A 144,179-nucleotide genomic window follows, 5' to 3' on the forward strand; every position below is an offset into this window, starting at 1 on the left:
AATTTTCACTCCTGTTACTGGCATAACTACGATGCCGGGTCTGTCTTTCAGTAACTCAAATATTTTCCCAGATACAGCACTCAATTCTGCACCGGTGTCAATCAACACGTTTAGTTGTAGGTCGTGCATATTAACAGACACTACTATCTGTCTACACTTGTCCTCGACTGTTTCTTTATTTTCCCACAGTAAATCCTCGTCTATATCCAGGTCATTCCAGAAAAAACCATCCGGCTTTGATCCTAAATCCGGCTTATCTGGCGGCTTTTTCAGCCTCTGTTCAAATACAGTTTTAATTTCAACACGTTTGTCCTGAGGCGTAGTCTGTAGCTTCGCCTCCAATACCGAAACCTTTTCCTGTAACTCGTCAACTAGTGAGTGTTGCTTTGCTATCAATTCATTAATCGTCACCTTCGTTGATTCCACTTTGGTCAGATTAATCTCATCCGCCAATCTACCTGGAGGAATGTGTCCAGTAGTTTCTGCAATTACTTCCGCTAGATCTGCGCAACCCACACTGCTATCGTCTGACCGTATAATGTCAGCTCTAACCACATACACGTTGTAATCTATGTGCTTTTCTACCAATCGTGTCCGGCTATCACTAAAATTTTCGCAATCTTTCTCCTTAATACTCTCGCAATGTTTAAACTGGAGGTTTGCGTCGGATGGGTCGGTTACTTCTACCACTGAAACTTTCGGTAAGGTCTGCCGGTTAGGGCCAGAACTTTCCGTTACTACTTCAACATCTAACTCCTGCGGGACGAAACACGACGAATCTTGCTCGTGCTCCCCCTTAACATCAACTATTTCTAGTAAAGTCTGCCGATTAGGGCCAGAACTTTCTATCATTTCACAAACACTATCTTCCTGCGGGACGAGACGCGGAAAATCCTGCACGCGCTCCCCATAAACACTTCTCCCATACAGACCCCTATAATCTCTTAGTTCGTCGTATAAGCGACCGAACTGCCTTAACCAGACCTCATCCCTCTCTGCATCCCCTCGCTCGATGACGGACGTGTTATCCGACATCTGATCTTCTCTCAACAATTGCGAATCATTCTTAAACTCAATCTCCAGTTCCGCTGTGGGTATTACAGCTGCCACTTTATGATCGATTTCCGGAACACTACTTAAATTGTTCTCACTGACAGCGAATGTATTTTCTACTGCCGTGTATACAGCTGATCTACTACTTGTGGGCGCACTCTTTTCTCTTAACACTGGCACACTCTCCTGCCGTTGATTATTCCATACGGAATTTTCATAACGGCGACACCTGGGTTTTCTCTTGTTATTGGGCCGCCAAAATTTCTCCACGCCCGCTCGGCTCCTCACCGGCGCGGCTAATGGTTTCCCTGTCTCGTCCCAGCAGATACGCTCCCCGGATGCTGCTGAGGCGGCTGATCACACCCTCTGGCGTTATTACTATTCTGTGAAGCCCGTATCACGTTAGTATGATACTGGTTTCTGTCATTCCTGTTATTATTTGCATTGTACCGATTGTTATTACGGTCCGAACCATCATTGTTATTGCTGCGGTATGCATTATTCCCATGGTTATCATTGTTGTGGTTGCTGTGGTACTCGTTGTTGTTACCACGGCCTCTACCACTGTCGCGATTATTGCGCCAATTGTCCTCGTCCTCAACTCTTTCCAGGAAATCATTCACTGTCCTATAATTGCTTCCTACGTAGCGTTTTGTATCATCTGGAAGCTTCTTGTAGAGTTCCCAGACTATTTCGGATTCCGTGCGGCGATCACGCAAATATTCCAACTTGCGGATCCAGCCCTCACAAAACTCCTTCATCGAGCCGCGCGAATTCGCATCGAAAGGCCTCGATACGACAAATTCGCGCCAAACACTTTTTGCTGTTTTTGCTCTGACCAGTATTCAGCCAGAAACAAATTTTTAAACTCGTCAAAAGTCAGGTTCGTAATGTTGAGGTTTAAGCCCCAACGCTTGGCATCACCAGCCAGCACATCAATAACCGCATTAATTTTTCTCTCATTAGTCCATGATCTGGGTAAAACTCTTTCACAATTTTTAATGAAATCCGTCGCGTGTATACCGCCTTTTTTCAAGGGGTCGAACCGCTCCTCTTTCGTCAACAATTCCGAACTATGTGCACAGATTGGCACATAGCTCTGTTTTTCGTCAAGTTTCTTTTCTAATTCCGACACTCTCGTAATTACTTGGCAAGTGGTTGTCGCAAGCGTTTCCACTTCCCTCTTCTTCTCTTCGCAGGTATTAGCCTGCTCCCTCACTTTAGTGTCTACTTCGGACACTAAAGCCTTTAAAGTTTCCACCTTCTGTTGATCCTCTTTTTTTCACTAATTGAATTTGTTCCGTCACCTTATTCTCGATGATCGGAGCAACTGCTTCTCCTACACTTTTCTCGATTCTGCTAATTTCGGAATCAAAACGAGTATTTATGCTCGCAATTTCCGCCTGAACGCCTATCATTTCCTGTTTAAGATTACCGATTTCGGTATTAATTACAACAATATCTTCTTTGATTTTATCAACTTTTGTATTAACAACTCCAACATTGTTGTTAACAACGTTAATAGCTTTGTTCTGATTGTCTAGCTTGGCCGATTGACTCTTGATTTCGTTAATCAAAACATTCAATAAATCAGTTAAATTCCCGGAAACTACCGGTTCCACTTCCGTAGCGGCTTCCTCTTTAATTGTCCCCCCGTATTCGTCATAAAGGGATTCAGGTTTGATTTTCACTTCCGATTCCGAAACATTTTCTAAAGTTTGGAATTCCATTTCTGCTCTTTGTTGCGTTTCGGCGGTCGCGTCTTTCATGCTAGCCGCCTGCCCCTGAACAATGGGTACCGCGGTGCGCGTTTCCCACTGTTCGACCGATTGTTCCGTATCCAAGTCTACCAAATTTTGGCAATTGTTGCCTTCACTCATTTTAATAATTTTCAATATAAATGCCAAATCTCAAATATAATTAGGATTACTCCCACTACTTATTCTCGCTGACGTAACGGCCTGTACGTAACCAATACTTTGTTACGAGATTTGCACAATGCAAAATTCGTGTCCAGAACAACCTCAAATCTGAAGATTGTCCTGTCACCAGGTCGCCACGTGTAACCTCCCCCTCACTTACCGACCTTAATGACAGTGAAAAATGAAACCGCGTGTACCTAATGGGAGTTTTGGAAAAGCAATCGTCACCGAAGTTAAGCTGTCGGTAAAGAGGGAGGAAAGGGTTACATCTAAATGAAAGGAAATGTGCTAATGAAACTGGTGGAAATTAATTTTGAAAAGGGGTAAAGTTAATAAAGAAAGTAAATGTGCAGCCGTTACGTTAACAATTAACTAGCGGTAATTAGGTATTTGAGATTTGGGGGAAATCACGGTCGCCAGTCCTAAGGACAATTACTATAGTAACTGAAAAAGAAAGGTTATTACACATATAATTAGCACTAGAAGCGTGGCAACTGAAGGTTCACACGTGTAGTGTGAAAACTGAAAGTTTGTCAGAAGTAATAAATTTCGCTACACCCTGACTTAATTTAGCAAAGAATTAATGAAACCGGAAAATCGAAAGTTAATTTAGTGACTGAAGTTAATAGTGAGCTTTCTTTCTGAAGCACATCGAAATTCAGTAAAATACAGTTAGTCTTGGACTACCTCAACAATCATTTCAAAAAACTACTTGAATCTACGCAATTTAGAAATAAGAGATTTAACTTTGAACTTGAATTAAATGATTCTGAACAATTAACAATAGTAAAATTTAGTACGTACCAAGCTGAGCTGGGCGGAAAAGGTTTTTTTTTTTTTTTTTTTTTTTTTGTTTTTTTTTTTTTTTGTTTTTTTGCGCTTTCCAAGACCTTTAGTTCCGTTTTCTGCACTAGAAATGTTACTTCGTTCTTTGACACCATCGTGACGTCTCTTTGAGGCGGCATAACATTCAAATCACTCTCCGACCTGTAACTTCGTCGAAAACATGAAACTATCCTCAATGTCATATTAATTTATCAAACCAACTTCTTCTTTTCCCGATTAAAACACAAAATTTATGTTACGCGTTTGGTGAAAACTTTGGTATCTTGTAAATGATGTCTCTTCTCTAAGGATGGACCCATATACTTTTGTTTCTGAACCCATATACTTTTGTTTCTGAACCAACAGCATCATATAAAAGTGACATATTTGTACGATATCGTTCCCTCAAATTCTCTTTCGCTGCTGGGCTGAAATATCACGTCTGAAAGGTTGCAAGGGGAATGCGAAAGGACTCCTTCCTAGTAACAATTCACAAAACATTTTTCACCGGACATATACGCTGTGAGGTGTCTGGAACAAGTAGTGAGCGTCGCGGTGCGACAGGAAGTGGTTGACCACTCCAAATGGACATCCACTGACTAAGAGCTGGGCATAGCCTCGCAGTAAGTGTCACCACATAACGTGCCTTTAGGTTACTTACAAGGATGAAAGTAGTCCTCTTCGTCAGTTGCGTTTTTTAAGATAGATGTACGGCAGAATGCTGAAGATAAACCATCAACAGTAGACTTTAGGAAGTTAACAACGTATTACATAAAGCAGTAGGTTAAGTGCATTAAAGCAAACAACTGCAGTTAAAATTACAATTTTAATAGAACAAAAGGATTAAAACATTGCCTGGTACGACTCAGAACGCTTTACCTAAATAGTAGATCAAATTAATTGTTCCTAGTGAATGCTTATAGTGCTGTACACATTACAAAGTTCCTTAGAGGAATGAGGAGACTTACCAGCTATAGTGAAAGGAGAGTTCTCTCTTTCGGTGCTGGCAGATAGCATTGCAGCATTGTCCACAGCGCTCTTGGGCATCACTGGGCTGCAGATATAGGGCGGCACACTCAGTCGTAAATGTGTCGTAAGGTGGCGAGATGCCAACAGTCTGCAAGAAAACTGTAATATCGGGTTGGCTTTAAGATCGGACAAAGCCGGTCGCGCGGTTTGGGGGGTTGGAGGTAGGGGAAGGATTTCATGAACCAACGCTGGCATGTCATTCCAGAAACGATAATTTTTTTCCTTCAAGAAGCCGTTAGAGAATGTATGTCATTCTTAATCCCTCTCCCCCTACACGATCAAGAAGGGAGATTTTGAACGAAGAGAGTCTGGTTCGTAGTAACGAACCTTAAATTACAACTTATCAACGCAAAAATAATTAAAGACTAAGACTCCTATTAAAGGAGAGGTACATTTTACAAATATTACGTACTAAGTCAGTACTGTCAAAATTCAAAAGCCTTAGAACACGGTGGAATCCGCACTGGTTATGGAACAACAGGCCATTTACGCACATGAAGTAATGCGCATATGAAGTAATTAGTCCAGCCAGTGTATATGAAATGGCACTATGCATATGTTTTATAACTTTTGGAAAGGCTTGTCGAAGTGCTAGGCACACTGCAGCTGTACAGGCACTGATCGAACAAGGTGTGGAAACAAGATACATAAACTCATCATTTTCATCATCATCATCATCATGATCAGCCAGTTCTATTACTTAATGATGTGGCCTCTTTGAGTCGGCGTGTAAGAAAGCATCCCAGTAAGATCTTCCATTTCTTCCGATCCTGAGCTTCCCCATGCAAATTGAATCCCACTGTCTTCCTTATATCTGTGTCCCACCTCGTAACGCCGGAAATGCATATCCTCCTATTTCCATCTATTGTACTATTTTTTTTCCTTGCTTTGTTACCTCAAGATATGACATTTCTGTCTCTTTGTATATTGTAATTGTTTTACTATTTGTATATTTATGCATTTATGTCGATGTATAATTGGTTTGTTTCGTAAATATTATTTGTATTTTTACGCTGGGTCTTGCCTAGGGAAAACTGCTATCGAACGATTACGTCGATAGGTCGTGTGAAGAATCAAAGTGTGTAGGATCTTTGGTAGTGAACTCTGCCGCGTGGAGCGCGGGCTGAGGGAAGGAGTCTGGCGGGAGTAGCGAGTGGAGCAGGTGTGTTGTGTGACGCTCCCGCGAGTTGCCGCGCTTTCGGGGTTTGGCAGCATGTAATTGCGCTCGACTTGCGATGATAGTTTCTGACAGGGTGTCGCGGACGGGAAACATTAACTAGCGCACATCAAGAGCCCGTTTCGTCTGGTGACCGTGTCGAGAAGAAGGCGCGCCAACATCCAGCTTCTGCAACAGCGACGGCCGACAATGAGTGACTGTCGCCATCTCCTCGATCGACGGCTTCAAACCTTCAATCAACCATCAAGGAAGACTGGAAGCAAGTAAAGTTTTAGAACTGTATGGCAGACCTCAGCTTTTCAAACTGTACCATTTTCGTAACTATAATAACAGCAACTTAGCATGAACCTTTGTTGCTCATTGTCCCAATTGCATTACCAAGCAGGGTCCCTTCCTTTTCCGAAATGAACCCGAGTGTCGTTGAAATTTAAACGCCAGCACTAAAGTAATATAGCTAATTCTATTTCACTGCTTTAATTTCAAAGTTCAGTTAGCTGGCTACAATATTCAGATTACACAAGCACAAATCAAGAGTGCGAGTTTTGTTATCGTATTTTAGCTTACCTTACCCAAAAGATGGGTAAAACAGGTACTAGTGTGAGTGGCGTTACTAGTGTGAGTGGCGTTAAAATTACGGGCATACGTAAAGGCTGTTAGCGGCACCGAAGTTAGTGTCCAGATGCTCGCGGATGAGAGAAAAACTGAAATAGAAAGTAGCAAAGCGAAAGCAGAAATGCTTCATCCCTTCCCTAATGTTTCTTTACCAAGGAAAATCAAGGAGAAAAACCCCAGGATAGTCCTCATACCACCCAAAAGATGGGTAAAACAGGTACTACTGTGAGTGGCGTTAAAATTACGGGCATACGTAAAGGCTGTTAATGGCACCGAAGTTAGTGTCCAGATGCTCCCGGATGAGAGGAAAACTGAAATAGAAAGTAGCAAAGCGAAAACAGAAATGCTTAATCCCTTTCCTAATGTTCCTTTACCAAGGAAAATCAAGGAGAAAAACCCCAGCATAGTCCTCATACCACCTAAAAGATGGGTAAAACAGGTACTAGTGTGAGTGGCGTTACTAGTGTGAGTGGCGTTAAAATTACGGGCATACGTAAAGGCTGTTAATAGCACCGAAGTTAGTGTCCAGATGCTCGCGGATGAGAGGAAAACTGAAATAGAAAGTAGCAAAGCGAAAACAGAAATGCTTAATCCCTTTCCTAATGTTCCTTTACCAAGGAAAATCAAGGAGAAAAACCCCAGGATAGTCCTCATACCACCTAAAAGATGGGTAAAACAGGTACTAGTGTGAGTGGCGTTGAGAAACAGCTGAAGTCGAAACTGAACAGAGCTACAGGGCCCCATGGGATCCCTATCAAATCCTGAACTGAATTTGCGGATGAGCTAGCCCCTCTTTGAACTCTAATCCATCGTAGATCCGTCTAGCAAAAAGGAAAAGAAAAGGTTACACCCGTCTACACAATGTCTCTATCCGTCCGAACAGGCTTCGTCAAGCGCAACAGTACCGATCGACCGCCGTGTCATCCTCAGACGATAGACGTCACTGGATGCGAATACAGAGATATCGTCACCACACCACTCTCCCGGGCGTTGTCAGCTACTTCTCGATTAAGTAGCTTCACAATTAGCCTCACAAGGGCGGAGTGCACCCCGCCTACACTCCGTGCTCAGCCGCCCGGACGGTCCCCCAACGAAGAGCTCGCCAAGACGGAAAGTGCTTAATTTTGGTGATCTGGCCGATGTTAACTTCTGCGGCAAGGCCACTGGCCGTTTACAGTAAGGGTATCATAAATGAGCGATGGAACCGCCGTCCGTTATCCTAGACATGGATTTGCTGTAAAATTTTAGGACGTATTCTGAGCTCAAACGTAATGAGGTATCTCGAACAGAATGACCTCCTCCGTGCCAACTACTATGGATTCCGAAAACATCGATCACATGAAATCCAATTCGCAATTTTCGCACATGAGATATTGAAAGCCTTGGATCATGACTATCAGGTAGATGAATTATTCCTCTATTTCCGAAAAGAATTTGACGCATTACCACATTCAAGCATATTATCAAAAGTACAATGGTATGAAATACCAAGGAAGGTTGGTGACTGTATCGAAGATTTGTTTGGTAGAGAGGACGCAGCAAGTTATCTTGTATGGAGACTCGTCAACAGATGCAGAAATAACTTCGGATGTGCCTCAAGGATGTGTGTTCGGACAATGCTTGAAACGTCCCCTTAGAAAAATTACTGAATTACTGTGCTGATAAACATCTTATGTTATTTGATTTTCAAACAGCTGAGCAGAACTGAACGTACTCAGACATTTCGCATTTCGCTCGTTACCTATTCTGATCAACACTAAATTGACACACAATATTTTTAGCGCAATGCAATCTGACTTCTAATAATCCCTACAAAAGAATGGCCCTGACTAACAATAATCTATACCTTTCATCATTCACTTACCTCACAAAAATCTTCGTTACTCGAACTACCGCAATACAGCGAGTGCCAATACTGCTAGCTAAATAAAAGATTCTAACTACTGAAGGCACTAACTACTGATAGGCATAGTTAGCAAATGAAAGATTTTGATAGAGAACAAACAATGTATTTACCTTAATAGTGTTCAAAAGTATATATCAGTCCATGAAATCCATTATTACAAATTTACTCTTTCTGATGGACACACGTCCAGATCGTCCGCTCTCAAAATTCCGCCACCTCTCTCCCCACATCCACCAATGCTGGCGGCTCACCTCCAACTGCGCAACGCTACGTGATGTTAACAGCCAACTGCCCAACACTACAATAGCAACAACAATGCAAACCAGCCACAGACTGCACACAGCACAGCCAGTGATTTTCATACAGAGCGATACGTGGCGTTACCAATATAAAAACCTAAACAGCCTACCTACATGCTGATGGTGTTGTGTGTTAACAACCTTACGAAGGTCAGGTGACACAGTTATCTACGAGAGGCTTTCACTAAGTAATGCAACACAATTTTTTCTCTGCCAGTTTCGGCTAAAAAGAAAGCGGAAGTTATTATGTGAGATCTTGGAATATTCCTGCTCCAGCCTCTATAGTTTCAAGAAGTTCCGAGAGGTGGCAGCGCTATATATAGCACTTTCTTTTGGTGGAAAACCAAAGCATCAAAGGTATTCATAAACACTTGCAGAATATCTCCGGAAACCTGCCAGTGAACAAAAGCACATTGAGTCGTTGGGCGACGCATCGCTCATCATCGCAAAACGGTCGCGCAAACCTCTCCGATCTCCCACGTGCCGGCCGGCCGCCATTCGCCCACCAGTTGGGGTACTCAAAGGTGTGTGCTTCCTGGGTTTCTCACAGCCTAACAGAAGAAAAATGGTTCAAATGGCTCTGAGCACTATGGGACTCAACTGCTGTGGTCATAAGTCCCCTAGAACTTAGAACTACTTAAACCTAACTAACCTAAGGACAGCACACAACACCCAGCCATCACGAGGCAGAGAAAATACCTGACCCCGCCGGGAATCGAACCCGGGCGTGGGAAGCGAGAACGCTACCGCACGACCACGAGATGCGGTCCCTAACAGAAGACCGTAACGAACAACGAAGGACCATATGTGCAGAACTGCTTGCTCGTTGCGAGGTTGATCGTGACAGTTTTTTGTCCAACCTCATCATAGACGACCAAAACATGTGTTCATCATTTCGAACAGGAGACAAAATGGCCATCCATGAATTGGCGCCACACCACCTCTCCTTCGAAGAAAAAGTACGAAGCCACACAGTCAGCCGGTAAAGAGATAGTGACGGTCTTCTCGGACTCCGAAGTGTTATTCTCTTTGCATGTCATCGTTCAAGGTGCAACGATCGGCTCTGAAATGTGATTATGCTACACTCAGGAAATTGAAGAAAGGACTTCAGCGTGTTCATCGCCACAAAAACACAAACGAATGCCTCCTTCTCTATGAAAACGGAAGACCTCACGCAGCTCTGCGCACCCAGAGGTACTCAGAAAATTTTATTGAGCTGTTCTTCCTCATCCACCCTGCAGCCCCAGTCTTCCACCTCCTTACCCCAATGACGAATGCAGTAAGTGGGCGATGGTGGGGTTATTGGGAGACGTTGGCGCCGGCGTCTACCAATAGAGTGGTACCATGCGGGTCTACGGGCACTCCCAATAACGTGGCGTAACGCCATCGCATGTTGAAAAGTAGAGATCTATAGCCAAAAGAGTTGTGAATAATATGGTATATTGGTATCCCGAATAAAAGCAGTATGCTTTTGGGAAAAATGTGTTGTATACTTTTTTTTAATGCCATCTGAAAGAAGCTGAACAAATATTCAGTCAGATATGGATAAGTTTTCAAGGTGGTGCAGTCACTGACAAATTGCTTTAAATGCTCAGAAATGTAAAATTGTGTACTTTGCAAAACGGAAAATCTTGGTATCCTATGACAATAATATCGATGAGTGTCAGTTAGACTCTGTCAAGACACGATACCTGGGTGTAAGAGTTCCAGCGCCCCATACGTGAATTGAACGGGAAGAAACCCTAATAACTGGTACCATGAGATATTACCCTCTGTCATGCACTCCACAGTGGCCTGCAAAGTACAGATGTAGATGGAGGAAGAAATTTTGCCATTTTTCTGTCGTGGACATCAGGCATGAAGAGAGTGGAACGGTACAACAATTTTTTTTCTTGTCGAGACTTTTTATTTTTTATTTGTTTGTGCGATTTAACTTCTAGTAAGAGATCAAGGACTCTCTGTCCTCACACCAGGGCAGCCCTCTGACAACCCTCAAAGCGTTGTCACGAAGTTAATTATATTGTGAAACAGACACTGGAATCGGATTTGGAACGGCACAGTTTTAATTAACTCAGATGCTCTCTCCGCCCGTCACTGCGAAATCCAATATACTCCTTGCCGCGGCGTTACGTAAAATTAAAGGACTACGGAAAGGACGGAAGGGGGGAAAAATTGGATTCTCGCTCTTTTTCCTCGCAACTCTGCTCTCTGACGGCGCCCTTCACTTTCAGTTCAAAGAAATTTTCACGCGCACAGACTTTTTTCTGCAATGCGCGCGACGCGCGGATTTTTCAATTTTCCACTCGGCCGGCTGTTCGAGCCCAAGTCGGCGCTTTGCTAATTCTATTACTTTCCATTAGGCGGCGCGCGCGTCGGCGTCGGCGCGCCGGCGTCCTTTGTTTCCGCCGTGGATGGCCCGCCGGAGACCCATGTTCATAATTACAGAATAAATTGTACGGCCCCCCGGCGGATAAACACTCATTACGCTTGGCGGGCCAACTTTTCACGGCTCCCTAACGAGATAACTTGGCACGCCGTTCGCCGCCGTGATTGCAACTCGCAAGCGGCGCCACCGCCGGAATCGCCAAGCTGCCACACCCCTGCCATCACCCACCCTCCCTCCTGCCTTCACCCCACCCTTATCCCCAGAATCATTTTCTTCGTCCTCTGTTCGCCGTTGATGGTGCTGCGTGTGTAGAAACGGCTCCTCGGCCACTCCGCAGTCAGCCAAACAAAGGGTGCAGGACCACTGCCCACACATATTACTTCATTTTCTGTCTAAGCTTAGGTGTATTGATTGACAGCGCAGCGTATACATGACCATTTCTAACACAGTCTGTCGGTTGTGCAACTACTAATCGACATAGGGTCTTGAAACTTTTTTTTTATTGATCTGGCTTGCTTTCCAGCTTGAGGGTGGTGGACTAAATCACAATCGATTTCTGTGTCTTCGGCCTGTCTGTCCATTGCTCTACATACTTTTGTACATCAGTGCAAAGTAACATACGCACACAAACACACACACACACACACACACACACACACACACACACATATATATATATATATATATATATATATATATATATATATATATATATATATATATAAGTGTCATGACTATAAGTGACTGACGACAATGTACCGAACAAGATTATGTAAGTATTTACATCGTTTGTAGGTTTAGTATTATAGCTATTACAAGTTGAATGTTTTTAGGTTGGCTAGTACCAGCGATTATTTTGCACAGCAGCAGGTCAGTTGCTGAAGTGTGGACACGAGGACGCAGAACTTTTAGTCTATACTGAAATGCGTAGTCAGTCCATTTAGTGGAGCAGTTACGACCATATAGAAAACATCAGGTCGTAAAGTCTGTGAAATAGTTATAGGAAGATTGGTTGCTGAACTTATACTTGTTACACCATATATATATATATATATATATATATATATATATATATATAACTCTCGATTACCCACAGCAACTGGGGAATTGAAAATGGCGGATAATCGAATTCTGTGAATAATCCCTCTTAAAGTAAACAGCAGTGAACAAGTGTTGTTCGAAAACAATAATTAAAATATCACAAAGAAATCATTAAATAAAGTTTATTATGTAGTCTGCTTTAATCATCATGGTATATATGAGAACTCGGTACTTACAACGAATATAGTTACCTCCAATTTCACATTACCTTAAACTGTTGTTGTTGTTGTTGTTGTTGTGCTCTTCAGTCCTGAGACTGGTTTGATGCAGCTCTCCATGCTACTCTATCCTGTACAAACTTCTTCATCTCCCAGTACCTACTGCAGCCTACATCCTTCCGAATCTGCTTAGTATATTCATCTCTTGGTCTCCCTCTACGATTTTTACCCTTCACGCTGCCCTCCAGTACTAAATTGCTGATCCCTTGCTGCCTCAGAACATGTCCTACCAACCGATCCCTTCTTCTAGTCAAGTTGTGCCACAAACTCCTCTTCTCCCCAATTCTATTCAATTCCTCCTCATTAGTAATGCGATCTACCCATTTAATCTTCAGCATTCTTCTGTAGCACCACATTTCGAAAGATTCTATTCTCCTCTTGTCTAAACTATTTATCGTCCATGTTTCACTTCCATACATGGCTACACTCCATACAAATACTTTCACAAACGACTTCCTGACACTTAAATCAATACTCGATGTTAACAAATTTCCCTTCCTCAGAAACGCTTTCCTTGCCATTGCCAGTCTACATTTTATATCCTCTCTACTTCGACCATCATCAGTTATTTTGCTCCCCAAATAACAAAACTCCTTTACTACTTTAAGTGTCTCATTTCCTAATCTAATTCCCTCAGCATCACCCGACTTAATTCGACTACATTCCATTATCCTCGTTTTGCTTTTGTTGATGTTCATCTTATATCCTCCTTTCAAGACACTGTCCATTCCGTTCAACTGCTCTTCCAAGACCTTTGCTGTCTCTGACAGAATTACAATGTCACCGACGAACCTCAAATTTTTTATTTCTTCTCCATGGATTTTAATACCTACTCCGAACTTTTCTTTTGTTTCCTTTACTGCTTGCTCAATATACAGATTGAATAGCATCGGGGAGAAGCTACAACCCTGTCTCACTCCCATACCAACCACTGCTTCCCTTTCATGTTCCTCGACTCTTATAACTGCCATCTGCTTTCTGTACAAATTGTAAATAGCCTTTCGCTCCCTGTATTTGACCCCTGCCACCTTCAGAATTTGAAAGAGAGTATTCCAGTCAACATTGTCAAGAGCTTTATCTAAGTCTACAAATGCTAGAAACGTAGGTTTGTCTTTCCTTAAATTGTCTTCTAAGATAAGTCGTAGGGTCAGTATTGCCTCACGTCTTCCAACATTTCTACGGAATTCAAACTGATCTTCCCCGAGGTCAGCTTCTACCAGTTTTTCCATTCGTCTGTAAAGGTTTCGCGTTACTATTTTGCAGCTGTGACTTATTAAACTGACAGTTCGGTAATTTCCACATCTGTCAACACCGGGTTTCTTTGGAATTGGAATTATTATATTCTTCTTGAAGTCTGAGGGTATTTCGCCTGTCTCATACATCTTGCTCACCAGATGGTAGAGTTTTTTCAGGACTGGCTCTCCCAAGGCTATCAGCAGTTCTAATGGAATGTTGTCTACTCCCGGGGCCTTTCAGTGCTCTGTCGAACTCTTCACGCAGTATCGTATCTCCCATTTCATCTGCATCTACATCCTCTTCCATTTACATAATATTGTCCTCAAGAACGTCGCCCCTGTATAGACCCTCTATATACTCCCTCCACCTTTCTGCTTTCCCTTCTTTGCTTAGAACTGGGTTTCCATCTGAGCTCTTGATATTCATACAAGTGGCTCTCTTTTCTCCAAAGGTCTCTTTAATTTTCATGTAGGCAGTACCTATCTTACCCCTAGTGAGATAAGCCTCTACATCCTTACATTTGTCCTCTAGCCATCCCTGCTTAGCCATTTTGCACTTCCTGTCGATCTCATTTTTGAGACGTTTGTATTCCTTTTTGCCTGCTTCATTTACTGCATTTTTATATTTTCTCCTTTCATCAATTAATTTCAGTATCTCTTCTGTTACCCATGGATTTCTACTAGCCCTTGTCTTTTTACCTACTTGATCCTCTGCTGCCTTCACAATTTCATCCCTCAAAGCTACCCATTTTTCTTCTATTGTACTTCTTTCCCCCATTCCTGTCAATTGTTCCCTTATGCTCTCCCTGAAACTCTGCACAACCTCTGGTTTAGTCAGTTTATCCAGGTCCGATCTCCTTAAATTCCCACCTTTTTGCAGTTTCTTCAGTTTTAATCTACAGTTCATAACCAATAGATTGTGGTCAGGGTCCACATCTGCCTCTGGAAATGTCTTACAATTTAAAACCTGGTTCCTAAGTCTCTGTCTTACCATTATATAATCTATCTGAAACCTTCTAGTATCTCCAGGGTTTTTCCATGTATACAACCTTCTTTCATGATTCTTGAACCACGTGTTAGCAATGACAAAGTTATGCTCTGTGCTAAATTCTACCAGGCGGCTTCCTCTTTCATTTTTTAGCCCCAATCCATATTCACCTACTACGTTTCCTTCTCTTCCTTTTCCTACTGTCAAATTCCAGTCACCCATGACTATTAAATTTTCGTCTCCCTTCACTACCTGAATTATTTCTTTTATCTCATCATTCATTTCATCAATTTCTTCGTCATCTGCAGAGCTAGTTGGCATATAAACTTGTACTACTGTAGTAGGCGTGGGCTTCGTGTCTATCTTGGCCACAATAATGCGTTCACTATGCTGTTTGTAGTAGCTTACCCGCACTCCTATTTTCCTATTCATTATTAAAGCTACTCCTGCATTACCCCTATTTGATTTTGTGTTTATAACCCTGTATTCACCTGACCAAAAGTCTTGTTCCTCCTGCCACCGAACTTCACTAATTCCCACTATATCTAACTTTAACCTATCCATTTCCCTTTTTAAATTTTATAACCTACCTGTCCTATTAAGGGATCTGACAGTCCACGCCCCGATCCGTAGAACGCCAGTTTTCTTTCTCGTGATAACGACGTCCCCCCCCCCCCCCCATCCCTCGGAGATCCGAATGGGGGGCTATTTTACCTCCGGAATATTTTACCCAAGAGGACGCCATCATCATTTAATCATACAGTAAAGCTGCATTCCCTCGGAAAAAATTACGGCTGTAGTTTCCCCTTGCTTTCAGCCGTCCCCAGTACCGCAACAGCAAGGCCGTTTTGGTTAATGTTACAAGGCCAGATCAGTAAATCATCCAGACTGTTGCCCCTGCAACTACTGCAAACTATTTTGAAAAAACATACAGCCCAACTCTTGCAGTGTTCAAGCAGCACATTGTTTTCTACACTCGTCTTGTAACGTCATATTATCGCTCTGCCGCGACCATTCCCGGATTAATGGAAAATTTTCAACAGCAAAAAAAAAAAAAAAAAAAAAAGATTGGGAGAAATAGACCACGGATAATATAGAGTTTAATGTTATCTTCTTTGTTTGTCTTGAGTGCATTCCTATACCATTCATGCAGCTGCGATGGAACTGTGGTGAGTTATTGCGCTCGCACTCACAATCTGAATTAGTATATCTATTTATTTCTACAAATGTATGGGTCTGAGATAGTTTGGCAACAGTTCGTATGTTATCGGTGTATGCGTGCACACGTATAGCTCAAGGCAGTAGCACGCTGATGGATAATACATAACTCCGATTGAATATGATACACGTAAGGTCTGGAAAGGTCATCAATTGGTTTTCTCGGGACTGCTATGGTCGCAGGTTCGAATCCTGCCTCGGGCATGGGTGTGTGTGATGTCCTTAGGTTAGTTAGGTTTAAGTAGTTCTAAGTTCTAGGGGACTGATGACCTTAGCAGTTAAGTCCCATAGTGCTCAGAGCCATTTGAATTGGTTTTCTGCAAATGGACTTGCTCTAAACTTTGAAACAACACAGTACATCCAGTTTTTTGCTGCAAAACGTAGAGTTCCTTCAACACATACAACACATCAACAGAAGTCAGTAGACAGGGTAGAGCATACTAAGTTTTTGGGTGTACATATGGATGAGAATCTTAATTGGGAAATTCATATTTTGGATCTTCTAAAGCGACTACGTTCAGAAACTTTTGCAATCAGAATAATTGCCGATTTTGAGGATATAGAAATAAATGAGCTAACATACTTTGCATACTTTCACTCTTTGATGTCATACGGAATAATATTTTGGGGTAACTCAACACTTACACAAAAAGAATTCACTGCTCAAAACAAAGTGGTAAGACTAATCCGTGGGGTTCATAGTCACACATCTTGTAGGCATCTTTTTAAAAGTTTGGAAATTCTTACAACTGCCTCACAGTACATTTACTCCCTAATTAAATTTGTTCTCAACAACATGGACCAGTTTAAAAACAACAGTTACATTCATTATTATAATACCAGAAAAAAGAAAGACTTACACTACCCTTTACTCAACCTATCTTTGGCGCAGAAAGAGGTAAAATTTGCTGCTATAAAATTTTTCACGAATTACCAGATGAAATAAAATGTCTGACAGACAGCAGTAATAGCTTCAAAAATAAATTGAAATCATATCTCCTTGACAACTCCTTCTATACCATAGATGAATTCTTGAGTAGGAATAAATACAGTATATGCATGTTGTGCCATTTAAGGGAATGGGGTAAATAACAGAAATATTAATGTTAAACACTGTGCTGTAATATATATATATATATATATATATATATATATATATATATATATATATATATATATATATATATATATATATATATTGTTTCATATGTGCATCTCATGTGCACTTGACACGTTCCGCATCACAACAGGCACCATACCGTGCGATTGATGAATGGAACACGCAACCAACTAAGTAACTACCATACATGACATGACTGAACTGCATCAAATACGCGAACAGCTTTATTTCAGTTCAAGTGTGCTTATCATTCTCCTCCAAAACATAAATCCATCCGACTTTGGAACGATATAAGACTTCCAGTGAAAAAAATGATGAACAGTGTCAACGAAGCTACGATTATAAGTCGAATATTTACAGGAGAGGACGTTCCGTTGCCACGCATGTCAGTGATTCCGACAGATATACCATTCGAATTCAAACGTTTGTAGTTGCCAGTGCAGCTCGAATTTGCAACGACCATCAACAAAACAGAGGAAAAGTCAGTTCATGTATGTGGACTAAATTTCGGAAGTCGGTGCTTCTCGCATGTGTGCATATGTGACGTGCCCACATATCGGAAAACCACATTTATACGCGTACGAAACACTGTGTATCCAAAAGCACCTGAGCACTTCAATAAACAGACTTTAAACACAAAAACTTTCTTTGAGTGACGTCGCAACCCATGGCAGTCACTTACTAGTAGTTTATAAAGTTGACTACCGAATATGAAATGCAGAGTACAGAATAACTGCCACCAAGAATTACTTCTCTCACTATTTGAGCTTGCGATTATCCTTACACCAGAGGCAGTTTGTACAAATTTTATCAATATGCTACAATAAGGTGGCCTATAGCCTTTTGACTTACAAGGATAGTAATCGTAACTAAATTGAATATATGATTTCACGTATATGAATCAGACTTTTGAAATATATTTAAATTTTATAATTAATTGCTTAAAATTGCCAGGAATAAAGTAAAATGATGAAAAACATGTATGTTGGTAGCATTGAGTCTCGAATCTGTCCCATCAAATTACCAGAAAGTATAGTTAACCACTGGAGCACAGAACCCCTGCTGTAACGACACCTCAAAAAGACCTCTACTGGATGTTTGTACATGTTACGCGCAATTTCAAAGAAAAAATATTGATCTGGTGCTGTCAGCAACGTAGTACTCGTGGCGCTGAAAGGGATGACGTCCCAGTAGTTCATAAAGACTAATGAAGAATGTGAATTGCAGAAAATTATAAAATAATCTACATCTGCATAGATACTCATCAAGCCACCGTATAGTGAGTGGTGGAGGGTACTCTGTACCACAACTTGTCATTTCCCCTCATGTTCCACTTGCAAAAAGAGCGAGAGGAAACCGTCTGTACACCTTTGTATGAACCCTGATTTCTCGTATCTTAGCTTCGTGGTCCGTACGCGCTATGTATGATGGTGGCAGTAGAATCGTTCGGCAGTCAGCTTCAAATTCCGGTTCTCTAATTTTTTTCAATAGTGTTTCTCGAAAAGAACGTCGCCTTCTCTCCAGGGATTCCCATTTGAACTGCCGAAGCATCTCCGTAACACGTGTTGTTCGAACCTACCGGTAACAAATCTAGCAGCCCGCGTCTGAATTGCTTCGATGTCTTCCTTCAGTCCGACCTGCTACGGATCCCAAACACCCGATCTCTGCTCAAGAACAAGTCTGAGACGGTCTCCTTTACAGGTGAACCACTCTTTCCTAAAATTCTCCCAAAAAACCGAAGTCGACCATTCGATACGTTACGTCGAGATATTTAAACTATTTGACTGTGTGACTGCTGGAAACTACAGGGTTGTTACAAATGATTGAAGCGATTTCACAGCTCTACAATAACTTTATTTGTTTGAGATATTTTCACAATGCTTTGCACACACATACAAAAACTCAAAAAGTTTTTTTAGGCATTCACAAATGTTCGATATGTGCCCCTTTAGTGATTCGGCAGACATCAAGCCCATGATCAAGTTCCTCCCACACTCGGCGCAACATGTCCCCATCAATGAGTTCGAAATCATCGTTGATGCGAGCTCGCAGTTCTGGCACGTTTCTTGGTAGAGGAGGTTTAAACACTGAATCTTTCACATAACCCCACAGAAAGAAATCGCATGGGGTTAAGTCGGGAGAGCGTGGAGGCCATGACATGAATTGCTGATCATGATCTCCACCACGACCGATCCATCGGTTTTCCAATCTCCTGTTTAAGAAATGCTGAAGATCATGATGGAAGTGCGGTGGAGCACCATCCTGTTGAAAGATGAAGTCGGCGCTGTCGGTCTCCAGTTCTGGCATGAGCCAATTTTCCGCGGGCTACGCGTGAAACTTGCCCGCACGCGTTCAACCGTTTCTTCGCTCACTGCAGGCTGACCCGTTGATTTCCCCTTACAGAGGCATCCAGAAGCTTTAAACTGCGCATACCATCGCCGAATGGAGTTAGCAGTTGGTGGATCTTTGTTGAACTTCGTCCTAAAGTGTCGTTGCACTGTTATGACTGACTGATGTGAGTGCATTTCAAGCACGACATACGCTTTCTCGGCTCCTGTCACCATTTTGTCTCACTGCGCTCTCGAGCGCTCTGCCGGCAGAAACCTGAAGTGCGGCTTCAGCCGAACAAAACTTTATGAGTTTTTCTACGTATCTGTAGTGTGCCGTGACCATATGTCAATGAATGGAGCTACGGTGAATTTATGAAATCGCTTCAATCATTTGTAATAGCCCTGTAGTAATACTGTATCAGAACATTGATCTTCCTACTCACCCGCGTTAACTTACGTTTAACCACATTTAGGGGTATCTGCCATTCATCACGCCACCTGGAAATTTTGTAAAGTCTTTTTCGTGTCTTCCTACAATCACTCAACTTCGACACTTTTCCGTACACCACGTCATCATCAGCAGACAACCGCAGATTGCTACCTACCCTATCCGCCAAATCATTTACGTACATAGGAAACAAAGGCGGTCCTACCACACTTCCTTGGGGCAAATAATAATTGACGTGATTTTCGATTATTATTTCCGACGACTGGGGTTAAATTTGAATCTGAATGGTTTATTAATCACTAAACACTCATATATTTTGCGGAAAATAAATAACTGGGTCCGCAGTCGGTAGTTGCAACCAGCAGGCATGGTTCAAATACTGCGGACGACGTGTGTACACCACCAGATGCCTACAAACAGCACTTGCAGGAATACGTCTCTCCTAGACAGTATTAGTGTCACATCTTGTCCGCAAGTCGTTTTTAAAGCGCACTGAATTGTTCATTCAAAAATATTAGGCACTAGCCTGAACATCTCGCTTAAAAGAACATGTCGCCTGTACCTGATAATAGACAGTTATGTACAGTATGTTGCATCCACCCCTAAAACTTGAACGTTTCCAACACCTAACTATATTTGATATATACATGATTTATGTTGATCTGTACACAGATGGTTTAAATAAGTGGTAGTCAATTTGGTTTCTACCGCCCACTAGTGGAGGTTCCAGGTTTCATGGTGGCCGGTAAGTGGTACGGGTTTTAAAAATACTCTCATTATGTTTTAATAGAATTTTGACATGAAGTATTTGGTAAGTAATTGTAATTGTATACTTTAACTTGCTGTAACTCTGCTTTATAAAGTTCATAAAGTAAAGATGATTGCCTTATTTACAAACCACCATCAGCGTAGAATATGTTGGCAGTTAGAAATTCCATTATGAACAGAGGTACAGAAGTGTGCTTTATGTAAAAATGGTTGACTATCCTTGGTCTAAAAATATCTGCTACATGACAGAAAATACTGGGTTTTATTTTAAAAATTGTAAGTCTTTACAATTGCTCTCTCGAACATAACTGAAAAAAACTGTGCTCACAATGTAGAGTATGCATCAAAGAACAGTTAGTCAGCAATGACAGTCAATATTCCATTTTATGTATTGCAATTTTAAGTGGTTTGCATATAGCGCGACAGGGTGACACATCTAAAAGTGTCCACTTACAATACATTAGAGCATATGTCTAATGCAATTGATGAAATTTTATTTCTGAGGTCTGTTTGTTGACTGAGTATATATTGTGGCTGTTCTTTGAAAGCGCTATAAATTTCAGTTATTTCTAGATCTTCCCTTAATCTGACTTTCCTTACCCTATGCAGCATCTTTAAAGTTTAAAGATTTCTCGATGCGGATGGTGTTGTGATTGTAGTTTCGTAGACGTTCGCTAAATTATGATTTACGGTTACCACTTCTGTTTGTGTGCACTCTGAATGTGGTGGAGAAACATCTACCTGTTTTCCCCACACAGAAATTTTCGCATTCACCACATTTGTTCTGATGATTTCCTGACTGTGAAAATGGGTTTCTTTTGTGGGTGGTGCGTCTGACTGTTGCTCATACTTCGTTGTTCATGTGGAACCCGATTCTTACATAGTTTTACGAAAGTTATCGGCTATTCTGTCCCATATGGAACATAATAAGGTAAATCAATGTATTCCGTTCCTTTACGGTCCTGTTTCTCTTGTTAGTGTCATTTATTTATCTATATTGTTGCTTTTGTTATGTAATTTTGTAGTATCAGCATTGCAGCCGTTGCTATATGTTTTCGTGCACACAACTCTTGGATAAATTCGTTCTGTTCTAATGACAGATTAATGGTTCTGTTGGTCATGAAGTGAAAATAGGTTTACTTATGTATCTCAGCGTGGCACGAACTGTTGTGGATTATGCTGTCAGTGCAGATTGATTTCGAAATATTTCGAATTTGAGGGCGCCATTGTCGTCTTTTATCATCAGATCTAAAAAATAATAGACTATTATTTTTCTAGCTCTGCAGCAAAAGCAGTTTTTGGATATACACTGTTAAATTGTGGAAACACTTTCGACTTCAGAAAATTTGCCACTGAAGAGAAAAAAAGTATCGTCTACATGCCTCATGCAATACAAAATCTGTCTAGTCGTATCAGTAAATTTTTTCAAAGGACTGTTTACCTATTATGATTTACGAAACTATTAGCCAGTGTGCTACCAATACAACAGCCCATTCCAACACCACCTAGTTGTGAATATATCTCATCTTGGAATTTTAAATAATTGAAACATAAGATCAACTGAAGCAACCCAATAATTGCGTCAGCTCGTGGTGAGACATGCCTGCCACGAGCTATTTCACGTGGAATGGCAATTTCTGTGAACAGCTGGAAGGCGTCGCCATGGGTAATCCTTAGTCCAGTGGTGGCCAACTTCTTCATGGAACATTTCGAAGCACAGACACTGGACTTGGCGACTTGCAAACCTAAGGTGTGGTACAGATACGTCGATGATACTTTTGTTGTATGGAGCCATGGTAAAAACAGCTCGGTGACTTCCTAGGAGAGTTGAACAGCCTCCGCACCAACATAAAATTTATCATGGAAGTAGAAAAGGACCAAAAACTGCCATTTCTAGATGTGCTGGTCACAAGGGATGGCGAAAACCTGATACACAGCGTGTATCGAGAACCGACACACACGGACCGATACCTGAACAAACTATCAAACCACCACCCGACCCAGAAAAGAGGCATGATTAATACGCTCGTAATACGAACAGGACGAATATGTGAGCCGTAGCACTTCAGACGCGAAATGCAACACCTAGAAAGTGTTCTGAGGAGCAATGGGTACTCCACAAACTATATTAGAAGTGTAACAGAGCCAAACACTCGACGAAGTAAGGCATCAGAAAAAGAAATGTTGGGTACGGCTTTTCTGCCAAACATTCCCAGAGGGACGGACAGAATTGGCCGTATATTGCGCAAACACGGTTTAAAGACGATTTTCAAACCGTTAAGGAAGATCAAAGTGTGTCTTAGATCGGCAAAGGAGAATAGGGACATACTTGCAATGTCTGGAATATACAGTATACGATGCACATGAGGAAGAGTTTACGTCGCAATGAGTGGACGGTCAATAATGGACTCAAAGAACATAAGCGACATTGCAGGTTGGGGCTGGTGGAGAAATCGGCCGTGGCAGAGCACGCACTGAGTGAGACCGACCACGTAATAAAATTCGCCGACACGGAAGTTCTGGCTGTAGAGAATCACTATCATAATCGCTTGCTCAGAGAAGCTTTAGAAATACAACAAGAAAGAGGAAAGCCTTAAGGTAAACGGATCCTGGCTTCCCGTACTGCAACCGAGTGAGGTGGCGCAGTGGTTAGCACACTGGACTCGCATTCGGGAGGACGACGGTTCAATCCCGTCTCCGGCCATCCTGATTTAGGTTTTCCGTGATTTCCCTCAATCGTTTCAGGCAAATGGCGGGATGGTTCCTTTGAAAGGGCACGGCCGATTTCCTTCCCAATCCTTCCCTAACCCGAGCTTGCGCTCCGTCCCTAATGACCTCGTTGTCGACGGGACGTTAAACACTAACCACCACCACCACCACACCCGTACTGCAGCGAACGACCGTCGCAGGTAGCAAGAGGAGAACCGCACCGAAAACGACCGCGGAGAAGCCCTCGGACGTTGGCGCGCCAGGTACATATAGTCTGCGGCCGCGAGCTCGGCTCCAGTTCACCACCGGCAATGGAGGGTGAAGCTTTGACAATGCCAACCACTCGTGCTGACGGAACGTCAGAAAAATCATCAGATGAACGTCAGCCGAAGAATCCGAGACAGAAGCCAATAGGCAGTTTCTCAACAAGTGAGCACGAAAGCCTTAACAATTTTGTATATTGGAGTATATTGCTTTGAAGTTCGCTAAGGTTTTGAATACTAAGTTAAGGAATACATGAGTAGGCCAGTTGAAAAACAGTGGACATCTGTAAAAAGGACTTAGGGACTAGGAAGATAACAGCGAGATAACTTGGGTATCAGCAAAATACTTCAGTTGACCGACGAAAGAAGGAAGTACAAAAATGCTGATGGAAAGACAGGAATTCAGCAATGTAAATCGCTTATGAATTAAATAAATAGGAAGTGCAAGGAAGCCAAGAATCTAAAAAGAAATGATCGTCGGAAGTACTTATTCAGAGGATAGAAAAGTCAAAACAACCTTCGGCGAAATTAAAAGCAAGGTTGGTAACGTTAATAATGCAATGGGAATTTCACTGTTAAACGCAGAGGAAAGAGCGGGAAGGTGGAAAGGATGAACTGAAGGCCTCTGTGAAGGTGAAGAATTGTCTGACGACGTGATAGAAGAAGTAACTGGAGACGATACGGAGGCACAATTTAAAACAGCTCTGGAAGACTCGAGATAAAATAAGGCAGAAGGGATAGATAACATTTCATCGGAATTCCAAAATTGGTAATGGTAATGGTAATGCAAGAAAGACTGAAGAAAAACCGAAAAACGTGCATAGTGCTTGTCGACGTAGAAAAATTGTTTCAAAATCTAAAATGGTGCAACGTGCGAAATTCCAAGATAAGTAGGTTGGTTGGTTGGTTTGGGGAAGGAGACCAGACAGCGTGGTCATCGGTCTCATCGGATTAGGGAAGGATTGGGAAGGAAGTCGGCCGTGCCCTTTCAGCGGAACCATCCCGGCATTTGCCTGGAGTGATTTAGGGAAATCACGGAAAACCTAAATCAGGATGGCCGGACCCGGGATTGAACCGTCGTCCTCCCGAATGCGAGTCCAGTGTCTAACCACTGCGCCACCCCGCTCGGTAAGATAAGTAGGAATAAGCCGTAGGGAATGATGGGTAATATACAATATGAGCAAGAACAAAGAGGGAACAATAAGACTGGAAGAACAAGGACGAAGTTCTCTGGTTAAAAAGGGTGTAAGACAAGGATTAAATGACATTTTCCAATCTATAACCGAAGAAGCAATGACGGAAAAGAAGAATGCTTTGAGAGCGGCATTAATATTCAAGGAGAAAGAGTATCTGTGATAAGATACGCTGATGAGATTGCTATCCTCAGTGAAAGTGAAGAAGAATTACAGGATCTGTTAAATGAAATGGTCTAATCAGTACAAAATATAAATCCAAGAAGGACGTAACTAACGAGCAGCAGCAGAAATCAAAACAGCGAGAAACTTAACATCAAAGTGGGTATCATTTAGTAGATGAAGGTAAGGAATATTGTTACCTAGTGAGCAAAATAACGCAAGACAGACGGAGCAACGACATAAAAAGCGAACTAGCACTGGCAAGAAGGGCATTCCTGGCCAAGTGAGGTCTACTGGTATCAAACATTGTCTTAATTTGAGGAAGAAATTTCTCAGAATATACGTTTGGAGCACAACATTTTAGGGTAGTGAATCATGGACAGTTGGTAAAGCCGGAACAGAAGAGAATCCAAGTATTTAAGATGTGGTGCTACGGACGAATGTTGAAAATTAGCTGGTCTCGTAAAGAATGAGATGATTCCCTGCAGAACCGGCAAAATATGGAACATATGGTAAACAAAGTCAGAAAGAACACATATAATTATAGCGATAACAACCAATGATCCCTTCAGTGCAGACGCACATCACCCTCGAACTCGTATGGGAATTAGCGAGATGTCGCTGTTAATGAGAGTAATGAGCAGGGGGACAACATCAGTAGTGTGTGGTGTAAATTGGAAATTTGGGTCTGACGGGAGGAGTGCTAGGGTAGTCCCTTATGGTGACCCCGTGTCAGGTTGGTGTAGTGGTCAGCTCATCTGCCTGGAAAGCAGAAGACCTGGGTTCGAATACCTATCTGGCACAAACTTTCAACTTACACTGTTGATATAATCAAGAACAGACAGCATACATATACGATTCACTGAGTTGACATTCACTCGCAAGAAGTAATAGAATCATTCACTTGGAAGTGAATAAATCACTTGTCCTCATAAAATATCTTGAAGAATAACAACGCCTTCTCGAGCGTACATTTTATCCGCACCCAATTATAAAGACCACTGGAGCGAAGCAGCGGTTACCAGGTGAATAGTCGCCGTCGGAGTTTGAAGGCATTCGGTGTCAATTGGAATCTGGGAGCAGTGTCTCGGCGAAATCTACTTCCCGAACATCTGAACCTGTGGCAGGCCAAACACAGAGCGTCGAGTAGCTTCGCTTTTCCACTCTTTCTAGCTTCCTCCTGGATAAACACGCGCCCAGACCTGAATCATACAATGTGTAAACAGTGGTCACCAAATGGGATGAGTGGAAACTGACTCTTAGAAATCCCCTCCTAAGAGAATTTTGGGAATAAGTACCTGGCCGGCCATTCTCACACATTAAGAGAAAGCTTGAATAAAACCGACCAATGCGGAGCCAGCCTATCTGGCACATTCCATTGATCAGAAAACTTGAAGCACTACAGACAATTCTCATCTTGAAAACTAATGAGCATGAGCTTGATACTCACCAACGTGACGTCAGTCTGTTGCCTCTACCATGTGAAGAGGGGTGATCGACCATAGAACTCTGAGCCGTGTATCGATTCGTGCTACACCTTGTGTTTAGTTTGCATTGCTTTTCCTTTTCTTCCCCTGACATGTTTGTTTAATTTGTTGTCTGTCATTAAGTGGCTGCTTGGTTGTCTTTTCTCTCTGCTATCGATATCTGCGCTTTTGCTTCCGGGAAACTGCTATAGAGGAAGTGAGATCTTTGACCGGTTGTAACCTCGTGTGGTGGTGCGGAAGTAGGGGGATTGCCCGCAGAGAGTGTGGTGGACACGGGAGGGAGTGTGGCTCCCCAGAGCGAAGCAGGCGTGGTCGGTTGTACCGAGTTACGACGTTATGTATGTCGGTTGTGTATAACGAGCAGGTCGAGTTGACGCAAGAGCTCCCCGCCTGTTGGTTGTATACTGAATCGCCCCACGAGTAGTTGCTATTCATTTCGCCTTGGTGGGACGTTAACAAGACTCTTTAAATCCTCCGTTTCAACACTGGAGTCTAAAAGGAGACACCTAACATGAAGGAGCGGTCACTACCCGTCAACTTTGCAGAGAAGTCGTGAACTCCGGTGACAGAGCGTGCTGTCGCGTGACCGTGGCGTGTTGGGTACGCTGGCGACGCGTGCGCGGTCGGATGTGTGCATCCTTGCCATCGGAGGTCGTGCACTGCCTGTTCCAGCATAATTGCAAGTTAAGTTTGTGGAAGGTTTAATCATTAAGTAATAAATCTGTGTAACCAGCGTCTCTTATGCCTTGACCGCGGGACTGCTACGGTCGCAGGTTGTGTGATGTCCTTAGGTTAGTTAGGTTTAAGTAGTTCTAAGTTCTAGGGGACTGATGACCTAAGATGTTAAGTCCCATAGTGCTCAGAGCCATTTGAACCATTTTTATCTTATGCCTTGTGGCCTCCGGCGACCGGGTTTCCTGTCCCTGGCACCGGTCTAACCTCTCGTTACTGTCCGATGGGAGGTGTAATTTTGGCAGTTTAATTGTTTCGCTATTCTGTCGTGGGTTGTGAGTAAATTCATGCTTCTTGTTGGCTGATCATGTGGTCGCTCATTCAGGACTGTGTGGTGTAATGTTTCCTTGCTGGCTAAAGTCGGTGCAGTGACCAGCCTGAGAGTGGCAATTGTGTTTATGGGCGTATTTAAATTGGTCAGTATTCTGTCTAGCCTGAGCATCCCTGAGTGGGTGATTTGTGGCCGCCTTACACGGGTCCGTCATATCTGTTATGTTCTAATGATATTCCAGGACACTTTTGTTTAAAAATTGTTTTTAATTCCTCCATGTTTGTAAATTGCTTTTATTGCCATTAATCGTGTGTTTGCTGAGACCTGTTTAATTTTTTTTTAATGGCGGTGTTGGTAGCTTCACTACCTTACCATACTTTATTAACAAAGTTCTGTATTTACTTTAGTAGCCTGTTTACTAATGTTCTTTAATTTTTTTTAAATTGTTGTATTGCTATAAATTACTGATTGCCGTTAGCGGGGTGTTTAAAAGGCTGTTTACTGCAGTACTGCTAGTTTCTGTAAGATACGAATAAAACATTTGTGAAACTCTCTAGTCGACAGTAAACTACTAGAAATTTGGCCCCGTTTCGCAACTTGTGGTGTGGCTTGTAGTATACGTAACCACTGTGTGTGTCAAACTCCTTCCCCTAAAGAGCCCATACACAGCCCAACTAATCCAGCGATACTCTTGCAAGTGAGTCTACCCCAACCCTTTCACCTCAGAGTGGGCGATTTTATAGTAGTCACACCTGCGGTCATGTCTGTGGTCTGGGTGCATCTGTTCCATAGTAAACCGCTACTTGCTAACCGCGACTGCCACTAGCCAGCCCACACTCTGTCAGTGCGAGCAAGTGGGTCTGCCAAGCAGTCGCAAGGGCCCACACACAGATACACTCCTGGAAATTGAAATAAGAACACCGTGAATTCATTGTCCCAGGAAGGGGAAACTTTAATTGACACATTCCTGGGGTCAGATACATCACATGATCACACTGACAGAACCACAGGCACATAGACACAGGCAACAGAGCATGCACAATGTCGGCACTAGTACAGTGTATATCCACCTTTCGCAGCAATGCAGGCTGCTATTCTCCCATGGAGACGATCGTAGAGATACTGGATGTAGTACTGTGGAACGGCTTGCCATGCCATTTCCACCTGGCGCCTCAGTAGGACCAGCGTTCGTGCTGGACGTGCAGACCGCGTGAGACGACGCTTCATCCAGTCCCAAACATGCTCAATGGGGGACAGATCCGGAGATCTTGCTGGCCAGGGTAGTTGACTTACACCTTCTAGAGCACGTTGGGTGGCACGGGATACATGCGGACGTGCATTGTCCTGTTGGAACAGCAAGTTCCCTTGCCGGTCTAGGAATGGTAGAACAATGGGTTCGATGACGGTTTGGATGTACCGTGCACTATTCAGTGTCCCCTCGACGATCACCAGTGGTGTACGGCCAGTGTAGGAGATCGCTCCCCACACCATGATGCCGGGTGTTGGCCCTGTGTGCCTCGGTCGTATGCAGTCCTGATTGTGGCGCTCACCTGCACGGCGCCAAACACGCATACGACCATCATTGGCACCAAGGCAGAAGCGACTCTCATCGCTGAAGACGACACGTCTCCATTCGTCCCTCCATTCACGCCTGTCGCGACACCACTGGAGGCGGGCTGCACGATGTTGGGGCGTGAGCGGAAGACGGCCTAACGGTGTGCGGGACCGTAGCCCAGCTTCATGGAGACGGTTGCGAATGGTCCTCGCCGATACCCCAGGAGCAACAGTGTCCCTAATTTGCTGGGAAGTGGCGGTGCGGTCCCCTACGGCACTGCGTAGGATCCTACGGTCTTGGCGTGCATCCGTGCGTCGCTGCGGTCCGGTCCCAGGTCGACGGGCACGTGCACCTTCCTCCGACCACTGGCGACAACATCGATGTACTGTGGAGACCTCACGCCCCACGTGTTGAACAATTCGGCGGTACGTCCACCCGGCCTCCCGCATGCCCACTATACGCCCTCGCTCAAAGTCCGTCAACTGCACATACGGTTCACGTCCACGCTGTCGCGGCATGCTACCAGTGTTAAAGACTGCGATGGAGCTCCGTATGCCACGGCAAACTGGCTGACACTGACGGCGGCGGTGCACAAATGCTGCGCAGCTAGCGCCATTCGACGGCCAACACCGCGGTTCCTGGTGTGTCCGCTGTGCCGTGCGTGTGATCATTGCTTGTACAGCCCTCTCGCAGTGTCCGGAGCAAGTATGGTGGGTCTGACACACCGGTGTCAATGTGTTCTTTTTTCCATTTCCAGGAGTGTAGAATGATCGACAAGTGGGTCATAGAGCGACATGGGACACCAGTCGGGCTGTGAGTGGACAGCTTTAGAGTTAGAAGCATAGTGAAATGGGTACTTCTGCAGGGCAACAAATGGGTTACCTGCCGGTGCCACCCAATCTGTGTCGCCTGTATGACGGCATCCAGATTGACAGGCCAGCTGTTCTCCTGATTTTTTCCCCCTAGAGAAGTTTAACTACAAAGTAGAAACTTGCTGACTTTAGAAATGATGAAAAATTGCTCTTCTATTGCCTCTAAAGCGGCAGATGGATTGTGAAAGGTGCTACCTACTGGTTTTCTGCAATTACGTCTGGTATTTTTCGATTCCAGGTTCATCCTTTTTTTTATCAGTGTGGTACAAAGTAGTGGTTCATGAAATAAGTTAGCAAGACAACTGATCAGGGAAAAATACTGTACAGGTGATGTGTCACTTACGAAAAAGGTAGTGGGACACCCACAACAATTTTTTTAGTATATGCTGTTATTAATCTTGAAACGTCCCCTTTGAACAATTATACATGACTGTGCTTAAACTGACACACAATATTTTTAGCGCAACGCAATCTGACATTCAAAAATCCCTACAAAAGAATGGTCCTGACTATCATTAAACTATACGTTTCACAAATCACTTACCTCACAAAAATCTTTGTTACTCGAACTACTGCAATACAGCGAGCGCCACTACTGCCAGCTAAATAAAAGGTTCAAACTACTGAAGGCACTAACTACTGATAGGCACAGTTAGCAAAAGACAGATTTTGATAGAGAACAAACAATGTATTTACCTTAATATTGTTCAAAAGTCATATTATATATAGCAGTTCATGACATCCATTCTTACAAATGTACTGTTTCTGGTGGACACACGTCCAGATCATCCGCTCTCACAGATCCGCCATCTCACTTCCCCACATCCACCACTGCTGGCGGCTCACCTCCAACTGTGCAACGCTACGCACTGTTAACAGCCAACTGCCCAACACTACAATGGCAGACAACAATGCAAACTAGCCACAGACTGCACACAGCACAGCCAGTGATTTTCATACAAACCGCTACAATAGGCAGTTTGTCAACAAGTGGCCACGAAAGCCTTAACAATTTTGCATTATTCGATTATTCTTATGCTGTTACTTGTGATTTATTTCTGATTCTCATGGAATGCGAGCAGTGACCTTACTTCTTGAGTCTCAGCCACAGGTGTTGAACAAGTATTATCAGAGCCCTCCTGTGCATTTCTAACTTCTTGTACTATTATTTCTCCTTTATTAACGTCCGTCACCGTTATAGAATGGTCAGCGTGGATGACAGTAATGCAAGGGGCCTGTGTTCGATTACTGCCTAAGCTCCAGATTTCATCTGCTCAGGGACTGGATGTTGTCCTCATCATCAACAACACACAAGCAGCCGAAATGGCGTCAAATAAAGACTTGCACCAAGCGACCGAACTACCCAAAATGGTGTCTCCCAGCCAATAGTGCCATAAGATCAGTTCATTTCATCTTTCATGTTATTAATGGGAGTCTTCTCTACCACTTCGATCGCTCTGTCGCTGTCTCTTCAGACGCTTTGTTAATCTGCTCTGGCACTGTATTTAATCTGTACTGTACCTGCTCAGTTCGTCTCTCCTAGTGGCATTGTTCCTCGTGGCTCACTTCTTACTGCATCATTGGGATATTTTCTATTTGTGTCCCAACTTCCACACAAATATTGTCTCCAAGGCTGCTAACTTTTCAGCTTCAGCATGTATTGAATATCGCGCTGCTCCTTTCCCCATTCCTGCCTCCTGGCGACCCACGATTTCCTTCGATTCCTATTTCATCTACGTCATCCCCTCTTTTATTTCTCATATGACGTCCATCAGCACGTAAATCTTGTGTTCCTTACGAAAGGACTCTGCTGACGATTCAGGAGGTGGCTAGCTTAATTGAGTATTACTGTTTGGATTGGCATCAAATATTTCGTTCTGATTTCTTCTGCTTTTTTATTACCCGCTGCTGGCCTGCTTGTTGTAACATTACTGCGTCTTCGGACTCATTCTCATCAGTCACTAAAGGTGCGTCTGCTTCACAGTCTTCTACGTCCATAATGCTCCCCTGATTTAATAGGTCCCCATGAACATCCAGCAAGTGCACTTCTTTCAGTTGCATACGTTTGTCTTTAATCATTACCATAGCTATATTATTAGTCAGTGCCCCAGTTTTATGCTTGCTGTACTTCCTAATGAGCCTACGATTTAGGCGAAAGATCTGACACTCTCTCAGGCAGTTCGCCAGCACATAAAATCACAACACATCCATACAGCTACTCCTCCAGAAGTTGCAACGCTGGTTTAGCAAAGCTGTGAAACAACAGACTCAACGGAGAACACCAGAACACGGAAAAGGCATAGAACAAATAATACCTATGTATAGATATACAGGACGTTCCATCAGAAATGGCTAATATTTAGGAATGTGTGACGAGTGCTCGTCTGAAGGAAAAAACATCATACGGCCATATGCGTTATTGTGAGTGATTTCCGGGATAGAACACATTTAATGCAAATTTCTTTTTGGGCTAGTGGCTTGCAGGTATCTGTCTCCGTATCCAACCTCTTTTGACATTGTATTCTATCCCAAACTACCTCACTGCTGTCAGACTCTTTCCTTGGCACGTCTTTCTGCCGTAGAAACAGGAGTGGCACCAAAACTGAAGCTTTTAGTACTCTCTTCGTTATTTCTCCTCAGTCACTAAAATTTTCTATCTTTCCAACATAGGTTGTATTACACAGAAATTTTTGTGTGTGTTCCATTTGTTAAGAGTGATACAATTCAGTTGTCTGCAAAGCTATCAGTTCCAAAACCAACAAAGTACATTAATTGTGTTCTACTTCCGACTTCATTTGGAACAGTGTGTATACCCATACGAAGTTTTTGCTTCAAATGAGCGTTTCTCTCATATTCCTTAATGCTCCCCCCCTGGAACATGCCACATATTAAAAAAATCAAAAATCAAAAATCAACATAAGAAAAAACGCAGGATTAGTTGATGCGAACAAGCCAAAAATAAATGATAATTTTATGTTATCTATGCGAATGATGTGCTACCTATTTTCACTACCAAATTAGTTTCGTTCGATAACGACAATCACGAAAAATCCTGTGGTGGTGTCGCTGTATTGTGTAAGCTGGGATCTGTCATCAGAACACTTCAGGTTGGCAAATCCTGGTCAGGGTCGCCATATTATGCAAGTGGTAGGTGATGGGCCTTGACTTAACGTGTGGGTTTAAATGCCTGATGTGGCCGGGACTTCCAGGAATTAGAATACTCCCCTTATGTTCAGATGCATGACATAAATATTTCATGCACTGGATAATACAGAAACGCCCTCTTAAACAAACCATGGGAGACGGTCTTAGGCAAATAATTAAATGATGAGGGAGGGGATTCTCTAAGTACAGAATAGATCCAATATGCACATATTTGAACAGTTCAGTGACTCTCAAGAGCACAAAAAATAATATAAAGGATATTTACATATGAGAAAGACGCAAAACCTCTTGTCTTGTGTAGTGTTTCAGGATATTTGTAAACATTTGTAAACATCCCAACACACCACTGGAAAGCCATCGACAAGAGATGCTCGTGAATAAATTGAATAAAGGTAAATGTAGTGGAAAAGGGAAACTGAGTGTTTTATGCAGTGAATCTGGAGCAGTGGTGGAGCTGGCGAGAAGAGGGCCAGTAAAAATGGTATTACAGCCACTGGTCGTCCGGGAGTCATTTGTGCCATGGTACAGCAAGTGCCTGAATCCGAGAGCCAGGGAGTAAACGACGCACCAACAAGGGTGTAATGAACAACTGAAGAGCGGTTGTTGTTTTATCAGTTTATTTTTTTCTCTCAGATCCTGCAGTACTCATGTACAGACGTTTAAAATTAAATCAGGAAAGTGGTTTACCATAGCAATTGTTAGTTGTGCTGTTAAAAGTAATAGCGAAGATATGGGGCAAAATATACCCCTGTTTGTGAGAAGCAGCGCAGTAGAGGGAACTTGCGGAAGCATTCCAAGGAACTTCACGGCAGTTAGATCGACGGGGAGATTGCACGGAAGGTACCCGCACCACCAAAAAACTACTCTCAGAAGGGAGGATAAAGGTAATACTACTCTCATCTGGCGGTGTATTTGGGTCGGCAAAATATTGCCCTCTTATATAGGCCAGGGACGCAACTTCCTGCTAGTGCTGGTATAAGATCCACCACAAATCTTACAAAATAAACAACAGATATAAACGACGGAAAAATACACCCCATTTGGCAGTTATCAGCAGAAATATAGTGTAGGAAATGCATAACACAGATACAGGCTTTAATGCAATATATTAACCGACCAGTTTCAGTCCAGAATCATGTTCATTGTAGAGAAACAAACAAAAATTGCAGTAAAGTGCGATGACCAATATCACCTGCTAGATCAAAAAATTCATAAGAAGATACTTATGACAAATATGCAATTATAAAACTGATGTTACATATAGTACATTCTTCGAAATCCAAGGTACATAATTTAAGTCAAGCAGAACATTTCTGAACACTATAATTATGTGATACATAGAAACATTACGACAAAAGAAGACATTAAATCAGCTCAGTATAGTCAACGATGGAACACATATTATCAAAATATCATGGTCAAGCATCAGTGAGTATGACAACCATACAAATATGGAAAATACTTGAAGATATCTAACATTAAAAGCTCAAAATGTAAAAATATGTACCTAAAATGCTTTACAAAGTGCTATGACATCATATGTAAAATATTCAAAAGGTTAAATATACTACTGGCCATTAAAATTTCTACACCACGAAGATGACGTTCTACAGACGCGAAATATAACCGACAAGAAGAAGATGCTGTGATATGCAAATGATTAGCTTTTCAGAGCATTAACACAAGGTTGCCGCCGGTGGCGACACCTACAACGTGCTGACATGAGGAAAGTTTCCAACCGATTTCTCATACACAAACAGCAGTTGGCCGGCGTTGCCTGGTGAAACGTTTATGTCATGCCTCGTGTAAGGAGGAGAAATGTGTACCATCACGTTTCCGACTTTGATAAACGTCGGATTGTAGCCTATCGCGATTGCAGTTTATCGTATCGCGACATTGCTGCTCACGTTGCTCAAGATCCAATGACTGTTAGCAGAATATGGAATCGGTGGATTCAGGAGGGTAATACGGAACGCCTTGCTGGATCCGAACGGACTCGTATCACTAGCAGTCGAGATGACAGGCATCTTAGCCGCATGGCTGTAACGGATCTTGCAGCCACGTCTCGATCCCTGAGTCAACAGATGTGGACGTTTGCAAGACAAAACAATCTGCACGAATAGTTCGACGACGTTTGCAGCCGCATGGACTATCAGCTCGGAGACCATAGCTGCGGTTACCCTTGACGCTGCATCAGAGACAGGAGCGCCGGCGATGGCGTACTCAACATCGAACCTGGGTGCACGAATGGCAAAACGTCATTTTTTTCTGATGAATCCAGGTTCTGTTTACAGCATCATGATGGTCGCATCCGTGTTTGGCGACATCGCGGTGAACGCACATTGGAAGCGTGTATTCGTCATCGCCATACTGGCGTATCACCCGGCGTGATGGTATGGGGTTCCATTGGTTACACGTCTCGGTCACCTCTTGTTCGCATTGACGGACGTTGCATTTCAGGTGTATTACGATCCGTGGCTCTACCCTTCATTCGATCCCTGTGAAAACCTACATTTCAGCAGGATAATGCACGACCGCATGTTGCAGGTCCTGTACGGGCCTTTCTGGATAAAGAAAATGTTCGACTGCTGCCCTGGCCAGCACATTCTCCAGATCTCTCACCAATTGAAAACGTCTGGTCAATGGTGTCCGAGCAATTGGCTCGTCACAATACGCCAGTCACTACTCTTGATGAACCGTGGTATCGTGTTCAAGCTGCATGGGCAGCTGTACCTGTAAACGCCATCCAAGCTCTGTTTGACTCTATGCCCAGGACCATCAAAGCCGTTATTACTGCCAGAGGTGGTTGTTCTGGGTACTGATTTCTCCGGATCTATGCACCCAGATTGCGTGAAAATGTAATGACGTTTCAGTTCTAGTATAATATATTTATCCAACGAATACCAGTTTATCACCTGCATTTCTTCTTGGTGTAGCAATTTTAATGGCCAGTAGTGTAGACATCCTCGGTGTAGCGAAGCAAGGCTTGCAGTGTAGATTGTATACCAGTCACGTTACTTGCAGCTTATGCTGATACAATATCTCCATACTTAACAATCATGCACAACCACTCGCTGGTAGAAAGATCCGTACCCAAAGACTGGAAAGTTGCACAAGTCACACCAATACCCAAGAAAGCAAACAGCAGTATTCCGACTGTGCTCCAACATTACGAATCACTTCGAAGAAAACGATTTATTGACAAACAGCCAACACAGACAGAAAACATGGTTCTTGTGAAACACAAGTAGCTCTTTATTCTCACGAAGTAATGAGTGCTATCGATGGGGCACATCAAATTGATTCCATATTTTTAGACTATCACAAGTCTTTTGACACCGTTTTCCACAAGCGACTCCCAATTAAATTGCTTATCTGAATTGTGTGGCTGGATTCGGGATTTCCTATCGGGATTTCCTAATAACTGACGGGAAGTACGAATGCCTCTGCTGTTTTCGTTTCCAGTCCAGCGCACAATGCAGTGCCGGTTACAGGTGGCATGAATTCCGCGATTCGATTTTGTTCCATGACTTCCTTACCACCACACTTCACTCCTTTTTATTTCTTTGCGATTATATCTGTACATTACGTTCTATCGATCCCCTACATACATTTAGCTCCGAGTTTGATGCAGAAGACATAACTTTATATTTTATGCTTGGAAAATACTTTATTGAAAGGCGAGGAAACCTGGCCGAAAAGACACACCGAAAAAAAAAAATATAAAAGGCAGAGAAGAGAAAGGAACAAAGTGGGTCCAATTGAAAGACTGGCGCCAGGCCATGGTGACACATGAAATTTTTTTCTTCTTTCTCATCTTTTTCTTTCCATTGCCACGCCGCTGAGAGCTTCACTTCTTTTAGTCGTTCTTTCGTATTCAGAGGACTGTGCACTATTTGGAAGTAAAGCTTTCAGGGACAGGACGGATGTGCAGCTAAACACTGTTTTCAGGAGGATGAGTGAAATTCTGTCTTTTACCTTAATTTTTGATTGTCTGTTCCTTGACAACTTCCGCTAACCTGAGGAGACAGAGCTCTTACATAGCAGAGAAAGATGACCGCACTTTATTGCCGTGGCCTTTGGCAAAAAAGGATTAGTAGAAACAACCCCACATAAAAAAGTGTTGTGCGGTGCTTAGCTGGTTCGCATATCACCTCCTCCAAAGTTTTTTGGTTCCCTTCGCACATTGTATTGAGTTCTGTGACTTTCTTATGAAGTTGATAGAAGTATATTTTATAACAAAAAGCGAAAAAAAAAATGTGGCGCAGTGATTAATGACAAGTGCCCAGTAAGCAGAACAACCAGGGGTCGACTCCCGATTCGGCATACATTTTCACTCCTCACAGCAGAATCCGATAAAGTTCCGATGCAGCTGATATCATTAGTTTCTGTCCTCTCCTTTCTCCCCATCCACCTACAGTTTGCATAATACGTATCACAGGTACGGATTCCGCATGGTGTCTGTTCATTCGAACGTGTCCGAAATAACAGACACCACACATTCATATAATTTATTTGCCTAGACGGGCAATGAATGCACAACCTTCAGTGCGGATTTAAAATCAGAGAGCATGGAGAACAAGGGCGAGGACTGCGGATAGGTGGCCCTAGGTGGGAATGATGGTCGGCCGGGCAACGCGCCGACGTAGTACGTGCAGTTGCGGTAAACTTTGTGTCTGGATGGTGCAGCGGTTAATGCAATTGCCTAGTAAGCAGCAGATCCTTGGTTCGGATCCCTGCCCAGCACACTTTTCGCATGTCGCCGCCGATTCGACATGAAGTTCCGGCGCAGCTGATATCATCAGCTCCTTCCGTTCCTTTCCTCTCCCCCCCCCTCCCCACCATTAGGTTACATTAACTGCTGAAATTCATGTTTCACGTTAGCATGGACTTGTATTACAGGCACCCTGAAAAAAGTGTTAAAACGTGACTTTGATTTTGGCACAAAAATTACCCTTCCTTTCCTCTGTAATGCATAATATTCATTATAATAATCTCCGCTTCAATGAGACGTAAGATATTATTCTTGATTCCTTCGCTCGTAAGAAGGTAACACAACAATCCACACTCTATCTGCACCCTCAAATTTCACTTAACCCACTACTTGGAATATAAGTTTCGTCACTTTATGCAACAAGCTTCACCTTTCTTCCAATATTGCCGCGCGGAGTGGCCGCGCGGTTTGAGGCGCCATGTCACGGACTGCGCGGTCCCTCCCACTGGAAGTTCGAGTCCTCTCTCAGCCATGGATGTGTGTGTTGTTCTTAGCATAAGTTAGTTTAATGTAGTGTGTAAGTCTAGGAAACGACGATGTCAGCAGTTTGGTCTCAGGAATTCACACACATTTGAATATTTCTTCCACTATTTCTAGAGCATACATGTTACAAAATGGTTCAAATGGCTCTAAGCACTATGGGACTTAACATCTGAGGTCATTAGTCTCCTAGACTTAAAATTAATTAAACCTAACTAACCTAAGGACATCACACACATCCATGCCTGAGGCAGTATTCGATCCTGCGACTGTAGCAGGAGCGCGCTTCCGGACTGAAACGCCTTGAACCGCTCGTCCACAGCGGCCGGCCATACATGTTACACTTTCAGACGCTCTGTACTGACCTGATACGATCCAGCAGCGAATATCCGCACTAACTGTAAGTACATTTCATAGCAGCTACTGTGAAACGTCCCCTTTGAAAAATTATATACGACTGTGCTTAAACTGACACACAATATTTTTTAGCGCAACGCAATCTGACTTTCAGAAATCCCTACAAAGGAATGGCCCTGACTAACATTAACCTGTACCTTTCACAAATCACTTACCTCACCAAAATCTTCGTTACTCGAACTACTGCAATACAGCGAGCGCCACTACTGCCAGCTAAATAAAAGATTCAAACTACTGAAGGCACTAACTACTGATAGGCATAGTTAGCAAATGAAAGATTTTAATAGAGAACAAACAATGTATTTACCTTAATAATCATAATATATATGCCATCCAGTCTTACAAATTTCAAGTCTCCGCCATTTCTCTCCCCACATCCACCACTGCTGGCGGCTCACCTCCAACTGCGCAACGCTACGCGCTGTTCACATCCAGCTGCCGCTGCCCAACACTACAATGGCAGACAACAATGCAAACTAGCACACAGAGCGCTACGTAACGTTGCCAATAAGAAAACATAAACAGCCTACTTACAACTGTTGTGTACTACTTTGTACATACTGGAATGGAGAGATGGACTACCGAGTGGTGCAGCAGCTGTCGTCGTGGGGAAGCTAGACAGGAGCAGAAATGATAAGTGCACACATAAATACAGTAAACAGAACTTTTACTTAATTTGTAGCTTTCTCCCAGCATTGCGAAGGCATTTTACGAAGGAATAACCAGCAATAAAATCCATCTATTACAAGAAGTAATGAGCATAGGGTGTCGTAAGGCTCTTGCTAGTAATGCATGAAAATGGAAATGGAAATGAAGTCTCATGCTTCTTTACAGAGCGTAGGGGAACGATGCGGGAGACCCGCACCGCCTTACTAGGCAAGGTCCTAATGGTGGTGGTTTGCCGTTGCCTTCCTCCGACGGTAATGGGGATGAATGATGATGATGAAGACGACACAACAACACCCAGTCATCTCGAGGCAGGAAAAATCCCTGACCCCGCCGGGAATCGAACCCGGGACCCCGTGCTCGGGAAGCGAGAACGCTACCGCGAGACCACGAGGAGCGGACAGGCTGTATATTAAAGGATAACTCAGACTGAGGACTGTAGAAGACTGCGACTGATACTGGGCTCTGTAGCAGCCACGGCGGCAGAGGGCGCTCGTAATCTGAGCTGCTGAAGGCGTGGCGCAGTGGGCGTGCATCATTGGTTCCGCCGGTCCTCTCGCCACCGCTGTCCACATCTGTCGGAAACGTGCGTTTCCGTTGCTGGTGAGGGTGGTATCGGTTTATGACACCACAGCTCCTCAGTCCCTAACATATTAGACTTTTTATTTTGCCTTGCCGTAACTGGTTTCGAACATTTTGTACACCATGAAACACTTCCTCCTGCTGTCTGGCTGACTTGCTTCATGTGGTAATAAATTGAGCCACCCTGATAAATAGCAATGAAGATGGGACTAAAAAATAGCTGAATTAATTGCAGAGGATCAATAGCTCTCACCGCCGGCTGTTGTGGCCGAGCCGTTCTAGGCGTTTCAGTCTGGAACCGCGCTGCTGCTCCGGTCGCAGGTTCGAATCCTGCCTCGAGCAAGGATGTGTGTGCTGTCCCTAGGTTAGTTAGGTTTGAGAAGTTCTAAGTCTAGGGGACTGATGATATTAAGTCCCATAGTGCTTAGAGCCATTTGAACCATTTGAATAGCTATCACCTTCCACCTCCCACCTTCCACTTGTAACTTAGATCCATTTCTATGCAGAGACAATCTGTACTAGAATCGGTAAGTGCCCGCTTTATAGTTAAACTTTTCTGGTGAGAGCAAAACATGAGAACAGATGACCTACACCACTGGCTGGTGCTGTGCGGGCAGCCTACACTGGGCAGCGCCAGCGGGCGGTCTTGAAACGTCCTCAGAAAGCAACCCATTCATTGGACATCTAACGTAAGTCTTAGGGAAGGGACTTCTACAGCTAATCACCGCTCCCCACATGGTCAAGGCGACAGTCTTGTCGCAGGCTGGCGACGGTCACATCCAGGCACGTTCCTCTTGCTTGGAAGAAGATAATTAACTGTCTACTGACTTTCAAGTTTTATGAATAAAGGAATCCGCCAGACGGGCTGGCGCCACATCTGTTAGTTACATCAGGCTTTTTCTCCTTGCGTGGTAGTTATTCCCAACATTTTCTTAGGCGGGGATTTCGAATATTCAATGTCCTCTCATTTGATTGAGTGACCACTGTTTACGCAATTTGATTGGCTGACAGAAGCCTACGTGCGGGATCTTCCATGGGGACGCTAGGGAGAGTGGATAAGCATAGTGTTTTGGCACTCTGAATTCTGACTGAGAAGGACGCTAATCCTCAGCTAACGTATTTCGACCGGCACGCTCCCTTGGGACACGGGCAAAACGTTGCCTTCAAATCCTTCATCTGGTTCCTGCTGCTTCCTGCTGTTGGTCGGTTAAGAAGTGTATAAGATGTAGGTTCATCAAGGCACTATTCATTGTACAGGGACTTTATGGGGGCATATGATTCAATGATCCCATTATTTCTTTTTTATGATACGGGAGTGGACGTCATCTTATTCAATCATATCCACACAGTTTTGCAAGACTACGCATACGGTTCCAAGAGTGTGCTGTTAACTTGCTATGTATCTGATTAACACCCTCTTCATACAGCATGGCTCATGCAGTTGTTTCTGCACCATGTAAATATGACCTAGATCCTTACAAGTGACATCTTACATTTGGTTCTGCTAATTTCCTATAGCCCAATCACAATTATTTAATGTTTCATTATATCAATTCTTGTACTGTATGTAACTGGGAACCTAGAAACGACGGAAAGGCTTCGTCCCCGTCGTAGCCTTCAGTGGTTCACAACCCCACAACAGGCTACAGCAGTCCACTCACCCCACACCGAACCAAGGCTTACTGTGCGGTTCGGCCCCCAGTGGATCCCCCCCACCCCCACCCCCACCCAGGGAAAGTTTCGCACCAGATGAGTGTAACCCCAATGTTTGCATGGTAGAGTAATTATGGTGTACGCGCACACGGAGAAAGTGTTTGCGCAGCAATCGCCGACATAGTGTAACTAAGGTAGAATAAGGCGAATCAGCCCGCATTCGCCGAGGCACATGGACAGATGGAAAACCGCCTTAAAAACCATCCACAGATTGGCCAGAACACCAGACTTCGACACTAACTCGCCGGGCGGATTCGTGCCTGGAACCGACATGCCTTCCCAAACGGAAAGCAGTGCGTTAGACCGCACGGCCATCCGGGCGGGCATATAGCAGTTCTAACTCATGCATATTAATGGTTTTGTTTCCATAGGAAACGCATAACACAAATGCAGACTTAAATGCAATTTACTTGCCGATCAGTTTCAGTCCAAGTCCATGATCATGGTACAGCAGAAAAACAAAACAAAAATTACAGTAAAATGCAGTTTCCAATATGACGTGTAAAGTCAAAAAATAGAGATGACAACATTCATAAGAAGATACTAACATCAGATATGCAATTACGAAACCAACATTACATAACTGATGTATATACTGATGTTACTGTCATAAGAATTATCTCACTTTGAAAATGACATAAGAATTATCTCACTTTGAAATATAGTATGAGAAATTTAATGTTGTTTTATGTCATTGCAACAATTTTTAATCTGCCATCACTAAAGTTTTCTTGTCTTTTGTCTTACCTTGACACATAAATGATCCTATATCTTATTTATTGTTGTACTTGATTTCGAGGTTGATTGCTGATGTCGGCTATACCAGCATACCACGTTCTTTTACTTCTAGAAGGTTAAAAGTTATAATTTCGAGTTACCGTATGGTGTGATAACATATTGTGCCTAATATGAGCCATAACAACAAATGTTTCACACCGTCTGTGTACTGTTATAACAATTTTGGCCAATGGCACAGCTTTAAAAAAATAAAATAAACAGTATACACTACTGGCCATTAAAATTGCTACACCAAAAAGAAATGCAGATGATAAACGGGTATTCATTGGACAAATATATTATTCTAGAACTGACAAGTGATTACATTCTCACGCAATCTGGGTGCATAGATCTTGAGAAATCAGTACCCAGAACAACCACCTCTGGCCGTAATAACGGCCTTGATAAACCTGGGCATTGAGTCAAACAGAGCTTGGATGGTGTGTACAGGTACAGCTGCCCATGCAGCTTCAACACGATACCACAGTTCATCAAGAGTGGTGACGGGCGTATTGTGGCGAGCCAGTTGCTCGGCCACCATTGACCAGACGTTTTCAGTTGGTGAGAGACCTGGAGAATGTGCTGGCCAGGGCAGCAGTCGAACGTTTTCTGTACCCAGAAAGGCCCGTACGGGACCTGCAACATGCGGTCGTGCATTATCCTGCTGAAAAGTAGGGTTTCGAATGGATCGAATGAAGGGTACAGCCACGGTTCGTAACACATCTGAAATGTAACGTCCACTGTTCAAAGTGCCGTCAATGCGAACAAGAGTTGACCGAGACGTGTAACCAATGGAACCCCATACCATCACGCCGGGTGATACGCCAGTATGGCGATGACGAATACACGCTTCCAATGTGCGTTCACCGCGATGTCGCCAAACAAGGATGCGACCATCATGATGCTGTAAACAGAACCTGCATTCTTCCGAAAAAAATGACGTTTTGCCATTCGTGCACCCAGGTTCGTCGTTGAGTACACCATCGCCGGCGCTCCTGTCTGTGATGCAGTGTCAAGGGTAACCGCAGCCATGGTCTCCGAGCTGACAGTCCGTGCTACTGCAAACCTCGTCGAACTGTTCGTGCAGATGGTTGTTGACTCAGGGATCGAGACGTGGCTGCACGATCCGTTACAGCCACGAGGATAATATGACTGCTAGTGATACGAGGCCGTTGGGATCCAGCACGGCGTTCCGTATTACCCTCCTGAACCCACCTGTTCCATATTCTGCTAACAGTCATTGGATATCGACCAACGCGAGCAGCAATCGCGATAGGCTACAATCCGACCTTTATCAAAGTCGGAAAAGTGATGGTACGTATTTCTCCTCCTTACACGAGGCATCACAACAACGTTTCACCAGGCAACTTCGGTCAACTGCCGTTTGTGTACGAGAAATCGGTTGGAAACTTCCCTCATGTCAGCACGTTGTAGGTGTCGCCACCGGCGGCAACCTTGTGTTAATGCTCTGAAAAGCTAATCATTTGCATATCACAGCATCTTCTTCTTGTCGGTTATATTTCGCGTCTGTAGAACGTCATCTTCGTGGTGTAGAAATTTTAATGGCCAGTAGTAAATTTAACCTTTTGAATATTTTACATATGATGTCATAGCACTTTGTAAAGCATTTTAGGTACATATTTTTACATTTTGAGCTTTTAATGTTAGATATCTTCAAGTATTTTCCATATTTGTATGGTTGTCATACTCACTGATGCTTGACCATGATATTTTGATAATATGTGTTCCATCGTTGACTATACTGAGCTGATTTAATGTCTTCTTTTGTCGTAATGTTTCTATGTATCACATAATTATAGTGTTCAGAAATGTTCTGCTTGACTTAAATTATGTACCTTGGATTTCGAAGAATGTACTATATGTAACATCAGTTTTATAATTGCATATTTGTCATAAGTATCTTCTTATGAATTTTTTGATCTAGCAGGTGATATTGGTCATCGTACTTTACTGCAATTTTTGTTTGTTTCTCTACAATGAACATGATTCTGGACTGAAACTGGTCGGTTAATATATTGCATTAAAGCCTGTATCTTTGTTATGCATTTCCTACACTATATTTCTGCTAATAACTGCCAAATGTGGTGTATTTTTCCGTCTTTTATATCTGTTGTTTATTTTGTAAGATTTGTGGTGGATCTTATACCAGCACTAGCAGGAAGTTGCGTTCCTGGCCGATATAAGAGGGCAATATTTTGCCGACCCAAATACACCGCCAGATGAGAGTAGTATTACCTTTATCCTCCCTTCTGAGAGTAGGTTTTTGGTGGTGCGGGTACCTTCCGTGCCATCTCCCCGTCGATCTATCTGCTGTGAAGTTCCTTGGAATGCTTCCGCAAGTTCCCTCTACTGCGCTGCTTCTCACAAACAGGGGTATATTTTGCCCCATATCTTCACTATTACTTTTAACAACACTACTAACAATTGCTATGGTAAACCACATTCCTGATTAAATTTTAAACGTCTGTACATGAGTACTGCAGGATCCGAGAGAAAAAAATAAACTGATAAAACATCTACCGCTCTTCAGTTGTTCATTACACCCTTGTTGGTGCGTCGTTTACTCCCTGGCTCTCGGATTCAGGCACTTGCTGTACCATGGCACAAATGACTCCCGGACGACCAGTGGCTGTAATACCATTTTTACTGGCCCTCTTCTCGCCAGCTCCACCACTGCTCCACATCCACTGCATAAAACACTCAGTTTCCCTTTTCCACTACATTTATCTTTATTCAATTTATTCACGAGCATCTCTTGTCGATGGCTTTCCAATGGTGTGTTGGGATGTTTACAAATGTTTACAAATATCCTGAAACACTACACAAGACAAGAGGTTTTGCTTCTTTCTCATATGTAAATATCCTTTATATTATTTTTTGTGCTCTTGAGAGTAACTGAACTGTTCAAATATGTGCTTATTGGATCTATTCTGTACTTAGAGAATCCCCTCCCTCATCATTTAATTATTTGCCTAAGACCGTCTCCCATGGTTCGTTTAAGAGGGCGTTTCTGTATTATCCAGTGCATGAAATATTTATGTCATGCATCTGAACATAAGGGGAGTATTCTAATTCCTGGAAGTCCCGGCTACATCATGCATTTAAACCTACACGTTAAGTCAACGCCCATCACCTACCACTTGCATAATATGGCGACCCTGTCCAGGATTTGCCAACCTGAAGTGTTCTGATGACAGATCCCAGCTTACACAATAAAGCGACACCGCCACAGGATTTTTCGTGACCGTGGTTATCGAACGAAACTAATTTGGTAGTGAAAATAGGTAGCACATCCTTCGCATAGATAACATAAAATTATCATTTATTTTTGGCTTATTCGCATCAACTAATCCTGCGTTTTTTCTTATGTTAATTTTTGATTTTTGATTTTTTTAATATGTGGCATGTTCCGGGGGGGAGCATTAACGCTCATTTGAAGCAAAAACTTCATATGGGTATACACACTGTTCCAAATGAAGTCTGAAGTAGAACACAATTAATGCACTTTGTTGGTTTTGGAACTGATGGCTTTGCAGACAACTGAATTGTATCACTCTTAACAAATAGAACACACACAAAAATTTCTGAGTAATACAATCTATGTTGGAAAGGTAGAAAATTTTAGTGACTGAGGAGAAATAACGAAGAGAATACTAAAAGCTTCAGTTTTGGTGCCACTCCTGTTTCTACGGCAGAAAGACGTGCCAAGGAAAGAGTCTGAAAGCAGTGAGGTAGTTTGGGATAGAATACAATGTCAAAAGAGGTTGGATACGGAGACAGCTGCCTGCAAGCCACTAGCCCAAAAAGAAATTTGCATTAAATGTGTTCTATCCCGGAAATCACTCACAATAACACATATGGCCGTATGAAGTTTTTTCCTTCAGACGAGCACTCGTCACACATTCCTAAATATTAGCCATTTCTGATGGAACGTCCTGTATACCTATACATAGGTATTATTTGTTCTATGCCTTTTCCGTGTTCTGGTGTTCTCCGTTGAGTCTGTTGTTTCACAGCGTTGCTAAACCAGCGTTGCAACTTCTGGAGGAGTAGCTGTATGGATGTGTTGTGATTTTATGTGCTGGCGAACTGCCTGAGAGAGTGTCAGACCTTTCGGCTAAATCGTATGCTCATTAGGAAGTACAGCAAGCATAAAACTTGGGGACTGACTAATAATATAGCCATGGTAATGATTAAAGACAAACGTATGCAACTGAAAGAAGTGCACTTGCTGGATGTTCATGGGGACCTATTAAATCAGGGGAGCATTATGGACGTAGAAGACTGTGAAGCAGGCGCACCTTTAGTGACTGGTGAGAATGAGTCCGAAGACGCAGTAATGTTACAACAAGCAGGCCAGCAGCGGGTAATAAAAAAGCAGAAGAAATCAGAACAAAATATTTCATGCCAATCCAAACAGTAATACTCAATTAAGCTAGCCACCTCCTGAATCGTCAGCAGAGTCCTTTCGTAAGGAACGCAAGATTTACGTGCTGATGGACGTCATATGAGAACCTTGTGTGAATGTTCTGAAAAGCTAATCATCTGCATATCATTGCATCTTCTTCCTGTCGGTTACATTTCGTGTCTGTATCACGTCATTTTCGTGTTGTAGCAATTTTAATGGCTAGTAGTGTACTTCTAAGTTATATTATAAGTTCTTCTTGATTCAATTTCTGGGGTATTTACTTTCTTCTTCTTTTGTGAAGGAATTTTGGAAAATCGCGGTTCAAATGGCTCTGAGCACTATGGGACTTAATATCTATGGTCATCAGTGCCCTAGAACTTAGAACTACTTAAACCTAACTAACCTAAGGACATCACACAACACCCAGTCATCACGAGGCAGAGAAAATCCCTGACCCCGCCGGGAATCGAACCCAGGAACCCGGGCGCGGGAAGCGAGAACGCTTCCGCACGACCACGAGCTGCGGACAGGAAAATCGTGTTTAGTAACTCTCTTTTGTGGTACAGACATCAACAGTATCCCAGTTGTTATGGCGCAGTGAAGCTATTGATTGCGCCTTGCCACTGGTGTACTTTACAGGCGATCAGAATCTCTTTGGGTTTCCTGCCACATTTCGAGACAGGTTTTCGGTGTGGAAACTATTAAAACCATCTCACGTTGTAGTTAGCGCTAAGTTTCGATCTCATGTACGACTTCACCAGTCTTGAGGATGCGTTCTGTTAAATTTGGTATGCTTTTTTTCGTTGCCTTTGCAACAGAATTTTGATCAGTTTTGTGTACAATTGGGATCAGTACCATTTCTTATTAATTTATTTGTTGTATATATCTCTATTGCCGTCGATACTATTTCCTTGAATTTATATCGCATCTGGTCTACGATTACAGAGTCAGACTGCAAGGAAGGTGCCAAGCGAATTTTTATTTGCTTTTTTGAATAGATGTATTTTGAGATTATTTTTGGTGGGTTTGGATGTTACAGTATTCAGTCTAGCCACAACAACCTTGTGGTCAGTAATCCCTGTATCAGTCATCAGGCATGTTTACGCAACCACTTACACTTCGAGTGTGCATCTGAACTAGCTGCTCAAAATAATTTTCTGAGCAGGCATTCAATACGATTTCGGACCATGTTTTACATCTACCACCAATTTTGAACATGTATTTTCGCCAACATATCAAGGGTAGACTGAAGTCACCACCAACTATAATTGTATAAGTGTGGGGACATATTGAAATGACATTCAAGTTTTCGTTGAGCTGTTCACCAACTGTATCATCTGAGTCGGGTAGTCGGTAAAAGGATCCAATTATTAATTTATTCCAGTTCTCAAGTGTAGACATTACCCATACTAACTCTCAGGAACTATCTACTTCAATTTCACTGAAAGTTTAAGAAATTCTGTCAGCAATATACACTTCACCACCAACGGTATGTAATCCTTCCTCTCTGTACGTGATTAAGACCCTTGAAAAAATTTGGGTTAGACGTATTTCTGGCTTTAGCTAGGTTTCCATACCTATAACTATTTGAGATTCAGTGCTTTCTATTAGCGCTTGGAGCTCTGCTTTCTCCAACACAATTGTGTCTGCCCTTTTTCTGTATTCGTCCTGCACCCTTTGAAACTGGAGCTCTCTCTACTTTCCCGAGACCTTCTACCCTAAAAAACAATCCAGTTCCCACACATACCCCCCGCTACCCGTGTAGCCGCCTCCTGTGTGTAGTAGACCCCTAACCTATCAAGCAGAACTCGGAAACCCACCACCCTATGGCGCAAGTCGATGAATCTGCAAATGGTTCAAATGGTTCAAATGGCTCTGAGCACTATGGGACTTAACAGCTGTGGTCATCAGTCCCCTAGAACTTAGAACTACTTAAACCTAACTAACCTAAGGACATCACACACATCCATGCCCGAGGCAGGATTCGAACCTGCGACCGTAGCAGTCGCGCGGTTCCGGACTGTGTGCCTAGAACCGCGAGACCACCGCGGCCGGCGATGAATCTGCAATCTGGGCCTCTAATTCAGACCCTCGACTCTATGCCAAAGGACCACAATCGGTTCTGTCGACGATGCAACAGACGATTAGCTCCGCGTTCATCTCGCAAGCAACGCCGGCAGTCTTTACTATTTAAACTACCTGCTCGAAACCAGAGACAACCTCTTGCAATCCAAAGCGACACACAGCGCTGTACGATAAGGTGTGGTGAAGGGGAGCTTACCCTTTACCTGGAACACAACTGTGACATCGATTTCTATTTAATAAATCTCAAAGACAGTCATGGTCGTCCTTTGGGATCTTTTGCAGTTGTCGAGATAGACTGATAGAGGAAATGGAAGCAATGAGAAGACTGGTAACAGTACGGAAGAAAAGAATATGTTGAACTTATTACCTTTTAATTCTCCAAGTCGACGTGCTTTCTTCAAAAACTCGTTTTAAACTCCACACCAGCAAGACGACTGCTTACCAGCAGATGAGGTTCAAATGGCTCTGAGCACTATGGGACTTAACAGCTATGGTCATCAGTCCCCCAGAAGTTAGAACTACTTAAACCTAACTAACCTAAGGACATCACACAACACCCAGGCATCACGAGGCAGAGAAAATCCCTGACCCCGCCGGGAATCGAACCCGGGAATCCGGGCGTGGAAAGCGAGAACGCTACCGCACGACCACGAGCTGCGGCCAGCAGATGAGAATTAGATAATGACGATGATGAACCTCTGTATAACAAACATTAAATTTCTTGAGTAATGTATTCTCATTTCTAGTTTAAGTGGGATGTCAAACTTAGAAGGATTGTAATGTTCAGGACAGAACAATAGTAAGTTCAAAAAATGGTTCAAATGGCTCTGAGCACTCTGCGACTTAACTTCTGAGGTCATTAGTAGCCTAGAACTTAGAACTAATTAAACCTAACTAATCTAAGGACATCACAAACATCCATGCCCGAAGCAGGATTCGAACCTGCGACCGGAGCGGTCGCTCGGCTCCACACAGTAGCGCCTAGAACCGCACGGCCACTCCGGCCTGCAATAGTAAGTTCATTCAATTGTAATTTGTTATAATAATTGGCTCGGCCGGGGGGGGGGGGGAAGAGGTCATATTAAGAAAGGTTTCAACGACAGACCGTAGCTGGCATCCAGGCAAATTGTGGAAATATATCCATTCACTTTTTAAAAAATTTTAATTGGGCTGAAATTAATGCTCAGCTACTGGCACCATTTGCATATGCACCGTTCGGATTTTACCTGCATAACCAGTTACTCTCAAATAATTCCGGACTGGAGGGAGGTTTATGGTTCAAATTTGGTCCAGATATGCACCGGACCTTGGTCTAGGATAAGCTTTAACTATTTGAAAAAATCTTGCTCTGTTCGGATTTTAGAGCAAAAATGTCTAATGTCGAAATTATGGCAGAGTAAAAGCTGGGAACCGGAATGAAAAATGTTCCTACCATAGCACAAAAAAGGTGAATGTGTTCTGGGAAGACTTACGGATATAAAAGGAGGTAACTAGCTTTTCGACTTCTCTGGCAGCTTCAAAGACATTTAAATAAAAAATACACACACATTCGTACGTTTTTACAAGTTAAACTTACTTCCCCAGCGCAATGATATCTCTTAGCTGCATACCTACATCTCCCGATTTGTAGGCTAAAGTTACAGACCCTGTGTCCAAAGTCCAGAAGATATACCAGCCATAATAAACAATATATAGTACCATATGGCTGAAGAGCATACATGTAATACCTAAAAAAAAGTCTTTCTAGAGGTGAATTAAAGGAGCGAATATGTTAAGATGTTTTGATTTAATTGTTTTTGAAACTGCCAATAATAATTATATCCCTAATTCTGTCCAGGACATATTCACCTTTTTTGTGCTGTGACAGGAGCATTTTTCACTGTCATTAAAATATTTGTTCGTTACTTTTATAACCAACAGTCTCACAAATGGTTCACTGTAATTCGTAAATTCTTTCAAATTAGTGTTTTTCTCCAAATCATGTGTTTGGACTTATACCGCTTCTGCTCTGCGCGTCTTACATTTGGGCTCGGAAGTGGGTCGAATAATACGGAAACAAGAACATTAATCGTAGGATGAAAATGCTGTTTTCGACAAGTTGTTTGTCTGCGAGGACCGCCAGACGTCGGGGCAAATTCTATCCCCCGGTACATCAGTGTTTTTGTCCGGAGAATTTTGTTATCCTTTGTGATCGCGTTGCATAACAGTTGTCGCCTAGATTGATGGCGGCCGCTTCCCAGAAGTCCTTAATGCGCCCCCTCTGAGTCACCGCGAGCGCGTCGCCCGCGCCGCGCCGCCTTCGGAAAAGTCATTTCCGGAGGGTCGCGTCCTCCTTTGCTCTCACCTCACCTCCCGGTTTGAGGTCGCCTTTTGACCGTCCGCCGTGTTTGTAAGTGCTGAGTGGTCGCCGCCGCGCAGATAAGACGGCCGTCTCCAAGTAACTGATGGCGGAAGTGACGCAGCTCATTAGGGAGGGGGGGGGCCGCCTCTGCCGACCGCCATCTGTCGGCCGGCGGGGCAACTAACGCGCCCTCGGGGAATTCCCTTCCTCTCTGCCTGCCCCTGTGCTCTCGCGCGCGCGCGCCAGGAGCAGCGGTAGCCAGCGCCGCTGCAGGCCCGGGGGCGGCGGTGGCGGTGGTGGCGGCAAATTGCCAGCGGCCGCGGGGGCAGCGGGGGTGCGATTCGCGCGCCTGGGGTGGGGACTTGCCGGGTGGAGGGGGGGGGGCGCTGATTTATCGGGGTGCGGGCCGCACTCTGCTGACACAGGCCCGGGCGCGGCCTTCCTGCCGCTCCGGGGAACGCCGAACACCCCCCGGCCGACACGAACATGGAATTAGGGGCTGCACACACCACACCACTCGCCGAGGGAGGCCAGAATTAAACTGGCTTGGCGAGTGAAAAGGTCGTCGATCACTACGGAAGGGCCGGCCACGGGCAACGTCTTATCACCTAACCGTTTACCAGATCGAAAATAACACTCTACTCATATTGCTAAATGATGAAAATAGCCTGTCGGTCATACGATCCTAGTTGCATTTTGCCTATCTAGCGGCTTCCAGGAGCAACAAACATTCGATTTACCGTTCATATAGTTATTGATCGAATTAAACTCGTTAACACGTTCGGTGCCCCCGCCCCGCTTGGGGAACGGCAGGTGGTCGACATCACGCCTAGCGTTTTCTCACTATCGACTTAACGAGGATCGACGAAAATATTGCTCAAGTTCAGCATTTTCTTTCCATGTGCTGGAATGCAGTAGACAAATGGGGTTTGCTGCAATGAATAAAGCACAGTTTGAAGTTTTTTGGCATTTTTTATTGAAAAACATAAACATCTTCACTGCGTAATTTGGATTCTCCCGAGGCAGCTCTGAAAGGAGTTCGATCGACGGCTGTGATTATCTGAAACACGAAATTAACGTGTCACCCTGATCCTTGCAGATATAATTTTAGTTCATCGTAGGGATTAGCAAAAAACTGAAAAATAAAAAAGTCGAAATTACAGATATTTGAAAAATGACCATTTCTTGACCACTCTTTTTTGCCCGGAGAAAAAGTACTAAATAGCAACATAAAAAAATCGTCTACGACAAACCAAAGTCCGGAACCGCGCTGTTGCTACGGTCGCAGGTTCGAATCCTGCCTCGGCACTGGATGTGTGTGATGTCCTTAGGTTAGTTAGGTTTAAGTAGTTCTCAGTTCTAGAGGACTGATGACCTCAGATGTTAAGTCCCATAGTGCTCAGAACCATTTGAACCATTTGACAATCCAAAGGCAATTCAATTTGCTTCATGGGAGAACAAAAGTCATTAAAATCGGATGACAATTGTTGCGTGGTCGCCGACAACTATACCAAAGAATATTGGTTTTTGGGAAAAAAGCGTTTAAAGTTTGACAAGTATTCAAAATTTACAAAGAAGGGACAAAGCTTGAAACTTACGGTATGCCATTGATTCCTGGTCCACAACAACTATCGCCCCAGCTAGTGGATGGCCTCCTTTTGCTACTTTGATCTCATAGGCCCACATTTCCACATTTTTGTCCTCAAAAGCCCTTTACATCGCTCAGCGCATCGCTGCTGGCGTCTCTGTCTTCACAGACTCAGTGCATTTCATCGCCAATTTTGATTTGAAGGGCACTTGTCCTGTGCACTAATGCGGTATGGCCGGCATTGAAAAGACAAACGGCCAAACTTGAAGCAATGTTGATAATTTTTTATCGGCTGGACATTATTTTCGGAGTGGTTCTCCAAAACAGACTATTGAAACTTTCGCTCACGTTTTGATTAAATCCGCCCAAACAACGCTGCAGCAAATTAGGTTTGCTCAAACCGGTAAAAATAGGGATGATGGCATCGATAACGACTTGGGGCAATCGGTTCTCTAATGCCGTGTCCTCTCGGCTTGAAACGCTTACAGAATCGTTACTTTTTGGAGTTCACGCATAATATTTTGGGGAATAACTCTTCAACATACATGCAGTCTAATTCAGTAACAAAAAAATTTCAAGTTTTTTTCGACCGTCATCCTGTCGTTCCCTCTTAAGGGGCTCCGGAAAGGCTCAAAATCATGAAAAGTTCAATTTTTACTTTTTTGCGTTTTCTGAATCTGCAGACTATTACCTTTTAATAGATATATAATTTATTCAATTCCGAAGACTACAACTATTTTTAAATTTTTTTTTAAATGTGTTCTACATGGGCGTGACCCACTGTGGCGCTGTTAAACTGCTGTCAAATGGTGTTATTATTAACGTCTGTGTTCATCAGGTACATTTTAGTGGTGTGAGATAAAGTATGTGTTGTGGCTAACCTGTGATGGTTCAATATATATCGCTGGTGTGATTGTCGATTGTTTCATGTTTATTTACTCTGTCGTTATCTCGAAAATATTCGTAATTAATTCTGTTTCTTGAGTCTCTGTTTTGTTGAAGTTTAATAATGAGTAAAAGTAAAGTTGCTGTTGCGACTTTCAATGATGGCAACATTGTAAGGTGCAAGGTATTTAGAAATATGGGAATGAAGATAGGTTCTAACATGGTACGAGCGATGCTTGCTTTAGACAAGGAACGCCTTCGGGCTGCAGACAGGGCTGTAAAGAGTCTAGAAATACAAGCAAGAGTAAACAGGAGGAGGAACAAGAGGAAGCTGGAGGAGGAGTTTGCAGAGGATGAAGATAATCCATCCTATGGACCTGGAATGCACTAAAAAGTTAATCCAATCTTTGTCGCTCGATTCCCAAAACTTTTATTTTCTCATACTAATTACAAGTTTTCTAAGGATCTTCCAAACATATTTGTTTCAAATTTCAGTAAATGTTACACAGTACCTTCTGCATAATTTAACACAGCCTTTTTCCAAAAAACTGTATATTTTTGAATATATAAATAAAAAATTGCAAAAAAATGTTGTGAATTTTCATTACAATTGAAAAAAAATCATCTTTAATAACTGAACTAAAATTTTGTAAAATCCCTGTGTTAAGTTGTAGCCCATATTCCAATAAATAATCTGTAAAAAGTTCAACTTCCTACCTCAAACACTTTGTGAGGAAAGATGTAATTTATAAGCGTTATTTTAACATTGCAAGTATAGGGCGTTCCGGAGCCCCTTAATACACTATGCTTCGTTTACTGTGCGGGTCGGATTTGCCTCGTCGTGCCCGGGCACTCTGCAGTGAACGTCGATTGCGATTTAGCTGTTGGTTTATCTTTCTACCATTCTGTGGTGAAATTTGTGTAGGTAAACGCATTTGTTTTCAGTTTATCCGGGTCGCACAGTAAACAAAACATAAGCTAGACGGCGCCGATAGTCAGAACACGCTACGCGTGGCTTGGGTCACTTACCGTTCCCCGTGCTACCACGCCGGGTGGGACGGAGGCAACGAACGTGTTAAGAAGTTAAACTTACGTTAAACGTTTAACACAATAAGTAACGTATAATGAGCAATCAAATGAAACGAGAAAGATGGGGAAAAAGTAAATAAACTGTTTATTATTTCAAAAATAACCAGGACATTCAACGAGTAGGACAGAATTACAATATAGTCCATTGAAACGTAAATTTTAAAGAAAGGTAAATGATATACTCTGAGGGAAGAAGTACGAAACAATCTCATGCTTGAAACCTGTTTGAAACTCATCCACGAAGAATGTATATGGGAAGGCTGCAGTGGACATCACCAATATGCGGCGTTGGGCGAAGAAATCACCTAACGGTGCATTGCAGATAAAGCACGCAGAGGCCGGCCAACAGCATCTGTCAAAGACGCTAATCAAGGACGTGCTGATGATTCGAGGAGGCAGCTTACCATCAACAGCTGCAAAATCATTTTGAGAAAGATAGGTGAAGAAGCAAAACCGAGAAGTTTTCCACACTGGTTTTGACGCCTAGGTTCAGCGACGTCAGAAATGTGTACAAATGCAGCAATAGTGTTGCATAGAGGACATTTCAGACTCTGATCTGCACTGATTCCGCTTTTATATGTTGATTATCAGAATTTTTGTTACACAGGGAGCATTACTTTTTATCCACACTCGCAATAAATGTTCATTTATCTAGATCTCTTCAATGTCTCCGACAAATGGTAGGACCACACATAACCTTCCACATGCGGGGAGGGATACATACTGCCCAGTGACATTAACGTGATGACCCGTCAGAAGCCTGTATAAACCACCTTCTGTAGTGATTGGGCCACTGCACGACATGTAGTAAGGGAGTCAGTGTTCTGGAAGGTACCGACGGGGATTGTGGAGCCATGCCGTCTCCACCGCCGTGACCAGCAGAGAGTTTAATGACCAGGTTTGTTAAATTTATGCTGCTGCTCTTCGAACAACGCACGTGCACTACAAGCTGTGTGGCATGTTGCATTGTCCTACTGGTAGATGCCATTGTGCCGAGGGAAAACACGCTGTGCGTGGCCTAGTCCCCAAGGTACATAGATGCATACTTCTTTAGACGCATTGTGCCTTCTAGAATGCGGAGGTCGCCCTTGGAATGCCACGAAAACGTTCCCCAGAGCATAACACTTCCCCCTCCAACCTGGATCATTCTGACGATTGTTTCAGGGTGTTTACATCTGTCCCGTGGAACAAAAAAATGATTCATCTGATAATCCGATGTGTCACCACTCTGTGGACATCTAGTTGCTGTTCTGGGATGGAAATTTCATCCTTAGTTGCCGATAGACAGCAGTCAGCATGGCTCCATAAACGAAGCACTTGCTGCGGAGGCACATACACAGCAACATTCGGTGAACAGCCGTTGAGGACACACTGTTGGTAGCTCCTTGGTTCATTGGGGCAGTCAGTTGTTCAAGAGCTGCATGTCTGTTCGCCCGTATACCACTGTCATCTATGGCCCTTCGTGTACCGCCTCGGCACCGGCTTTGGATAGGGCCATTTTGCCATGCACAGTAAACTTCGACCACTGCAGCACATACCCCTTTCGGAAATGCTTCCATCATTCTCTCGAAAGCCAAGGATCATACCCTTTTGAACTTCAGATAAATTACAACAACAACTGCACTATTTTCTGTGTACCCCCGACGCGCTTCAAATACCCTCCGCTGCTAATGTGGCCACGTGTCGTCTGTGAGTATTTATTGTACGTTGATGTCGAACGCAGGCGGTAGTCACATTAATGGTTCAAATGGCTCTGAGCACTATGTGACTTAACATCTGTGGTCATCAGCCCCCTAGAACTTAGAACTAATTAAACCTAACCAACCTAAGGACATCACACACAACCATGCCCGAGGCAGGATTCGAACCTTGTGAGGTGCCGGGGCTAGCAGTGTGTTTAACACTAAATTCTTCTAGAATCTACATATGTAAATGATGCTCTAAGCCCCCCTATTCTAACTCCGCCTTTTGCTGTTGCACAAGGATTAAAAAAATATGCGAACTGGCTCTAATCAACCCTGCCAGTGGAGTAGAAGAGAGTTTGGCACCTGCAATAATTTAATTTGATAAATAAGTTAAATAAACGAAGGTTTCATTAACATAGTGAGGAATGATAGGGTTGCTCTACCGATTAACAGAATGAAAGTTCGGTCCAAAATAACAATATGATTTATTAAGACTAAACCCAAAATAATAAACAAAAACACATGAAACATTTACAATACATCAAATTGGCTCAAATTGGATACTCAAACAAACGCTATGAAGGTGAAGTTGTCCCTAAACTAGATTGTGAGGTTTAAGATGAAGTGGTATGTGGAGCCAATTCCTTGCCACTCAAATCTTAAGAGAGACACACAGCTAACCCAACATTAATTGCTGCTACTCAAGACAGAACAAAGTTAGAAAAAGACGAACAGGCACGCTCTGCTGAGCTCTGATTATCACCTAGGAAAATCCCTATCTGCCGGTGCTGCGGACATACATTACCAAACTGTCTTCTTAACTGCCAGAACACGATCTGGCGTACCGGAGGCGATGGCTGGTTGCTTCGACGTCCTCGACCGAAAGGCGAGAGCCGACTACCTAGAGCACCCGTACAGGCTGAACACACGACATTCCCGCCCCCACGACAGTGGCCGTGGTTAAACGTTCCAATCAGCAACTCGAAAACCGGCGGAAAATTCCCCTGTATTGCTGGAGCACTACCATTCCACCAATGGAGATTCTTGGCGCCAATTTCTGCGCTGATTTTGCTACGTCACGGAGCTATGCCCTGAGCAAGCCAATCACAGTTACTATTTTGCAGAAAGCGCGGGAATTTTCCAGCCACAACTGCCTGGGTACACAAGTCATTCCCTCGCCTCGCTGGTAGCCCACCAGAAAGTGTTTTCGCTAAGTTTCTGTGAAGTAACGGAACCTCTAGCCCAGCCGATACTTCAGACTCCTCCGGGCATGTCTTTTGACAATGTCGGCGTCTGCAAAGCATTCACTCGACTTCCTCACACCCGTCGGCTTAACGCTTGCCAGATCAGCAGAGCCCGCCTGTCACCGGACCACCCGGGTGACGAGAGACGCTGCATGGGAAGTCCGCATGTGAAGGAATAGCGACTTTTCACTGCTTGCAATTAGAGAGGAAAATCGTAAGATAGAAATATGAGAGGGGGCTCATGCCACCTCTCAACCTGCGACCGTAGCAATAGCGCGGGTCCAGACTGAAGCGCCTAGAATCGCTCGACCACAACGGCAGGCAATAACCATCACCCCCACTGTGTAAAACTATAAGTTATATTCATCATCAACTGCTCACATTTCGTTAGTGTATGGAATGTAGGAAAGATAAGAACGCAAGACCGACAACGAAGTGCTCGGATTACAAATGTTAGAGGTCTATCGCTCCTGCTATTCGATCAACACATGTGAGAAGCAGTGACGGAAATGAAAGGAAAATGTACTTCAACATGTATACCCACTCTCCACAAGTCGTCTTACGGTATGTGGTGGAGGTACTTTACGTAAATTTCTCCCCCTCTCCCTTTCCGGTCGCGAATGGTTCGCTAGAAGAAATATTTGTTTGTGTGCCTCCGTTTGAGCTTCAATCACCCTACTTTTACGCACATGATGTTTTCTCCAGTCGTACGTAGAACGAAGTAATGTATTGACCTACTCTTCCACGGACGTACGCTCTTGTAATTTTAACAGTAAACCATACCGTGATGCGGAAAACTGCTGTTGAACCATTTGCCACTTAAGTCGGCTGAGTACCACCGTGAGTCTTTCACGCTTACAAAATGAACCTGTAGCAAAAGGGAATGGGATTAAAACTTAGTGCGAAAGGATACCAGTGTTGACATTCGCTGATGGCATTGTTCTCTTCAGTGATAGTGAGAAAGAATTGTAGGGTCGGTTAATGAACACACACAATTGTTTGAGAGTAAGCCCGAAGAAAGATGAAAGTAATGAGGAACAGAAGAAATGAGATCATCGGTAAAGTTAGCAAAAAAACTGGGAGACAGCGAAGTGGGAGAAGAAAAGGGATTCTGCTTCCTTGGAAGCAAAATGACACGTGAACTACGAAGTGTGGAAGACAAGAAAAGCGGACTAGCGCGGGTCCTTAGCCAAAAGAAGTCTGCTAGTATCAAATGTTGCACTACATTTGTGGAAGAAATTTCTGAGAATGTACGTTTGGAGCACAGCATTGTACGGGAGTGAATGATAGAGTGTGGAAAAACCGGAAAAGGAGAGAATCGAAGAGTTTTGGAGATGTGGTGCTGTAGAGGGGTGATGGAAATGAGGAAGTTCTGCTCTGAAATGGCGAGGAGAGGAACATGCGGAAAGTACTGACGAGAACAAGGAACTGTGATGTGTTAAGATGTCAATGAATAACTTCTATGGTACTCGAGGCAGCGGCAGAGGGTAAAAACTGATGGAGATGATCGAGATAGGAATATACCCAACAATTAACTGACACAAGTCATTTCACTCCATTCTCAAACTCTGTGGCGCTGGTACAGCAATCGTGGTTATGTCGCAGAGAGAAATCAAATGGTTCAAATGGTTCTGAGCACTAAGGGACAACTTCTGAGGTCATCAGTCCCCTAGAACTTAGAACTACTTAAACCTAACTAACCTAAGGACATCACACACATCCATGCCCGAGGCAGGATTCGAACCTGCGACCGTAGTGGTCTCGCTGTTCCAGACTGTAGCGCCTAGAACCGATCGGCCACTCCGGCCGGCAGAGAGAAATCAGTCGTGGTTGCAATAAAGGTGAATTTAAAAGTTCTTCGTTTGCGACGCGTTTCGTCTGTGTTGAAAGGCATATTCAGACAATCTGGGAAAATTACAAAGCCCTTATAAATATAATGGCCATACACAAAAATTCTAAAACAAAAAACCCCGTAAATATCCCTTAACTCTAAAACACAAAAGTAACAGGGTTTGCGATGAGGGGGGGAGGGGGAGAGGTAGCTGAATAGCTGAAGAGTGTACCAGCTACCGTAGTGTGAAATATAAAAAATTATCCCTTACCGAACTATGAGTGAAAAGCAATCTTCTGCAGATGGTTTTTAATGCTAGTGACAGAACCCGTATTTTTAAAAAGTCGCCTTTGATCTTACCATATGTGAGTTCTCCTTTATTATCGGTATTGGCCTGCGGTGTGTTACCACAGTACTGTAAACTTTCACACGATAGTCTTTTGCTCTTATGGCTATTGCTAATAATCTTGTATACGACCTAATGTCGTTCTTGATTGAGGTACAAACTGCTCCTTGTTTTAGCGTTATACGTGCACTGGACTCATTCTCCCCTGGGTGAAATTTTATACATTTGACTCCTCATTTCATGAGATCATTATTTACCCATAGTTCGGTAAGTGTTAAATTTTATATTTTGTACTGTGGGATGTAGAACACTCTTTACCTACCATCCTCTCGCACCTCAAAACGCAATTTAGGGCGTGTAACTTTTAAGTTTTAGAGGTAAAGAATATTTACGTGCTTTGTTGTTTTAGAATTTTTGTATATAGCCATTATATTTGTTCTGGGTTCAGTAATTTTCCTAGATTGATAGATGCATTTCAAAACAGGCGAAAGACGTCACAAATGAAGAACTAATGAACCCATCTTTATTGCAACCACAACTGAGTTCTCTCTGTTTACAGTTGTCTGAAGGCGCTGGGTGCAAATATTACTCTGATGGGAATGCAACTCATAGCCGGCTGCAGCAATCCGGTCAGAAGACTGATGAACTGATGATTCAAAACTAACCAAAAAGAAAAAAAGGAGGAAAAATATACATAAACTGCACTGGCTGCGTCAGTTTTGCTACTCCTCTTTACTTTCGTCTTTCTTCGGTTCACTCTCAGTACATTTTCTCAGCTCATTAGACTGTTCGTTCCATTCAACAGGCCATGTAATTATTAACCACTTTCACAAAGGATAGCAGGATGTCCTTTCACCATGAATTTTACCCGCACGCCAGAATGAATCTTTTATTTTCCTCGTTCGATGATTGAGCAGTATGGACGAAAGTGTGCATACCTATTTTGTACCCTAATCGAAAAGTTTCGTTCTTGGCCATCCAGTCTTATTTTTCCCCTTTTTCCTTTTGTACATATTGTGTATCATGTCTTTCACTACAGCTTAAACGTATTTTCCTAAGAATTTTGAACATCTTGCACCAGATCATCCTTAAGAACAGCATTTGTGCGGACGGGATTGGAAAAATGGCGACGTAACCATGAGTTTGGAACACCTGGAGGAATGTCAAATGGTTCAAATGGCTCTGAGCGCTATGGGACTTAACTCCCGAGGTCATTAGTCCCGTAGGACTTAGAACTACTTAAACCTAACTAACCTAAGGACATCACACACATCCATGCCCGAGGCAGGATTCGAACCTGCGACCGTAGCGGTCGCGCGGTTCCAGACTGTAGCGCCTAGAACCCCTCGGCCATCCCGGCCGGCGGAGAAATGCTAACAGTACGTGTTGGATATGTGGGGAGTTTCCGTAAGAGCGTGCAAAAATTTAACAGGGCACATAAGACGCTCCACTGAACAAATTGAGGTAGGAAACCTGAGGTCGGAGAAGCCAGCTTAAGGAGATAACAGGAATAAAATCGCATTACTGTGTACGGTTTTACTTACATTAGTTAACTACAAATACCATCATTGACGCAATGAAAGTATCTTTTGCACTGTATCTTACAAAATGAGCTTAAACTGACAGCCATCATCCTCAGTGCAAGCATGACATCGGCAACAATATTCTAACGCACCCTGATAAATAACCCTGGTGTGTTCCGAATCACGTCACAGGCACGTACAATTCTGACAACAAATTCCATCTGCGTATCCATTTGGGTCTCATACACAGGTGACTTCAGCTAAATCCATACGAAATAATCAAGGGGATTCGGGTCAGGTGACCTCCCAAGCCACAGAACAGCACCTCCCCTTCCACTCCAGCGACCAGGAACTACTGTACCGGTACTGCTCCATGTTACTGTACTGTACGTCTCTGAATAGCACCCAGTAATGAGTGTGTCTGTCGTTGATTCATAGCACGTTCTGCCATGGGGTACTGTAAATACGATACAACGAAGCCATCATATGGCGAATTAAAGTAAACGAAACCTGCATCATGACTTCCTGGTAAAATGAAAATGCCATGTGGCCAGAGCCTCCCGTCGGGTAGACCGCTCGCCTGGCGCAAGTCTTTCGAGTTGACACCACTTCGGCGACTTGCGTGGGGTTGTGGATGAAATGATGATGATAAGAACAACACCCAGTCCCTGAGCGGAGATAATCTTCGACCTCTCTGGGAATCGAACCCGTGCCGTTAGGTATGACACTCCGTCGTGCTGACCACTTTTTTTAAAAACTTTGTTCGATATGGTTCTTTGTGTTTGGTCGTTGCGGACGTCACATGACATCCGTTCAAGTTCGTTGATGATCTTTTCACTCAGTTTTTTTATTACAGAGGACAGGAAGCTCTCTGGCCCAACACGGTGAGCTACTGTGCCGGCACCACTCAGCTACCAGGGGTGGACATGACTTCCTGCTAATCAGGCTCGTCCTCCTTGTTTCCTTGCACGAAATAAAGAATGTACATGCAAATGAACAGCACGGTACGTGTAAAGTTGTACGCATGTAAATAAGGTGGAAAACAGTAATGCTAGACAAAGCGGTAGACAAGTTTACTTCCATACCTCCTTAAGCTGGTTTCTCCGGCCCCCGGTTCCTTACCTCAAATTATTCAGTGGAGCATTCTCTGTGTCCTGTTATATTTTTGCACATTCTTCCGGAAACACCCTGTCTAGCTTAATGTCTAGAAAACATTACTGTCTCGGTAAGAAACTCATAACATCTCAGGGGATGGGCGTTAAAAATAATCGCAAAAGACCGATTCCAGTGTCATATCCGTAATACCTTAGGCGAGGGCAAACGTTGGGGTGTTTTCTTGTTGTGGGTTTTAAGTGTTCAATATGTTGCGAGATACCTGTAATAACGAATTTCCCGGTCGTTGTCTTGTTTTCTCTTGATGTTGTTGTCCTTCTATGCAAAATGGTTCAAACGGCTCTGAGGACTATGGGACTTAACTTCTGAAGTCATCAGTCCCCTAGAACGTAGAACTAATTAAACCTAACTAACCTAAGGACATCACACACATCCATGTCCGAGGCAGGATTCGAACCTGCGACCGTAGCGGTCGCGCGGTTCCAGTGTAACCTCCCCACAGAATTTTTTTTTAATTAGTAACCAACAACCACGTGTAACCTCCGCACAAAAATAATAATTAAATTATTTTTTATAATTATGGTAACCTCTGAACAAAATTAATTTTAATGTAACCTTTGAACAAAATTGATTTTAATGTAGCCTCTGAACAAAATTGATTTTAATGTAACCTCTGAACAAAATTGGTTCCCATTTAATGTAACCACAAAATTCAATTCCTAAACAGCAAAATAATAAAAAAAATTCAGTATCCTGGTAAATTTTATGACGACAGCAGCACTGCGCCTCGGCCCTGTATTCCGAATAAAAAAAGGAAAAATTCTCACCTCAATAAAAACTGCGAATATATCTGCTCTTACGTAAAACCTTTTCGGCACAGCTTCGTGCAATGCTCGCCTATATTTTTTCTGATTCTTGGAAGGAATGATCATGCATTGGAAGTATTCTTTAAATCGAAATGAATGCTTTTTTTTAAGAAAAATTACTTTATATTATAAAAATTATTATTGAGTCATTTTTTAAAAGAAATTAATGACAGTTAATATACATTACTAGATATGCGCAAGGTTGCTGCTTTACCTTCTACAATAATACTCATCGTCCGAAGTCCCGACCAGAGCAGACTGCCGACACGCGCAGGCACGCGCCGACTACTGTCGACTACTGCCGACTCACGCAGACTACTCAAGACTACTGCACACAACTGAAGACTAATGCCGACTAGCGACAAGCAACAACTAACTACATACTACTCTCTGGTCAGAGACTCTGCCATGCCTCGCCCATCGCCGGCAAAGCATACGTCTTACATAACCCTCAACTGGGGGGGGGGGGGGGGGCAAAAATTTGGCAGCGATGGTGAGTCAATTGGACTTGCCATGAGCAACAAATTTTTCTTAATTAACTAAGTTTACAATCACAGAATATATACATATATATAAGTGCAGAACATGAAATAAAATATAGTGCACATGCACTGAGTGCAGAACATATCAAGCAAAGACAAAATGTATACACGATGACTACAAATCATATTAACAAATGACATAAAGTGCACATGCACTGTAGTTCAGAATATATCAGCAAATCACAAAATGTATACAGAATGAGTACAAATCATATTAACAAATGACATAAAGTGCACACGCAATGTAGTAATGAACATATCAGGAAATCACAAATGTATAGGCAATGAGTACAAATCATATTAACAAATGACAAAAGTGCACACGCACTGTAATTCAGAACATATCAGCAAATCACAAAATGTATAAGCAATGAATACAAATCATGTTAAAAGAATGACAAAAGTGCACACGCACTGTATATACTTTTTTTACTATTTTACAAGAACTAGGATAGGAAAGGGAAGTATTGCATCATGGTTGTAGCACTTTAGGTTGCACACAGCTGCACTGAAAGTCCGTATCTTTCTACAGAAGCACAACACCAAGTGTGACAATCTGAAGTTCTTTTACTTGAAGTATTAATCAGTGTAGCCAAGACACTGAAATGTCGTAGTAATATTCCATGTTATCATTTTGGTAGTACATTAGGTACACCAAACAGTGGGACCATAACAACATCTCCATCGCTCAAGGTGGTGGACAGTATGTCGTGTCAACACCACGTTCTTGTAAGGTACACCAACGTCGAATTAGTGCAAAAACCAAATGTAGTGCTCTATGATCATGAGGATAGACAGGACAAACGGATATTGCAGTAATTTCTGGTAATTAGGTCAGAAGGTGAAGGACATTAAGTCACATACTAGTCTTCATTGAGAATTACACTAGTCTAACAACTGATTTGAGTAACTGGTGGCACTCGTCGCCCAGTTACTGAACATTTCTGTACCATGTATGAAGTATTACAGAATAATGTTCATAAATCATCTGATTACAGTGAACATTGGCACTCATTGGCCAGTTACAAACCATCAGAAGTCATCATTCAGAACAGGAGCTAATGAATGGCATAGTATTAACATAATTCACTTAGTTAAGTAATCATTGGCACTCATTGGCCAGTTACAAAACATATAGCAAGTATTGAATAGCACCAAACATTTTTCATCATTCAAGTGACATATGACATATTTAAAATAATTATTGGCACTCATTGGCCAGTTGTAAAGTATTCTTATGTTTTTATAAAACCTTATTCAGTATTATTCAGAAGTTATCATTCAAAATGAGAGTCAATTATTGGCATAGCATTTATAGAGTATAACAAAATATTATTTACATAAATTATTGGTATAGCATGTATGCATTATTACAAAATATCATTCACTATTACTCAGAACTCATCATTCAAGTGACATAGGACATATTTAAACTGTAACATACGGTAACTATTGTTCAACGTCTGTGACTAGAAAACATCATTCAGTATTGTAGAATGAAGGCTTTCACGACCGGTTGACATGGCTGTTTATATACTTTCCGGGATGTGAGGTCGTGGTCTAAGAACTTTTCTGCTCCTTACGTTTTGTCCAGGACTGCGCTGGACTTCCTCAGAGGCGCTGCTCCGCTAAGTCTTGCCGACTGACTGGTCGGGTGTCTGAGAGCGACTTATATATTGTGAGAAAGAGGGGCGTGGTTCAGGTGACACGTGATGAGCAGTGATAATCCATAGCAAAGATAAGGTTGACTATCGATTACCACCTTGTCAAAGATAAAAATTGTTAGCAGTTTTGTAGAGCCACTGTCCATATATCGCTAAGTTTCATAGCCTCCTCTTTCCTATTAAAATTATCGTTATGTTTATAAATTTCGATAGCTTCTCTATAAAGCCGTGGGTAGTAATTTAACGTTGTGGATAAAAATTCGGTATCCGAAAACTTCACTTGGTGGTTGCCTGGTTGAAGAGCATGTTCCGCTACAGCTGACTTTTCTATTTTTCCAAGTCGACAAAGACTTTTATGCTCTTTCAGTCGCGTGTTTACGCTTCTTTTGGTAGTACCAATGTAAACTTTACCACAGGTACATGGAATTTTATACACACCACATGTCGACAGAGGAGGGCGCTTATCTTTCACAGATAGTAGTACTTGACTTATTTTCTTAGTTGGTTTAAAGATCGGTTTTATGTCATGTTTTCGTAAAATCTTACCGATCCGATCTGTTACTTTTTTAATAAAAGGGAGAACTACTGTATTTTTCTGTTGTTGTAGTTCATTCTTATCTTTTGGGTTTCTGTTCCTTGGACGCAAAATTCTATCTATCTCTTTTCTTGAGTAGCCGTTTTTTTTAAAAGCCTGCTTCAGATGTTTCACTTCAGCATCCAAATGTTCAGGTGTACATATCTGTTCCGCTCGATCGACGAGACTTTTTTGTTGAGGATGATGATTAGAATTTTTATGTAAATATCTGTCCGTATGTGTTGCCTTCCGAAAAACTTTATATTCCAAGCTTCTATCGGGCCGTCTCATAACTAAGACATCCAAGAAAGATATTCTGTTTTCCTTTTCTATTTCCATGGTAAACTGTATTTTTGGGTGAATTTTATTTAGATAATCAAAGAAATCGTCCAAGGCCTTTCTGCCATGGGACAAAACCACAAATGTGTCATCTACGTATCGATACCAACGAGATGGTTTGTTATTAGCTTTGTCTAGGGCTGATTGTTCAAATTTCTCCATATAAAGATTGGCAATCGCAGGGCCTAATGGATTACCCATTGCTACTCCATCGTTATGGACGAAACGTAAGGAGCAGAAAAGTTCTTGGACCACGACCTCACATCCCGGAAAGTATATAAACAGCCATCATTCAGTATTACTTAGAACTCTCTTAAACTGGTAGCATTATATGGGACAGGTAATATATTTTTTTTTTTTTTGTGGTAGCAATGCATTGGGTTGAGATCGATAATTAATTACTGGGGCATAACAATATTTGCATTTGACTTATTGCTGCAAATGATGTGTAACGTCATTCGTCATGAGTCAGCTGTAGCAAGGTTATGAAACAAATAGAGTATATGTGATCACATTCATGAATGACACAGGTTTAATGACCAACTGCTTATAGCACATTAATTTCATGAATAATTTCTCCCGCAAAAAATACAAAATGGATTATTAAGCTGAAAGAAGAAACGCATATTATGCTGAAAAGTAGTGAACTTCGAATTAACAGGTAGTGAAATGTGTATAAAATATATACGTTCTCTAGCTGTCCTTTCCAAAACCTTCAGTCATCATACCATGTGACATAAGACATACTGTCAAAACGAACTGCAACAAATACCTAAATAACTACATAGCATTTCTTAACTAACAGTAAATATATAAACTTCATCATTATTTTCATCTGCAAAGAAAAACTTCACTATCATTGCTATCATCACCTGCAAAGGAAAACTTCATTATCCATATCATCATAACTCCATTATTATCATCACCTGTAAAGAAAAACTTCACTATCCATATTAACATATTCTTCATCATTATTCATCACCATTCATAATCATCTGCAAAAAAGTCACTTCATTATTCATTATACAACTATTCCTTATTTCTAGCATATTTCATCACTAAAACTAAGATGTGTAGTTCTGTCTGACAGCCTGCATCAATCGCCTCGTATTCTGAAAAAAAAATTAATTAGGATTGCTATCATACGATGTGTATAGTATATTCACGTTAATGCTTGTTAATTCTGATCCATTTACTCTTCGTGACGAGGCATTGCATCTTCTTTCGTTCATTCCGAAGGTGAAATTCCCACTTCTGTTTAATTTATTTCTTTTACACGTTATTTCTTTCTGAAAATGAACAAAGATTAATGTCTTGCATTTAAATCATATACCCATTAAATAGAAACTGGTTTCTAGTGATATAATTGAGCATACAGCATAGCATGACGGAAAACGTAATATGTCAAAAACATAGACAGTGTTCAGATGCAAAAATGTACACAGAGTATCACAATTTAACAGCAAAAAAAAAATGTAAAATAGTCACGATGTTGAGATATCATAAGGCAAAATGTCAAAGTCAACTGGTGTTTGTTATATCTTAAATATTTCATAATGCATACAAACAAAACAGGAAAACAATCATACACACATAAAAAATGGAAAATGTACACGGTCTGATATATAACGACAAAAAATGACTTTCTTTGTGTTCAGCTTGTATGTTGTGTAGTTAATAGAGGCGAGAATTGAAGACTTTAATGGAGAGAGAATTTGATAAAGTTAATATGTCGCTAGATAGAATTGCATAATTGTTCATAAAATATGTAAGTTTATCTGGAAAAATGTGCACGGTCTGATGTGTAACGACAAGAACAGCGACCGGCTAACCTTACCTTGCCGGACACTTGCCAAGAAAAAAATATGATAATCATCAGTAAGTAATTACATAAATATAATTGCATAAGTGGTCATAAAATGTGTAAGTTCATCTGGAAAAATGTGCACGGTCTGATGTGTAACGACAAGAAGAGCGACCTGCTAACCTTACCTTGCCGGCACTTGCCAATAAAAAATACGATAGTCATCAGTAAGTAATTACATAAATATAATTGCATAAGTGGTCATAAAAAATTAGGAAATGGCATTACAGTGTGATGAATCATAAAGTATGTTCATTCAATAAAGGGTTTGATGTTGGAGACATGGTGATTGCCCTTGCTTTTTCTGGTTCTCAAAGTTTCGACGTGTACTACATTGGGGTGAGGAATGCTGCGAATTCGATATGGACCTGCGTATAGAAGCTCAAATTTAATGCATCTAGTCTTTCCTCTGTTGGATAAATAGTGTGTACGTACTAATATCTTCTGTCCAATGTGAAAGTCACGGCGTGTACAAACCTGTTTTTGCTGTCTTCTCCGGCGCTCTGCGGCACGTTTGATGTTGTTCAGTGCAATGTCAATTATTTCATGGTGTCGTAGTCGACGAGATGTAGGAAAGGTTACTAATTCTTTAATTTTGTTAGGTGTTTCAACATTTTTCAATATAACAGACGGAGATAGCATAGTAGATTCATTTGGTATGGAATTAATTACATCCTGGAATGAGAGTATGTGTGTGTCCCAATCAATATGTCTTTTATGGCAGTATATTCTACACAGTTTACCAATTTCTTTCATTAATCGTTCACAAGGGTTCAAAGAAGCATGGTACCTGGATATATAGATCGGAGAAATGTTTCTAGCTCGTAACATACGTGTCCATATAGCAGATCGAAACTGTGATCCATTGTCGGAAATTACTTTCAACACATGACCTACATGAAATAGAAAATGTTTTACAAATGCTTTCGAAACAGTTTTAGCAGTAGCTTTGCATAACGGAGTGAAGGTAACAAATTTTGAAGTGAGTTCAACAGCGACAAAGATGTAGCAAAAACCTCTATTAGTTCTGGGAATCGGACCAAAAATGTCTACAGCGGCCATGTGTCTCAATTTAACAGGTACAATGGGATGTAATGGAGGAATATGTGAAGTCGTATCCGACTTAGCTTTCTGGCAGATTTTGCATGACGCTAAAACTCGTCGAATACGTTTCTCCATGTTGGTAAAATAACAGTTCTGTCTCAGTATAAGAAAACATTTTCTGGCTCCGTAATGTACGTAACTTAAATGAGTATACCAATTAATTTGTTAACAAGTTCGTCAGGAATGCATAATAACCAATTGTTGCTGTCAGGGTGAGAGCGGCGAAACAGAATATTATTGCGTACAGTGTAATGGTTTCTAATGGTAACATTATTCCTATCTTGCCAAAGGTGTTTAATCTCTTTCCGTACGTTGTCTTTACTCTGCTCTTGTGCTATGTCTTGTAATAACGACGAAATGAAATTTTCAAACGCAACTTGTTGAATGTACATGACGCTGAAATTTGCTTTGCAGAAGTTGGTTGCGATGTCTTGCTGATTGTTGCTGAGAGAAAGGGATAGTGCGTCTGCTACAATATTTTGTGTGCCGGGAATGTGAACAATTGTAAAATTAAATTCCTGTAAATAAAGTTTCCATCTGCTTAATCTGTCGTGTGTAAATTTAGCGGAAAGTAAAAACTGTATCGCTCTATGGTCTGTATAAACGGTCGTATGTCTTCCATAAAGGAAATGCCGAAATCTCGTGAATGCCCATACAACACATAATGTTTCGAGTTCTGTAACAGAATAATTACGTTCAGCAGGTGACAGAATGCGACTCGCAAAGGCGATGTTTTTAATTACTGTAGAACCATCTTCTTCAATTTCCTGAAAAATATGTACGCCTAAAGCGGTGTTAGAACTGTCGGTGGCAATAGAAAAATTTCTAGTAAGATCTGGGTGCGATAAAAGTGGTGCATTCAACAAAGCATGTTTCAGGTTCATAAATTCAGAATGTGCTTGCTTATCCCAGGACCAAATAGTGTTTTTTCCTGTCAATTGACATAATCTAGGGGTGTCTAAAGCAGAGTAATAAATAAATTTACGAAAAAAGTTAATTAAACCCAAAAGGCTGCGTAGTTGTTTCTTCGTCGTAGGAACAGTAATGTCACGTAAAGCTTGAAGTTTTTCCGGGTCAGGCGTAATGCCCTCTGCTGAAATTACATGTCCAAGAAATTTTATAGAAATTTTACCAAAGTGCGATTTACTGAGATTAACTGTGAGTCCTTGTGCACGAAAAGTTTGCAACAGTTGTTCAAGAATCAGATTGTGTTCAGATCAGTTAGCTTCTGCAATAAGAATGTCGTCTACGTACGTTGTGATTCGATCTTTTAATGCAAAAGTGTGTATCGGATGTCGTCAAAAGTAATAACATTTTCGTGAAAAACATTCTGCGTCTCAAAAGTAGTGCTTACGTTACTGGAAGATGCAACCTGTACTGTATTTAGTCAAATTCTATCTGACGTGCTACTATTTTCGGGACGATGCTGTGGCATTTCCACTATTTGTACTGTTCTGTTATTTCTTCCTGACGTATTACGTTCGGGATGATATCTACTGTCTGGTTCATTCATAATAGTATGTTGTTGCGGATGATTTTGCTGTTGGTAAGACCGACTGTTATTAAACGTACGCTGAAAATTGTGCTCATTACTTTTACGTCTGTCATGATAGTCATTTCTATACTGTGCATTGCGATAAGAATTGAAATAGTGTGTTTTCTGTACGTACTCATTTCCTTGTTGCTGTGCGTTACTATTTGTTGGAGCGGACGCTATACGTGTAGGCGGCGAAACATTAAAGCTTGGTTGACCTTGTACATTACATTGTTGGTTAGGTATGCTAACCGGCTGGCTTTGATGCTGTTGCGGAGAAAAAAACCTCTATTGTTACCAAAATGCGGTTACCGATAACTTTGACGATTGCTGAAAATGTTGTACATACTGATGATTACAATTTTATCTGTTATTAAAATTACGGCGGTAGTTGTCATTTCGGGAGTGTCTAAAGAGAACTGTCACTTTCGGTAAAAATTGTCATATCAGGTTTTCTTTACTCCTTCTTAATCCTAGATATATCGATAGTTGAATAGCTGTTTTGACAGATATAAAGGATAGTAGAAGAGAAGGCAGCAGTGCAGAAAACTAAAGATGAAATAGCACTACTACGGCTCGGGGCCCTGTGCACGCTATGGCACATATTCATTGAAGCGTAATGAATCCCCTGAGGTTTATTACGCGCTGCAAATAAATTTTAGTTTTTGCGTTACAGGCAATGCCGGTGAAATTTCAAAAACAAATTGTTGTATCCAAGCCAATGCTAGTTTCTGCATTACAGGCAATGCTGATGAAAATACAAAAGCAAATTGTCGTATCCAGTCCAAAGCGTGAACCTGTGCTCTGTCATTTTTAAATACTTTAGATTTTTTTACGGATAAAAATTGCTTGTAATCAACGTTATCGCCTCTGAATGTGTAAACAGGTTTAGGATTGCATGAGAATCTGTTTGTCTGTGTCACTTCGGATCCTAAGTCGCGTGGTCTCTGTAAACTACCTAAGTTACACTGTCTGTGTGAGTGTGACAAATGTTCGGAATGTGGCATATGGTGTGACGTGTTAGTGACTGAAACATTTTTCATCTCTGTTACTTCTTGCTGTAAAGTTGACAACTTTCTACATAATGTATTATTGGACGAATCTATCTCACTGATCGTCTGCTGTATATTTTGGAATTCAGGTGTTCGATTAAACGAAATCGGTGAAGTATCGTCTGTTTTGCTGTCATTATTACTTTCAATAACATCAATACGACTGGCCAATTCATCATATTTTTCAGTCAGTATTTTTACCTGATCATCGTTTTTAGTGTCAGAAGCATTAATTTGTTTTTGTATTTTACGTGTGGTTTCGTTCAATTTTTTAACGTCTGCTTTGATGGCATCGGGATCCTGTATTAATTCTAATTGTTCAAGTCTGTCGGTCACTGTCTGAAAGTCTACTGTGTGTGTATCAGTTTTTGATTTAAGATCGGAAATTTCATCACGCAATTCGGTGTTCAGCTGTTTGATTGTATTAATTTCGTCTGATACTGTAGCAATATTGTTGTCTACGTATGTTTTTGCTTTCGTAAACAATTTACGTTTATCTTCCTGCCTCTGTGCAGTAATTGTTTCCATGACTTGTCGTTTTACTTTATTTTGTTCCTGTATAAATTTACGGTAACGCGTTTCACTGTTTTGTAGGTGGTGATTAAAACGTTCGTCAATTTGATTGTTCTGTTGGTCGAATTTCGCGTCTACTTTTGCATCCAGTGTGCGCGCAAGTTCTGCTGACATTAATTTAAACTCGTCGCGTAACTGTGTTACGTTTTCTGAGCATTGTTTACCGACTGCACTAATTTCGTCTCTAAGTGATTCTGTTGTAGCTGCTTGCGTATTCCTTAATTATTGAGCAACAGATCTAATTTCTTCACTACTTTTCCTAGCACAAGCCTTAATTTCCTGACGTAATTGTTCTTTAGTATTGTGACATGGCGCGGCAATGGCTGTAATCTGTTCACTAAGCTGTCTGGAATTGTTGTCTTGTTTTTCATTAATTTCATTAATTTGTTGTTTGAGATTTTCATTATTTTCATTAAGTTGTTGTTTTAGATTTTCACTAAGTTGTTTGTGATTGTTGTCTTGTCTTTCATTCTGTTGCTTAAGACTTTCACTAAGTTGTTTATTCTGTTCACTAAGTTGTTTGTTCGATTGATTAAACTCATCCTGTTTTTACTCAACTGTAGCAATACTGCGACTCTATTTTCTAAGCTGTGTGTTGGTGTATCTGTATTTGTCACGTTTTCTGTAACCATTTGGTCATTCTGTGATTCTTGAAAATGTTTGCTAATCGGATGTGCACTGTTAGTCACTACCTCGGAATCAAATAAATTTGACGTACTTTGAGTACATTGTTCATTTTCGTTAGAAATAATTATCTGTTCACTACGTAAATTTTTCAAACCGGGTGTGTCAAGCTGGGCAGCGTTCCTTGTAACAGAACGTCCCGCGTCTTCAATTGTCATTAAATTAACAGAGGACACAATTGAATTTACTTGTTTATCATTAGGATCAAAATCAATATTAGTGATCGGTACGCACTGATTGTCTACAATTAGGGGATTATCATCATTACACTGTCGCAAATACTATCGGTCAAATTATTCGAGTCAGCTATTTCACTCATTACACATCGCGATGTACTGTTAACAGTTTTTCGCGGCATTTTTCACAAATCAAAATTAAGCACAAATTAAACAAGGACAATGCAAAATGCAACAAACATAAATACAAGAAAGAGCAACAAATTGCCGATGATCTGTGAAAGAGAGAGTGACAAATTAGTAAATGCGTTGCACCAGATGCAAACTACATTTAAGTAAATAAGAGCAGATATATGACTACTTAACAGAAGATTCACAAAGAAATACGATCCTGGCAGGGTCGCCAAGTGTAAGCTCCCCACAGAATTTTTTTTTTAATTAGTAACCAACAACCATGTGTAATCTCCGCACAAAAATAATAATTAAATGATTTTTTTTTATAGTTATGGTAACCTCTGAACAAAATTAATTTTAATATAACCTCTGAACAAAATTGATTTTAATGTAACCTCTGAACAAAATTGGTTCCCATTTATTATCTCCGTGCAGAAATGCATTCACATTTAATGTAATCACGAAATTCAATTCCTTAACACCAAAATAATAAAAAAATTCAGTATCCTGGTAAATTTTATGACGACAGCAGCGCTGCGCCTCGGCCCTGTATTCCGAATAAAAAAAGGAAAAATTCTTACCTCAATAAAAACTTCGAATATATCTGCTCTAACGTAAAAACTTTTCGGCACAGCTTCGTGCAATGCTCGCCTATATTTTTTCTGATTCTTGGAAGGAATGATCATGCATTGGAAATATTCTTTAAATTGAAATGAATGCTTTTTTTAAAAAAATTACTTTATATTATAAAAATTATTATTGAGTCATTTTTTAAAAGAAATTAATGACAGTTAATATACATTACTAGATATGCGCAAGGCTGCTTCTTTACCTTCTACAATAATACTCATCGTCCAAAGTCCCGACCAGAGCAGACTGCCGACACGCGCAGGCACGCGCCGACTACTGTCGACTACTGCCGACTCACGCAGACTACTCAAGACTACTGCTTACTAGCACGGACTGAAGAGTAATGCCGACAGACAACGACTCGCAAGCAACAACTGACTACATACTACTCTCTGGTCAGAGACTCTGCCATGCCTAGCCCATCGCCGGCAACGCACACGTCTTACACCAGACTGTAGCGCCTAGAACAGCTAGGCCACCGCGGCCAGCCTTCTATGCAGTGCAACGTATTTGACAGCTGAGTCCTTTTCCGATTGCATACGGGCAACGGCTATATGAGGGCTTCTACATTTAAACAACTCACTACAAAATCGCAAAACACGGTTTCTGTAATTCATCTGTATTCAAGTAACTTCTCAGCTCACAACAACTGATAACTAACAAAGCTTTTCAAACAACGTGTTCATACATGCTGCTTCACTGCTTCACAGAAGCCCTAAATTCGAACTTAATTCGAGATAGCAGAGCATAGAGTCTATATAACAACATCCATTTTTCTTTAATGCTCGACCATTCTGGTGAGGCCACTTTCTTCTTTCTACATCTACATGGACACTCGGAAAATCACATTTAAGTGCCTGCCAGAGGGTTCGTCGAACCACCTGCGCAGTTCTCTATTATTCCAATCTCGTATAGCGCACGGAAAGAACGAACACCTATATCTTTCCGTACGAGCTCTGATTTCCCTTATTTTATCGTGGTGATAGTTTCTCCCTATGTAGGTCGGTGTCAACAAATTATTTTCCCATCCGGAAAAGAAAGTTGGTGATTGGAATTGCGTGAGAAGATTCCTTCGCAATGAAAAACGCCTTTGTTTTAATGATGTCCAGCCCAAATCCTGTATCACTTCAGTGACACTCTCTCCCATATTTCGGGATAATACAAAACGTCCTGCCCTCCTTCGAACTTTTCCGATGTACTCCGTCAATCCTATCTGGTAACAATCCCACACTGCGCAGCATTTTTCTGAAAGAGGACGGACAGGCGTAGTGTAGGCAGTCTCCTTAGTAGATCTGTTACACTTTCTAAGTGTCCTGCCAATAAAACGCAGTCTTCGGTTAGGCTTCCCCATAACATTTTCTGTGTGTTCCTTCCAATTTAAGTTGTTCGTAATTGTAAGTTCTAGGTATTTAGTTGAATTTACGGCCTTTAGATTTGACTTTGGAGTCGACCGTACCCACAAAGCATGACTGCAAAGCGCAAGTGACCCCTTATTGGCCAGTCAAAATCACACATCAGTCCGCAGCTCGTGGTCTAGAGGCTAGCGTTGCTGCCTCTGGATCATGGGATCCCAGGTTCATTTACCGGCCAAGTTGGGGATTCTGTCTGTCTGGAGACTGGGTGTTTGTGTTGCTCTCATCATTTCATCCTCATCTTCATCATTCGTGACAGTGGATCGATTGTACTGTGTAGAAAATTGGGCTGTGAAGAAATTGGGTCTTTGTACGGGCGCTGGTGACCACGCTGTTGTGCGCCCCACAAACCAAACATCATTAAAATAACACATTCGACGCCGCTGTCTGTTCAGCGCCTGCATTTTGCCTTCTCATAGTTGCACATAAATTCCGACAACCCCGGGTACAGTAGGACTCTTTACGCTGCTAACTAAAGTCACATTTTCCAAAGGTACATCTTTCATCGGTCTAGTAAAAGGAAAGTTAGGCGTGGCTTTAGAGCAACATTGACCGCTACATGGTGCACACGGTGCACAGATCCGTATCCAGAGTTTTTCCTAATTGTGAGTGTAGAGTTGCAACCTTGGGTCTCCAGTTGAGAAATTTTATGGTGGAAGAGTCGGATGGTCTGTGTTAGTAATTTGCGCTTTGTGTCTTTCGAGATATGAGGTGAGATATTCTTTTTTAGAACTTTCGATCTAAGTATTTACAGTGTAACTGATGGCTATCTGCCTGTTATTACAAAATCCAAAAGGTCTACAAATACCTCGAATGTAAGTATATAACCTAACTCTCGCTTTAAGCTTTGTCGTTAGTATAACAAGTTGCCATATAGGGCAGGTGATAACAGACGTTCAAAAATCAGCGCCACTGGACAAAGATCTTTCGAGGTAGGTGGGTCAAATGTTTCCATGCATACCTTTGTCCCAAAACGCTCGTGCTTTCTTCGATTTTAATACAAAACGCGCAGGTTTATTTAACATATTTAATGGACCTTAATTTATAGGTCACTATTTCACATCGACCGATTGAGTATTAATACAGAAGCTAAAGAGAAAACACCGACAACGACATTGTCTTCTAAAACGATATAGGAGGCTGACAAACTAATAAAAAATGGATCTTCCATTAGAAGTGCAGCTAAAAGGTTTGGATGTAATGAATCCACGTTACGTAATAGGCTTAAAACAAACTATTGAGTGGCATCATTGGAGAGGTTCATGTGAGTATTTTCAGAGACAGAGGAAACTGAGTTGTTGAAACACACTATCAAACTGTATTCTATGTTCTATGGCTTTATATTGACACACTTCCGACATTTGGCATATCAGTTTGCTGAAAGTAACGTTGTAAACCACCTATTTATTAAAGAAACCCATATGGAAGGGGAAGACTGGGCTTGCTCATTCATCGCTCGTCATAGCTTAAGTTTGAGGTAACGGGAGAAAGTCAGTATTGGGAGAATAGGGTAATGGGGTTCAATAAAGCATAAATGGAACTTTTTCCAACTACTTGGAAATTTTGCAATCTAAATATAATTTTTCGCCCCATCGTGTCTACAATGAAGACGAAACAGGAATACAGAGCCGGCCGGAGTGGCCGTGCGGTTCTAGGCGCTACAGTCTGGAACCGAGCGACCGCTACGGTCGCAGGTTCGAATCCTGCCTCGGGCATGGATGTGTGTGATGTCCTTAGGTTAGTTGGGTTTACTTAGTTCTAAGTTCTAGGCGACTGATAACCTCAGAAGTTAAGTCGCATAGTGCTCAGAGCCATTTGAACCATTTTTAGCCAGGAATACAGGCTGTACCAGGAAAACTGGAGCAAGTGTGGCAAGAATAAGTGAAATGATAATAACAATCATACTATACGTTTCCTTGTGTTAACATTTTTTAAATTTAAATTAGTGACACGTTATTGTTGTGATGTTAATACGATCACGATGATGGCGACGATGATAATGATGATGATGATGATTATGATAGTGTTGATTTTGACACATCAAAACAATATACAACTTAATAACGGCAGAAAATGAGAAATATATAATTCTCCTTTAGTCTGTTATAGTTACAATAATTTCTTTTTGTGTGAGATTGTGTCTTATAACAATAGGATGTTTGCCCAGGCCTGGGACACATATGATTTTCTTGAAACTGCCTATTGGCTTCTGTTTCGTGTTCTTCGGCCGACGTTTGTTTGATGATTTTTCTGACGTTTCCCCAGCACGAGTGAGTTGCATAGTCAAAGCTTAACCTAACCAGCGAATGAGAGTGAAGCTATGACAATGCCATCCTCTCGTGCTGGCAAAACATCAGAAAAACCATAAAGCCGAAGAACCCGAGGTATAAGTCAACAGGCAGTTTGTCAGCAAGTCACCAGGGAAGTCGTAACAATTTTGTATCACTTTTTTCATTTGAAATATTGTTAAATATAACTTCATTACACCATACAAGCAATCTTGAACTTGTAGTATCGTGTAAAGTACGATCCTAGGTGCAGTGTGTACTATTTTAGTTGTCATATAATCGGGAAGTTGAAAGCAAAAACTGAAAAGTGTTACAGCAGTGCGCGGCTCATGTTCATGCTCTTTCTTGCTTCACAGCTCCGCTTTACGGAACTGTCGCCTCGTTTCTTAATCGATTTACTGGCGTCACTAAGTTGCTGGATTGTCTGCCCGTGAGTGGCAGCAGCAGCGCGTATCGATGAGAGCACTGTCGTATTATCTTTGAGTTCAAATGGCTCTGAGCACTATGGGACTTAACATCTGAGGGCATCAGTCCCCTAGAACTTAGAACTACTTAAACCTAACTAACCTAAAAACATCACACACATACATGTCCGAGGCAGGATTCGAACCTGTGACCGTAGAGGTCTCGGCCACTACGGCCGGCATATTATCTTTGAGTGCTCATCTTTCTACCCCCCTTACCCTATTCGGTATTGCTGTGCTTATGGTGACACTGACAGTGATATTCACCTTTAGCAACTAGACATAAAAGGTTTGGTAAGACAAAAATATGCTATTGCTATGAATGAATGCGCGGGCAGCACTGGTAATGTAATAGTCCCTTATAAATTGCGAGAAGTGCTGGTACTGAGTAAGCTGAAAGTATTTTTTATCCCAAGCAGCGCAGATCCCGCTAACTGTGAAATAGCACCCCGTGGTTGGTAGAGGTCTCGGGATGGAGGGGACAGGTAGGGGAGGGGACATGTATCTTTGGAGGGGGGAATGGGAGGGGAGAAGACCGCTGGGCGTCGGCGTCGGCCCGGGGCGCCGCGGCGGGAGGAGTGATAAGGCGGGCCTTAAGTAAGTAATGCTGACAAAGTGGCGCGATAATGGCCGGACACGTGCGAGACACGTGGCGCTAACACGCCGGCCCATTACCGCCGCAGGGCGCAGCGCCGCGGGCCGATGCGATCGAAGCCCGCCTCCGCCTCCGCCCCTGGCCGCCCCCTGGTGTTTGTTTGGCGCTCGTGCGCACCGCAGGCCGCACGGTCCGCGGGGGATCTGCCGGCTTTGCGATCCATCGGCAAGCCCCCAGGGCAGCAACCGCCCCTCCACGCTTGTACACGGCGTTCCGATTCCACTTCAATCACTTCTTTATGCTTCTATTGCTCAGTGGCTGTGGCCTCTCCCGAGGTTTACCACCCCCTGAAAATTCTTGAACGCCTCACCCCCAGCTAGCTTTCCGCATCCGTCTGTCATCGTCCACCTGGATCCTGTACCAGATGATAAAGTTCTCGCGCCTCCTCGAATACCTGGAGTACCTTCGGAAGACTTGTCCGTGTCATCTTCAAATCGACTGCCAGCTAGGCGTCTTGATGATATATCGATATTCTCTACAAGAAATATCGATAAATACAACCGACAATTTATCACGGTATATCGATACGACAACGGCTATATCGAGTGCCGGTATTTTCGTTTTCTTCTTCTTCGCGGATGGATCGCTTAGGACCACGCGTTATCAACATTTGTTGGCCTTCCTTTTCGCCCACTATTCCTTCATACACAACGAATGGGCTAGTTTTCGTTGCGCGGACCATGTACGTCGGGTAATTTTTCTCTCTTCTTCCTCAAAACCCCGTTTGTTTGTCTTTTTCTGATTTCATTTCTGTCATGTAGATTTGGAAAGCCTATTTCTCACAGGTCTTTTACCGTCTGTTTGTACCAGTTCGGTCTTGTAGTTTTGTCCTTTAAAAATGTATGGATTTTGTGCGTTAACCTGTTTGAGTCCGTACTTTCTAAATGCCCCGTGAATTGGATTCTTCTCAAGCGCATTGTGTCTGTTATTTTGGAGATTTTTGTATGTATTTCTGCATTAGGTTTTGGATAATGCACACCATCTTTAATTCTTGGTTCAAAGATTTTCCTCATTATTTTACATTGTTTGACTTCTAATTCCTCTTTTAGTGTCTCAGATCCGTAGAGAGCTTCGGGTTTAATTACTGTTGTGTAGTGTCGTTCCGACCGCGGTGGTCTAGCGGTTCTAGGCGCTCCGTCCGGAACCGCGCGACTGGTACGGTCGCAGGTTCGAATCCTGCCTCGGGCATGGATGTGTGTGATGTCCTTAGGTTAGTTAGGTTTAAGTAGTTCTAAGTTCTAGGGGACTGATGACCACAGATGTTAAGTCCCATAGTGCTCAGAGCCATTTGAACCATTTTGCATAGAAGGACAACAACATCAAGAGAAAACAAGACAACGACCGGGAAATTAGTTATTACAGGTATCTCGCAATATATTGAACATTTAAAACCCACAACAAGAAAACACCTCAACGTTTGCCCTCGCCTAAGGTATTACGGATATGACACTGGAATCGGTCTTTTGCAGTTCCACGAGTTTTTGTTGTAAACGTTTTTCGTTAACTGAAACGCCGTCTCCATTTTCTGGACTCTTGATCTGCCAGATTTCTTTTCATTACAACTTTCTGCAATCCATTCACCTAAATGTTTAAATTCTTTTACTCGAGAGATGTTGCTATTACCAATTTTGAGATCAGAAGGTACATCTTTGATGTCAGTCATACATTCTGTTTTTTCAAATGAAATTTCTAATCTTTTTTTTCTGCCTGCTCTTGTAATAATTCTAGCTGTTTCTGTGCATCGGTAATGTCTTCGGCGATCAGTGCCTTGTCGTCAGCAAATGCTAAACAGTCTAATTCTTTGCCCTTGCGGTTTGGTCCCAGTCTGTGTGCTGGTGCACCTGCTTTTCTCCATTCTCGAACAACTTTTTCAAGAGCACAATTGAGGAGCACTGGGGATAGTCCATCCCCTTGTTGTACTCCTGTGCCTATTTCAAATTCTGTGCTCAATTCTCCCATAAATTTTACTTTGGATTTGGTCTCCGTGGGTGTTTCTTTTATGTTTTTATTTTATATTACGTTTTTCTCACTATTTTCGGAAAATATTTGAAGTTGTTCTTCTGAAATTGTAGTAGGACATAACTTTACTTTCACAGTGAGAAAAAGTCTTACTAATTTTGATCTTTCACCACGTCCAATGTTGCTCTTTTAATGTGTGAAGAATTACATGTGGCACAAATGAAGAGCTCCGACTGCGCTGGAGGTGGCTGTGTGAATGGAATAACAAGATTTCCGATGTGAGGAAACAGCACCCCAGTTGCGTTACAAAAATTTTTAACGCATCTAGTGTGCTATTTCTCCACACCGACATTCTTCAAGATCAGTTGCTGAAAATGATGAACAAAACTCTAAATGACAAAACTGTAGTGGGTGGAGACGTGTGAGGTGAGATACTGACGTAATCGGTGCTATCAGCAGAAACTGCAACGTTTAGCTTCAGCGCGCAATTTTGACACTACAACTTCAAGGCCGTTGGCGTTTGCAGAAATGAAAATATCAGCATGTCAAGATGAAGTGTTCCGGAAAATCCAATATCTGACGAAACCGAACATTGGACCCATCACACACCTTTTATTGTCCTACATAAATGTAGTTGCCATTGTTAGCAAAGAGGTTATCGGCAAACATGAGCGTGCATTGTTTTCTCATCAGTTCTTATCCTAAGGGGAACAGGGAGGCTGGTAACTTGTTGAGTTACATTGCATCCAATAATAAATAAGTACATAAATACATAGCTCTAAAACAGGCAGAATATTTCCAATATGCAACCCATATTTTTATAGGCATGTAAGCCGATATTCTTTTCGCCAGTATTCAATATATCGACACATTTTTCGAAATACCGAGAGCCGACAGCGATTTTTTAAAATAACTTTATATCTGATTCCCGATATTTTTGAAAATATCAACACTCCTATTGCTAACACCCACCTATATCCACAATGCACAAGAACCATGGTCTGTTCTGACGTGTATCACCATATCGCACAATCCTTACATCTCTGGAGTCTTCTACATCTACATATACTCATGCTCATAAATTAAGGCCAATTGCAGAATGTGGTGCCACACAACGTGGCACTACAAAAAACTGGCGCTAATAGCATAGGCACGTAGGGAACACACACGACACAGATCTGTAAGTCCACGGTATTGATGATAAGTTGAGAAAACCGTCCCGAAACACATGTGCTACAAACCGCCAATGTTTCCTGCACCTGTACTCCGATATCAATATGGGATATGATCACCAAGCACACGTACACAGGCCGCACAACAGGTTGGCATACTCTGGATCACGTGGTCGAGCAGCAGCCGGGGTATAGCCTCCCATTCTTGCACCAGTGCCTGTCGGAGCTCCTGAAGTGTCCTAGGGGTTTGAATACGTGCAAAGATACGTCGACACAGAGCATCCCAGATGTGATCGATGGGGTTTAGGTCTGGAGAACAGGCAGGCCACTCCATTCGCCTGTTATCTTCTGTTTCAAGGTACTCCTCCATGATAGCAGCTCGGTGGGGCGGTGCGTTATCATTCATCAGGAAGAAGGTGGGACCCACTGCATCCCTGAACATGCGGACATACTGATGTAAGATGACGTCCTGATAACACCTGACCTTTTATAGTTCCTCTGTCAAAGACTCGCAGGGGTGTACGTGCACCAATCATAATCCCACCCCACACCATCAAACCACGACATCCATACAGGTCTGTTTCAAGGACATTATGGGGTTGGTATCTGGATGCGGCTTCACGCCAGATGAAAACCCGGCGAGAATCACTGTTCAAACTATACCTGGACTCGTCCGGGAACTTAACCTGGGGCCACTGTTCCACTGACCATGTACTGTGTTCTTGACACCAGGCTTTATGGGCTCTTCTGTGACCAGCGATCAGTGGAATGTACCTTGCAGGTCTCCGGGCGAATAAACCACGTCTGTTCAGTCGTATGTAGGCGGTGTGTCTGGAGACAACTGTTCCAGTGGCTTCATTAAGGTCCCGAGCAAGGCTACCTGCAGTATTCCGCGGCCGTCTGCGGGCAATGATGGTGAGATATCGGTCCTCTTGTGGTGTCTTACACTGTGGAAGTCCCGTACTGTAGCACCTGGACATGTTTCCTGTTTGCTGGAACCGTTGCCATAATCTTGAGATCACACTTTGTGGCACACGGAGGGCCCTGCTACGACCTGCTGTGTTTGAGCAGCCTCCAGTCGCCCTAGTATTCTACCCCCTCATAACGTCATCGTTCTTTGAGCCATTTTCAACACACAGTCACCATTAGCACTCCTGCAAACATCTGCACGTTTACTCGCTGCACTGTACTCTGACATGCACCAACACACCCCTGAGTATGTGGACTGCTGCCAGCGCCACCGTGCGACGACCGCAGGTCAAATGTACCGCATGGTCATAACCCAGTGATCTAAACCCGCAAACCGCCTACCAGTGTGTTGTCTCACTATGTATCAGCATTATCCTTAATTTATGAGCATGGTTGTAAATATTCCGCAAGTCACCTATCGGTGGGTGGCGGAGAGTACTCTTGGTTCTAGTATCTGATCCTCCCTTCCCTGTTCGAGTCGCGAATGGCGCTTGGGAAGAATGACTGTCGGTAGACCTCTGTATTAGCTCTAAAAACTCGAATTCCTTTGTTGTAGTCATTCCGTGAGACAAATTTGGGGCCGGCCGCTGTGGTCGAGTGGTTCTAGGCGCTTCAGTCCGGAACCACGCGGCTGCTACGGTCGCAGGTTCGAATCCTGCCTCGTGCATGGATGTGTGTGATGTCATTAGGTTAGTTAAGTTTAAGCAGTTCTAAGTCTAGGGGACTGATGACCTGAGATGTTAAGTCCCATAGTGCTTACAGCCAGTTGAACCATTTGAACGAATTTGGGAGGAAGTAATAAGTTATGCATCTCTTCCTGGAACTTACTCTCTCAGAATTTTAAAAGTAAACCTCTGCTTGATGCTCAACGCCTCTCTTGTAGCATCTGCCAGTAGAGTTTGTTCTGCATGTCTGCAATGTACTCGCCCCAGCTAAACGACCCTGTGACGAAACGCACTGTTCATCTTTGAATCTACTATGTGGTAAAGATCCCAAAGTGATGAGCAAGACTCAAGAATCGGCTGAACAAGTGTTTTTTAAAGCATCTTTTTCGTAGGTGAGTTATATTTCCTTAACATAAATCTCAGTCTAGCATCTGCTTTTTCTACTGTATGTTCTATGTGATAAGTTCACTTACAGTCGCCCCAGATGGTTACTCGTAGATATTTTACAGCACATAATGTTTCCGGCAATTTCTCAACATTGATGTAGCTGTACAGTCGTCGGTTTTTCTTCTGCCTACATTTGTACATTTGTTTACGTTCAAGGTGAGCTGCCAGTCCCTGTGGCATTTATCAATCCTCTCTATGTCCTGCAAATCACTACACTGCCTTCTTGTAGACAACCTCATAGTCTGTGAACACCCTGAAGGAGCTTCTGCCGCATTCAGCTACATCATTTATGTACACTGTAAATAGTCCTATCACACTTCCTTGAGGTACTCTCGAAATTGTTGTTACATCTGTAGATTTTGTACCGTTAAGAGCGACATGTTGACATCTGTCTGCAAGGAAGTGTTGAATCCAGTGGTCCACTACTCGGTAAGATCGATATATATATATATATATATATATATATATATATATATATATATATATATATATATATATGTGTGTGTGTGTGTGTGTGTGTGTGTGTGTGTGTGTGTGTGTGTGTGTACTGAACAGCTGTGCGGGATGGTCAAATCGCTTCCTGACGTCCTGAAACACGTAAGCAACCTGAGAGCTGATGTCTACAGCACTGTCGGTCACATGGACGAATATAGCGAGCTGAGTTTCACAAGGTCTCTGTTTGCAGAATCCGTAGTGGTTTTTCTAAGGTAAGGTAAGATTTTATAAAATAATGGAAATCATTGCTCGCACAGAAAGATATAGGTGTTCGTTTTTTCTGCACACAGCATGACATTGAAATAATACAAAATTATTTTGAAGGTGGTTCGATAAACCCTCAGACAGGCACTTAAATGTGATTTTCAGAGTATCCACGTAGATTTAGATGTAGATATGCAGAAGATTATCATTCTCCAAAAACGTCATAATACATTAGCAAAAAAAGCATGTTCGATAATCCTACAAAAGATTGACATCAGTATAGGCCTGTAATTAAGAGAGAAAGTAAGAAAGGAAAGGGGCTTTTGAGGAAAGGAATATTTAATTAGTGGAGTAAAGAGAGCATCACCCTGCTCTCCATTGTTGCCAAATTTATTCAAGACGGCGGATCCAAGATTGTGGCGATAGATAAGGCAACATCAAGGCAGGATGTTCAAAGTTTGGCGGAAAGATAGATCAATTGGGCTACATTCACTAACCTAACCACAGGAGCTTGAATATTAGAGCGCAAAACCGATCTCCAACCCAGCAATATATCACCGCATACCTTGTCGATGTAGTAGACATACAATTCGTATCCTGTGCCATACAAAATCGCCCCTTTTACATCATTCGTATAGCTAATGACCACCAGACACATGTACATTGACCGTGAAGACAGACAGCATAACCACATGTACTATAGGTACACTCATCGCTGCACTACATAGGTCTGTAGGCTGTGGAAAAAATGATTTTGACAGTTGATGATTAGCAAGCGTGTTTGCAGAGCCTTTTACATGCATTATTTTGACAATTTACGAGTTGATTGCGTCCCTGCACATCAGTGTACTGCATTATTTCAATGAGTTACAAGGAGTTTGCAGATCTGTAGACTATTTACTATGACTTCAAGCACACTATAGTGAGTCTTTTGCATCAGTGTAATAAATAATGTAGGTGAAATCCGTCCCTAAATAAAATGTTTCGAAATAAATAAAGTACACTCCCTCCTCTCTCCAGCAGCCCAGCACAGGTTGAGTCTTTTTCCCGCCATTTCCCCCCCCCCCCCCCCCCAGACCACCATGGGATGAAAGTGCACTGTGGTTGCTGTAATGTGTACTTGGTCAGTTGGACTCTGGACCTCATCATGGACACACTGGATGGAGCTACTTTCTCAAATTGTTTAAATGAAGACTGAAAATGAAGACCTATGTTCATCCTGTCCACTAGCCCAGCACATGCTGAGTCCTTTTCCCACCATTTTTCCTCCATAGACCTACATCTTGGATTACATCATGGAAGGGATGACAGTGTGCTCTGGTGGCAGTTCTGTGTACTAGGTCAGTTGGACTCCAGACCTCATGGTGGACACACTGGATGGAGCTACTGCCTCTAATTGCTTAAATAAAGACTGCCTGCAAAATAAAGATGTATGTCAATCCTTTCCAGCAGCCCAGCACAGATTGAATCCTTTTTCCACCAACTCCTAGGAAGAGGTGATGGTCGGATGACTTAGGTTAGTGGAAGTACCCCACATAACCTATTTTCGCACCGTTTTCTTATATTAATGGAGGTAGCCATGGTGTGTACCATTGTCCTACTGGAATTTGAACTTCCCACCATTTTCTGGGGGAGGGGAGGGGTAAGGATGGGTTGGTGGGTGAGGAGGAGCTAGGTTAGTGGAGGTAGCCCAATTAACCTATCTTCCTGCCAAAATTTGAACTTCCCACCATGATGTCATTGCGATGTTGCCATATCCATCTCCGCCATCTTGGATCCGCCATCTTGAATAAATTTGGCAACAATGGAGAGCGGGGGGACGCTCTTTTTGCTCCACTGCTTATTTATTCTAATGATAGAAAACTTAGATATACATTATTTTTCTACATAACCTCCCAGCACTTCGATGCACTCTTTCCAAAATTTCACAAGTTTTTTTGATTCCGCTGGAAAAAGGCGTTTTGGTTGCACCTGTAACCAATTTTGTTCCACATCAATGACTTCTGCATCGGTAACAAATCTTGAGCCCTTTCTTCAAAGGTCTAAACATACGAAAATCGCTTGGAACCTGGTCTGGACTGTATGGTGGGTGCTCCAGTAATTCGAGTCCCAATCGTTCCTTGTTTCGGCCGTACGTTTGGCAGAATGTGGAAGAGCGTTATCTTACTGCAGGATGACACGTTTCGCAGTTTTCTGCAAGGTTTGGATCTTACTGCAAGTTTCAGTTTAGTTCGCAACACATCACAATAATTCTTACTGTTCACTATTTCACTCTTCGGAGTGAAATAAACGGCTACCACACCTTCCATGTCCGGTTCGTGATGCTGCACCAACGTTTCGCCTACAGCAACGCTTTGTCGTTAAAATCTATCTCCCTTGCGATGATAACAGGCGAAATGTTTAACAGAGATGTACATCCTTAGCGCCTTACGCTGCGCTGATTCCTTCGGTACCCATCCTCCACACACTTCCGAACATTTAGACTGTCGTGTAAGATGGAATACGCTGAACCATGACTGATATATAAAGTATTAGCGATTTCGTCCACTGTGATCGGTTTGTTTTCCATCACTATATCCTCAACGACTTCCTAATTTTCCTCAGCTGATGTCGATGGCCTGCCCGATTTTTCCTCGCGACATAGAGAAGTTCTTCTCTGTTTGAAATGCTCTATCCATTCGTACATCTTGCTTCTCGAAAAACAGCTGTCACATAACTGCACTTACTCTTGAATAATTTCTGCAGGTTTAACTCCTCGCCTGAACAAAACTCAAATCACTGCTGTCATTTTCTCCTTTTGCAGATCGACATTGGAGCTGCCATTTTTCACGATCTGCTACACTACAACGTCTAACGAAGGAATTAGAGTGACATGTCATATAGAACTGTTGCAGACAATACTTGAGCCCAAGATACAACAGTGTTACCAAACCCTAAGGCGAGAAACTGCTGAAGTCCTCTTACTGTTTGACTTCCACTCGTGTGTTCACTTCTCCTACGATCCTTGTTGAAAAGAGGAATGATCTGTGTTTCACATCCTTCTCCACGTTAATTTCAGCCAGTTCCCCGTCCCAGGCGACGAAATCATTCCTGGGATCTACCCATTCTATGGAGAATTGATAGAGCAAATCATTATTACGATGGGTATTAAAAGACTTTTTGAACGCGGAATGGTAGTTGGAGGTAGACGCGTTGGACATTCCACTTCCAAAATCGTGCCAAGAATGCCACACAGTGCCAAGATTGTGCCAAGAACACCAAATTTCGGGCATTGCCTCTCATCATCACGGACAACACTGTGGCCGGTGGCCTTCACTGAACGATCCGTAGCAGCGGCGTTTGCATAGACTTGTTAGTGCTAACAGACAAGCAACACTGCGTGAAATAGCCGCAGAAATTAATTTGGGAAGTACGATGGATGTATTGGTTAGAACAGTGCAGCGAGGTTTGTCGTTAATAGACTGTGGCAGCAGACGACCGACGTGAGTGCCATTGCTGACAGCACCACATCGCCTGCAGCGCCTCTGCCGGGCTTGTTACCACATTGGCTGGACCCCACGCACCTGGAAAACCGTGGCCTGGTTAGATGAATCCAGATTTCGATTGTTAAGGGCAGATGATAGCATTCGAGAGTGGCGCAAACTCCCCGAATCCATGGACCTAGGGCATCAACAAGACCCTGTGCACGCAGGTGGTGGCTCCAAAATGATGTGGGCCATGTTTACATGGAATGGACTGAGCTCTCTGGTCCAACGAAACCGATCATTGACTGGAAATAGTTATGTTCGGCCACCTGGAGACCATTCATGGATTTCACGTTCCCAAGCAATGATGGAATTTTTATAGATGATACTGCCCCAAGTCACTGGGCCATAACTGTACACGATTGCTTTGAAGAATATACTGGACAGTTCGAGCACCCGACGTGAATCCCATCGAACACTTGTGGTGGTATGCAGTACACGCGTCACGCTGTCTGTGGTAGGAACCACAGGGCAAAAGGGGGAATGAACATCATTCGCGTTGTGAACTTTCTCTGTATTTTAACAGAACACACTAAGATTTATTAAACTTCTATTGTAAAAACATCTCCAGTGGTAATGATTACTAAGAAAGAGAATAATTTACAGTTATAATACTGCACCAGATTGATTAATAACAAACAGATGAAACACAATAATAGAAACTGTAGCAGTACAATAAAAGAGTTAATAATTCTTTCACGAAAGACACTTTAAGATTTACAATGCAAAATGTATACTCCACAAATAAGCACCATATAAGAAAATTACTAAACCGCCGGATAGCAAGGGAGCACAAGGCACACAAAAGAATACCCATACAAAACTGTTGTTAAATATTGCATCCTGAATGGTACAAATAGTCAGCGAGAAACTCCATGGTATTTGTTAAATCTCCTAGTGTTTGGCCAGTTCAAAAACCAACAGTGCATAGAAGGAATAAGGTTAACAACGTTTAGTTTGTCAAACCACACTTGCATAAACATATTTAAGTAAATAAATCTATTAATTACTCGATTGGCAAATTAGTCAGTTGACACTTCAATAATTTAGATGAGCTGGAAAGACAAAAAACTAAAGGAGAACTGCAGCAGGCACACAATGATTAAGGCACAAATAATTACATCTACGTGCTATAGAACTATGTCTTGGCAATGCCTAATGGGGTCGGAAAGGCTAAATGGTGCAAGATCACCAGCACCTGGTTGGCCGTCCGCTCGAGCACCTACTTGGCTCCACTTTCGGACGCTGCGCCTGCTTTTCCAACCAGGGATGTTTTACCCAATTCCACCAGAAGAAACACAAATGGTAGCCTAATTAACAGAGGAATACAGAATTTAGTACAGGAATTGGGCCGGATGTCCACTATAGACCGAAGGCCGTCGCACAACAGTCAAAATCTAGAAAATAATTTTTCAATGACTTAATGCAGTCTGCAACACCATAGCTTAGACACTACATACCTTTTGTTGATTCATTTTTCTTTCTGTTTTGTCCAACATTCTATCATTAAGATATTGTAAATATTGTTTGATTGCATTAATAGCACAAAAGTGTTCGCTCTTTCCTTTGTAAAAACTTTGATGTCATGGTTTGATTCTATGCAATGTAGTGTATCTGTCATATAAATTCTTTGTCTCATTTGGAGGGAGACAAAGCTTATTGTATATAAATTTGGAATTTGGGTGAATAATTTTTTTGTAGAAACGTCAATACGTGCAAATGTTTGGTTACTGTCATGTAAGCTGTTGACCTTCACTTAGGGTTCTTAGTTATTTCATATGTAAAAGGTGTTGTGGTTCCCCTCGGGAACGGAACTGGGTAGCGCGCGCAAATTGTGATTGACGTAGGAAGAAGAGCTAGAATTAAGAGTCAGTCGGGGACGAGCTACCAAACTGTCAGCTGCTCATGTAAAAGTTATGTATTGTGCTGGTGCCGAGAGAGGCTTCCCGTGCCGCTTTCCAATGCCTAGGATGGATGGATAAAGAGCTGGAACTACTCTAGAATTGATATCAATCATCGCCACCAAGAAATGACAGATTCCAGCAATTTTATACGCAAATCCACCAACCAACATGCAATCGCCACCACATTGCGCAATCACTGAAAAGGAACCAAGGAATCGTAGAAATGTATAGTGAAGGATCAATTCAATGGATGTTTTAGTGTGCACAAACCTACCTTGACTTTTTATCCCTCTGTCACATTTCCACTTAGGGTCCTTCCCATGCTAATGTGATTACCGAGTGTCCTTACTGAAAGAACATTAACGCCCAGTGTTTTACTAATTAATGCCTCTTGAACATAGTAAAAAGAAAGTTAAAGTTAATGTGGCAAGAGAGTGAGCTAAAGTAAATGACGCTTGCTGAAAATAATTTTTATATTAAAACTGCTTATTAATATGTTGTTGCCAACTTCAGAATTAAAAGTTCTTAAAACTGAGGCTTATAAAGTTTTGCTTAGTAAATGATCACAGTGCTGCCTGTTGTAAATCGCAAAAAGGTGAGTCAGTATCTTACAAATATGTCAGTTTTGTGTCTCACTGTAGTAAAAGTTGAAAACTGCAGTTGTGGAAAGTTACATACGCATGCTTGCTAAGTACTTGTTTCTCTTGTGTCTTGCAAATGCGTATTAATAGTGTAATAGGATCCACAGTTTATCCTTTATGCTCATGATAAATAACAATTAACAGAAAGACCACTATCTATGAAAACAGTAACTTCTTTTATTCAAAATTCCGCGAGAAATTGTTTGTTAGTGAAGTACATTTAACTTTCATTCTAAATAGAAAAGTATTTAGCTGAGAGAGACTTAACCTATGACCAGTTCATAATTTTGCAGTGAACTACATTTACAATTTTTTGTCAGATAGGAAAATGTTTGAAAAGTGATATTGAACCTATGCCTATTTTATGATTCTACAGTGAATATTGATAGTAATATTATTGAGACCATTCAGTTTGAGGAAGCCTTGAAGGCAAAAATATATGTCATTTTCTGTTAGTATTATGCAAATAGCCATGTTCTCTTATAACTGTTAGCACTTTCTTTAAAGTGAACATATACAGGTGCCAGAGTTCATTGCACTCTCGTGTGACAAAGTATAGGCTGTAATTGCCCATTGAAGTTATTTATTTTCAATTTCTTGAATAAGAATGTCACTCATTCTCATGCTTTATTAGGCCAGCGACCGTTGTTATTGTCATTTGGACACTGTGGATAGGCAAATTATTGTTTGTTACTGTTTAAATATTTACGTAATTCTGACTTTCACTTCCGATAAGCTACCACCGTTAGGTATTTCACGGTCAACACAAATAAAAGCCTTTCAGAGGGTAACACTGCTCTCCTTCTTCATACTATAATTGCTTGAATGAAAATAAATTCATTATACGAACTGCCTCCAGTTTTGAGGTTATGGTATAAGTCAAATCAATGGAACTTGTAAGCCGGCCAACATCCAAACACAGTTCCAAATATAGATACCGAGCAGGAAGTTCGACTGCCACAAATAGTATCAAACTCGCACCATGTGGGCGAGAGGTAAACAACTAACCACCACCCGGACTGGAGCACTAAACCACAAGCTAACGAGCAGCTAACTAATAGGGGGTACAACATAACCTTTAGAATAATATTACAGCTACGTATAAGACATTAGTTACAAGTCCTCACTGAGAGAGACTTAATAATTAAGATAAATGGGCCCAACCATTACAAACAATTGATTACCGGTTTCGGCATTGCACTATGCCATCTTCAGGCCCCATATCAATCTCTCAAAAATAAACGATATTGTCATACAGTGTCATTCCTAGATGTCGTGAATTCACGATTGGGATACCGTTTTGAATTCACGATATCCAGGAATATATAGACTGGGTGACAGTATCGTTTATTTTGAGAGATGCATATTTGGCCTGAAGGTGGCATAATGGAATGACGAAACTGGTAGTCAAAATAAAATAAAATAAAATAGTACCTCAACTGCACGTCTGTTGGTGAATATCATTGATAATTTTCGAAAAGTATTCGAGAAATGTACTAAAAGTGAAAGATAAAGCGGCCGAAATCAAAACGCTTATAAGGTCTGAACACCGCCTAGTCATGCTGTCGTGATATCCATCGCCGTTGTATCACGCCTTTCGACTGTTTATTTCATTTCACAAAAGCTGTTCATTTATACATGAATATTTACTCATAGTGAAATAGTTTTCCTAAGCTCTCTCTGACGGTCTAAAAGTTGGCATGTACTTGTAATGCCACCTATAAATATTGTAGCGGATCCGGTATCTCTGTTGAACATAGGATGTAGCTAAATTCGTTTTACAGACGTTGAGGACTTCTAGTAGAGACCAAGACTCATGTCTGGAAACAAACCGTTTTCCTACTACAAGCAAAGTACCACAACACACGTTAAAATTTGCTTTTTTGGCGCCACTGACTAAGGTCATTCGTACGTCATTCACTGATTACCTAATATCACTTGTGAACTACAGGTTTATTTACACGCCATTCACTTGAGTCTATGAACGTCCACGTACCGTTTACCTGCTACAAACAGAATACACACGTTCAAATCTCCTGCATTATCAGTGCCACTGATTAGGATGTTACGTTTCACCGATCACGTGGTATCCCATACCCACTACAGGTTTGCTTACATGCTATTCAGTTGAGTGTGAACTGCCCAGAGAGGTTTGTAGTAGAGATGGGCAAAACTGTTCTTTTCAGAGATCGGATCAGAACTGTTTACTCCCTGAAATGAATTAGCTCTTTTTCATGACTCACCACTCATTTACAATAGAAAGTAAATGGAAGGCACATTGCCCTTTAAACTTGGTTTATTCCAGTATTATACCTGTATTTTGATCTTATTTGATCCTATTTTGAAGTAACACAGATAATGAGTAAGAATTTTGTATTGTTTATTGTAATTTCCACGATATGACAAAGTTTTTGATTATTGATTTATTTTGCACTATCGTGGTTTTTTGGGTTATCGGAAAATGTTGTAACTTGAGATTTACATTAACAATATATTTGGCTATAATGTATTAAAATTTCATTAACCTCATACAAATACATCGCAAGCCATATATTTTTAAAGTGAACGTTTCCTTCCGAAGAAGCCTAAAATCGCAAAATCCGTACCAGAATAAGAAAAAAATATATAAATTTGACTGTAAAACGAAAGTGCTGCATATAGCCTTACACAGAATAAAACAAGGAAAATATTGGTGTATCACATTTTGCGATACGTTTATTGGTTCGCTCGTAATTAAAGCGTAAATTCGAGTGTCCATAATAAAAATCCTATAGTAAGAGGAGTCGTCAGGAACCTAATCTGATCAGTTTAAACAAATAAAAATAAAATAAAAACAAATGATGTATACATAACATAATAATGTAATATACATAGCGGTATTACTACGAAGAACAATATCCAGTAGAGACGAACTCCGATGCAGAAGCACTGAGTCGAGCAGGTCGAGCCATGAGCTGTATTACTGCATGAGCTAAGACCGCAGAGACCAGAGTGACACCTGAGTTCCTTTGCTCAACGCTCTGGCTAGAGTCGAGAATGGTGGGGTGAGCGTTGAGCGGGCGAGTTCCGAGGGTGGGGGGAGCGGTGAACTCACCCGCTCCAAGACAAATCGTCCATTCCCTTGCGAGCAGGTTGTTGCAAGTAGTTCCTATGTTATCCGCTAGGTGGCTCTCTGTCCTGTTGCTTACATCAACTGCCCAGAGGGCAGGACATGCGACTGAAACGATCGCCGACAGAGTGCGATGAGAAGTTAAGCTGCGCCAGACACTGCACGCGGCAGACGACGCACAGAGACGGCACAGCATATGTGAAACACAAAATCCAATGGGGCACTGCACAATGCAGGCAGCCAAGGTAGAAGCAGGGCAGAGGCCGGCGCTGGCTGTGTTGTGTGGCGTGCACTGTGCTGTGACCAGCAGAGGCGCTGCTGATATGCTCCGTCTCTCTCTCTCTCTCTCTCTCTCTCTCTCTCTCTGCCGTGGGAAACGTTTGGAGCTACCGTTCTTTTTTTTCTGAATCACTGATTGTTCACTCCTTTGAATGATTCAACTCTATGAATCAGTTCAAGAGCGCATCCCCCATCTCTAGTTTGTAGTGCTGCTGTGCTAGTGATCTTTGTTCACACTGTACTACCGTACAGTAGTAATCATTCATTACAAACTGTACATACATTTATTTTTTAATGTGCAGCAGTTGACCATGGTGAACCACACGTTCGTGGAATACGCCGTCATGATGTTATTGTACGCTGAAGCTCACTGCAATGGGAGGGCTGCTCGTTAGTTGTATATGGAGCTTTTCCCACACTGCCAGACATCTTCGCACTCCCTCTTCGCAACGGTAACGGTGTACCAGCCGGTCTCGGAGACATGTACATTCGCCACCTGCATGGACTACTGTGGTGCCCCAAGCAGCGCCGCACACCCGAGTTTGAAGAGGCTGTCTTCCATGCAGTGGAATAGGACGCGATCACGAACAGTGAAAACAAAGCAGGGGCAGACTGAATGTCGATCTCTAAAATGTCTGACATTTTCTGCACGAGCAGCAGCTACACCCGTACCACCCCCAGAAAATACAGACATCGTAGTCACAAGATTTGGCTTCACGAGTCCATTTCTGCAGGTAGTTCTCGCAACGTTGAGTGAAAGACACGACATCCCGCAGTGAACCCTTTTCACGGATGATGCCAGGTTCACGAGCGAAGATGTTCTCAATTCCCACAGTAGTCATGGACTGGCTGATGAAAACTCGTATTCTATGTGCCCCCGTGGCCTCCCGGTACGATACGGCCTCAACATCTGGGCAGGGTTTCGGAATGGAGGTGTGACTGAACCATACCTGTCCCATCCACATATAATGGGTGCCGCGTACTTTTGATTCCTTGATGGCGTACTGCATGTATTCTTGGAAGATGCGTCACTGCATATGCATCAAAACATGTGGTTTGAGCACGATGCTGTACCACCGCACGCGCCGTTCGAGATCATCTGGACCAATGATTTAGGAAACAGTTGACACGCATTAATGTAAACATGGGACAGGAATGTGAATGGAGCATTCGTTTGAGTTCAGTGACATAGGTCGAAATCAGTTGTATTACGTAAGTAACCTACCCTGTACACAAGCCACCAAAGACTACATATGACTCTTCTCACAAATGAAATCAGAATGAGTATATCCCTTACTAGTATTGGTAAAATTTACTTCAGTTTCCGCAAAATGTTGAGTGCAGCTCCATCACCCGTTCTACCAATACTAACCCCCAAAAATATATGAATATCAGGCCACACGCCTTAGAAGAAACAATGCATATAAAAAAAAATCAAGCACTACATTTCGTCCTGTCCAGTACAGGGAGTTATCATAACAGATGAGGCATGATATCTGGAAGCTATAATGGTCATAGTTTCACTTTAAACTGAACTGACACAATATATATATATATATATATATATATATATATATATATATATATATATATATATATATGGTTACTCTGCAGTTCACACTTAAGTGCCTGGCAGGGGGTTCATTGAACCATTTTCATACTACTTCTCTACCATTCCACTCTCCAACAGCGTGTGGGAAAAAGGAACACCTAAATCTTTCCATTCGAGCTCTGATTTCTCTTATTTTATTAGGATGATCACTTCTCCCTAAGTAGGTGGGTGTCAACAAAATATTTTCGCATTCGGAAGAGAAAGTTGGTGATTGAAATTTCGTAAATAGATCTCGCCGCAAAGAGCACCGCCTTTGTTTCAGTAACTGCCACCTCAACTCGCGTATCACAAAACGAGCTGCACTTCTTTGCACTTTTTCGATGTCCTCCGTCAATCCTACCTGGTAAGGATCCCACACCGCGCAGCAATATTCTAGCAGAGGACGGACAAGTGTGATGAATGTTGTCTCTTTAGTGGGTTTGTCGCGTCTCCCTAAGTGTTCTGCCAACAAAGCGCAGTCTTTGTTTCGCCTTCCCCACAATATTATCTATGTGGTCTTCCCAATTTCAGTTGCTCGTAATTGTAATTCCTAGGTATTTAGTCGAGTTGACAGCCCTTAGATTTATGCGATTTACCGTATACCAAAATTTATCGGATTTCTTTAGTACCCATGTGGACGACCTCGCACCTTTCTTTGTTTAGTGCCAATTGCCACTTTTCGCAACTTTTCGCACCATACAGAAATTCTCTCTAGATCATTTTGTAATTGGAATTGATCGTCTGAGGATTTTACTAGACGGTAAATTACAGCTTCGTCTGCAAACAATCTAAGGGGGCTGCTCAGATTATCACCTAGATCATTTATGTAAATCAGAAACAGCAGAGGATCTATGACACTACCTTGTGGAACGCCAGATATCATTTCTGTTCTACTCGGTGATTTACCGTCTATCACTACGAACTATGACCTCTCTGAGAGGAAATCACGAATGCAGTCACACAACTCCATATGCACGCAATTAGATTAATAGTCGCTTGTGATGAACGGTATCAAAAGCCTTCTGGAAATCTAGGAATATGGAATCGATCTGAGATCCCTTGTCGACAGCAATCACTACTTCTTGTTGTACAAGACCCATATTTTCTGAATTCGTGATGGTTATGTATCACTAAGTCATTTTCTTCAAGATGATTTATGATGTTCAAGTACAGTATATGCTCCAAAATCCTACTGCAAATTGACGTCAGTGATATGGGTCTGTAAGTCAATGGGTTACTCCTATTCCCTTTCATGAATATTGGTGTGACCTGTGCTACTTTCCAGTCTTTAGGAACAGACCTTTCGTCAAGTGAAAAAAATGGTTCAAATGGCACTGAGCACTATGGGACTTAACAGCTGAGGTCATCAGTCCCCTAGAACTTAGAACTACTTAAACCTAACTAACCTAAGGACATCGCACACACCCATGCCCGAGGCAGGATTCGAACCTGCGACCGTGGCGGTCGCGCGGTTCCAGACTGAAGCGCCTAGAACCGCTCCGCCACACCGGCCGGCTTTCGTCAAGTGAGCGGTTGTACATGATTGCTAAGAAAGGCTCTATTGTGTCTGCATACTCTGAAAGGAACCTGAGTGGTATACCATCTGGACCGGAAAACTTGCCTTTCTTAAGTGATTGGAGTTGTTTCGCAACACCTAACATATCTAATTTTATGTCACTCATGCTAACAGCTGTTCTGATTTCGAATTCTGGAATATTTACTTCGTCTTCTTCCGTGAAGGAATTACGGAAAACTGTATTTAGTAACTCCGCTTTAGTGGTACCATCATCGGTAACATTTCCATCACAATCGCGCAGTGATGATATTGACTATTTTTTGCCACTGGTGTACTTTACATACGACCAGAATCTCTTTGGGTTTTCTACCATATTTTGAGACAATGTTTCATTGTGGGAACTATTAACAGCATCTCGCATTGACGTCCGCACTAAATTTGGAGCTTCCGTGAAACTTAGCCAGTCTTGGGGATTTTGCGTTCTCCTGAATTTGGGATGTTGTTTTAGTTGCTTCTGTAACAGTGTTCTGACGTGTTTTGTGTACCTTGGTGGATCAGTTCCGTCTCTTATTAACTTATGCGGTATGAATCTATCTACTGCTGACGTACTGTATCTTTGAATTTGAGCCATATCTGGTCTACACTTATATAATTAGCTTGGAAGGAATAGAGACTCTCTCTTAGGAAGGCATCAAGCGAATTTTTAAATTTTTTATAGATAAATTTTGTGTTTATATTTAGTGGTTTTCTTTTATGTGCTTTTGAGCCTCGCTACAATGGCCTTGTGTTCACTAATCCCTGTATACGTCATGACGCTCTCTTTTAGATCAGGATTATTTGTGGCTAAGAAGTCAAGTGTGTTTTCGCAACGATTTACAATTCGTGTGGGCTCATGAAGTAATTGCTCAAAGTAACTCTCAGAGAAAGCATTTGGTACAATTTCGGAAGATATTTTCTGTCTACCATAGGCTTTGAACATGTATTTTCACCAACAAATCGTGGGTAGATTGAAGTCTCCACCAATTATAACTGTATGAGTGGGGTACTAATTCGTAATGAGATTCATGTTTTCTTTGTACCGTTCAGCTATTATATCATCTGAGTCGGGGGGTCGGTAGAAGGAGCCAATTATTATTATGATACGGCTGTTGAGTATAACCTCTACCCATAGTAATTCACAGGAACTTCACTACAAGATAAAGTACTGCCAACAGACACAAACACACCACCACCTACTTTATTTGATCTATCCTTTGTGAACACGGTTTGCGCCTCTGTGAAAATTTCGGCAGAATTTATCTCCGGCTTTAGCCAGCTTTCTATTCCTATAAAGATTTCAGCTTGAGTGCTTTCTACCAGCGCTTGAAGCTCTGGTACACAGCTACGACAATTTACAACTACAATACCGAGTGTTGCTTGGTCGATTCTCGTCGTTTCTTTGCCCTGTACCCATTGAGACTGGAGTCCTTTTTGATCTTTCCCGAGACCGTCTAACCTAAAAAAAACGCCCAGTCCACGCCACACAGCCCCTGCTACCCGTGTAGCCGCCTCCTGTGTGTGGTGGACACCTGACCTATTTAGCGGAACCCGAAACACCATGGCGCAAGTCGAAGAATCTGCAGCCTACACGGTCGCAGAACCAACTGAGATTCTGATTCAGACCCTCCACTCGGCTCTGTACCAAAGGCCCGCAATCGGTCCTGTCGACGATGCTGCAGATGGTGAGCTGTGCCTTCACCTCGCTAGCAGGACTGGCAGTCTTCACCAACTCAGACAACCGCCGGAAACCAGAGAGAATCTCTTCCGATCCAAAGCGACACACATCATTAGTGCCGACATGAGCACACTGTACCCTTCATGGGAGCCGGAAGGACCCTTTCCACATCTTGGATGACTCCCCCAGGTATGCACACGGAGTGCACGTTGGCTTTCTTCCCGTCCTTAGCTGCCATATCCCTAAGGGGCTCCATCTCCCGCCTAACATTGGAGCTCCCAAGGACAAGCAATCCCACCCTCTACGCTTGCCCGGACCTCGCAGGAAGACCGGCCACTGCCGCAACAGGCCAGGCCGCCCTTGCTTGCTCAAAAGTACTTTCAGCAGTGGGCAGTACCTCAAACCTGTTACGGAGACGTAATGGTACAGCCTTGTGGGCAGCACCAACCTCCGCCATCCGCCCGGGGATTCGCGGCGCCGCTACAGTTCGCCAATCACCGTCAGGCAAGTGTAGACCGGCAAGGACGTCCGAGTCCGAGGGCGCAGTGGTATAAGAGATCTCAGGCGATGCTACAGGTTGCAGAGGCGCTAGAGCGCTCGCCTCGAGTGTCCCAATGTCCCAATGTCAGCGCGACCCAGGGCAACAGCCTGGAGCCTGTAGACCACAGCCGAATCAGCTTCCAGCTGTTTACGGACGGTGGTCAATTCCCTCTGAATTCGTACACAGCACGTGCAGTCCTTATCCAACCCTAACAATTTTTTTTCCTCTCTTTTATCTCACAAGTCGTTCAAAACAAACACATGACTGACGAATACGCGAATTTACATTGTTCAGGTACTCAAACGCGATTCTACAACTCTGAAATAATATAATACGCCCGAAATTTGTGAATTAAACTATGCAAGTACCCAAAAACACGCAAAGAAATTAAGAATTAAACTATGAAAGAAATAAGTGAGTTACGAGTACGACTTGCTGCTGGCTGCTGTTTAGCCAACGGCGGCAGGGAGCTCACTCCGGTTCCTTCCCTTTCCTTTTTGTAGGTTTGGATCCCTGCTGCCGGTGTTCCCCTTTAATCCAGGTCGTGCCAGCCCATTAAAAAAAATCCCAGGTCACACCTGAGCATAAGCACAGGAGCTTCTACACTCCTGGAAATTGAAATAAGAACACCGTGAATTCATTGTCCCAGGAAGGGGAAACTTTATTGACACATTCCTGGGGTCAGATACATCACATGATCACACTGACAGAACCACAGGCACATAGACACAGGCAATAGAGCATGCACAATGTCGGCACTAGTACAGTGTATATCCACCTTTCGCAGCAATGCAGGCTGCTATTCTCCCATGGAGACGATCGTAGAGATGCTGGATGTAGTCCTGTGGAACGGCTTGCCATGCCATTTCCACCTGGCGCCTCAGTTGGACCAGCGTTCGTGCTGGACGTGCAGACCGCGTGAGACGACGCTTCATCCAGTCCCAAACATGCTCAATGGGGGACAGATCCGGAGATCTTGCTGGCCAGGGTAGTTGACTAACACCTTCTAGAGCACGTTGGGTGGCACGGGATACATGCGGACGTGCATTGTCCTGTTGGAACAGCAAGTTCCCTTGCCGGTCTAGGAATGGTAGAACGATGGGTTCGATGACGATTTGGATGTACCGTGCACTATTTCAGTGTCCCCTCGACGATCACTAGTGGCGTACGGCCAGTGTAGGAGATCGCTCCCCACACCATGATGCCGGGTGTTGGCCCTGTGTGCCTCGGTCGTATGCAGTCCTGATTGTGGCGCTCACCTGCACGGCGCCAAACACGCATACGACCATCATTGGCACCAAGGCAGAAGCGACTCTCATCGCTGAAGACGACACGTCTCCATTCGTCCCTCCATTCACGCCTGTCGCGACACCACTGGAGGCGGGCTGCACGATGTTGGGGCGTGAGCGGAAGACGGCCTAACGGTGTGCGGGACCGTAGCCCAGCTTCATGGAGACGGTTGCGAATGGTCCTCGCCGATACCCCAGGAGCAACAGTGTCCCTAATTTGCTGGGAAGTGGCGGTGCGGTCCCCTACGGCACTGCGTAGGATCCTACGGTCTTGGCGTGCATCCGTGCGTCGCTGCGGTCCGGTCCCAGGTCGACGGGCACGTGCACCTTCCGCCGACCACTGGCGACAACATCGATGACTGTGGAGACCTCACGCCCCACGTGTTGAGCAATTCGGCGGTACGTCCACCCGGCCTCCCGCATGCCCACTATACGCCCTCGCTCAAAGTCCGTCAACTGCACATACGGTTCACGTCCACGCTGTCGCGGCATGCTACCAGTGTTAAGGACTGCGATGGAGCTCCGTATGCCACGGCAAACTGGCTGACACTGACGGCGGCGGTGCACAAATGCTGCGCAGCTAGCGCCATTCGACGGCCAACACCGCGGTTCCTGGTGTGTCCGCTGTGCCGTGCGTGTGATCATTGCTTGTACAGCCCTCTCGCAGTGTCCGGAGCAAGTATGGTGGGTCTGACACACCGGTGTCAATGTGTTCTTTTTTCCATTTCCAGGAGTGTATAAACAGTGACAGTGCACGAAGATAGTTTGTGAATTCTAGTCAATATCAATATCCACATGCGACCTGCTCACGTAACAAAGCACACATAACTTTATTCTTGTTCGTTAATAAGCAGCCTCAAAAGCAGTCTGCCGTAGGGTGCATAATCAGAGTCCTACAAGAAACTAATCAGTCATCCATAAGCGGGGCGATGCAGACAAATGAACACAAAACAGGCAGGGGCGTTACATTGGCAGAACCCATTACCCGGCGGTTTAAATTCATGTCCTACGTCACGGTAGGCCACTTGCTCGTCCAGAACACAACCCCAGCACTCTGCTGCGTCCGGCGCATGTGAGACTACATGTGAGAACTCAACAAAGACAAGCCATTGTCTGGTGTAACTTTTTAAATTTAATTATTATTGTCATCATTTAAGTGTAACAGAAGGAAATATTACGTTTTGCATTTCACTGTTAGTTTCATATGTGCACTGTGTCATTAATAAGAAATGGACACATCAGTTCTGTCAACGCCGACCGGGGTGGCCGAGCGGTTAAAGGCGCTACAGTATGGAACCGCACGACCGCTACGGTCGCAAGTTCGAATCCTGCCTCGGGCATGGATGTGTGTGATGTCCCTAGGTTAGTTAGGTTTAAGTAGTTCTAGGGGACTTATGACCACAGCAGTTGAGTCCCATAGTGCTCAGAGCCATTTTCTTTCAGTTCTGTCAACAAAAATTTCCAACAGATGATTTATATCGTAAACATTAACGTACCGGTAACTTGCTTATTTTCCTGAACACAGGTGAAATTCGTATTTTAGAAAAAAAAATCAAGAAGCATTTGCTAAAATTCTGCTGTTTATTTTCTCTAATTTACGTCTAAAAGCGGTTCAAACAATATGGTTATAACACAACGTGAAGTAAACGTTCTGCAACAAGAATTTTATTTTCTTTCAAAAGTATGGTTCTGCGAATATAAAGTACTTACTGTCATATTATACCTTTATCATCATCATCATACTATTATTAACGTAAATTATTTGAAGGTTATGCTGATAACGCACAAAGATTTTAAAACCTTGTAATCCATTTAACTTCAGTTAATAAAAGATACAGTAAAAAAGAAGAAAAGCAGTGTGGTGAGTAAAATTTTGAGTTAGAACAGTAGATTTCGAGAGTTTGATCCCCCGTTCTAACTTTTTACATTGTAATTTTAGACTGTGTGATACGAGGGTTGAATGAAAAGTAATGCCTCCACCTTCGTTAATTGGATTCGGATGGGAATATTTTCATAAATCAAATGCAGAAATAATCCTTAGAATGTGATCTTTAATTACTAATATTCACTTTTCCACATAATCACCAGCCAATTTGATACATTTCTGCCAACGATGAACAAGTTTTCCGAAGCGGTCACGGAAGAAGTCGACACTCTGTTTCCGCAACCACAGTCTCACAGTTCTCTCAACGTCTTCATCAGAAGCATAATGATGTCCCCGCAGATCGTCTTTCATTATCGGGAACAGATGGAAGTCAGACGGTGCTAAATCTGTACTGTATGGAGGATGCCGTACGATGGTGAGATTCAGCCTCTGAAGTTCTGCTGTGGTGGCACGTGAACTATGTAGTATGGCGTTCTCATGCTGCAGGAAAACATTTCCCTTTTCGGGAAAACATTTCCCTTTTCCTTTCGGACCCTTGTTAGCCGTCGTTTCAGAGTTCGCAGAGTTGTGATGTAACGCTCTGAATTTACTGTTGCTCCACGATCAAGGAAATCAGCATGGATAACACCATCCGGCCGTGATTTTTCCAGCTGAGGGCTGCGTCTCGAATTTCTTTTTCTGGGGCTAGTTTTTTGCCGATATTCCATAGACCGACGTTTCGTCTCCGGGTCGTAATGGTGTACTCACGTTTCGTCTCTTTATACGATTGAATGGAGGAAGACGTCACCTTCATTCTCTTCATTCTCATAACGCGAGAGGAGTTCCTGGCAAATTTCAAGTCTGTGCGCTTTCATTTCAGGAGTCAGCATCCGGGGTACACATCGTGCACAGATCTTCCGATAGCCAAGCAAAGCAATAATGTGACCCACACGTTCTTGTCAAATGCTGATTGTGCTTGCAGTTTCTCTCTGAGTGATACGACGATCGTCCTGTATCGATCTGTCACAATTTTGCTTTTGAAACTCGGTGGTTGCTGTCACAGACCGTCCAACTATTCTTTTGTAACGTAGGTCAGATGTTCTCGCCTCAACATCTTTAAACTTACTCGTCCAACGACGCACAGTCATCACATCAACACAATCACCATAAACTGCTTTCATTCTCTGATGAATCTCCTTTGGTTCAAATGGCTCTGAGCACTATGGGATTCAACTGCTGTAGTCTTCAGTCCCCTAGAACTTAGAACTACTTAAACCTAACTAACCTAAGGACATCACACACATCCATGCCCGAGGCAGGATTCGAACCTGCGACCGTAGCAGCAGCGCGGCTCCGGACTGGAGCGCCTAGAACCGCACGGCCACCGCGGCCGGCAATCTCCTTTGGGGTGACACCTTCTGCTGTCAAGAATTCAGTGACTGCACGTTACTTAAATCGCATTGACCGACCGTCTGCGCAGGTTTCCATACTCTACACTGTAACAACACAACAGTTCAACGTTAAGGCTTCCCGCCAGCTGGAGCCGGAGAAAAGAGGCTACGGAACAAGGCAGTACCTGCCGCATACCAAAGCTGCAAACTGTTGAAGAGTTACGAAGGTCGAGGCATTACTTTTCAGTCAACCCTCGTATAATACCTGGTTTCTTAATCGTTACACAGCCATTACAGCAGATCTTATACAAACCGTGTGCAATTATTTAATTCTAATCACGAAATGAGAGTACAAAAATTTTTGTTACTCCACTTTTGAAAAATTTTTCCGTCTGTAAATATTTACTCTGTCCCCCCTACACTACTGCACACATACCAGACGTCATGCTCTCATCAATGCACATTTAAAATATTACAATGGCCGCTTTAACTAGGTTTAACACCTCCAATTTCATATTTTATGTAATTGTTTCTATCCTATGACAGGTAATCTATTTTTGAATTTATTATTACTCATCATTCATATTTCTCGCCAATCTGCCGAATAATGGTTATTCGAACGTCAAAAAAATTCTTGTTGTAGGATATGTATCGTTTAAGAAACAGTGTTTACTGCAGCACTACCGTGCAGATCAAAATTAGAAGATAAGAAAATCGCCCACTCGCGTAATTAAATGGGCATCACAGGTACAGAAGTGTTGAATAGAGATACTTGTCTTACATGTAATTACAGTGTTACTGTGTTATTTAATTACTTTTTCTATGAAAAATATGCGCGGTACGAAATTAAAAGGCTAGAAACAAAACATTTACAGTAAACAAATAATTTCTTTCATTTTCTGACTGTTCCGTCGGTTCTTGGTAGAATATTTTATACATTATGAATGAAAGCACACACCACACTGGTGTAATATCCCACAATATTTATTATTTTTACAAACAGATTTTCGGATCACCAGGGACAAAGACAAATATGTTTTAAACAAGTGCATTGCAGAGTATTTTAGCGGGTTCGAAAAATGACAACCGTTAATGTTTGGATTAGGACTAAAACGAGAGGATTCAATTCAGAGAAAATGTTATGTAAAACTGCTGAACATAGATAAAATAAATAATCAAATAATGAACTGTATCGCAAACTACAACAGTCGTTCTGAGAAGAAAATAAATCGGACAATAAACTTTGGTGACATATTTCACAGGAGTGACTGAACAAAATAATCTCAACTTTAACAGATCCAGTATTACAAATGAATAAATAATAGAAGTGAGATTACGCAGGTAAATGAAACAATTGTCATTATGCAAAGTAAAAATTTATTTTGGCAGGCCAGATAAAGCTGTAGTAAATGGTATAAATGGATAAAAGCGAATCATGAGAGTAGGACGAGTAATTCACAACGTGTTCTTGATGGAATCATGAGTAGTATCTGCAGTTAGATGAGGTGGATATGAAAGTGAATCTGATCATGCAGTACTAAGCTTGGGGAAATGGACATTTGTTTATCAATTTCTATTATGTCTGGGTAGTTGATCATCTTCCCTTTATGGATGTCACGTAAGACTTCATGTTGCTTTCTGTAACTACAGCCTTCTTTAGGTAGGTGGTCTCTGAAAGTATAGTCCCATTTTCTAAGTCCCCAACTTACAGGCTGGTGCATATTGCCCGGCAGACTGATGTACAAAATTACTTGTAATTGTGGCAGATCCAGTATAAGTCAATGTGGCAGTGCAATACGCACCAGCTTGTAGGAATTCTATGTAAGTTGGAAACCCAGAAAACGATACTCTACTTTCGCAGATCCCCTGCTTAAAGAAGGCTGTAGTTACAAGACGCAACAAGAAATTTTACATCACATACGTAAAGGGTGGAAGACTAAGTATCTACAAATAATGGAAATTAATAAACATATGTCCATTTCCCCGAGCTTAGGACTGCATAATCAGACATAGCTCCCTTACTCGCCTTTTCTAACTTCAGATACTACTCATGATCCCATAAGATCGTGTTGTAAATTACTCCTTCAACTCACATGACCCACTTTTTCCTTTATACCATTTACTGTACTTTTATTCGGTCTGTTAAAATAAAATTTTACTTCGTATAATGACACTTGTTACTTACCTGCCTATTCTCCTTGTGTTACTTATTCTTTTGTTATACCCCCTCACTTTATATGAAATAAATCCTTTCGCTTTAGGCCTACTCAGGCATTAACAACTGTCTTCTTTGGAACGAATTAAGCTACTCTCTAATGCACTAGTTTAAAATATTTTATCCTACAAAATCTTACAGCTACACGTTTTTATCTATGAACCTGCTGATGACGTAATAGTCAAAAACAGATTTGTAAAAATAATAGATACTGTAGAGCATTACACCAGTGTCGTTTCCACTCATAAATTTATTTCTTTTCATACTGTTTAAGATGGCTAAAAACTATGTGAAATATTTTCAGTTAAAAAACGAACGTGATTTCAGTTACAAAAAAAAAGTGTAACACACATTCATACGTATAATTTTAACATCATTCGACTAAGCACTGACTAAGAATGGCCACATTTATTCTACACTACTGGCCATTACAACTGATACACAAAGGAGAAATGCAGATGATAAACGGGTATTCATTGGACAAATATATTATACTAGAACTGACGTGTGATTACATTTTCACGCAATTTGGGTGCATAGATCCTGAGAAATCAGTACCCATAACAACCACCTCTGACCATAATAACGGTCTTGATATGCCTGGGCATTGAGTCAAACAGAGCTTGGATGGCGTGTACAGGTACAGTTGCCCATGCAGTTTCAACACGATACCACAGTTCAGAAGAGTAGTGACTGGCGTATTGTGACGAGCCAGTTGCTCGGCCACCATTGACCAGACGTTTGCAATTGGTGAGAGATCTAGAGAATGTGCTGGCCAGGCACTCGAACATTTTCTGTATCCAGAAAGGCCCGTACAGGACCTGCAACATGCGGTCGTGCATTATCCTGCTGAAATGAAGGGTTTCGCAGGGAACGAATGGAGGGTAGAGCCACGGGTCGTATCACATCTGAAATGTAACGTCCACTGTTCAAAGTGCCGTCAACGCGAACAAGAGGTGACCGTGACGTGTAACCAATGGCACCCTATACCGTCACGCGAGGTGATACGCCAGTATGGCGATGACGAATACGCGCTTCCAATGTGCGTTCACCGCGATGTCGCCAAACACGGATGCGACCATCATGATGCTGTAAACAGAACCTGGATTCATCCGAAAAAATGACGTTCTGCCATTCGTGCACCCTGGTTCGTCGTTGAGTATACCACAGCAGGCGCTCCTGTCTGTGATGCAGCGTCAAGGGTAACCGCAGCCATGGTCTCCGAGCTGATAGTCGATGCTGCTGCAAACGTCATCGAACTGTTCGTGCAGATGGTTGTTGTTTGCAAACGTCCACATCTGTTGACTAAGTGATCGAGACGTGGCTGTACGATCCGTTACAGCCATGCGGATAAAGATGCCTGTCATCGCGACTGCTAGTGATACGAGGCCGTTGGGATCCAGCACGGCGTTCCGTATTACCCTCCTGAACCCACCGATTCCATATTCTGCTAACAGTCATTGGATCTCGACCAACGCGAGAAGCATTGTCGCGACACAATAAGCCGGAATCGTGATAGGCTACAATCCGACCTTTATCGAAGTCGTAATCGTGATGGTATTTATTTCTCCTCCTTACACGAGGCATCACAACAACGCTGCACCAGGCAACGCCGGTCAACTGCTGTTTGTGTATGAGAAATCGGTTGGAAACTTTCCTCAAGTCAGCACGTTGTAGGTGTCGCCATCGGCGCCAACCTTGTGTGAATGCTCTGAAAAGCTAATCATTTCCATATCACAGCATCTTCTTCCTGTCGGTTAAATTTCGCGTCTCTAGCACATCATCTTCGTGGTGCTGCAATTTTAATGGCCAGTAGTGTACATCTACATCTAGACCTGTATGTATACACTTTGCAGATTTTTACGATGTACGTGGGAGACGGTATTTAGCATTGCCCCACGTTTTAGGATGTTATCCCGTTCCAGTGGAGTGTGAAGGGCGGGGAGAAGGGATCAGTGTGTGCTGTAATTAGTCTCGTATGCGCTGTCTCTACGGAAGAAATATGTAAGGGGTGAATAATGTCTCTCCCTTCTTTGTACACGTTCTTTATCGGTTGTTACAGCTGTCTGGTTTGGGTCCCACGTATTTGAGCAGTAAGAGACACATATGATTTGCAGGCAGTCATCTTTTTAGACTGGCTGCTTTTCCCCAGCATACTACCAATGAATTCAGCGACATGCCTCACTAGTGACCTTATCTGATCACTCAGTTTGAAACAAATTTTAAATGCAGGTGTGAGTTGACTAATTCATATGATTACTTTTTAATGTTATGATGTTGTTGTTATAGGACGCTACTGCTTCTTGTGATGTACACAATTTTAATTTTTATACATTTAAAGTGAATTGACAATCCTTGCACGGCTATGAAATTTTCTCAAGATTGGGGTTTGTATTTGGCTGTGTACAGGATGTTTCGCAGTTCATGTTGAACACTTCTAGAGGTTGTAGAGAGACTTAGTAGATGTAGTTTTAAATAGGAACCGTGTCCGGAAACGTTATTCGACGACGCTATAGAGTGTCAGTGTTGTAGGTCCCGGCTCTTGTAAATGTATGTATAAGCAGGGTGATTCCGCGCTGATGTTACAAACTTTCTAGGATGATGGATAAGGATAAATGTGTCAATTTGAGGTAAGGGTCTCCGTACCGGAAAGAATGATTCGAAAGTTATAAGTGAAAACCGTTCTTATACCTCTGACGGTAGAGCGTCTCTACGGAAGAGATATGTTGCTAATAGTTTAGTATAGGCAACAGACGAATGTTGAAAATTAGGTGGACGAATAAGGAATGGGGAGATTCTCCGCAGATTTGGAAAGGAATATGTGGAAAAGGCTGACAAGGAGAAGGGACAGCATGATAGGACATCATTTAAGAAAATAGGGAATTACTTTCATGGTACTAGAGGGTGCTGTAGAGGGCAAAAACTGAAGAGGCAGACAGAGATTGGAAGACATCCAGCATATAAATGAGGACGTCGGTTGCAAGTGCTACTCTGAGATGAAGAGGTTGGCACAGGAAAGGAATTCGTGGCGGGCCGCATCAAACCATTCAGAAGACTGATGACTTTAAAAAACAGCAGCTTTCAGATGTGGTAGTATGGATCAACACAAGAAAATATGTCTATTAATCATGGGCTCTAAAATACGAGTACATATTATAAGAGCTATGAGCACTTGTTCAATAAAGATCTGTTTCACACTGGCGAAGGTGAACAAGTGCTCATATCTCGTAAGGCATGCATTTAAGAACCCACATTTATTGGTCGTTTTTTTCTATGTTTTGATCCATACTACCCCTTCCGAAAGCTGCCAACCCTACAATCTCAGAAACAACAGTACAAGTACACTCCTGGAAATTGAAATAAGAACACCGTCAATTCATTGTCCCAGGAAGGGGACAGATACATCACATGATCACACTGACAGAACCACAGGCACATAGACACAGGCAAGAGAGGATGCACAATGTCGGCACTAGTACAGTGTATATCCACCTTTCGCAGCAATGTAGGCTGCTATTCTCCCATGGAGACGATCGTAGAGATGCTGGATGTAGACCTGTGGAACGGCTTGCCATGCCATTTCCACCTGGCGCCTCAGTAGGACCAGCGTTCGTGCTGGACGTGCAGACCGCATGAGACGACGCTTCATCCAGTCCCAAACATGCTCAATGGGGGACAGATCCGGAGATCTTGCTGGCCAGGGTAGTTGACTTACACCTTCTAGAGCACGTTGGGTGGCACGGGATACATGCGGACGTGCATTGTCCTGTTGGAACAGCAAGTTCCCTTGCCGGTCTAGGAATGGTAGAACGATGGGTTCGATGACGGTTTGGATGTACCGTCCACTATTCAATGTCCCCTCGACGATCACCAGTGGTGTACGGCCAGTGTAGGAGATCGCTCCCCACACCATGATGCCGGGTGTTGGCCCTGTGTGCCTCGGTCGTATGCAGTCCTGATTGTGGCGCTCACCTGCACGGCGCCAAACACGCATACGACCATCATTGGCACCAAGGCAGAAGCGACTCTCATCGCTGAAGACGACACGTCTCCATTCGTCCCTCCATTCACGCCTGTCGCGACACCACTGGAGGCGGGCTGCACGATGTTGGGGCGTGAGCGGAAGACGGCCTAACGGTGTGCGGGACCGTAGCCCAGCTTCATGGAGACGGTTGCGAATGGTCCTCGCCGATACCCCAGGAGCAACAGTGTCCCTAATTTGCTGGGAAGTGGCGGTGCGGTCCCCTACGGCACTGCGTAGGATCCTACGGTCTTGGCGTGCATCCGTGCGTCGCTGCGGTCCGGTCCTAGGTCGACGGGCACGTGCACCTTCCGCCGACCACTGGCGACAACATCGATGTAGTGTGGAGACCTCACGCCCCACGTGTTGAGCAATTCGGCGGTACGTCCACCCGGCCTCCCGCATGCCCACTATACGCCCTCGCTCAAAGTCCGTCAACTGCACATACGGTTCACGTCCACGCTGTCGCGGCATGCTACCAGTGTTAAAGACTGCGATGGAGCTCCGTATGCCACGGCAAACTGGCTGACACTGACGGCGGCGGTGCACAAATGCTGCGCAGCTAGCGCCATTCGACGGCCAACACCGCGGTTCCTGGTGTGTCCGCTGTGCCGTGCGTGTGATCATTGCTTGTACAGCCCTCTCGCAGTGTCCGGAGCAAGTATGGTGGGTCTGACACACCGGTGTCAATGTGTTCTTTTTTCCATTTCCAGGAGTGTATATGTATATGTATTGCACTGTATCAGAACGGTTTTCGCTTATATCTTTTGACTCGCTCGTTTACGGTACTGCGCCCTTACTTCAAACATTTATCCTAGAAACATTTTAACATCATCGTGGATGACTACATTTACATGATCAGGTGCCTATAAATTTGACGCTCTGTAGCGCCTTTGGATGGCGTTTCCGGACATGGGTCGCCTCTATAATTTTACTATTAATACTGTGTGCCAGCTCATTAATAAATAGCATTAACAGCAAAGGTCCTAAAACATTTCCCTGCGACAGAACTGAAGGTGCTTCTACATCTGTCGATGAGCCTCCATCCAAGGCATCATGCTGCGTCCTCCAAATCAAAAAATCCTTAATCCAGACTTGTGATCGTACTTTTGTAACAATATTTGATGATTTTTAGAAGTCAATAAATACGGCATCCATCTGATTGCCTTGATCCACGGCTTTTTTTTTTCGGTTGATCGATGCTTTTGGCACAAATTCTGGATACCACGGAGGAAGACATTCTGTTCGGAACACCCCATTACGTTTTAACTCAGTATTTTCTCTAGGCTTCCGCAACCGATGGAGAGAAATCAGGTTTGGTGACAGACTTGTGGATTATTTCTCCTACCGTCCTTGTGAATCGGTGTGGTCTATGCTTTCTTGATTTCACTGGTCACAGTGTTATGTTGAAGGAGCTTATGATATATTACGATTAAAATGACAGCTAACTCAGATACAAACCGTGTTCAGAATCTGACAGAGATTCCATCAAGCTCTGGAGCCTTTTTTTTTAATTTTAATGTCACCGGTTTCTTAACTCAACTGACACTAATACGAGGGTTGGAACTTTAATAGTGGCAACTATTTATTTACAGCTCGTACAAAATAGTTACGTGCTTCAAAGTTGTACTAGTCTTCAAAGTAGTCACCAGCATTGTGTATAGCCCGTTGCCAGCGATGTGGAAGTCGTAGGATACTCTTAACAGCGCCAGTTGTGTTGACAGTCGGAGCGGCGCGGTCTATTGCCCAACGAATTTGTAGCAGTTCTGAAGCGAATGCCGTGAAGCGTTTCCTTCAGTTTAGAAATCGAGTTCAACACGCGATTGCTTAAGTCAGTAGAGTACAGTCTCTAAGATGGTCGTAGGTTGTGTTCCAAAAATGAACAGCATAGAGACAGAAGTGATGACACTTTGTGCAGGACTTGACCATCATTTTGCAGGACAATGCTCAAGAACGTACAGTGCAAGCTTTTAATGATTTGTTTTACTGATGGGGCTGCTAAGTGCTATACCACCCACGGCACTCCCCTGACTTAAGCCCTCGTGTGTTGAACTCGATTTATAAACTGAAGGAAACACTTCACGGCATTCGCTTCAGAACTGCTACAAATTCGTCGGGTAATAAACCGCGCCGCTCGAACTGTCAACACGACTGGCACTGCCAAGAGTATCCTACGACTTCCACATTGCTGGTAACGGGTTATATACAATGCTGGCGACTACTTTGAAGGTCAGTAAAACTTTGAAACACGTATCTACTTTTTACGAGAAGTAAAATATATAGTTACCACTGTTAAAGCTACAACCCTCTCTCATAGATCAATCATGCTTGCAAATGGTGCGATGGTTATAGTGGGGCCCTTCTCCTACATTTTCCTTAACAAAAGGAATATCTGAAATGGTGTTGAGTATTTATGATTTTTCTGTGATATACTTAACTAAGAATATAGCAGAGGAAGCTCACCGTAATGTGGTCGCTTGCTTCCGGAAGTGTTCTCTCTATAGAAAGGGGGCGCTCTAGGCTTCTGTGACACTCACCGGTCGTTGTCGGCCGTGAGCTGCAGGGTCCATTAGAGGGCGGTAACCCGAAGACGCGCTTCCGGCGGCGCCTGTGCCGGCGCTGTGTGCTGGCGACGTCGCGTGGCGCCGTCCGCAAACAGCTGGGCTGCTCTGAGTGCCCTTCGAGGAAGGGCAACGCTAAGGGATACTGTGGCTTCCGCATCTGTCCAGTAAAGTAAATAGCTATCTGCAGTACGTCTATTCCGTTTGAGAGCCACTTAAGTCCACACTCAACATCCCAGTCAGAGCTCAAACATTATGAGGTGTCTCGAACAGAATGACCTTTTCTATGCCAACCAGTATTAGATTCGAAAAATATTTGACATCTGAAACCCAACTCACGCTTTTCTTACACGACATCCTGAAAACCACGGATCAATGCTGGCAGGTAGATGTGATTTTTTTGACTTTCGAAAAGCATTCGACTAACTACTACTACATCTACACTTGTTATCATACGGCGTATCAAGCGGAATTTACGAATGTATTGAGGGGTTCTTGGCGGAAAGGACGCAGCGTTTTATCTTGGACAGAGTCATCAACTGATGTGGTAGTATCTTTGTATGTGCCCCAGCGAAGTGTACTGGGATCCTTGCTGTTCTGATTGTATATTAGTGACATGGCTGATAACCTCATAATTTCCGCAAATGATGCAGGTACCTATAATGTAGTACTTTTAAAGTTGACATTATTATAAAGAAGCTCCAGAATAGTTGCAATGTAATTATCAGTCTTCGTTTCACAACACATGTGTTTCGGTTTCCATTACCACTTTCAAATAACCTGCGAAATTTGTGTCATAATACCCCTCGATTTCACTGATTACGCTCTGTTATTTACGTATAGGTGAGCTTGACGTCCATATTGCATCGGTAGTAAGCAGTCGCGAAGCTGCCGGTGCTCAGCTGTTGGCAAAATTATGTCATTTTAATATTTGTTATACGTTGAATATGTTCTGACTGTAATTTGACAGTTTTATTATTATGACGTAATGCGTGTACAAAGTACATGCAAACAGACAGCGATGACGTTTTTTTACCACAGGTTGGATTTCGACTTCTGCTATCCTTGTTTGATGTGTCTAATTTGTTTTTAATTTGGCCCTTTCCGTGTTGCAGTATTTCAAGAAAGATTATTAAATGTATAATTTGTGTTTAAAATCAGTATGTTCGTTTAGTATTAAACGTATAACAAATATTGCAATCACGAAATGTTACCAACAATTTGGCACTGATATTTACGTGACAGTTTACTATCAATGTAATATGGACATCAATTCATCTAGACGTAAGTACCAATATGTAATCAATGAAGTATGTATGTACGTATGTGGCCTCATGAACACTGTATTATCAGGTTACTCGAAATCCAAACAGAGCTTGTGGTGTCACCGCCAGACACCACACTTGCTAGGTGGTAGCCTTGAAATCGGCCGCGGTCCGTTAGTATACGTCGGACCCGCGTGTCGCCACTATCAGTGATTGCAGACCGAGCGCCGCCACACGGCAGGTCTAGAGAGACTTCCTAGCACTCGCCCCAGTTGTACAGCCGACTTTGCTAGCGATGGTTCACTGACAAATTACGCTCTCATTTGCCGAGACGATAGTTAGCATAGCCTTCAGCTACGTCATTTGCTACGACCTAGCAAGGCGCCATTATCATTTGCTATTTATCTTGTGATGCTTGTACCGTCAGACCGATGTTCACCAATTATGGATTAAAGTTAAGTATTCCAGAAGCTACGTACCTTTTTTGCTAGTATAATTACTTTACCTGTTCCAGACCTCACGCCAGCCTGCGTGAGCTTAAACGCGTGCCTTTCGGCTTCCTCCTAGTGGCTTGGCTGTCTTGCCAAGTCACAACAGACCTCTTGTCAAATAAAGATTCATAATTACGTTGCAGCTGTTCTGGGCCTTCTTTTCATAATAATGTCATTGTCTAACATACCACGCTGCAGGCTCAAACGAGGAATCATACTTTTAAAAATTCTACATACATATTTTTGTTGTTGTTGTTGTTGCGGTCTTCAGTCCGAAAACTGGTTTGATGCACCTCTCCACGCTGCTCTATCCTGTGCAAACCTCTTCATCTCCGAGTAACCACTGCAACCTACGTCTTCTGAATCTGCTTACTGTATTCATCTCTTGCTGTCCTATGATTTTAACCCCCCACGCTACGTTCCAGTACTAAACTGGTGATTTCTTGATGCCTCAAAACGTGTTTTGCCAGCCGACCCCTTCTTCTGGTCAGGTTGTGCCACGAATTTCTTTTCTTCCCAATTCCATTCAGTATCTCATCATTAGTTACGTGATCTACCCACCCAATCTTCAGCATTCTTCTGTAGCAACACATTTCAAAAGCTTCTATTCTCTTCTTGTCAAAACCGTTTATCGTCCATGTTTCACTTCCAGATATGGCTATACTCCATGCAAATACTTTCCACAAGATCTTAAACGGTGACAGAAGCCCGAACAACAGCGTACTGGCGTACTAGGACATGCATTGATACCATGAAATAGTTAGTGCATTGGTAATGCCTAGGATCTAGCTGCAATCTAGATTTGCCTAATAAAACGTGAAAGGAAAGGACTAGTGACTGCTGTGCGCTATCATTTGAAAACTTTCAGAAAAGACTTCCTGACGCTTTTTCTGTTGTGTTAACAAATTTCTCTTCTTCAGAAACACTTTTCTTGCTATTGGTAATCTACATTTTATTTCCTCCCTACGGCGAGCCTCATCAGTTATTTTGCTTCCCAAATAGCAAAACTCATCTACTACTCTAAGTGACTCGGCTCCTAATCTAATGTTCTCAGCATCGACTGGTTTAATTAGACTATATTCCATTATCCTCGTTTACCTTTTGTTGATGTTCATCTTATATCGTCTTTTCAAGGCACTTTCCATTCTGTTCAGATGCTCTTCCAAGTCCTTTGCTGTCAGTGACAGTATTACATTGTCATCAGCAACCCTCAAAGTTTCTATTTCTTCTTCCTGGACTTTAATTCCTAGTCCAAATTTAGCTTTGGTTTTCTTTTATAGCTTGCTCAATACACACGATAAATAACATCAGGGTTAGACTACAGCCCCTGTGTCATTCCCTTCTCAACCACTGCTTCCCTTATGTGCCCCTTGACGCTTATAACTACCATCTGATTTCTGTACAAATTGTGGATAGCCTTTCGCTCGCTGTATTTGATCCCTACCACCTTTAGAATTTGAAAGAGGGTATTATTCCAGTCAACATTGTCAAAAGCTTTCTCTAAATCTACAAATGCTATAAACGTAGGTTTGCCTTTCCTTAACCTAACTTCTATGAGAAATCGTAGATTCAGTACTGCCTCCCGTGTTCCTACATTTCTCCTGCATCCAAACTGGTCTTACCGGAGGTCGTCTTCTACCAGTTTCTATATTCTTCTGTAAAGAATTCGTGTTAGCATTTTGCAACCGTGACTCATTAAACTGATAGTATGGTATATTTTCACATCTGTCAGCACCTTCTTTCTTTGGAACTGGAATTATCATATTCTTCTTGAAGTCTGAGGGTATATTTCCTGTCTCATACGTCTTGCTCACCAGATGGAAGAATTTTTGTCATGTCTGGTTCTCCCAAGGCTATCATTAGCTCTAACGGAAGGTCTTAAACGCCCTGGGCCTTGTTTCGACTTAAGTCTTTTAGTGTTGTATCAAATTCTTCATATCTCCCTTCTCATCTGTATCTACGTCCTCTTCCATTTCCGTAATATTGCCCTCAACTATATCTCCATTGTATAGACTCTCTGTATACTACTCCCACCTTTCTGATTTCCCTCCTTTGCTTAGGACTGGTTTTCTACCTGAGCTCTTGCTTTTCATACAGGTGGTTCTCTTTCCTTCAAAGGTCTCTTTGATTTTCCCGTAGGCAGTGTCTGTCTTACCCCTAGTGATATTACTTCTACTTTCTTACATTTGTCCTCTGGCCATCCCTGCTTAGCCATTAGGACTTCCTGTCGATTTCATTTTTGAGACGTTTGATTCCTTTTTGCCTGCTTCATTAATTGCATTTTTATATTTTCTCCTTTCATCAATTAAATTCAATCTCTCTTCTGTTACCTAAGGATTTCTAGTAGTCATCGTCTTTTTACCTACTTGATCCCCTGCTGCCTTCACTATATCATCTCTCTAAGCTACCCATTCTTCTTCTACAGTATTTCTTTCCCCTGTTCTTGCTAATCATTTCCTAATATTCCCTCTGAAACTCTCTACAACCTCTGGTTCTTTCAATTTGTCCAGGTCCCATCTCCTTAAAATCCTGCCTTTTTGAAGTTTCTTCAGTTTTCATCTGCTGTTCATAACCAATAAATTGTAATCAGAGTCAATATCTGCTCCTGGAAATGTCTTAAAGTTTAAAACCTGGTCCGAAATCTTGTCATACCATTACACCGTTATACAATGAATGTGAAAGCTTCGGTGGTCTCCAAGTCTCTTACAGCTACACAAGCTTCTTTCAGGTTTCTTAAACCGTTAGTGATGATTAAATTATGCTCTGTGCAAAATTCTGTCAGGTGTCTCCCTCTCCATATTCACCCCCTGTCCATATTCACCTACGACTTTTCCTCCTCTTCCTTTTCCTACTATCGAATTCCAATTCCCCATGCACAGATATTCAGTCGGAATTGATAAGTTTCAAAGTGTAACAAAGACTGACAACTTGCTTTAAATGTACGGAAACGTAAACTTTCTAATTTATAAAACGAGGAAAGTATCCTGTGTGAATGCGTCACAGTTGGAATCAGGGAAATCACAAGTCTCGTAGTTCCATTCTTTACACATCACTTATATTAATTCTAAGAAAAATATGTAGGCTGTGTGTTTCATTTCGCCTATCTTGTGCAGACGTCCAGTGCTTGTTCTGTTTGCTGTTTACCGCCCAAAAGAGTGAAAAAATGCTGTACATAAAGTTCCACTATACTTCATTGCACTGGAATGTCAATCTTACCGAGTTATGTGACACACTGATCAGATAGTAGACTCTGTTTAAATCCACTCTCCGCCTTCCAGATTTCGATTTTGGCGTATTTGCCATTAATCTGGAACCTAAAATCCAAGGATGGTCCCTTTGAGAAGGACACAGTCGATTTTCTTTCGTATCATTTCCCAGTGCAAGCTTTGGGCCATCTTTAATACCACCTTGAACATGGGATGTTGAACCTCACTCTTCCTTCCATTTTTTTTCTATTTTTTTGTACGTTTTTATAACGATTACTCAGGCATCACGGATTCATGTAATATATATTGGATATCTGGTCGGGACAGGGGTGGTGGTTGTGGTACGGTAGTGTAAGACAATAGTCTCGCAATTAGAAATAGCAGGGTTCGATAACACGTCTGGCTATTCAGAATTAGGATTTCGGTGCTTTTCTTAGACTATTACGTCAGATTCTACTATTGTGCCTTGAAAAGAACAACGACGATTTCATTATCTACCCTTGGTCTATTTTAGCTTCACTTAACATTCAAAGATAATAATTTTTTCGTATTTTATTTACTTATTTATTAGACTCTGAGGGACTATAGCTACTTGGTTATAGAAAGAGATAGGCTAAAGAATGCTGATAATAAAATTTATAAACAAAAGAATTAAAGAATTAAGAAAACAGAATAAATTGTTGGAGAATATACGAATAAGTAACACAGAAAAAAGTTTTCAGATACTGCGAGACACTAATTTTCGTATTACAAGTAGTGTGCCACAGTTAAACCTCTCAACTTTGATAGGAATGGAAAGGAAAAAGAAAGATCAGCGTGCTGGTCCTGACGGGTGAAATAGACCTGAACGGCCATCACATCAGCCTCTGGTAGTTGCATCACAGGGTGGTGTGTGGAGGGGAATGTGGCCAACACGCCCCTCTTCCGGTCATTGCCAGGTTTCTCGAACTTGGAACCGGTACTAATGGGACAAGGAGCTCCTCACTTGGCGTCACGAGGCAGAGTGCACCCCCTACCAGTCTGCCACCAAGGAAAAATCCCTAACAGTAGCGAGAATCGAACCCGGGTTCCCTACATAGCAGTCACCCTCGCTGACAATTCAGCTACGTAGGTGGTCTCTAATTTGAATGCTCTGGGTATTATTTTAAGAAAATTCATTAAAATGTCTAGATGGTTCAAATGGCTCTAAACACTATGGGACTTAACATCTGAGGTCATCAGTCCCATAGACTTAGAAGTACTTAAACCTAACTAACCTAAGGACATCACACGCATCCATACCTGAGGCAGGATTCGAATCTGCGACCGTAGCAGCAGTGCGGTTCCGGACTGAAACGCTTAGAACCGCTCGGTCACAGCGTCCGGCTAAAACGTCTAGAAGTATGCATGTCGTGACAGAAATAAATAATGCAGGCAATAAGATTAAAACTACATGGAACATTGTCAAATGGGATACAGGTCAACCAGTCAGAGTACGAGATTCCATAACAATTAAAATAAACGACGATGTTGTGACTGATAACACATAAGTTGCAAATACTTTTAACTATCACTTTCTAAACGTAGTAGCAAATATTTGATTAAATGGTTCAGCTTAAGAAGCAAGAGAATATTTTAAAAACATCATTACACAAAATTTTAAGCAGCTAGAAGCAGCACGAACATCCTTCGCTGAAATTTAAAAAAAATCTTAAAGTAAGAATCATAAGCTCTTGTGGGGTTGATGATATTTCAAACAGAATTCTGAAAAGTTGTTCCAACTTAATAAGTAGTGTCCTTCCTGATATATGCAACATGTCATTGGCACGGGGTATTTTTCCACTTCATAAGAAAGGTGACAAGACACAATTAAACAATTATCGTACAGTTAAGTTACTGACATCCTTTTCCAAAATGTTGAAAAAGTATTGTACTCAAGAGTAGTCGCACACTTAATTGTAAACAGTATCACAGTTTGGATTCTAGAAAGGTTGTTCGACTGTGAATGCTATTTATACATTCACTTATTAGAAGCCTTAAATAATAACATATCGCCAGTTGGTATTTTTTATGATCTCTCCAAGGCCTCAGAGAGAGCAGATCATGATACTCTCTTAGAAAAACAAATTACACTCGGCAAACACATTGCGGAAGGTGGTGCTGAATAATTCAGACAGTGTCGGAAAGGTAGAAAATTTTAGAGACTCAGATAAAGTCACAAACGGAATTCCTCAGGCATGCGAATGACCTTCCACTTGATATCCAACAAGCAAAATTGGTGCTATTTGCAGACGATACTAGTGTTATAATTAATCAGATTACAGAGAAAGAAAGATAAAAGTTAGTAAACGATATTCTCCAAAGAATTATTAAGTGGTTATCTGGAAATGGACTCTCCCTAAATTTTGAAAAGACAGACTACATTGAGTTCTGTACAACAAATAGTCTTACCAACAATTGATGTAGCATAAGAGCAGGAGGCAGTAAATCGGGTAGAATGCTCCAAATGTTTGAGTGTACGTACTGATGGAAACTTGAGCTGGAAGAAACATTTTACCGAGCTTCTGAAATAGTGAAGTTCAGCTGATTTTGCTTTTCTTGTAACCGCAAATCTTGGAAATCCCATGACATATTTTGCATATGTCCACTCACTACGGTCGTATGGAAAAATTTTCTGGGTAACCCATCACTTAGAAAGTATTGATTTACAGAAAAGTAAGCAGTCAGAATAATATGTGGTGTTCACCCACGGATTTCATACAGGCACCTCTTCAAGAAGCTAGGAATTTTAACCGCGCCGTCACAATACACATATTTGCTAATGAAATTCGTCATAAATAATCCATCACAACAGTGATGCCCATACCTGCAACACTAGATGAAAGAATGACATTTGATACTATTGTCAAAGGACACTACTTATTAAGTTGGAACAACTTTTCAGAATTCTGTTTGAAATATCATCAACCCCACAAGAGCTTATGATTCTTACTTTAAGAATTTTTTTAAATTTCAGCGAAGGATGTTCGTGCTACTTCTAGCTGCTTAAAATTTTGTGTAATGATGTTTTTAAAATATTCCCTTGCTTCTTAAGCTGAACCATTTAATCAAATATTTGTTACTACGTTTAGAAAGTGATTGTTAAAAGTATTTGCAACTTACGAGTTATCAGTCACAACATCATCGTTTATTTTAATTGTTATGGAATCTTGTTCTCTGACTGGTTGACCTGTATCCCATTTGACAATGTTCCATGTCGTTTTAATCTTATTGTCTGCATTATTTATTTCTGTCACGACATGCACACTTCTAGACGTTTTAGCCGGACGCCGTGACCGAGCGGTTCTAAGCGTTTCAGTCCGGAACCGCACTGCTGCTACGGTCGCAGATTCGAATCCTGCCTCGGGCATGGATGTGTGTGATGTCCTTAGGTTAGTTAGGTTTAATTACTTCTAAGTCATGGGAGAAGAATAAAATTTTTTGGTCTTTTACCCAATAACATGTGTGACAGTAGCGAACATTAACTTAAAAAGTGGTAGCCAGTAAAAGAAAAAAATTAATTGTGGTTGAGTGGGTAGTAATAAAATCATAATGTTTTCATTAATGTTAACACTAATATTGTACACATATGCTGTACCTGTAAACTGACTCGTTCCGCATCGTTTCGATAAAAGAACCGTTCAAATGATATACGGAACATGTAACTGACTAACCAATCTTAGGTCGGTGGCTTACCATCCTCAAAGTACGATAGCCAGCGATGAGCGACAGGCATGGCAGATGTGCTGAGGTATACTGGTGCCTGCACATTGGTTGGGAGCACACCGTTCAGCGCACATTGTTGAGCATCGGACTCCGCAGCTCGCGACCCCTACATGTCGCCGTGTTGAGTCAACGACATCAGTTGCGATTGCAGTGGCCAAGAGGTCATCGAGAATGGGCCGTAAGTCAGTGGAAAAGTATCATCTGGTCGGATGAATAACACTTCATGTTGTACCAGGTCGATTGCCAAGAACTGAGACTCCGTCGTCCGACTGAACGGCTGCACGAAACAGGAACCACTTCTCGGATGCAGGTCGGTGGGGGTAGTATCGCGCTAGAGGGGAAACTCACTCGCTCTTGGTGGGACCTTTGGCAATAATTGAGGGCACTATAATAGCTGTGGACTACTCAGCATTATCGCGGATTATCTGTGCCCCTTTTTTCATTGATGTCTTCTGTGATGGCAGTGGCATCTTCCAACAGGATAACTGTCTGTGTCACAAGACCAGAACTGTGCTGCTGTGGTTTTAGCAACATGATAGTGAACTCATGTTTATGTATTGGCCATCACATTCGTTGATCAGGATCGGATGGAACACACATCCGGGATGCTAACGTGTGCCAGCGTCTTGCCCGCATATCATCGTACCGTACTTTAAGGGAATTATGTTTCCTGCGTGTAGACATCTGTAGCACCGATACCACGCAAAACCACCACGCTCTTAACCAGGTGGTTATAATGCTTTGACTCATCAGTGTAGGTTTCATGAGGCCTCGGCTCCTCGTGAGAAGACCAGATGACTTTAGAATCGAAGATTCTTAACGACTGTCTAGAGTATCCAACTAAAATATCCCCGTCCGAACAAGCCTCGAAAGGCCCAATGGTAGTGACACAGAACCGTGTCATAATCAGCCTGTAGGTGACACTGGATGCGTTACGGAGAGGCATGTCGTCAGCACACCGCACTTCCAGTTGTTGTTAGCTTATGGCACTGGAGTCACAACTTCTCAATCAAGAAGCTGCCCAATTTGCCTCGCAAGGGCATCAACACTCGGCAGCCCCGTACAGTCACCACGCAAGTGTTAGCCAATTCCGAGAACGCTTAACCTTGGTGATCTAGCGGGAACCGAAGTTACCACTGCGGCAAGGCCGTTGGCTGTATAGAGTGCTTTCTTTATAATTTAATTCAATGGTATTTAAGTGACTAGGCTTTTTTCTGTTCTATCCCACTTGTTGCTTGAACAACCCATCATACACACAACCCTGATGGGTCGTAATATAACGCACTACCCAAATAAGATGACAGCTCTCCATAGACAGTAAACTCGTATTTATTAATCACTTTTTACGTCCGTTTATAAGGACATTACAGCCTTCGGAAAGGTCTCATTGCGAAGCCATAAATCGGCTGATTACAATTAAAGTGCAGCTACGGAGGTCCAGTGCGGCGTGTAATTATTGTACGGCAGCGAAACTTAGTAGATATTCTAATACGGTAATGTGGAGATGATTCACGTTGGAAAACAGATTAGTTACAATTTTGGCTACCAGGTGCAAATCTGGCGCTGTGAATGCAAGAAACACAAACAGAAATGTTTCCATATGTAATTGATTAGGAATGGGACGTGGGCAGAAAAGATCAAACAAGTGGGAAAGGCATTATCTTAATTTTATTATTAACCGCTGCATCCGTAAAATGACCTAATCAACAGTTGTCAACAGCTTTTTTGGTGAAATCTGAGCAACGAGTTCCTGTATACCTCCCTTCAGACAAGTAGAGACCGAACGTGTTCCTGGGAAACGCGTTCTTTTAGACAGCGGTGACGTCTCCTGGCAAGACATTTACAAAATCGTTATAATATATATAAAAAATAATAAAAATAAATACTGATCTGTATTATTATTTTTATTATTTCATTACTGTGTGAATGGTTGTAGATTATGTATAAAAGGAAATAACAATTTTTCATTTTTATGTTTGTGCAGTATTTATGTATCCATATTTCGCAAATAACGTCTGTGGTCGGCGTAGCCGGCCGGGGTGGCCGAGCGGTTCTAGGCGCTACAGTTTGGAAGCGCGCGACCGCTACGGTCGCAGGTTCGAGTCCTGCCTCGGGCATGAATGTGTGTGATGTCCTTAGGTTAGTTAGGTTTAAGTAGTTCTAAGTTCTAGGGGACTAATGACCTTAGAAGTTAAGTCCCACAGTGCTCAGAGCCATTTGAACCATTTTGATCGGCGAATGTATGTATCGACGTAGACAATGATAATTAAAAATAATTACAAAGATACATATTAAATTGCCTATAAATAGTGAAGATTAAAACATTAAGGTCTCTGTCTTCTTGTAGCCGTTAAAGTTGTAAGAGCCTGTGACGCTCGCTTGAATGCTTAGGTAGCCTTCGTTTGTCCTTTGATCGAGAAAGACGCCATTGGAGGCTGATATTTGTCAGTGGGGAGTACTTTCAACTTATGTTGAGTTTTTGAACATAGAAATTGTTAAAATTACTACAGGTAAAAATTTATTGCTAGCTTGCCCAAGATGTCATTCCACATTCTTAGCCGTTTTCAGCATATTAGGAATTTTTCATGACGCAGAGCCGTGTAGAGGTCGCGGGATCCGCTGCCGCGGCAAATTCAAATTAAATTGAATGAAAGCAGTTTCCCCGCAATATAGCGGGCAGCTTCCTGGAGAACTAAGAGTGAAATTGTGGATTTTACTATGTCATTTACAGGTGGACATGGGCAGCTGCTATTATGTTATCAGTTACGCAAATAATTCATGAGTGGTAAAATCTTACTTGTGTGTGATCAAAGACTGCTGTGTAAAACCTGTTCTGGCTAGTAACATAAAAATCAAATTTCATCTTTCCTTTTTTTTTGTTTCATGCTCTCATGTTAGTCGTGTCAGTTAATAGTGTTCATATATTTTTTAAAAAATCCACTGCGGCTTTTACGTGTAGCGAACATAACATACTGTAACTTCCGTACAGTTAAGAAGAGTGCATTCAAGAGATGAAAGTAGCAAAGGGTTTTTTTTTTATTCCATAATTAGTTACAGTAATGATACCCTGTTCCACACCTAACAAGCCAGATCAGTGGTATACAAAAATAGTTTGCACAGCACAGCAGTTTCCACAGCAGGCAATCTTTCAGTGTTGTGCGTATCCCCACATAAAGGTCAAAGTGCATAAAGTTAAAATAATTTCAACTGCAGAAACTAATAGTGAGAATCGTATTTTATCTGTCGTGCTCGCAACAATAAGCAATATAAAATTAATTAAAATATTATGCCATATAAACTGCATATAAAGTAAAAAGGGTGTGCGACACAGGCCACCCATCTGAAAACGTCTAGAGATAACACATTCGTGGAAGGTTGCATTAAGCAGGTTGCCCCATTTTGCAAGAGAATACTGTTTCCCACACAGATACGTCCTCCCAAAGCAGAAACCGCATGCTGTTCGAGGAGGTCTCAGTAACGTTCAGATGTCACAGTACACCTGACCGGCAATCTCTGTGTATTCCCTTCAAAGAGAATCCTTACCACACAGTCAGATACGGCAGGTGCAGAGGCTCTTCGTTCTCAACAATACGCCAGAATCGGTAGTCCTGTGTATTGATTGCACCCCGTAGTGTAAAATGTGTCTCGTCAACCCATAAAATATTGCCAGGTCACATGTCATCAACTTCGATTCGTGACAGAAGCCGAAGAGCAAATTCAGAAGGTTGCTGCGGATCATGATGGTTCAGTTGCTGCGCCGTCTGATCTTGTACGGGTGCCAGTGTAAAACAGATCGCGAAACTTTCTGCACTATTGTCCATGATGTGTTGGCAAATGTGCCAACACCTTGTAGATAGAGGAGGCCGAAATGCACGCTATAATCTAACGCAGACGGGCGTGAGGTCTGGAACAGGATACGTAACGAATGCTATAAAGAAAAGTACGTAGCTGCTGAAATACTTAACTTTTAATCCATCATTTGTATACAGCATTCTTGATGATACAAGTGAGACTCTCTATAGAAATGGTTAATGGCGCCTCGCTAGGTCGTAGCCATGGACTTAGCTGAAGGCTATTCTATCTCTCGGCAAATGAGAGAAAGGCTTCGTCAGTGTAGTCGTTAGCAAAGTCGTTGTACAACTGGGACGAGTCCTAGTACGTCTCTCTAGACCTGCCGTGTGGTGGCGCTCGGTCTGCAATTACTGACAGTGGCGACACGCGGGTCCGACATGTACTAATGGACCGCGGCCGATTTAAAGCTACCACATAGCAAGTGTGGTGTCTGGCGGTGACACCACAGTCCATGTGATGGACAATTCTTGTGACACTGCATGAGCATTAGCGCTACCCGGGGCATAAGCTGCATGGTCAGTTCCAGCAGCAGCAACGTCCTCATTATCTTCCAACGGGATATAACGCCTGCCAGGTGGCACACCAAGATCATCTGTGTTTTCGATTTTAATTATCGTCTTCTTTAAATGATTTATTGAATCGGACCTCTTCTCAGACCTTTCCGTCGGCAATACTTTCTCAGTGGAGCACTGTAATTGCTGCCATTCACATTAAACACTCACAGAATACTCGTCTCGAAGCCACACTGTTCAACCACGTTATGGGTTGTCAAATGACAGCGTGGATGTCATACCGTCATACAGACAGTGAAGAGCGCCAGATTTGCACCTGGTGGCCGCAGTTGGAACTAATTTTTTTTCCAGTGTAAATCGGCTCCGCATTAACGCATTAGCATATCTAACTTGTTCCGCTGCCATAGGATATTACAGACCACCCTTGCCCTCCATGAGTAGCTCACTTTAACTATAACCGCCCTGTATTTACTGTTCCGGCTTGGTCCTTATTCGTGTGAAAAGTGGAAAATGCTCCAGACCAAACACAATAAATTCCCTATCCTTGGAACATTGTGATGACACTGTTTTAAAACAGCATCGCTGCCTTCTGAATTAGTTGTGTACCATGATCTGCCGCACTGTTTTTCATTGTGTTCTAGACGTAGTGGAAACTGGTCGTGTAATTTAAAGACGTAATTACTTCTGATATTAACCACGAGGTGAGAAAGGCTGAAATGCGCTGTAAGAAGCTGATGCTGAACAAAAGAAGTTCATCAAATTTAAACGAGGAAACTTCCAACTTCCGCTACGTGGACGCAAAGCTGAATATTGTTAAGTCATTGCTGGTAATTTTAACAATTGGAACCGGACTTCGTTACCTGTAAATTCGTTTCTGAATACAATTCGTAACAGCTAATGAGTTGCCATACAAGAGATGGTGCGTTTGTTACTGCAGCGTTAATTCGAAACTCCCGCTGCGATGGTGTTTTAATTAAAACAGCTATAGCTGTCACAATTACGTAACAGAAATTCACACGTTCCAACGCTCTCCGAAATGTACTTCAATTTTAATTGCCACGTTACGCAGTCGCCACGAATATTGCGCTCGACAGCGAGAGAGAGAATGGAGTCTCGCGGCCATTTCACTGAAATTTCACTAACGTTACGCGGCCATACCGCCTCTCATTATGATTCCGCTCTGTTTTAAGCATCTGCTGCCGACGGCCCAGAATAACGCGAAATAAATTGATTTACGTGGTTAAAAAATTACACGCTTACACTGGGAACTGGAGATTTACGAATATACGACTGATGGTTCATCAGAGCAGTGAAATAGCTCCGAAGGAAGTTTCTTAGAGCCGAAAACTTTGTGACAATTAATTTTTTCGTTATTTACGTAAAATACTTCAGCAGTGCAAATTCGTAAAGGTAGCAACAGTTAGGCGTTGTTACTTGAGCTTATTATCGGACGTTGAATTCGGATTGAATGACAGTTCCTTCAGAGCCTCACTACTATCACGTATATGCCACTATTTCTGAAAGTAGACGCGTTAATATTATGTGCCTGCCAAATGGTGCAAGCCTTTCGACTTGACGCCATTTTAGAGGCTTATTTATCGATTCTGTTATTTATCTATTCAAAGAGCTTCACATTTGTCTTGACGATATTGAGTGCACCTCATTTCACGTAAACTTACGACACAAAAAGTGACATGATTTCTGGACACACAAGGGACAAGTACCGTCTGTTTGAGACAACCCGCGCTCACTTTTCGGAGTTTCTTCAACAGCGTTACTGGCATATGTGGCAGACTATGTGTGGATTTGAGAGGATATTTTAAAGTGATCTAGAGGACATGATTTATCTTTTGTGCACGGTGCTATACGAAGCACGTAGTAGAAGCTTGTTATAAAATATCCGACTTATCAGTCGTGGTTTCCTGGAGTACCGAATACACAATGATTCCAGATTTCCACACAAACTTGGACACTTCTGTAGTTAACTAAATTTCAAGTAGCGGTGGTGTATTCTCAAGTGTGAATGGCGCAATCACACACGTCAATTTTTTACTTCGCGAACATGGCCAATGAGATACCAGATCACATACTATGTCACAAGCAGAACTTAAGAGACGCCATACTGGATTACGAGTTTTGCTGTTGAAACTCGTATTTGGTGGTTTTTATATTATAACTTTATATTATAATACATGGTGTCTCAAAGGAGCAGGATAGTGAGGAATTCCCGCGGACGCGTCGTTTTTAGTAGAATTTGATGTAATAAAATGACGGGAAACACCTTGTAGAATAAGGTGTTTTCGTATTTACGTACTGCAACTAACCCTCCAGGGTAGCCGCGAGCGGTAATGCACTGCTTCCTGGACTCGGGTAGGCGCGCCGGCCCAGATCGAATCCGCCTGGCGGATTAACGACGAGAGCCGGTCTGCCGGCCAGCCTGGATGTGGTTTTCAGGCGGTTTTCCACATCCAACTAGGTGAATACCTGGCTGGTCCCCACGTTCCGCCTCAGTTACTCGACTCGCAGACATTTGCAATATGTTCACATTCCTACGTGGCTTACACTAGACAAAGACAGCTGGGGTACACTAACTCCATCCCGGGGGGTTCGGGGTGGCGGCAGGAAGGGCATCTGGCCATCCTCTGGAATTAACACTGCTAAATCAATAGTAACAAGGCCGACCCCTCTTCGTGGGCTGAAGGCCCCAACAAAGAAGAAAGAAAGTATTTTAGTAATGAAAATAGTGTGCTACGAGACTGTGCCATTTCAAGACATCAGCGATTTTTTATAATTAAAGACGTAGAGTAAACAATCTTTTCCAATGCAGTGTAGTGTACAGAAATGCACGCTGTGAAGTAAAAGACAGTTGGTTCATGTCCTGCTTGCTGCAAATACTTTTTATTTTCTTTCATGTTTCGGTTTATTGATATGAAACATCATCAGTGGTCTGTAATGAAACAACAATCGACAACATGAGCACATGAATAATGAATGGAATTATTTATAGTAGCGAACCTGTGTAAGGCCATGGTGCCCTGCTGACTACATACATAATTTATTTAAGAATTATTTTTATATCAAATAGATGTCATATTAGCTCTGCCATGTTTTTAAATTTACTTTTGAAAGAGATATGTTTTTATGAATGTAAATGCTTACGCCAAATCTGTTCTCGAGTAGTTCCACAGGAATCTGCAAGAACTCGCATCCCGGACCCTCATGTCTTGCCTCTAATGTGATTTGCCGTTAACAGTTTAATCCACAAAAACATTGTTCTAAAAATTCCAATACATGTTATTTATTTAAAAATATTGCAATACCCACAAGTGTTCTCTTCGTTTTTAAATAGTTCTTAAAAGTGATTTTTCTCTTTGTCTATGGCTGGACTTCATTCTTACCAAGGACCACACCTACAATACACTAACTTTTTTAAAATTTTGTTTCTATTCTCAAGTAGATTTTTGATCTCTACGCTTAAGTGGAGATCTCCCTATAAAAGGTCAAGAAATATTAACTTCTTACTTGTATAGAAACGATTCAATTCTTGTTTAAGTTAATTAAGCTGGATAATTCACAAGTAGTGGGAAAAATTATTATTGTTGTCACTCGACATGGCTACGGCGACACATTGACAGTTTTCCTTACTGCATTAGGACGCAATGTGTACGTAACCACAGCAGTTCTGATTCTGATATGGCATTGCCATTTGCTTATAATTATGACACTTGTGACTCAGACGTTATTGTGTGGTCTGGTAAAGGTGGAATATTGAATAGATTACAACTGGGAGATAACTGAGTAAATTAAATATGATGGCTTAAATTTTTGTTTAACTCTTTTTGTTCTTACAGATATGAATATGGAGTTCTTGAATGAAAACGGTAATTAGTTCTGAAAGACGTTGCTCTTCCCGTGCTGACCTATTTCATAAGTAGGCAACTGGCGCTTCCCTAAGTATCGTTCGCTGCTATGTGTGACTGGTTGCTGCAACTGTCTCGTAAATGCCTAGCGTAGTATGTGTCACGGAGCTCAGTGCTGTTGAACTACAGGAGCCAATCAGGGTGCTCGTTGCAAAAAATTCTGGTTTGGGACAATGTGGTCGCAACAGGAAGCCACTCTGGTCTACGAACCCTCATACGGCGAGAGGTGGAGAAAAGTACTGCACCCGGAAACGCTGTCGAAAACCACTGTTTTCGTGGTCTAGGTGTTACGGTGAACGGAAGTGTAACGTTGCATGGGTGTACTGAAGTTCAACTCTTTGAACACGGTACACTCACTTCTCAATATTATTGTGACACTGTACTCGTCCCCTAGTGTACAGCTTTTCTGGGGTAACTTCTTCCACTTGCTGCAGAAGAGAAGGAACCTCTGAAAATTGTCTATATTGGTCTTTGAATTTCTTATGACAAAAATAAAGTTCTTTCTGTAAATGTTGTCGATTTTTTTATCTGATACTCTTTCAACGAAAATAAGTAAACAAACTTAGACAAAATCGTTCTTGCTTTGAATTGTTGGAAATCCCTATAGGGCACAGCGGGACTATTCTGCTCACAGGGCTAATCCACCGGAAATAAGAAATGTAGCAACAGAATGCTAGTTCCTCTCAGATTCAAGATCGCTTTGCCTTGAGTGTGTGTCAGTATCTCTCCGTCGCCGCATGTGGTTGTAGTAGGGGTGTTTTCTCCTATATTACTGACAGAACAAACTCTAGAAGTTACCGAATTGTGATAGACTATTGACACATCAAAGTATACAAAGCAACAAATTAAGGTGAACCATGCACAATAACGTGAGATTTTAAAATCTTATTCTTACTTGTATTGAAACACAGGTTATGTAGTGTGAGTATCAACAAATATTGCAGGCTTTTTCCACAAAGGTCTGATTTGCGGCGGCGTTCGAAATACCTGCACATAGGGCTATTTCGCCCCGTACACTTGGGGCTATTTCCACTCAGTCAAATTATTGGTTTAATTGATAATTTTACTGCTAAATTCTAGAGAATACGTTTTCTTGGTTTCTTTTCGGATGGTCCGTACGTTCAAAGGAAAAAAGCCAAGTGCTTCATGGCCTGAGAAAGATATCAAACAAGCAGTAAGAGTGTTGTAGGCAGATCCTCTGAAGAAAGTGCCAGCAATGTGTTACATGGTTTCACGAAGTTTATGTGGGTGCAAAACGACGGAAAGTATTTACTTGTGACAAACGCTTGTGATTTTGACTCTGGAATACGCTAGGCGGAATAGCTTCTTGACCTGGTGGAATAGGCCCACCATTTTTATATACCGTGATTTCTGCCTTCTTCAGATGTTTCGTTAATACTTCGTTTGTGTAAAGGAGTTTCGACCTTTTATATACTGGAATATATTCACAGTTAACATACCGTATTTATATCACATTGACAGATCTTTTAAAATGTCTCAAGTCATATCAAGTAGTGCTTGTAGTTGAAATGAGCAGAATAGCCCCGCTGTATCCTACTTGTCGGCGTATATAATATAAACTTGAAATATTCAGTCATAGGATGCGGTGACTGTTTCAGTGTAACAATAGTTTCTCGATTCTTATTGTGTACATGATACCAGATTTCTTCCATCAAAGTTTATTATTTTCTTCCAATCGAAAGTTTACTTAAAAACTATTGACCGTGTCAAGTTTTCGAAGTTCGTATCCCTCTACCCTAATCACATCTGTCAGCTTCATTTATGCGAAAGACAGATTTCTGAACGAATAAGCTACAAGTGTTAATCAAAAAATTAATGTTCACGGAACATACCTTACTGTTTGAACTAATTCTGAACATATTTTCCACATAAACTAGCTCGTTTTACTTATACAGAAGAAGAGCTAACACCGCGTTACGAGTGGAGGCCGAAATGCAAGCGTTTTAGCTCACGCAGCCTGGCGTGAGGAGGGAAGAACTATACTGACGTGAGGTCTGGAACATGACAAGGAATGAGAATTCAGAAAGCGGACGTAATTTGTTTGATACTTAACTTTAATCCATTAATCATGAACGTGGCTCTTGACGGTACATAATTCACAATATTATCTGTTAAGAATACATTCTTGAAGATAGTACTTATAGTAACTGAATATGGCGCCTTGCTAGGTCGTAGCAAATGACGTAGCTGAAGGCTATGTTAAACTGTCGTCTCTGTAAATGAGAGCGTATGTACACAGTGAACCATCGCTAGCAAAGTCGGCTGTACAACTGGGGCAAGTGCTGGTGAGTCTCTCTAGACTAGACCTGCCGTATGGCGGCGCTCGGTCTGCAATCACTGATAGTGGCGACACGCGGGTCCGACGTAGGACGGCGGCCGATTTAAAGGCTACCACCTAGCAAGTGTGGTGTCTGGCGGTGACACCACAATTTCTTTACATCTGCTTTTCCTTCTACATCTACATCTACATCTACACTTATACTCCGCAAGCCACCCAACGGTGTGTGGCGGAGGGCACTTTACGTGCCACTGTCATTACCTCCCTTTCCTGTTCCAGTCGCGTATGGTTCGCGGGAAGAACGACTGTCTGAAAGCCTCCGTGCGCGCTCTAATCTCTCTAATTTTACATTCGTGATCAGGTATAAGTAGGGGGAAGCAATATATTCGATACCTCATCCAGAAACGCACCCTCTCGAAACCTGGCGAGCAAGCTATACCGCGATGCAGAGCGCCTCTCTTGCAGAGTCTGCCACTTGAGTTTGTTAAACATCTCCGTAACGCTATCACGGTTACCAAATAACCTTCTGACGAAACGCGCCGCTCTTCTTTGGATCTTCTCTATCTCCTCCGTCAGCCCGATCTGGTACGGATCCCACACTGATGAGCAATACTCAAGTATAGGTCGAACGAGTGTTTTGTAAGCCACCTCCTTTGTTGATGGACTACATTTTCTAAGGACTCTCCCAATGAATCTCAACCTGGTACCCGCCTTACCAACAATTAATTTTATATGATCATTCCACTTCAAATCGTTCCGCACGCATACTCCCAGATATTTTACAGAAGTAACTGCTACCAGTGTTTGTTCCGCTATCATATAATCATACAATAAAGGATCCTTCTTTCTATGTATTCGCAATACATTACATTTGTCTATGTTAAGGGTCAGTTTCCACTCCCTGCACCAAGTGCCTATCCGCTGCAGATCTTCCTGCATTTCGCTACAATTTTCTAATGCTGCAACTTCTCTGTATACTACAGCATCATCCGCGAAAAGCCGCATGGAACTTCCGACACTATCTACTAGGTCATTTATATATATTGTGAAAACTTTCCTTCTGGCTAGAAGCTACAACTCCAGTTTGTAAACTCACAAAAATTGAAGATGACTGAGCCACAACAATGGTTTCTACACTTATCTCTCCCATATCGCAAACTCAACCCCGCTGCACCATTTCTTGCAATCTCGAGTCACACATCAGCAAAGAGTAACTACTCGCGCTCGCAGGCAAAAATAACTGTTATCCTCAAAAAACAAACAATGGAAAATCCAGGGTGGAATATAACAATATTATGAAACGGAAAGTTGGTTCTCATCATATAGCGGAGATGCTGTATCGCGATAGGAACAACTGTCACAAATAAAGCTTTCAGGTATTAAGGCCTTCGTCGATAATAGACGACAGAGACAGACAGACAGACACACACACACACACACACACACACACACACACACACACACACACACAAACTCAAAACGTGTGTGTGAGTTGCATTTGCGTGAGTGTGTGTGTGTGTGTGTGTGTGTGTGTGTGTGTGTGTGTGTGTCGTCTATAGTTGACGAAGGCCTTAATGCCCAAAAGCTTTATTTGTGCAGCTCAGCATCTCTGCTATATAGTGAGTAGCAACTTTCCTTCTCGTAATATTGTTACATATTCACACACATATTAAATAGTCCAACATCTAATCGACCCATAACATCGCATTGAGTCGATTGTAAATAGGCAGCTACAAATATCTGTGGAAGATCAAGAAGTAATATCAGGTAGCAACATTCAACTATAGAGACGTTCATAAGAATATGTAGTAGTATCACCAAAGCATTAAATTTTACAGATTGTGCATTAGCATTGTATCTGGACATTGAAAGAGCGTTCGATAGGATGAAGTGGCAAGGATTATATTAAAAGCTTATTAATTTTGTTGTTCCAATTCAGTTCATTTCACTTCTCAGCTCTGTCATTGACAACTGACCGACGTATGTATCGGTCAATGACAAATTTTCTAACCTTTTCATTCCAGAATCTGATATGCTACAGGGTGCCATTCTTTCACCGCTGCTATATAGCTTACACACAGCCGATATTTCATAGCCCACCCATTGGAATGCGGGCTTGGCCTTTTTGCAGACGATACCGTTCATTGGTGTCATGAGAAAACAACAGAAGACCTGAATCATACTAATACACAATTTGTCTCAAATTAGAAAAATGGCTGAGCACCTGGCATATTAAACCCAATGGCCAGAAAAGTCAATTGGTGATATTTAGACAACGAAATCTCATGGCCAACAAATCACAAACACAAGACAAAACAAAATTAAACCTCTGGAGAGAAGAAACTCTACTACAGCCAAAAGAAAATTATTTATGTTGTAAGTAGGCTGTTTAGGTTTTTATATTGGTAACGCCAAGTAGCGCTTTGTATGAAAATCACTGGCTCTGCTGTGTGCGGTCTGTGATTAGGTGGCACTGTTGAAATTTGCTATTGTAGTGTTGGGCAGTTGGCTGTTAATAGCGCGTAGCGTTGCGCAGTTGGAGGTGAGCCGCCAGCTGTGGTGGATGTGGGGAGTGAGATGGCGGAGTTTTGAGAGCGGATGATCTGGACAGAGACAGTAAATTTGTAAGACTGGATGTCATGAACTGATACATATTATGACCTTTGAACACTATTAACGTAAATACATTGCTTGTTCTCTATCAAAATCATTCATTTGCTAACTGTGCCTATCAGTAGTTAGTGCCTTCAGTAGTTAGAATCTTTTATTTAGCTGGCAGTACTGGCGCTCGCTGTATTGCAGTAGTTCAAGTAACGAAGATTTTTGTGAGGTAAGAATTCATGAAAGGTATAGGTTATTGTTAGTCAGGGCCATTCTTTTGTAGGGATTACTGAAAGTCAGATTGCGTTGCGCTAAGTATATTGTGTGTCACTTTAGTGAATGTCTGAGTACGTTCAGTTCTGCTCAGCTGTTTGAAAATCAAATAACATAAGATGTTTATCAGCACAGTAATTCATTAATTTTTCTAAGGGGACGTTACAAGGTCTTACAATGGATACCAATCTATCATGGAAGCCTAATGTAGATAATAATGTAGCAAAAGCAAGGAGAAGACGAGGCCTTCTAAAGCTAATTAGAGGATATATATAAGAGGGGCCCCCAACAACACACCAATCTACACATACACTCCTGGAAATTGAAATAAGAACACCGTGAATTCATTGTCCCAGGAAGGGGAAACTTAATTGACACATTCCTGGGGTCAGATACATCACATGATCACACTGACAGAACCACAGGCACATAGACACAGGCAACAGAGCATGCACAATGTCGGCACTAGTACAGTGTATATCCACCTTTCGCAGCAATGCAGGCTGCTATTCTCCCATGGAGACGATCGTAGAGATGCTGGATGTAGTCCTGTGGAACGGCTTGCCATGCCATTTCCACCTGGCGCCTCAGTTGGACCAGCGTTCGTGCTGGACGTGCAGACCGCGTGAGACGACGCTTCATCCAGTCCCAAACATGCTCAATGGGGGACAGATCCGGAGATCTTGCTGGCCAGGGTAGTTGACTTACACCTTCTAGAGCACGTTGGGTGGCACGGGATACATGCGGACGTGCATTGTCCTGTTGGAACAGCAAGTTCCCTTGCCGGTCTAGGAATGGTAGAACGATGGGTTCGATGACGGTTTGGATGTACCGTGCACTATTCAGTGTCCCCTCGACGATCACCAGTGGTGTACAGCCAGTGTAGGAGATCGCTCCCCACACCATGATGCCGGGTGTTGGCCCTGTGTGCCTCGGTCGTATGCAGTCCTGATTGTGGCGCTCACCTGCACGGCGCCAAACACGCATACGACCATCATTGGCACCAAGGCAGAAGCGACTCTCATCGCTGAAGACGACACGTCTCCATTCGTCCCTCCATTCACGCCTGTCGCGACACCACTGGAGGCGGGCTGCACGATGTTGGGGCGTGAGCGGAAGACGGCCTAACGGTGTGCAGGACCGTAGCCCAGCTTCATGGAGAAGGTTGCGAATGGTCCTCGCCGATACCCCAGGAGCAACAGTGTCCCTAATTTGCTGGGAAGTGGCAGTGCGGTCCCCTACGGCACTGCGTAGGATCCTACGGTCTTGGCGTGCATCCGTGAGTCGCTGCTGTCCGGTCCCAGGTCGACGGGCACGTGCACCTTCCGCCGACCACTGGCGACAACATCGATGTTCTGTGGAGACCTCACGCCCCACGTGTTGAGCAATTCGGCGGTACGTCCACCCGGCCTCCCGTATGCCCACTATACGCCCTCGCTCAAAGTCCGTCAACTGCACATACGGTTCACGTCCACGCTGTCGCGGCATGCTACCAGTGTTAAAGACTGCGATGGAGCTCCGTATGCCACGGCAAACTGGCTGACACTGACGGCGGCGGTGCACAAATGCTGCGCAGCTAGCGCCATTCGACGGCCAACACCGCGGTTCCTGGTGTGTCCGCTGTGCCGTGCGTGTGATCATTGCTTGTACAGCCCTCTCGCAGTGTCCGGAGCAAGTATGGTGGGTCTGACACACCGGTGTCAATGTGTTCTTTTTTCCATTTCCAGGAGTGTATAAAACGTTTGTAAGACCAGTCTTTGAATATGGTGCACCGGTATGGATCTCAAATAAACATCAGTACAGAAAGGAAAATCCTACGAATTGTCACCAAATCAAGTCTATACATTACAAATCATGACGTTTATAACTCTGCAAACAAATTATCACTAAAGCGCCGGCTCATTGAGCTTACCAGTAATATAGGACAGATCAGACTTCGACACACTAACAACCAAAACGTTAAAAGAAGAATTTATGCATTTTAACTTTCCACGTTATCAGTGTAAATACCCATCACACACCTTAACGCAATGCATTAGAGAAATTAGCCAAGAAATTGTGGATACAGTTCCCCTTGCACCATGCAGTAACATTAGCCTCTAAGTAACTGAAAGCTAAAGTGCAAATACGAAGTACTATAATACAGTAATAGGGAATTAAATGAAATACCACGAGATAAATACAAATACAACGTAAAGCAAAACACAGCATAAGACTGATTATCCCAGGTGTGGTTTTAGAGGGGTTTCACCTACCTGTAAGACGGATGCCGGGATCAAGCAGCATTCCCCTCTGGAAGAACAAGAAGAAAGTCATAAATAGGAATTGAAGATACGTATTAATAAACTTAATGAAGAATAAAAAACGGAATAAGAGTACCTTTGGCTGAAAAGAGCTGCCGGCTGGAATGGCCGAGCGGTTCTAGGCGCTACAATCTGGAACCGCACGACCGCTACGGTCGCAGGTTCGAATCCTGCCTCGGGCGTGGATGTGTGTGATGTCCTTAGGTTAGTTGGGTTTAAGTAGTTCTAAGTTCTAGGGGACTGATGACCTCAGCAGTTAAGTCCCATAGTGCTCAGAGGCATTTTTTTGGAAAGAGCTAAGCCATACATGCAGCTCAAAATATTTAAATTAAAAAGAAAAACAACAAGTAATTTAGTTACTGACCCCATCCCTGTTTCTCGTGTATACTTTAGCACTTGAGCTCCGCGAATCAGTGTCGCCTCGTTGCTCGAGTTGGCTGATTTCTGTACGGGTTGTTGCGGCGTATCGGGAAATCTCGAACCCGTCAGATCGCGGGCATTTTTGCCCAGACCTAAAAATAACATGCTCCCATTTGCAGGTGTGTCTCGGGTCGACACTGTGCACTCACAAATCTTCTACACAGAACCTTGCTCAGTCCACACCACATGTCACCGATGTTTTTTTTTTTTTCGCATGTTGACCAGGTTCCAGACATCTTTCCTCCTGGAGATTCTCCCTCCTCGTGTCGTCACAGCACCGGCTGTGTCGTCAGCGCCCTGACGGGTGCACAGCCGCGGTTGTTGTCGCCGCTGACGCAATGCTGACGTCACGACGACGTCTGCTGCTCGCGATAGCGCCATCGCCCTCTTCTGGCCGGCTTTACGGTCGTTATCTAAACGGCCGCTGCTCGAGCTGGCTCGTTGTTGAGACGTCTGCCACCAATTAAAGTCCCCAGCGCGCCGTTCTCGTTATCAGCACGTTGCGGAAGGTTATCTCCCGAGTCACAAATCTCCCTAATAACAACAGACGGACGTGTGTCATCTGCGGATCTTTGAATCGAGAGATTCTGGGAAAGAACAGAAGCAAAAACGCCTGGCTCCGTGCCCTTTGTCTTGACGTGGGTCCTCGCCAGATGATAACGCCGTCAGACATAAAAACTCCTGCGAAATGTGTCGTTCTTGGTTTCAGTGGGAAGAGCATTTTTGTCACTTTTACTAGGCATTATTTACTGCTCACTCACTTAGATAATACGAGGGGCGTTCAGTAAATAATGCAACACATTTTCTCCTCGGTCAGTTTCTGTTGACAAAATACGAAATTTGCTGTCGGGCATCACAGAATATTGCTGCTTCAGCCCCTATAGTTTCTTGAAGTTCCGGTTCGTGCCAGCGCAATATATAGCCTTCAAAATAGCGTCTGTGATGCAGATGCGTTCCAGGCAGAGCTGCCACTGAGTTTGTTTGGCGAAAACCAGAGCATCGCAGACCTTCATAGGCACTGGCAGAATGTCTGTGGAGACCCGGCAGTGAGCAAAAGCACGGTGAGTCGATGGCGAGGCGTCTGTCACCCTCACGACAAGGTCGATCTTCCACGTGCCGGCCGGCCAAGAGGGAACAATAAGAGTGGAAGACCTAGAACGAGCTGATCGAATTAAAAACGGTGTAAGGCAGGGATGTAGCCTCGGCTTTTCAATCTGTACATCGAAGAAGCAATGATGGAAATAAAGGAAAGGTTCAGGTGTGGAATCAAAATTCAAGGTTAAAGGATGTCAATGATTCTATTCCCTGATGACATTGCTATCCTGAGTGAAAGTGAAGAATTACATGATCTGCTGAATGGAATGAACACTATAATGAGTACAGAATATGAATTGAGAGTAAATCGAAGAAAGATGAAAGTAATGAGAAGTAGTAGAAATGAGAACAGCGAGAAACTTAACATCAGGATTGATGGTCACGAAGTACAGTAGATTAAGTTAAGGAACTCTGCTACCTAGGCAGTAAAATAACCATTGACAGACGGAGCAAGTAGGACATCAAAGGCAGACTAGCAATGGCAAAAAGGGCATTCCTGGCCAAGAGAACTCTACTAATATCAAATATCGGCTTTAATTTGAGGAAGAAATTTCTGAGAATGTACGTCTGGAGTACAGCATTGTATGGTAATGAAACATGGTCTTTGGGAAAACCGGAACAGAAGAGATTCAAAGCATTTGAGATGTGGTGCTACAGACGTATGTTGAAAATTAGGTGGACTGATATGGTAAGGAATGAGGAGGCTCTGACCACTATGCGACTTAACTTCTGAGGTCATCAGTCACCTAGAACTTAGAACTAATTAAACCTAACTAACCTAATGACATCACACATATCCATGCCCGAGGCAGGATTCGAACCTGCGACCGGAACGGTCACGCGGCTCCAGACTGAAGCGCCTTTAACCGCACGGCCACACCGGCCGGCTGAATGAGGAGGTTCTGCGCCGAATCCGAGAGGAAAGGACTGTGTGAAAAACACTGATAAGGAGAAGGGACAGGTGGACAGCACGTCTGTTAAGATATCAGATAATGACTTCCACGATACTATAGGGAGCTGTAGAGGGCAAAAGCTGTAGGGGAAGACAGAGATCGGGATACATCCACCAAGAAATTGCGGACGTAGGTTGCAAGTACTTCTCTGAGATGAAGAGGTTGGCACAGGACAAAAGTTCAGGGCGGGTCGCATTAAACCAGTCAGAAGAAAAAAATTAGGCATTATTAGTAAGATCCGATACAAGATTCACATGGCTGACGATATTCCTGATCGTCAGGCGCCTTATAGATTACCCCATCCAAGAAGAAGATTTCGCGTGGTCTAATTAATAACATGCTTCGGGATGTAGACCTTCGACTTCTCTCTACGCTTCACCGATTTTTCTTGTTCCTAAGAACAGAGTGGCGATTATCGGCTAGTCGTCGATTATAGGGCACTCAACCATAAGGTCGTCTTGGAATCGGTTCCGTTAGCCGACCTTCAGAATTGCTTCATCTGGTTTCCTGTAATGGACCTCAATCAAGGTTACCATCAGATACTCTTGATCGAATATTCCAAACCGGTAACTTCCTTTTGTACTGATTGGGATCTTTACGAATTTAATCGGGTTCCATTCAGACTGTCTACGGTCGCGGACATATTGTCAGGTCTTATGGACAAGATATTGGAAGATCTAAAGTCCTGATCCATTTATAACTATGTGGATAATGTGGTGGTAAACCGTATCACATTCGCAGAAAATTTGCCCCAGCTAGGAGATATTTTGTTAAACTTTAGAGATGCCGAGCTTACTGTCAACACTTCTAAGATTGCCTTGGCTCACAAATTTTATCCGTTTTGGATCACCTGGGTTTTCTCAAGGGGTCAGCATTGATCAGATGTGGACACGTTCCTCGCATGACTCCCCCCCCCCCTTGCGCCCCCACCCCTTTGGAGCAAGAACAGAGTAGCCAGATTCATTGGAATGGCGACTTTCTTTCATAAATTTGTTCCTAATTTCGCCCCGTTGGCAGCGCCCTTGAATAGCTTGCGCAAGAAAGGCGAACTCTTCCTTGGGGGGGGGGGGGGGGATCATCAAGTTTTATTTGAGGCAATTAAAGCCACCCTTAGCAACCCTCCTGTTCTACGAGGTGCATTCAAGTTCTAAGGTCTCCGATATTTTTTCCTAATTTTAATTACACACCCGAAATCGATGAAACTGGCGTTACTTCTCGACGTAATCGCCCTGCAGACGTACACATTTTTCACAACGCTGACGCCATGATTCCATGGCAGCGGCGAAGGCTTCTTTAGGAGTCTGTTTTGACCACTGGAAAATCGCTGAGGCAATAGCAGCACAGCTGGTGAATGTGCGGCCACGGAGAGTGTCTTTCATTGTTGGAAAAAGCCAAAAGTCACTAGGAGCCAGGTCAGGTGAGTAGGGATCATGAGGAATCACTTCAAAGTTGTTATCACGAAGAAACTGTTGCGTAACGTTAGCTCGATTTGCGGGTGCGTTGTCTTGGTGAAACAGCACACGCGCAGCCCTTCCCAGACGTTTTTGTTGCAGTGCAGAAAGGAATTTGTTCTTCAAAACATTTTCGTAGGATGCACCTGTTACCGTAGTGCCCTTTGGATCGCAATGGGTAAGGATTACGCCCTCGCTGTCCCAGAACATGGACACCATCATTTTTTCAGCACTGGCGGTTACCCGAAATTTTTTTGGTGGTGGTGAATCTGTGTGCTTCCATTGAGCTGACTGGCGCTTTGTTTCTGGATTGAAAAATGGCATCCACGTCTCATCCATTGTCACAACTGACGAAAAGAAAGTCCCATTCATGCTGTCGTTGCACGTCAACATTGCTTGGCAACATGCCACACGGGCAGCCATGTGGTCGTCTGTCAGCATTCGTGGCACCCACCTGGATGACACTTTTCACATTTTCAGGTCATCATGCAGGATTGTGTGCACAGAAACCACAGAAATGCCAACTCTGGAGGCGATCTGTTCAACAGTCATTCGGGGATCCCCTAAAACAATTCTCTCCACTTTCTCGATCATGTCGTCAGACCGGCTTGTGCGAGCCTGATGTTGTTTCGGTTTGTTGTCACACGATGTTCTGCCTTCATTAAACTGTCGCACCCACGAAACGCACTTTCGACACATCCGTAACTCCATCACCACATGTCTCCTTCAACTGTCGATGAATTTCAATTGGTTTCACACCACGCAAATTCAGAAAACGAATGATTGCATGCTGTTCAAGTACGGAAAACGTCGCCATTTTAAGTATTTAAAACAGCTCTCATTCTCGCCGCTGGCGGTAAAATTCCATCTGCCATAAGATGCTACCATCTCTGGGACATATTGACAATGAACGCGGCCTCATTTTAAAACAATGCGCATGTTTCTATCTCTTTCCAGTCCGGAGAAAAAAAATCGGAGCCCTTGGAACTTGAATGCACCTCGTAGTTATCCTGGATTTTGCCAAGCCCTTTACTGTCCAGACCGGCACAGCCAATTCTGAGCAGCGGCGATACTCTTCCAAGGACATCAGAGGGAACGGTGGCCTGTCGCCTACGCATTTCGTTGCTTTTCACCCACTGAATGAAAATATTCATTGTATGAGTGGGAAGCTTTAGCAGCGTGGCTTCCAGAGATTTAAGTTCTATCTAGAGCGTATTGAATTTATGCTCGAAACTGAATCACATGTTGAGTTTGGTACTGACACACTCCAGAAAAACTGGTAATGTAGCTCCTTGCGCAGTCCGCATCTCAACACTTCGTTTTAAAGTTCATCATATCAGGGGTCCAGAGAACGGCATGACAGAAGTTTCAAGTCGCTTGTACGAATATTGCGTCTCCCTGCGATATGTGGAGGACGTTGGCCAACTTGCCTCGGGCGACGCTGTGTTGATTGAAGTTCCTGAACTTTTTTGCCATCCCAAGGGGAGACAGGAAGAAAATCCCGTATTTCCAAAGTAAAAAACAGACTTTTAAATTCCGAGCAATTGACGAATATGTTCTTAATTAAAGCGTTGGATGTCAAAATGGGAAGGGCGACCACACATTCAAAATTTGTTTGCCTTTGGCATTGGTTCATGTTGTTTTTAGGTACATTGATAGCTCTCTTGTGGGCGGTCATCTGCGTTTCCACAAGACCTCACGATCTCCTCCAGAATTAGGCAACATGTAGTTTGGCCGTCTATGTATAAAGGTATACGCTAGTTGGTGGTGGTGGGGAGGGGTGGGGAGTGGGGGAGGGGTGTAGTTATGCAAACAAGGGAAACCCAATTCTAACTCATGCAATAGTCTTCTTGAGACGAATAATGAGAGTATACTCATGGACCGTCTCTTTGTGGACTAAACAGAATCCCTTGCACGTACCCGGCGGAGAGGGGCGGAAGTCCGCTACACCTTGGCGGTCGTGGATGGGTTTTCCCGTTTCAGCTGGTTAATTCCCAGCTGCAGGGTCTCCAGTGGCCAGTTTGTACAGTATCTTCTCTTGATCACCAAGCACCCTAGTGAGCAATAATGCTACAGAATTTACATCTAGAGAACTCTGGAGATTTTGTTTCGACCAGGTTTTAGTCATGTTACCACTGCTCTTTACTACCCCAGCTGTCTTTTGCTGAGTGCATGAATAGTAATTCGAAGGGCGCATTGACAATATTTCATGCTAGATCCGAAAAACAATGGGAACAACATAGCTTGGTGAGAGCGTAGAGCTCGCACATAGCTGTCAGGTACGTACATACAGTTGTGGGAGGCGGGAATCCAAGGGGGAGGTCTGTGTGCTGGTTCGTATGTTTGACGCTGGAGCCAAGGCTGGAGTAACCCCTTCTAATAAACTGGCTCACAGTTTTACAGGCCACTGTAAAAATTTTAAGATTTCTGTTTCCAGACAATATCTTGGTCCTTGAACGGGAAGATCTCTACATGTTAGTGAGGTTAAGGAGGGTAGCTAGCCCCATCTTTACCCT

This window comes from Schistocerca cancellata, chromosome 2 (assembly GCF_023864275.1).
Source record: "Schistocerca cancellata isolate TAMUIC-IGC-003103 chromosome 2, iqSchCanc2.1, whole genome shotgun sequence".
NCBI lineage: Eukaryota > Metazoa > Arthropoda > Insecta > Orthoptera > Acrididae > Schistocerca > Schistocerca cancellata.